This window comes from Cyprinus carpio, chromosome B7, assembly GCF_018340385.1.
Source record: "Cyprinus carpio isolate SPL01 chromosome B7, ASM1834038v1, whole genome shotgun sequence".
NCBI lineage: Eukaryota > Metazoa > Chordata > Actinopteri > Cypriniformes > Cyprinidae > Cyprinus > Cyprinus carpio.
This window is the reverse complement of record NC_056603.1, coordinates 1-111101: the sequence shown is the minus strand read 5'-3', so window position 1 is coordinate 111101 and position 111101 is coordinate 1. Positions and strand designations below refer to the sequence as shown.

Here is a 111101-nt window from a genome sequence, read left to right as displayed (position 1 = left end):
TCCAGGGAGACTGAACGATTAAAAGATAAAGTTTTTCTTGTGTATATAAATCTGATATAACATGAATAGTATATAGTATATATCGATAGTATAGATATCTATATATAGATATGTATAAGGACATTACGAGAAGCACCTCTGTGAGTATACCCAAAGGATGATTAAAGAATAGTGCCCAGACCAGTAAGAATTTAATTGAGTGACTTTCAAGTTACAATTATTGTCAATGCATCCATGAATGCATTTCTTTCATTCTGCTTTCCTAGCCGTTAAGTGCACTTATGTCTGTGGGGTGTTATCTTACTTAGGCAGTTATATACAGACCTGCACAAACTTGTAACTACTACCTGTGGGAACATACTGGGTATAGACATTCTAATACCCATATGTCGCATTTCATGCCTTTAGTTCTGATCGTCGGTGTAATAATATCCTGATCTTAATAAGCATGGCACCAGTGCAGCCGACTCTTGCCTTACCTCTGGAGGCTGTAGGGTGGAGGAGACAGTGGAGCTTTGGAAGAAGGTTCTTCCAGTGTTTCTCAAGTATTGAGTTCCACATTCTTCAATTCCTCTAACTTTCCTCTGATTGATCACAGACCTGAGAGAAGAAAAGGATATGCAATCCTGCATATTGGTCTGGGAACCAATCATCGCAAAGTACTTGCAAAAACACCTCAAATGTAAGGTTGGGTAAAGATAAAGAGCCAATAAATATGGCTTACTTTAACGTTGACCTCATTCTTGCAGAGTAGTACCGAGACCTTCTTCTGCAGTTTCTTGACAGGATCTTTCTTCGTTGATGGGGTTGCTTAGATCTCAATCTTGTTCGCCTTTAAACAAAAGTGGCATTTAAGAGAGTGAATTTTCACTAAAAAACAATCTGCTGAGAGTTGCACATTATGCATAATGAGCATGAGTCACACCAAATCAATCAAATGGTATGATGCCCGAGAGATCCCAAGAGAGAATGAATAGAAGAAGGTGTTAGTCAACATGGCCGAATACAGCCAACATAATTTGCATGCAAGAGAGCACCTCACCTGGAAACCAGACCACTCAAAGGATTGCCCATTGCGTTAATAAAAGGTGAGATCTCCTGCTTTTTGTGTGTAATCTGTAATTTACTTAGCTTGATCACTGACTGGGAATTTAAGCTGATCTCCATGCGCCGATTTGCAATCAATTCAACAAACTCCTGGTGTTTGTGGGTTTACAAGGCGACGCTCACACTTACGGGTCTGACCTCATCACATCCAACCGAGGGGGCGCCTAAAAACACTGAGGACACCTAGTCAGGCAACGCGAAAGCAATAAAACGGTGGTGCGGTACACAAAAAGCTGTAATGAACAAAATTTAAATAGCACCCTTACATTGGTGAATGTCCACAAAAGCAGGTTCTTTTCTTGGGGGGGGCCCCTTGGGGAGAGAAGAAGATGAGCGCTTTGGTCCTGAGGCCTCCCTGCTCAAACACATCAAATACAATATTGATCAGATCAACAAATCAAAACAACTAAGCTCTACATTTCGTTTTCATTTCTGATATAATCGCATTGCGTCGCTATAACCTGGTTCCTCCAGTCCTTTGGGGTGAAGGTTGGGGATTTTCCTGCTGGTGGGCTTCTTTCCTCTTGAAAAAGTCATCTTGTGTTGTGCTGATCCTTCACAGTTTATAATCCTCTTATCAAATGTGAAGTACACAAAGAATGATTGAAAAACTAAAGATCACTAATGCACTCAGTGCATTAGAGCACACTTCGATCAAACACACACACACTCGTTGTGCTCCACAAGGTTACTAAACTTTCAAACAAAGCTTGATTTATGAACTGTTTTGACCGCAGGAAGCATCAAGTCCGTCGTTAAACAACAACATGCGAGCGACTGTTTCGTTTTTTAGGTTTTGGCGACGAACTGCACAAAAACGATCTTACCTTTTCACGATCGACCTGACCAACTCAATTACAGAAACAGGGAAAATATTTTGAACGAGAATATGTGCAAACATCGACCACGAAAAGTACAATGAAAAGCGATCGAGACTGAACAGACACACCGCACTACGGTCTGTGCGTGCATGCCGAAAACTACACGCAGCGATTTGATGGGCCGACTGCACCTCGCTGTATGCCAATGAGGCGTCGAGCTAGGATGACCGTTGTTAAGGGGCGGGACAATAGAATATTCAAAAACACCCTAGCACACCCATGGGAATGCGCTCACCTTCCTTTTGACTTTTGAGTAGCGGCGGCGTTGAGAGGATGTGCTTTATTAGACCACAACTGGAGGTTCTGTTTATTTAGATAAAGTAACTGTAATAATGTTCGTACCTGCTTTCGCTTCTTGTTGAACATTATTTATATTATTGTCTTCACATGAAGCCACACCTCCCTCCCAAGCCACCCACACTTACACTCACGCAGTGCATGTCTTTCACACAGGAAATCAGCAGTCTGCAAACTGCCTGTGGCCCCATTCAGATCCATCAAGACCAACTTGTTTGACTGATATCCCTTTAACAAGGTATGGAGGAAAAATATATATATATATTTACAAGTGTATGAAGAGGGGAATTTATTTAGTTAATTATCATCACTTACATTATTATTAAAAAAATAATATTTGTTTTATTTTCGTTTTGCAGAATTTATGATTCTCTTACTTTTATTTTTTAAGTTAATTATATATAGTTTTGACTTAAATTATATTTTTCCCTTCTTTGCCTTTTGGCCTCATTGTTTGTCAGCAATAGAACGTATATTTATATAAGGTGCAAGATCAGCTGATTCAATTGTATCTATAAATATGGGGATGAGAAATCATATCTATTTTGAAGTGCATTCGATATTAGGTTGCATCTATTACTGGTAAAGATGTATTTCATTGTTTTTAGCGCATTTTTTTCTTCTTTGTTGCTACAACCAAAAAGTGCTCTTATAAAGTGTTTTCGTACATATCTTTTACTTCTCAGTGTCTTTTGCAATAAACAGGAAATACGAATGAATCCCACCCTTCTAACCCAGCTTTGATGTCATTTGATGTCAAAGAGCATTGCGTTTCCCTTGGACCAGTCTCGATCACACATTTTATAATGCATAGAAAAATTGCCATCATCTGTGGTTCTGTGGTGTACTCAGGAGTCTCCTTTGAGTGTTTCATGTTTCCCCTTTGAAAATGGTCAAAGTATTATAAAACACATAATCACATAGACACAACCAAGACGCTTTCAGGGTGATTCCTCCACACACCACCACCGCAGGAGACCTGTTTTATTTCCCAGTTCTCTTTAACATGTACTCAAAATGCTAACTTGAACCGACTGCAGCTAAACAGGTTTATGCATGTGGTTGTAGCATTCAATTGCCAATTAAAATAAATATGTGGGTGCTGCCGCTTACCCAAAGTGCTCTACAAGTGTTAGTCCGGAGCTGATGTGTATCAGAGCTTAACAGACATCCTCTCACAAGCCCTCTTTACACTCATAAGGCAACCTTTGTTTCATTGGGTATAATGTTGCCTTAAGATCTAAAACCATGATTGTTTCAAATCAGTCTTAATTATTAAGAGAAAGTCTGCAGAAAAATGTAAAACTGAAACATCTAACCTCATGCTTTCAAGACGTTCCTGTCAGTCACATGACCTAGTTCCTGTAAGCGATATTCTTTGATCCTTGCGGTTTTCAGTTCTTCTTCTGCTAATTTAAGACCCCATTTTCTTTTCGTTGCTCTTGGATTAATTTTAGTGTTGGTACATATCAGTGTTTTGATTGTAAATGTACTTTTCTTGGCTTCATATTCCTGAACTCTACTATCGCCATTGTCAAATTTTTCAGCTCTCAGGATGTACTAGTCAAACACTTTACAAGTTAATGTTATCTATGGATAAAATAAGGTGTTTATGAGGTGTGACCATACACACCATCTCAGATTGTTTATTCAAGAAACAGGGCTCTCTTTTGTCCTCACGATAATTTAATAATATCATATACCACAAGAGGATTGCTCAGTCATGCCCTTGAAGATCTACCTCCAAAGAATCACACCCTTCATTTCACGTGACAATTATCGGCGATGTGTTAGAAAAGAGTTTGAACAAAATTATGCAGGTTATGTCTCCAGGAGCATTATTAGGCAACCCTACACTAGAATATCAATGAACTCCTGTTAGTCGTACAAAAAAAACTTTAACATAAACTTACAAAATGACTATAATTATTATAATCAATCTCTTTTTCAGATGATTAATGAGGATTGGCTGTGCAGCTCATTAAAGCTATGTGATCTAGTCACCACTCGTTCAGAATCTGCTCACTCTGATGTAAGTACAGAAATTTTTAGCACAGTATATTAGTATAAAAGTATATTAAAGGTGCTGTATGTAAGTTTTTGACTCTACTAAAGCATAAAAATACCATAATATTTTTGCAGATATTTAAGAATCTTGCTAAGTTAACATACTTGTTTATCTGAAAAACAATGCTACATTTATTCTCTTTTGAAAATTTGCATTCTGGCAGGAATGTCGGTCTTTGTTTTGGTTTGTGAAACCCGCCCACTGCACCCCCCTGTTGCCAGTTGGTGGAAAACACAGCTATTTCATTTCATTCATCAATAAGTGCTCTTGTTCCTGTTTGTGTTGTCAATCTGGCAACCTGCATGTGTCAAGTCTGAGGAGGAGGGACCGGGTGAAAAAAACCCTCTCCAATATTTTGAATTTGGACTGCAATACCTAGTTCAACCACTCGGTGTCAATCCTACATACAGCACCTTTAAATCAAAATACAGTTGTAAGACTTTTTATTTCTCTCCAAATTTACTTTACAAACACTTAACACCATAGAAAAACAGCTAAAATTGAAAAGAATAATTTGTTCATTGTATAATTTGTATTAGCAACCTGTTAAGGTCTTTTTTTTTTTGTTATAACCTTCTCAGGACTCTGCGCAGGTAGTAATCAACAGTGATTCATACCCACAACCTGCTTATAACCTATCATCAATCCAACACACTTTGGAAACATACAGCCATTTGCTGGATGTAACATTAGAACAGAACTTATAGCCCATTCAACAGTTTGCCACAGATGACTGCCAAAACTATTATAGATTCAGCCATCAGGATCAGAGACCCAAGAGAATCCATCAAGCTGAGAGGGGACGACGTTGAAATGCTGGCTGAAGAGTTAACTTTACAAGTCTGTTGCAAAGCATTGGAAGAGATGGAGAGGCGTCATTACTCTGATGATCCATCATCCAAAAGTGTGGATGATAAAGAGGGGACTTATGGAAATGCATCGGCCCTGTGCTCCTCAGGGTACAACTGCGACAAAAACACATCTGAAATGGAAACAGACAACAAGATGGAAGAATGATGATGACACATCTGCCACAGTATATGCTACTTCGTTGAAAAGCATGGCTAGTCTGGGCTCTAATTGAGTACCCTGATGCTCCTCCAAGCACCCCTTTACTTCCAGAGATGATCAGGAGTCGAGCCAGTTTTTCACAAGGAAGCTAAAGGAGGACTGGCTAAAGAGTTCCTTCCTTCACCCCCGCCACCGACCCCCAAAGACCACATGCAACCATTAATAGAGAACCAATGACAGACGCGTCTGCTGACTTCATGGTGAGACTGATGCGCTTCACTTTCACTGGAGTGCTGTCAAAATGGAGGTTCTGGAAGAAGACGAGAATGGAGAAGTTGATGATAGTGGACTCCAAAATGATGTTGCCAGGCTAACTGACTATGCAGCTCAAATTTCTGCAGATATCATTCATTTTATCACCAGAAATGAGATAAAAGTAAAGGATGAGGATTGTGTGCAAAGCATGTGGGCTATTGCTGACCAACTAGCGAGTGAAATTGTCACAACGTCTCTAGCAGAGGTGATGGCGATAGGAGATAGGAAAGTTTTGGAGGAAGAAACAACATCATACTCAACGTATAACGCAAGGTCTAAGATCTCTGCAACAGACAGGGTGAAGGTTTTAGCTAGTGAGCTAATCATTAATGCTATGGTTCATGCTTTCGCTAAGCTAGGACAGGGTGTGTTTAAACAAGGCATCCAGCCACATCTTTCGGGCCAAACTGTAGAACCACAGCCATGGGAAGAAGGAAGAATTTCAAACACACTCTGCAAAGACTCGATCAACTCCCACAAAGCCAAACCCTTCAGATTTTGCAGCGATAAATCAGAACTGAGCCCTATTACTGATGACGCCATAAAAGTGAAATCATTGGTAGACACATTTGCCAACGACTTTGCAGAAGACGTTCTTCAGCATTCTGTGTGTGACGCTTCCAGCTTACGCTTTAACTATAAGCAATCTCAGCGAGTAGAATTTGGCCCAGAGAAAGACTTTAAACCATGGCTAATCAAAATGTGTGCTGGGGAAAGTCCTGTCCAGGAACTGCAGTGTGCTCTACTCTGGGCCTCAGCCTCTCACAAAGGGACTAAAAACACTTCAGTTTGAGCTTCCAGACAAAAGCCTTTCAACAAAAGGTACAGAATATTACAGTTTTCACAGACTTCCTGGTTGTAACACCTGTTTTTCTTTAAGGCCATTTACACCAAGCACAAGAACTATAATGATTATTAGTAAAGTTTTTAAACATCGTTCTAATTCTGTGAGAATAGAAAGTCCACAAACACAGCTATAACAATAACGACACAGGAAAAGAATTACTTTGGAATGATTTTTCCAACTCATGAACAATAAAAGTACTGACAGACAATCCATCCGGTTTTAAAGAGCTTGAACATTTAAAGCAGCAGATGACCTAACTACCGTGCACTTATAAAGTATGTTAGCACCCATTGGTGTGTATGTTAATATAATCATTCTTGGTAAGAACAGGTCTTTAGCTATGATGTGAAATTCTCTATTCTCAAAGAATTAGAATGCTTATTAAAATGTAAAGTTTATCGTTTATAGTTATGGTTCTTAGTGTGGATGGGCTTTAAAACGCTGTATTTTTGAGGTGAATTGTAAGAGTAGGTGGGGTAGGTTACCTAAGGCATGGAATACAGTTTTCATTTTTGCACTTGCATTTATATTGAAAATCAAAATTTATTTGTTCAGTATTATTTTGATACCAACCCTCAAACATTTTGAGAATTTTAATCATTCATTTTCTAATCATTTTAAGCATTTTAATTCAGTATAAGAAAAAGAAAACATTTTATCCTAAAAACTATTTTTGATTAAATACATAAACATAGACTGACAATTGGATGGATGGAGAAACCTTAATCGCAAATCCCAGAATTGAAATTTTAATCCTGTTACAACTCACCCAATTTTGCAACTATTAGTTGCTGAGATAATGAGATGATAGCTTTGAATTTATTAACATCATTTTGGAAACCAAATTTTATTTGTTCACTATTATGTTATACTAATATCCAGTCTATAACTTTTAACATCGTAATTAAAAAAATTCAGAAAAAGGAGACATTTTATCACCAAAAAAAAGATTAAATCGCAATAGCATAACAATGAAAAATATTTGCATTGAGGTCGCAGTAAATACAGAAACATATTCATAAATCAAATTAAAACCCAGAAGTGAATTTTGTCTTTTTTTATAAATTTTCTAAGTTGTTAAACTGACTCACCCACATTTGACAACAATCCTAGTTGCATCTTATACAATAGCTTTGAGTTTATTGCAAGAATATAAGGAAGCACTATAATTATTTGATGGCATTCATTATACTACCCATACAATCTGAATAGCTTTAAAAGAGCCAATCATTTTAATTAAAAGTCCTCACAATGAGTTCATATCATTTTCATTGAAAAATAACTGTATTACTTTTCCTTACTTTCCTGTAGCTTTGCAGACTCTCTCGGAGTGGCTGTCTGAATGGCTGGACGGTGGGGGTGCTTTGGTGGCTTCTCTCTATGAGTTTTTGTGACATGCATCAAGAGACCAGCAGAGGGCTCCATAAGAGCTCCGATTCTCTCCTGGAGCATCTGCAGCACCTGATTGACAATGTGCGTTTAAACTGATCTTGAAGCTTTACCCTTGCAGAACTGGTCAGTGATCCATGCAACAGCCCCTGAAATAAAAATGGAAACAGACAGACATTCATCTTCATCCACAACAATCTTTCACATCCCAAACATTAATAAAAGGAGACTAAGTCATAACAATGCATAAACAGTAACAATCAATTTCACTCTGACCTATTGAAAATGAGCCCTTAAAGACAAAACAGCTGTATGCAAGCTGTCTGTTTATACCAAAATAAGATCCGCTCTCCCGGTCCAAGCGCTCAAACCACAGCCATTATTAGGTAAGAGGAAATCTGACTACAAATCATCTTTTGGACGTTACTACCACCCAAAACACACTGACACATTCTTGACCAAAGATCCTGTATTCTGTATGTTCCTGTGTTGTTATTTTTCAAAATATGTCAGTACCTATAATAAAGTGTGTCCTGAAAATGATAAACAGTGAATGCTGCGTTGTTGAAGCTGTTTTTATGATGGAGCTGCGCAGGCCTTTGCGGGGTGTGTAAAAAGCAGGACTATTTTACTGCATCCCATTAATACTCCCCAAGCACTGATACCTAACATGGCAGGAATGCGCTTTAGCGAAAACCTGCATCCCACTCACTCCCACTCTTGGCGACCACAGCTTGAAAATCAGGGACACGCACACAAAATCACACACACTCATTCTTTGACCCTCTGCCTCGCTCTATCAGTCTCCCAGACACGCTCCTTCTTTCACTTTCTCTCTTTCTCTCTCTCCCGCACACTCGCACATATTCTCATACACAAGGGGGACTGACTTCACAGCTGCAGTGTCAGTGAAGACACAATGGCTTTCAGTCCAGCCCCGTTATAAGCATCTGGAGAAGTGTTTGTTCCAATGTCTGAGGAACCATCGCTGCCAAAAATGAGAGACGGCGAAAAAACGTGCATAAGGAAAAAAGATAGCAGGGGAAGAGAGAGAAGGGACGAAGTGATTGCAACAGAGCTGACACATATCGAGTCAAATGGATCATGGGGGTTCTGGAAAATCTCCCAACACCCCCCACCATTTTCCATTTATTCTCTACAATGAGAGCCAGACATATGTAAAGGAATTCCTTACACTGAACAGGCCTCATAGACTTAATGTACTCATATATTTTCTATTCGTATCGCTCAAGCCTAGCGAAGCTAGCGCTGCGACTTAAGACAACAGGGATGGTGAGCAATCCTTCGTATTTGTATGATCAAACGGGCCATAAAGGAGCCGGCGGAGAAGGGAGACCGCATAAAAGACTAATTTTTATTTTTTTTTAAATGAGTACAATACATTTAACATGTTTGCTCTGGAGAATAGGGGTGTGTGTGCAGGTTTATGGAGTTTTCACTCTTTGTAGGCCCTGTATCTATCATGACGATAAGGTCATCGCGTGTAAAACATGACATTTTCTCTGTGTATCTGCAGTTTGTAATGTGATACAATGTATGTGTGTCATGCTATATTAAAGGGATAGTTCACTTATCGTTTACTCACCCTCATGTTGTTCCAAATTGGTTCAAATTGCTCTCTTTCAGCAAAAATAAAAGAGGAGAATAAAAAGAAATGACGATTTCCTGAAAATTGGCTCAAAAGTGGTTTCTGTCCATTTTTGAGATCTCACCGACTTTTCAAACCACTTTTGGTCATTTCGTCCCATAACTAGTGGAAAGAAACATCTATTTGAATCTGTAAATTTAAATTACATCAAATCTTTTTCTCATGCAGTTGAGCACTTATGCCAAACTCTGTGCTTTTATTCCTATCTATATTAATAATGTTTTTATTATTTGAATGTTTTTAACCACTGTCTTACTTTTCAGATTTAAATGAGACCAGTCTACCTTTTATGTTACTGACTTTACAAAGTCAAGACCAGTCTTGAAAAAATGTGATGACTAAATTTTAAAACTATAAAGCAGTTACTTCAACCAGCACCAGCTCTTTTTTTCCTGTTGACAGCACTAAATGCCACTGCTAGAAATCATTTGACAGACAATCAGTAGCAGACATGAGAGATCCCGTGTCTCATATATCTATTTATTACTCACCCCCTTTCAATGCACTTCCATAGACAGAGACCAAGCGATGATCCCGGTCGAGATCTGGTTGGTTTTCTCCGGCTGACCATGGGCCTCGACCAACCAAACATCTGACATCAGACATCTGTCTTCCATCTCCACTAGATGCTAGTATAGACAAACATACGCTCAAGCTCACACACGATGCTCGTCTCCTGCAGTTTATGGCTAAAACAGACAGAAAGGCTGCAGATATATTTACAGTGTGTTGAGAGGAGTGATGTTTTGTGTCCCTTCAGTTTTACTGTGGACCGTTTATCTCAAGACGACTGGAATGTTCAAAACGGATGAAGAATGCAAGTGATAAATGTAATTTATTAGACATACAGTACACAAATTCTTTCATCTTCGGTTGTTTTAGTCAGGGGTACACAGATCATTCTAGGTCTTTCTTGTTTTTGTTTTTTTCTTGATATATTTTACCTTAACACAAACAAGGCTCTGTTAAGTAAGTAAAGGTCATCAAAGCAGATATAGGCAGTATAAGGTAGCCAAATGTAAAAAGCACGATTTATAGACCTCGAAATGTTATCTAAATTAATAAAATCTTATAGCTCCATGGGAATATGCATTTTTATAGTTTTGCAAAGCTTGTAGGCTATAATGAAGAAATTGTAAAGAAATGTTTAAAACAAAGGAAAAAAAAACTTATCCTTAATTCTCATCCATTAAATCATATACAACTTGAAAAGTGGTGGGGTCTTGACTTGAATGATGGGAACCACTGGTTTAAACGGGTTTCTTTAGCATTGAGTGTGACAAATATTAGGCTATGATGTCAAATAGCAGTTTAAAAATGATGATCATATAAAACTAGGCTACATGAAATATTAGAAATATTTATTTATTCCTATTGCAGATGTTCTCCGTGTGATATCTTGTATGAGGAAAAGCGTTAATGAAGTCATTAGTTAAGTGTACCTCCTTGAGACACTCTCGAGACTCAACCCCTCAGCGGGCGCGCGCACACACACACACACACACACACACACACACACACACACAAGCCTAGTCCTCCAGCATTAGTGACTGACTGCATGCGAGTGTGGGACAGACTCTACCCTCCCACGGCCGCTCTGCGCCAACAAGAATAAGTTTATTCAACGTCCCGTTGCTGATTTCTATTTGTTTGTCACTAACCGCGCATCTACTCACGTCTTAGGAATGCCATGGCTACTCAGAACAACCAGGATTACTTCAGGTCGGTCAGCAGCGAGTCCACCACATACATGATGGTTCCGGCGAACAGCCGCGGTCGAGACTCTCCGTCAAAGTTATGGATCGCGATGGTGGTGATCGTGGTGGTCGTGCTGCAGATCGCTTCGACCACCGGACTCTTTGTCTACTTAAACATGTCTTTATCGCAGGTAAGCTGAAGGTCTTGAAGGTCTTTAAGTTGCACTGTTTATATTCTTGTTGCAGGGGTTCGTGACTTTAAACTTGGCGATCTTCGTGCCAGTATTTTGGGCATCACAGACGTGTTCGGGGCGACGGCGCGTTCACAAAACACAGCGCACCGCCTAGACAGCATGTTTACTTGTGTTTCTCGTGCCCCCGATGCCGCAAAATGCTGTCAATTTAGGCACTTGACTAAGTTTTGAGACACGGTTTACAGCAGAGGAAAACTTTTACTAAGTTGCATATCCAGTAGCAGTTTATATAGGGAATGCTGTCATGGTATGATAGGAGGAATTGGGATGGGAAAATGGTTTAATTGTAAATCTGATCATTTTTTGTTTTGTGGAGATTGACGCGTTAAGGCTTTCACAAAATATCAACATCATGATTCAATCAAACTGTTAGGAGAATCAGATCACATTTAATGTGTTCTTGTGGATAATCTTCTAAAAAAGAAATGTTTTTTTAGTGTATTAGTATATTTAGTATATTTTTAATATATTACACATCAAATTATTATTATTATTATTATTATTATTATTATTATTAAAAGTCCAATACAACAAATGTCTAAAATACTTCTAAAATAAAGACGGTGTGAATAGTATCAGATTATTAACAGAAATAATTAATTTTGCAAAAAACTACACACAGCAAAAAACACGATAACCCAATCAAAAGACTGAGGCAAGGAAGTCCTCTGCTGTTTTGCAGCATTGTATTATTTTGGAAACACTTCAAAAGTGCATGCTTTACTGCCTAGTCTGGATGTCATGATTCAGCATAATAAATAGATAACAACAGGTGCTTATGAAATACACCAGCACCATAAAATACAACATATCCAATAGTTTTAACATTGTAAAGTATATAAGTATCATTTTGAAAATGACCAATATGCTCAGCACAGAGTCCATCTATTATGCTATGCCTTTTTGTGATGAAATAATGCATTTAATCATACTCTGACCTATATCTATGAAAGCTAACCATCCTGAAAAACCTAGGAAGGGAGGTTGGGTTCTGTAAACCCAGTTAAATGAAAGTCGCGACATTTGACATTTTAAAATATTAAATCATTTTAAAATATTATATCAAATATTATAAAACTTTGAAAAAGTAAAAAATATATTATATATATATATAAATATATATATATATATATATATATATATATATATATATATATATATATATATGAAGTTACTAACAGGGCTGTAATACTCTCAATATAAAACTGCCCTTCAACCAGCAAAGCCTGTAAAATGATACAACTTGAGAAAAAAAGGCATTGTTTTTAAATAAACGCTCTACCTCTGAAAGGAAAAAGAAAGTGAGGTTAATTCACAGTCACACTGTGAGACTATAAACACAACAGGGAGGATAACAGCAGAAGCTCCCACGCAAGTTGTCACCATTGGATTTAAACAGAGTTACGGCTGACCTATTTATAAGTAACTACGATTGACAAAATCCATTTAGATTAGGTGTCGGACAAAGCTGGAAGCTGGTACTGGGTCATGGTACTATATGGCGTCTGCTTTTAGGAAAGCAGTTTGCAGTTCAGACCAACTCCAATCTCCTTTTCCCTCAACCAACATGGTATACATGTAGTTCTAGGCAGGCCTCTCATCAGCAATACCAGAAATTCACTGTAAAGCAATACCCTGCAAGCAAATGTGTGTCTCCTCTCGGGCCCCCCATGGCAAACCTCCTGTGACATTTTCCATTGCCAAGATCCACAACGTCTCAGTCTCTCACCCTCTTGTTTTCCCCTCTCCTTCATGTTCAGCCTTTATTCTTATTCAGTTTTCTTCTGTCTTTCCCTCTCGTTTTCACTGTAATATTATGGTTTTTATGTAGAACATATAATTATAGCTAATTGTGGCTGCTTTTCTCTGATAATTCATTGCAGATTCAAGTTACGTTATGTTTGCCAGGCCCAAGAAGGCATGGATACTTTCCAGTGTTACACAGACTGGTTCAACCTTAAATACAAATATGAAAAGAGACAAAGCTCTGGATAAATTTCACCAATATAAAGTGACTTTGAGATATTTAAGACTTTTTTATAATTTGCTGTCCTGCAATTAAATTGATTAGGGAGCACAGAGTAGCTTTTTATTTCCGTTGTTCCATAATAAATTAAACTAGGCCAAGCAATGATTCACTTCTCTGTGTAAATCTTGTGTAACGCACAAGACGCAGAGATTTCTAATAAATCCGAGAAGGGTTTGAAATATCTCCTGGCACAGGACCTGTTTATGATGAAGTTTCAGTCATACCTGAACAAAAAGCCTTAGGAAAATATTTTCAAGGATTAAACAACACCGTGGTGTTTGCTGAAGGATTAAGGATTTTTTTTCAAGGGAGAGTCATCAATTCAACACATTGACATGTTGAAAAAGGAAGAAAAGAAGAAAATAATTGTGAGATATTGAGGGAGAATGTGCTGAAAATAAAGACACATATACACTGGTTTCTCTCTCTCTCTCTTTCACACACACACACACACACACACACACACACACACACACACACACACACACACACACACACACACACACACACACACACACACAGCTGTTGCCTTATGAACATTCTTCAGCACTAACATAAATATCCTGTGCTCACTGTTGGTGCACTGACCAGATGGGATGCTCCCAGTGTTGTCCTAAAAGATGAGTAAACACCTCCATTTTACCCCATTATCAGAGTTTGAAAGGACAAACAAAGCCTTGGTTTACACCAACAGGGCTGCTAATAAACAATGCAACTTCCTCATTTTGCACCATTACACTCCGCGGACTGAATGTTCCACCGCCACGTAGTTGCATTTTATTAGCCTTTATTTGACAATAATCAAATTTAACGTAAAAAGTTCTTTTCTGACATGATTAGCCCCAAAAGTAGGCTAAACCGTGCTATTCAGTTAAGTAACTCGAGTTAAAATAAGTTCATAATTACTCCAATCTGTCCATGTCATGTTTAATTTCTGTATTAATTACGTGTGGAGGAAAAAAACAAAATCAAATCACTGCTTCTCAAAAGTACTTAGATATTCTAGCAGGGCAAGACGACTGTTGGGGGCCCCATTTGGATCGGGAAATGAAAGCCGGGGTCCACTGACAGCACATAGTTAGTATTCTTGAAGGGGAACATTCAGTCAGACAAAGCAGAACGGGACGGCGATGGCCCGAGACTTCATAGAACACCCAGAGGGCTATAAAAACGCATCACAATGGACTCTTAATAAGGCCTGTCTTCATTGGCCATTTACCAGAGATTTATGAGCCAATGAGAGAAGCCAAGACAAAGGTGATTATAAGAAAAAAGGATTGTTATCCTTGACAACTTGGGCTTTTGCCACACACAATGGCACCGGTCATTGTAAAGTCGAATGTTTGTACGTACAGGTGCATACTGGAGGCCCGATGGCATGCTGAGTATGCACTGTATCAGTCATTTTAACTCGTTGTTTGTGTCACACGCATTCATCAAGGTTCACTTGTAGTCATGCGCTAATTTTAGAGAAACCCGTCATTGTGAGGAAAGCATCTACTGAATGTGTTTGCATACTTTTCATTGTCTGGGTTTAAATAAAAACCAATCTTTGCTTAGAAAGGGGGTTCCCCTCTTAAAACGTGATATGATTTAATGCTTTATTTTTAGAGATTATAGTCGACCCAAGGCCACAGCGTTGCTTTCTATTGTCAAGGCAGATTTTGACTTCTGTGTGGTCTTCTGGAGAAGCAAAGAGAAAGAGAACAATCTCCTCAGAGTTTGTTCTTTGCCAAATGCACAAATTGAATGTTTGGCTGGAATTTCCTTTGAAGAGCTGCTTAGACAAACCTGTTGCCCTCTGGGAAGTCATCCGAAGTTGCAGCGCGCTTCAGCCCTTGCAGATCATTTTAGATCACAACCAACTTTCAGGCTGCTTTCCTTTCTTTGAGACCGCAGGGGGGAACTAGAAAAAACATACACATGGATGAGGAATAGCCAAAAAAAGAGAGAGAGCGCGAGGGAAGGGTGAGACATTATAGTGAGATGCAGAACAGAGAGCCCCTGGCATGGATTTTAGTTACACGCCTGGTTTCTCTTATTTAATCCTCTCCCAAAAAAAGCAATGGATGTGGAGTGAAGCAGAAAGTTCAGTGGGTGGCTTCTTTTCCCCAGCTACAGAAATGAGGGCTAACACTGAAGCATTGTTCCCCACTTCCTGCTGCTCTCTCAGGGATCAGAAACCCTCCGGAGTGACACTAGTGACTCAGTACCACCATCTATGTTGACTTTACTTAATTTAGCGCATTTTGAGCTACATGATTTTTTGTGATTCGGCCCATCTGTGAACCATTACATATAGTAATACTGTTGGAGTTTACATATATTAGGGTGTAGCAGCATTGACCCAAAGTTGTTGAATTTATTTGTTGTAACTCATGATGACAAATGATTAATTTCTGTCTCATACTTCTCCACACCCTGGACAGTGCTTTAGATTCCATCCAGGGCACGTGTGACTGGCCCATTTAAAGAGAAATTCGCGGAAGTAGGCAGACAAGTAGTTGTTTACAATTAAGAAGGTTTTGAACATGTACATGCAAGCTCAAGATATGACGCATCAGGTAAACTGGGTTTTCGTAATCAAACTGTGGCTTGTCAGAGGGCGTTTTTATTTTCCAAGTGAAAATAGAAACTCAGATATAGCTCAGGTGGTAAATATAACCTTCATCAGAGACGTCAATACAACAAGGCTCAACATTATGCATTATGAACTAAAATGAACTGTATTTTAAGAGCATTTATTCATTTAACATTTACTATTCAGGGCTAACCAATTAGGATTGTTTCTGATGGTCTCACAAACAAATTGTTATTATAAGTTTGCTCTCAGCATTTTTTAAAGAAGGGTGTATTAAATTGATCAAAAGTTACAGTAACGACTTAACATTGTTACAAAATAAAATATTTCAAATAAATTCTTTACTTTTGAACTTTCTATTCAAAGAATCCTGTAAAAAAATGTATCACAGTTTACAAAAAAAAATTAACCACACATTATCATCACATTTTCTACTCTGATAATGATAAGAAATGTTAAATGGAGCAAATGATATCTGAAGGATCATGTGACACTGAAGACCATGCTCAGCATTGCCATCACAGAAATAAATTACATTTAAAATACATTAAAATATGTAACAGTTATTAAAATGCTAATATTTTACAATATTACTGTTTTTAATATATTCTTAATCAGATAAATGCAGCACTGGTTAGCATAAGGGACATCTTTTAAAAACATTCAAAGATCTTAAGAAAAAAAACAGTAGTGTATATTTCTCTTTAAAAATTTCTTTCATTAAACCTTTATTTCTTTACAAAAAAGAAAATATGCAACATGAATTCACGTCATTACTGCTTGGTTTGTAGCTTTAACACATTTTAACTAATGTTTTCAAAAAGAGCTATCACAAATCATTTTTTGCAATTTTGATGAACCCTCATCCATGTTGGCCAAAGAACAGTAACTTGTGACATATTGTGTTGAAAACTAACACATTTAATAATGTCAACAAATTAAACTATTACCAAACTAGCCTTTCTTATTAATGTATTTTTCTGCTTATGCTGAAGTCGTTTTAATGTGCTGATCCAGAACCAGCCCAAGCGTACCCATGAGACAAAACCGCAAACGGGGTGTCGATCAACACATATGAAGGAGCCTGGCCCCAATCCCATAAATCCTTCCAGGACTAGGACCAGCCTCATTTGTGTGGTCACACAAGAAATTACAAAACTGGTCTCAGATCAGTCTTGAGCTGTTCCTGTGTGCGCAGCCCTGCTCAACATTACCTGCCTGACTCGCTTTGAAAACCGTAACGTGGTGAGAATTAACAAAACACACCTTCTGCAGCCACGCTCCGCCGGAGACTGGAGACTCATTAAGAACTTTGGCGGACCGTGACTCAAGGCTTCAAAATTGCACGCAGAGATCCTTAACTGGCGACATATTTCTTGGAGAGGCTCTAAGTTTCTAAACAGAGAGAGAGAGAGAGAGAGAGAGAAAGGGACCAAAAATAAGAGCAAGGGTTTCAGAGCAAGGTCATTTGAAAGTACCTCATTATGTAGGACATACCTCTCAAGTTGGATCAAGCTCTTGAGCTGAACTTGTACCCCATTGGCTTTCCATAGAAAGCCCCATTGCAGATGTTCTCATCTACTTTCCTGGAAAGGGTCAAGAGGGATACATGCCCTTATTTTGATCTTCAGCCTACGCGCGGTCCGGCCTTGAGCAGATTGTTTCCTCATGGAGCATGCTTTCAACTCCCTGTTGATTTTTTTCCCAGTTTGCTTCCTAAACCAAAGTGCCGTTTTTATTGTTCCTTGGGATGACGTTGCATTCAAACCATATTTTAATGTACTGATTCCAATTGCATGTGATTTGGGCTTGTTATTTAACTTTCATCCTATTGGCAGGTTAAAAATCAGGGGGTTACAGAAGAGCTGCGGTGCTTGGGCTTGCTCAACGCCCTGGATAAAGACCGGGACATTCCCGAAGACCTGGCCCAACTGTTTGGAGAACCTTGCATCAAGCTAGCTGAGGGTATCAAAGCCTATATTTCCAAGGTAAGTTCACATCTCTGTTTTTGATTCTAATGGTTGCACAACATTCTGCATTCATTTGTTGGGATATCTGTTGAGGCAAGTTGTTGTGTTAATAACAGCTATTGAAATCATCATCTGCCTTTTCAATACGTGGGCGCAGTTGTAGACAACAGTTTCAAGTGAAGTTCTTAACAGCATGAAGCAACTTGCTATTACCATAAATGTGTCCTGACAAGTGATACAATCTCCTTAGGGAAGAAAAGTGGATGGTTGAGTCATGGGAGAGTTTTTTCAAGCATTTATGCTTGTATATGCAGCATTGTAGAGGGTGACTCACCCCTTGTCCCGATCATGAACCAGTCTAGCAGTCAGAGCTCAGATTTGAAGGAAATGGGCTTGGTTTTCCCCCCCGCTGGCGTGACTGGTTATCCCTTCAGCGTTCAGCTTTTCCCCTCACAGCCTTCCAGTGGTGGTTACATTAAAAAAAAAACTGACATGTTTGGAAGCCTAGAGCTTGGTTTTTGAAAAAGTCTCATTCGAAAGGTGTGATTAGACTTGAAGAGCATCAAGTCAAACATTTATTTACATTATACACACTTTTTTAATGATTGATAGAAGCTTTAAAATGCTCAGCAATGCTGAATTTATTTGATAAAAAGTAAAATTGTTATATATTGTAATAATTGTAGTTTTACTATATTTTTAAATATAATTTATTTCTGTGATGGCAAAGCTGTATTCTTTTTAGCAGCGATTACTCCAGTCTTGAAAACAGCTGTGCTGCTTAATATTTTTGAGGAAAATTTGACTAATAGAAAGTTCAAAGCAACAGCATTTTTACTTAAAATATAAATTGTATCAACATAAACGTCTGTACTGTCACTCGTTCACTTTGCATCCTTGCCGTATAAAAATTATGAATTTCATAAAAAAAAAAAAAAAAAAAAGACCACAAACTGACTGAATAAAAATAGCTATTTGGCTATGGTTTAACATTCTCCAATAGGCTACACGGCATCAGTGACATCAGAAACAAAGAAAAATTTTGTTGTTTTGAACAACCCGCACCAATGAATCTTTCACAATAAAACCAGGAAACTTTGTTTAGAATGTAAATAGGGTTAATTTTGACTATAGGCTTGTTTTTCATTATGGTGGAAGTTATGTCGCAACTTTTGAATGCCATTATTTTTTACTAATTTTCCTTGCCACCCCTTTGTTTACCCTCAGTCCCTCAGCTCCGGGAATATTTTATCAGATTTTATACGAAGCATGTCTAACCTGTCCCTACTCCTTTCCCTCCCCTCCGCTATGCGCAACAGCCCGTGCATACCGTCAAATCTTTCACTACTAATTGAGTGAGGCTGCAAACAATTTATTGGCACTCAGAGACAGAGGCATTTGCCTCATAATTAAAAACACATGCCGCCACTTCTGAGAGATGCAATTATGGTGCGTTAAAGAATTCCCTGATCATGCTAAGGGGACCGGGTCAGTGGAAAAGTAAACAAATAATGGAGAGTTTTGCCAATATAAAAAGAGAATGTAGGGAGTCTCAAAACACAAAAATAACGTATAGTTGCATGTGTCTGCATGCATGTTCACGCTTCAATACGAATAAGAGGGGAGATTCAGATTTAGATAAAGAAGGAGATATGTACACACAGAGAAAGAAACAGCCTGAACAAGCACACGTGCCGAGGCTTCAGGCTCTTTTCCAGCTTCATGTCAGCACAGAGGTAAAGCACACAGAAAAAAGAACGAGAGGATAAGGAGGATCGAGAGAGTGTTTTGCAGCGAATGTGTGAGAGAGGAGAGATGAAGGAAATTCATGTTTCTGAAAGCGAAGGCCTTCAGAACCCAGAGAATGGCCCAACACACCTGGTAGTTATTATGGAGGGCTAAAAAAAAAAGCAAAAAGAAAAGTCTGACGTCCTCCAGATTCTCGACTTTAGCCAGACTCAGGCGTATGGACATGCCAGTATACTAACCGCTGACCATTGTAGCTCCCTGACTTTCCGTGGCTCTTTTTGGCCTTTGGTGTAACACGTAATGCAGAATGACTGCACAGCTAACAAGAGTCGAACCTTGCAAGAGTTCAGTTGATTCACCAAACAGATGGCCACGTCTGCAGAGAATCACATGCAGAAACCCTAAGGCAAGTCAACAAATCAAAAGACGCTACAACATTTCGGCCAGAATGGATTCGATCCAGCCCAAAAATAAAATCATCATTCCAAGGAATATTATGCTCAACATCTGCACCTGAACAGGACCCCCTTAGCAGTCACTTGAGTCCTCTCAATATCCCCTAAATCCCTCCTTAGTTTCCCGCAAAGCTAAATGGTACTTTTGTCCCCATTCTCTGCTTGTCCTCGGAGATTCTCCTAATGACTCATTAGATGAGGAGCATCTCGTCTTCGGGCTCACATCCGCAGCCGCTGCATCCCCACCGGGAATGGCGTCTGAACAGATTTTATGAAATGATGAAGCAGTGATCATACTCGGGGCATCCGCCAAACGCCGACAAGATTTTTTACCATGCTGCCAGACCTCAGAACAAACACAAGAAAGGCCATCTCTGTCTGGCCCTCTAACCTTTATCTTCTGCACGATCAAAGCTCAAGGACTGTGTTTTCGATGGTGTGTTGGTTTTACTACATTGCGGTTTCTCTGGATGAAATGTATTGTTTGTTTCAGAAATCTTACGGGAAACGCTAGCTTGTGGACGTGGATTGGGTTTGATAACAAGCAAACACAAGATTTGCTGGGGTGAAAAAGGGTGAAAGGGAAGGAAAAAGAGAAAAAAGTAATAAAGTAATAAAGGCCGGTCCAGTCGGTGTTCTCAGGTTGCACTGCGTGGAAATTACACGATGGCTCGCCTCCTGCCAAATATGCGCTGAGCTCTCAAAGCTGGTATTACTTAGAGTCGAATTTCAGCGAGTGCTCCACAATGACCTTCCGCCTAAAAAAGGAGAGAGAGAAAGAAGAGAGATAAGTTTGGGTTTAAAGCCTCGGAAGTCTTCAAGCCAATTCTCCACACCAAAGAGAGACTGAAGACAGCCTGTCACATCTTCAACACATCAATAAGTGTCACTGTGGTCAGAGAGCCCTGACAAGAGAGAGAGAAAGAGGAAGACAGTCACAAACACAAATAATCCTGACTGCTGTTTTTAAAAAGCAGGGTATGGGTGCACCAGCCGCTTGTAAGTCCTAACTGCAGACATAAAGAATATTTATTTTTTGAGAATTTAATTGATTTATTCAGCAAATATGCATTAAATTAAATAAAAAGTGATAGTAAAAACAATGTTTAAAAAGATTTCAAATTTAAATAAATGCTTTTTTTAATGTTCTATTTATCCAAGAAAAGCGTCACTGTTTCCAAAAAATCTTAAGCAGCACAACCATTTTCAACACTGATAATAATAATAAATGTTTTTGATGCACCAAATCCACATATTAAAATGATTTCTGAAGTATCGCGTGATATTGAAGACTGGAGTAATGGCTGCTGAAAATTCAGCTTTGGAATCACAGGAATAAATTACTTTATTAAAACACAATATACTTTATTCTAGATTGTATAATATTTCACAATATTTCTTTTTACAGTATTTGAGATCAAATAAATTCAGCTTTGGTGAGCACTAGAGATGTCTTTCAACACAACATTTTGAAAAATCCTTACTGGCCCCAAACTATAAAATCATTATGTATGTCACACAAATTACACTCTCACTGATATAATCCAATCAGTCTGTCATATTACTGGCAGACCAACTGAATTACATACTCCTGGTCAGAGGATTTCATTAACATTTAGTTCATACAAAGGCTTACTTTTGATTTAAGTGTTATGGTCCAGTGATCACAGATTTAGTAGTTGTAATGTAGTTCTCATTTATGCTACGACTAAGCTGCGTTTTAACTTGCGCACAGCTGGAGCTGAAGATGAATTCTCATAGTGCTTAAGGTCAGACTGCTGTGCTCTGTAGTGGAACGGTGAAGGGGGCTGGGAGACATAGGAATGGGGCCGATCTCAGACGGGCAACCAAAGAAAATGGCATGAAACAACTTTGTAAGCATACCACACACACCCCATTCATTTAAAGGCCCCATAACAGGCATGCACTGATTTTATCCGGCGGAGAGTGTGTTTAATGTAAGTATAGTGTGTGTTTGTGTCTATGAGTACTGTGTGGGTTATTAGCCATTTACCCTGAGTCACACTGAGCAAGTCTAGCGCTCTGAGATTTATTTGTTCACTGTGCTTTAAACGCCCCAAGGAAAGCAACAGTTATTTATTAATAATCCTCCTGGAGGAAGGGAACACGCTGTGCTTCAGAATCTCAACGACAGAGCAAACTCTGGCACGCTTACGGACTGTTTTAACGTAATTGGATTGCCGTCTCGACTGAGCTCAGCTGGAGAGGACGCTAATGGCTTTCTTCACACACTGTGTGCATGCATTTACCAGCTTCCTGCTCCTCGAATGAAGGAAAAATCTTCCCTGGACGTTTCGTCTTTGTCTGGCGCACGGATGCAAGAGGCCAAAGGTTTAACGCTGGGTGTGTTTATTGTTATTGTTGAGGTCTTTGTATGGGGCCTGTTCTCTGCCCTCCCACCTTCTGAACTATGTTGTGTTTCCCAGAGAACAGATTGCGCACTCACTTTAACTAGGCCTCACTGATCCTTAGCCAGAAAAAAAGCCTGTGTGATGGATTTTTATATTGGAATTTCTATATCAAATGGATATCCATCTGAAAGATTCCTAATGGGATCAATTAAGAATCCCATAAGATCTTACTGGATAAACCAAAATTCCTACAGGAGTTTTGGATTCCTTGATTGATCTTGAAGTCCAATAGGATGTTTGTGTTGTCTGTCTATCCATCTATCCATCTATCCAGAAGAGTAGAATATTACATAGCCGGGTAAAAAAAACCAAAAGCAGCATAGCAGGAAAAGAGTTATACTAATTATAAAGACAATTGAAATGATTTCTATCTCACTCTTGTTCTATTTTTCCCTTCTGTCATTTTTGTATGACATGCTGCAACCTGTACTACGAAAATGCTAGTAAATCAGCCCTGTATCGATCCCTTGTAGAGTCGTGGACTTGAGTTTAAGGGATCATTAGCCCAAAAACTTATGGGAACGTATAGAGCCTTGGTCAGAAAGCCACTCTCTGCTGTTGCCTGGGTGAGATAGTAATGTTATAAAGGCTGCAGTGCGCTCGCTATCTGATGATCTGGAGAGGGAGGATGAGAGAAGGGAGAGAGGGGGGAGAGCCGCAGAAAAAACCAGTACCCATCACTCTCACTCTTGGATGATGGCCAGACAGAGGGGGGGCTGGGGAAAGGGCGGGAGGGGACCGACAGAGAGAAAGGGAATAAACCATTATTCCTTAAGAAGCGAATTGGTTGATTATCAAACACAGTCATGTTTAGAGCGCGTAAAATGGGTAAAGTGTTGTGCTTAAAAAGCCTTCATATTTTACCACCGGTAGTAATACACATACAGAAGTTTTTAACTCGGTCCGCCATCCCGAAACACGATCGTCACATTGTACGTGAAACAGCAAAGGCAAAAACACCATAAAGTGTCGATACATCTAACACTCTGTCTAACTTTTAAGCAGAACTTAATTTCTTGTAACTTTTGGTGTTTACGTGGGCATGTTAAAGGTTATCCAACCAAGCATTCAAGAGTTGAAAGGACAAGTGTCGCAAGGAACAGGAGGACGAGCCGACACGCGCGCAACGAAGCATGGAGGCGCTCGACGTAACGGACCGCTTCAAAATATGTTTGGCTATCACTTAGTAGATTTTTGACTTTACATGAAACGGGCTTGTTTTGTCTTCTTATGGACATTTATGTTTTTTCCACGCATTATGAAATCCCTGTTATTTGACCGTGGTGTTTTTGCCTGAATGGTTTTTAATGCAAGCGATTCCAGTCCCTGATACATTTTTACAAATTCTCAAGAGTTTTCCAATAATTATAATTTTAGGTAAATCCGCGTGTGTTTGGAACGTCTAAAGTCCCAGAGCTGAAGGTGGCCTGAGGCGATGGGACAACGAGCCAGTAGTCAGAGTGTTGTTAGTTCAAAGCCTGGCCGGTGGGACTAATGATCTGGATGGCTGGGGTTTGAATGGTTGACATAATTGCCGTCAACAGGAACATACCTGAAAAACGGCCCCTTGAGAAAAGACGTCACCTTTTAAAAACTATTCTTTAGCACTGGATTTTTCACCTCCAGCTCTTACACAACGTGCTCATTTTCTGTTGCGTTAGAAAACTGCCATCTTACAAAGGATAAAAAAAATGACACAGTGTGTTCATGTGTCATTCAAAAAAGTGGGACAATTAACTTATGGTTGCTGTTTCGTAACTTGAGGTAAACTTTAACCGCAGTTAGTCCTGCACTGGTCTGTGAGCAAAGAAACCAAAACCAAAAAGGGGGGAACAGACGTCGCTCAGTTTAAACTCGAATCATCAGTTTTCACACTTCCTGTTAACAATCTAGATTTGAAAGAGTCATCACATGTCACCTGCAACTAAGAGTGAACTGTTAGTTTGTTTTTGCCACAGGTTACAGAACAGTATCATCTTCACACAACAGGCTGTACAGAACGGTTGAGGTAAACGGCAATCAGTAATTTCTCTGTAATTGGCTATATCAGCACTCAATGACAGCTGCGAAAAAAAAGTACAGTGCTACACAAAAACACCAGGTTAAATGACAAAAAGAGACCGTACCCAGAACTAAGTGCAGGAGGTCCAAACAAAAGGAGTCAAAATGTCTTGCGCTAACACCAGGTATAATATTTTATGATCGTAAATTATACGGTGCTCTCTCCTCAGAAGCAAGAAGCCATTGCCCCATTACATAGAACACATTCAGGGTTCAAGATCGTGCTATGACCACAGTGACACCAGCGACCATGCAGCCGCACAACTGACCCTTAGCAGTTGCACCCTGCCAGGTGAGCTTTGATCTGTTGTGTGTGACCTCGTGACGGCTCACTTTAGAGTGTGTGGTGTGGTGCTGTTACGGAGTCGCATGCACCAGCAAAAGCAAAAACTGTGGCATACCGCACTCTATTCTCTTTTTATTTTTACTATTTCCAACATTTTAGAGGTCATTCAAACTACTGATCAATTTTGCATTAAAATAAATAAATAATGATAAAAATGTAATGTAATAGAACTGAAAAAAAACGTGATTAATAACATAAAAGTATTAATGAAAATAAATTAAATTTAGGCTATCAAATAATTTGTCAACCTAAGCCTCTAACTGTAAAGCTTAGGTTTTTACTCAGATTTAATCAGCTCTTCAAGATCTGGAAAAATGCCCTGCATATTTCTTGTGTGCAGTGTAATGTAGTCTCTTAAAGTATGTAACTTTTTATTATAGTATTGATTAATATTTTAACATTAGTTTTATCTTTTTAGATTTTTCAGTTTTAATCAATTATGTTTTAGTAATAAGTTAATGTTGAGTTTTTGTTTAAAATCATGTTGATTCGCTTTGCTTTTACAGAATATCTTCTATTCCTTGATTTCAGTTTTAGCCACTGTTGTTCTAAGTACGTGTAAGACCTTATTTTATTCAAACGGTTAGTGGCCTAAAGACAAGTGTTTCATGTAATATTGAGATCAAACAGCCCGGGTAGGATGAGAAACAACAAAGTCTTAGTCGTATCATAATAAACACCGCATTTTAGCCTGCACACTATCACTACATGAATTTTGTGTTTCCCCCCCCCCCCCAAAATACCTTACTGAATTTGCACAGTCTAGACATAAAGGCGCCGTACTGATAGTTGCTGAAAGCGTCAGAGCGCAGTCTAGCAGATTTTTGTCTCATTTAGCATACAATGCCCAGAGTATTTTCTCTGTAAACCATTTACAAAAAATTTGCAAAGGTATGATGTCTAGTGTTTAAAATATGTTCAGATTTAAAAAATCATGTATGTATTCCAGCCAAGTACTGTAGTTTAGTTCACGTACAGTGCACATGCTTTATGTGCCTTTCATGTATAAAGACCTTATCCCTCCATCCATCCCTCCATCCTGCAGGCAGAGGCAGCGCTTCCCCTATGTCAAAAAAAGCCTGGCACACAGTGCCTCGCAACAAAGAAGACAGCTGATTATATAACAGCTTAAAATTGTTTAGTTATTATCTACGAGTAAAATAATTCACAAAATTATCCCAAAATCTTGTCAGATCCGTTGCTTTGAAGTGCTAATTATAGCTGCTCAGATCAACGACCTACTTACCTGCATGCGTGCCAGAAAAAAAAAAGAGATTTCTTCAGTCACGCATCCCAGAAGGAAATGAACACCACGTCAAACCCAGCTTTGTTTTTTGGAGCACAAGTCGCAAGTCTGACCGCTTAAACCCGGCAAGGGAGTGTTTTTATCTTTGTACACGTGCCTGAGCATTATTCACTAAAACTGTCTGCACTAGACTACTTGATGAATGGAGATCACATATACACACTATGGAAACTGGCCACGTCATTAAACTTCAAAAAGCTGAAATTGTTTAATCCACATGAGAAACATCTATATTAACCACTGTGATAGCACTGGGCTTTCCTACACATCTGTACCTCATGGGATCTCTCTTGTATCAACTTTTGTTAGAAGATACGGTCCTTTTTAAAAACTTTTAAAGCAGTTTAAATCAAAGAGGAGGTTAGCGTGTTATTGATTCTTCTTGAGGAATGTTGCTCATTGTGTTTGAGGAACACGCCGCCTGCTCCTCCCATCGTGTTCTACACCTCCCTTTTGCGATTTTTCACTCGGTTCAAGAACTTACTCTCCTGTGCAAAGCCATACCTTCCTGTTCTGATTTCTCCTGTACTCTTAAGGACCAATCCACCAATCTTCATTCCTCCTTTTACCTTAGAATTATGTGCTTGTGTCTAATCGGCACCTGCATACTTGTCTTCGAACATATATTCTTTTTTCTTCCTTTGTACTACTGATTTTTAGGATGTTTGTTTTTTTGTTTGTTTTGTTTGCCCTTGGGCTTACTTAATGCTCACTTAAAGTAATCTTTAAAACACTAATAATTATATAACACTGTTTCTTAAATGTCATCTTTAGCAAAATCTCAAAATTAATATTAATGTTTCCTACTGTAGCATTATACTGTTGGTGATATCTAAATTCACTTGTAGCATTTTAAAATGATTATGTTAGATTTGATTGATTTACTGGTAACACTTTACGTAAAGCCTTTATGCATAATGCATTATTAAATTAGTTTTAATTGCATTAATATGCATGGTAATGCACCTTATAATACATATCATTAATCAGTTGTAACCACAGTTGTAACCACAGTTAATACATTATACCACTATGGCGATGCATTTTAAATTTCAGTTATAATTATTTAGAGCAAGGTATAATGTATTACAAGCACATTATGAATAATTCTAATGCCGTATACCCTTTAATAACCCTTTATAATGCATTAGTACATAAAGGCTTAAAGTAAAGTGTTACTGCTTTTGTTTTTATTTACATTTATACCACAATATTATTGAATTTTAATGTCAGTAATTTATCATTTAAAAACATGAATAGTTATTCAGCTTATTGTTATGACATAACTAACATTTTGCAAGTCATCAATTAAAAATATAGCCACTTGCAATGAATGAAAGTCATGCCCGACATTTTTCTTTTAGTATCTATCCATTGCTAACGCTTAAGTCAAACTTCCCTCTTTTTCTCAGGTGGCACTCAATACTTCACCCTCTGACAACCAGACCCTGCACCAGTCCTGCCGCCATCCTGTACGTTCCTGGGCCAACCATGAGCTTCGGCGCCCATCTGCACAAAACATGACGCTGACCAACGGACGCCTTCGCGTACCCCAGGGACGGACGCTACTGACCTGTACTCCCAGGTGTACTTCCGCTAGCCCCTCTCCTAGCGAGGGCGATCAGAACAGTGTTAGCCACCAGCTGGGTTTCAGTGCGTCTATAAGAAAACCTCCTACCTGAGGCCCATTCAGTTCAGAACTGCTGAAATATTCTGAGTGGGGACCAAATGTTGGGCTCCAGACGCAGAATACGCCCTTCACTCGGTGTACCAGGGCGGCCTGTTTGAGCTGCGGGAGCAGGCGACGAGGTCTTTGTGTCCGTCTCATCTACCAACAATGGTGTACGGCGAGGACTCTTCTAGCATACTTTGGAGCTTTCCGTCTGGACCTGTGAGAAAATATCAGAGGAGCTAAACCGAGACTACATCACCCATTGGGTGGATCGTTTTGGGGCCCCCTGTGACCCAAAGACTTCATCGTTCAACTTTCCTTTCTTAAGACTCTGAATATGTGAAGGATGTGTGAATGAGAGACATTTTCGGTTGTTTCCTGTCTAAAGACCAGAGGAATGTATGTATATATTTTTTTACAGATCACATCAAAGATGTGATTCTTTGAAACGGTAGCAAACAGGAGAGACAAAAACTCACACAAAGTGAATCTGTGCCCATGGGTGGTGGATAGGGTTTGACGTGTGCTGCGCTCGTGCCGCTGGAGGGGAATAATTTTTTTTGTGTACAGCGGATCGAAAACAGTTTTTTAAAAAACAGAGATATGAGAAGAGAATGATGACAGCGGGAATGTGGAGGAAGAAACATGATCCGAGGGGCAAGTATGCAGCTCTGCCAGCACCTCAAAGGAGCTATCCTGGCAGGTTCAAAGACTGCGGAATTCTCCCCGTCCCGTCGGACCAGCGGAGCCAACATGCCAGGACAACGGGACAACAGAAAGCACCTAAAAAAAGTTCACATAAACGGGACAGAGGGAATTCAGCTTGCTGCATAGAGATTGCATTTAAGAACACCCATTCTATTGAGTATTTATGGCTATGCCAAGCATACAAAAAACAGCGATAAGATAAAACACATAGGTTTTGGTATCAAGATACAAAATCAAGTTTTTTACAAGTCTCCCTCTGCTGTCTGGTCCAGGGTGCAGGAGGAAAAGTGCTGGTCAAGGGAGACACGTGCTTCCCGGCTCATGTGGTACTGGCTATATGAAAAGGTTAAATAAACACTCACGCTACACGGTTTGTTGAAATGTTGCGCTTATATGATGCTTTGTTTTTTGCTGCACACACATACAAAAAACACACTCCAAGTGCACTCAAAAACACATGTTAGATGTTACATCCATCTCTTTTCTCTATGTGGTTGGTTGGTTCAACCTGTGTATATAATTGGAGGTTTGGAAATGAATGTAATGTTCTCCCATGAAAATCCCACAAAACTGAGCATCCCGCTGTAACGTGAAATCGTTTTTGAACCTTGTGACGTTCTCAAAATGAAACGGCGCACGCGAAGCTCAATACAAGCCCTGTTTTTTCTGAGGCGGAAAAATGTGTTGTGAAGCAGGAGAGGGTGGGGCCGTGATTACTTTCCACGTAAGATGATCAAGTGCTGTCACCAATGGTGTTCTGTAGAGCGAGCACACAACACTCACTTGGGTTGGTAATTTGTAAACCACAAAGCATGTTTTTCCTTCTCTCTGGACTCTGCCCCGGTTTTTACTGATAAAGTCAGTGAGCTAAAGGGCCCCTGCCAAGACAGTGCCTTAAATCACATTATACAGCACAGAACAGGACCCAGCCAAGAAGACTCTTTGTGGCATTTAAGCTACGGACCATAATGTGGAGTTATACCAAATATGTCAAAACTTGATGTCCATTCCATCTGGACTCTTATGCTGGAACTTTGTCTGGAATAAGAAACTCTGTATGTTGATTCTTGTAAGTTATTCTTCAGCAGGTTAAGTGCTTGTGCCACAATGCCAAAATTCCTCACACAGGGTCGCTTTTTTTATGTCTAGGGGAATGTGATGTCATATTACTAGGGGCGTCAGGACTGGGGGTAAAACCCAATACTGATTTACCAGGGGCCCAAAGGAAGAGAGGGCCCTTGAAAAGTATGGAAATATATTTTATTAAAACAGGATATTTCATGGGGGGGGCCCATCAGGACTGCATATGCATAGGGCCCGGGCTTTGGGCAACGCCCCGTGCGCATATACCCACTAGGTTTTTTGTGTAAAACTGCCCTTTGGGTTGTTGTTTTTGCACTGATCTGAAACTACCAAACACACATCGAAAACTCATAACTTGTCTACCATGTTAAGGGAGGTTCAAAGGTATCTTTTAGATCAGTGTTGAAGTCATACATGACCTCATCCAATTACACATCATTTAACCGCCTCACTTTGCAGCTCCAGGTGAGAACTCGTTACCGTCGCCCCGCTTGTCAAAAACATAACCGTTTTGTCATTTTTCACCCTAATGTCATTTTAAACCTGTATGACTTTCTGTCTTCTGTGGAACATGAAAGAGCACGATTTGAAAAATGTTTTCAGTGTGTTTTTTTGTTGTTGTTGTTTCATACTATGAAAGTCAATGGGGTCCAAAACAACCACCAGACTCTGGAAAATGAGGGTTTATAATGAAATGAGGGTGAGTATGACAGAATTTTCATTTTGGGGGGGTAACTTTCCTCCGAAGGAGTCTGGATAATCCTACCAATTCGCACTTGACCGAGCTCATTATCCCGTCAATCTGTTTCTGGCATCTGCCCGGGTCTTGTTCGTGAGTGTGCACATGTGTATACAAGTTTAAATATATGTACCTATCTGTACAACCATGGCGGTCCTAGTGGGGTGAGGTTGTGGCCATGGAGAGAGAAATATGGCTAAATTCCAGCGGATCTAGACGGGGTTACAGCAGGACTTGCCCTCTGAACCACAAAAGAACCACAATGTGAACACAGAGAAGACAAATGTATGTTAGGTGCAATATATACATGAGTGTGTGTTTTTTAATTTAAAGCTTGACTGGTTTCTGAAACAGTGGATGTGATGGTTTGGCATACTTTAAATCTCAGAGCTTTGCGGAGATTTTACGGGACTGCTGTGAAAAACAATGAGCGGGCCAGAACACAGTGAAATCCAGTGAGCAAGTTGAAACAAAAAGACTATTGGGTTTCCTTCTCCACAATGAGAGTTTTGTTTTTTCTTTGGGATTTGTTAAATTCTCTGACCACCAATCTGTGGGACTGTTTTTCATTTAAAGAAAAGATGCTATGCACTGTTTACCATGTTGATGTCTCCATCTTGGTACAGAATGTACTGATATCTCTCCAACACTCTCTCTTTACTTGTAAATATTTTACAATGTCTGACCTGTGTCCCTTAAGCAGACGTTCAAGGTGTCATTTCCAACAATAAAGTGCCTTTCTATGAATCATGGGTCATAGTTTGATCATTTTAATTGCTAGCTTGTGCATGTTTTGGCCATGCCAATAACTTCCATCATGAATTATACAGCATTCTTTTCCTTCTTTTGCCAAACTTGCGCACAACAATACCACAGCTAACCCACCCACAGGGACACACATGGGTGCTCTTACACAAAAAACGTTTGTTTTTCTGTCATGGCGTGGACCTCCCATTGACTCCTATTGTCTTGCACTCTTTTAAGTAGTCTTTTTTATTGTTTTCTTCTTTTTTTTTTGTTGCATTTTTTAAAATAAAATCTGAATATACATATCAGAATTAAAAAAATAAATAATAATAATTACATTTTAAGACTTAAGCAAGGATGCATTTAATGATCAAAAAGTGACAGAAAAGAAATTTATAATGTTACAAAAAAAAATCAAATAAATGTTTTCAATATTGATGATGATTGCATGTTTCAGGATGATGATTTATGGTTTAAGAAGAATCCATGTGACACTGAAGGCTGGTGAGTAATGGCTGCTGAAAAATTCAGCTTTGCCATCATAGAAATAAATGACATTTTAAAAGATATTAAAGTAGAAAGAAAATCTATCTATCTATCAATAAATGTATCGATTAGTGAGTGTCTCAGAAACACAAACAATGATTAAAAATATAAAAACAAACAATAATTATATATTTTCTTATGAATAGGACACAATCTGAAAAGCATGTCTCAAGAATAGCACTTACATTAATGCTCACCAAGCAGTAATAAATAATTTGCTAAAAAATAAGGTAAGTGGATGCAACTACTATATTAGGATCGTCATTAACCCCTGTGCGTTACTAACCCCACTACTTTACCAGTTGACCATTCGCAAAATATTTCTGTCATTTTACATGGGCAGCCACAATTTTTTCTTTACACTAACTACGGCCAAGATAAAACAAAGCTCTTTAAAATACATTGCCAAGATATAAAATGACTACTGGCGCCCCTGCTCAGAAGCATATTCACCATAGGGACCGTCCCTAAAGGGATATTTTGTCAGATGAAAACCCACATACACTCAGATCCAAGCGTAAGATCACTCCACCAGCTCTCTGTTTCATAAGTCTTCCAGACAACCAGCTATGAGTCACCATCATTCTCACTTCTGGCTTGGGGTCCCAATGTCTCACCAATCACTTAAACAAAGCACACTCACAGGCCACACACCATTTGACTAACTCAGCGTTGACCACACACCAGTCTACTCACTTTTAGATGTGGCCACACACACATGGTCAGAAACACACACAGTGAGCCACCCAGGACGCCCTTTTCCTGCCTGCACAAAATATACCCTCTCATCACAAAACTTCATCACACAATTCCAGTCGCCAGCGCTCCTTAGCAATCCCTTACTCATCATGTGGCTTTTCTGCCATTCATTAAGACCACCAAGCATTTCCTATTCACAAACCAACCTTGTTCCCAGAATCCACCAGAACACTCCGGAATGTCACAGGAATCGCATCCAGACGCTGTCCGAATCACTCAGCATCTCAGCACACACACACACACAGGATTCACTTATCTCATTTGTTTGTGCAAGGCCCGGAAAGAGTAAACACAAATAAACAAACAGGACAGTTGGCACGGTTGGAGAGCAGCGGCGGGATCATCCCCCTTCTGTGAGACAATGAAGCTCTGCAATCATCCCTCAAGCCCATATCCATCTCCTCTCCTGTTTGAGACACGGAAAATAGGCCAGTTTGTCACTTAGACATAAGCAAACTAGATTTTTACATTTTCTAAAAACAATTGCATGCTTTATTTTTTCACAAAACACTTTGGTAGTGTGTAGTGTATTTGCATAGGCATTTTCCTCAACAGCGGTTTACACACAGGTGTTTGCTCATGGTGTTGTTATATGGTTGCCAAGATGTTCTAAGTGGTTGCCATGTGGTGTGCTAAATAGTTTTAGGTGGTTACTGGCCCAAGCCAAAAAGAAGCTCCTACAGAGGAATATTATTTTAATATCATTTCTATAGTATAATAATATTTATTAATATTTTAAATAGATTTTTGTTTTTATATTTTAAGTTAATTTACGTTTTAGTAATTTTGACGTTCTGTAATTTTGATTAGCTTTTTAATTTGATTTGTATTGGATTTTTTCCCCCTAATTTTGTAATTATAGTACTTGTATGAAAATGAGAAATGTTGCCTTTTTCAGCCTTTAACTGGAAGAAATAAATATGGGTTTCACAGTTGAACTTTTTTCATCTAATATTTATATTTTATTTCAATAAATGTAACAAATTTAGATTTTTTTTATTTTTTAGAGTTTTTGCTGCACTGCTCTGCTAGGACGCCTGCTCATGCCTAATAGTTAAAAAACAACTAATTTTTGGATAAGGTTAAAATAAGAGCAAATAAAAGAAAAAAGGTTTCAAATAAAAGGTAATGTGATATATAGGTGCAAATGTAAGATGTTAAGTCCGCTGCAGTGTATCTCACATTTCAAGATATAGTATCAGATTTTGAGAAACATAAGGGGGTCTGAAGTTGTTACATACGTAGATATGAAGTTTCAATTACCTTTTTATTTTTACTCGGATGCAAAAACGGCTTCCATGTGTTACCCATCTCAAAGCATTAATGGTGCAGGATAAGTAATGTGCTGAAGTTTAATACTTGAGGTTAGAAGTTTAGAACAAACTGTTCAGTACATGATAATGATGCTTGTTTTAAATGAACCTGAACTGAAGAATTATAAGGGTGTGTTTTGTTCAAAGATAAAATTTCAAAATTCTTCTCTAAAATCATATGTGAACAACTTGTCAAAAAAAAACAAAAAAAAAAAATTTAACAAAAAGACACTTCGAGACAGATTATTGTACAATGTTGCAACTTTAAGAAGCATTTTGTGCTTTTTCAAAAGACAATATTGCTAATACAGTTTACAAGTAATAGTTAATAAAACATTGGCCCTTCAAAAGGTGTGAGAAAGTCCGAGTTCAGAAGCAATATCAAATAAAGACGCGCGCCCCACATCCATGCCGGGGGTGTTTTAAGAAGACCCCCGCATTTCCTTGAAATACCACATTTAACACGACTCAGCATGGGTCTGTTTTCTACAACCACCAGAGCAATTTGGGACTAAAAATGCTCATATATTCTGGAATTTTTAATGTCCTGGAGTCCTTTGATTATGCAAGATAAACCAAAACTTAAAGCCACAATGATTCTTTAAATATATATATCTGAAGCAATAAACACATACTTTTTGACCTCAGATGAATGCAGTCTGCATGGAATGCCATCATTCAGATTTTGTTCAAATAGACAAAAGTTCATTTGACATCATGATATAATCACAGTCATGTACAAATACTGCAATAGAAAACAATTTTTGTGCAAATAATACATATTAGTTAACAATAAAACAGACAATAGGTACTTCATCCTCTGGAAAGTGCTTTGGAATAAATGATGCGCAATTTCCTTCAACCTTCCAAGCAATTTGGTAATAACACGCGACGCTGCCTTTTTTTAGCGAGAAAAATCACAGGTTTCCTTTGGATATACCAAATCGTAAACATGCTCACTGACGCCTGTAAAAGCAGTTTACTCAGGTTTTAAACATTTGTCTTCGGCCCCCTAAACAGGCTGTTTGCATAGAAAAAGGCAACTACACAGCTGTTTACTTGCTGCTTCCTGAGTTGAAAAGTTAGAAGAAGCCTATGTTTCTGTAGATAAGAACATAGGGAGGTCTGTGGCGTCTCCTGTTTTACATTACAACATTTTTCATTTGGTCCCGGTCCTGGCCCGGCTCCTTCTGCACCAATCGAGTGTTGGGTTCACTGCAAAGAGGCTCAGCACCCACCCGGATTGCAGGAATGAGTGGAAGTCCTTTCGTGCCAAGTCTCTCCGATAACCCCCCCGTGTGACACAGAAGGGACCTTTGTGAAAACGATCCCTCCACTGACCAATGAACACTGTTTAATTTAACTTTTTTCTCCTCTCCTCTCTCCCATATTCCCATGTTTTCCTAGGAAGCCTAATCTCTCCTTCCCAACACCTTTACGGCGCCCTGCAACAAATACTCACACACATACACACACCTTTTCTTTCAGTAATCAGAGAATTTATTTTTTCCCCCCGCTCTATTATAACAGTTCAGAATCGCCCGTTGTTTAAAGACTGGCCCGGAAATGGTCTTTCTAAGAGTGGAAGGCGGTCGGGGCTGCGTGATGGTGCTTGAGGGAAGCGGTCGAGGGACATCCTGGCGGACCGGGGAGCCAGGCGGCAGGAGCGAATGGGAACAATAGGTCCTCCACGACCTCCCTGCCCCGATCCAACTCACGGGAATTACGGCGAGCAGGGAAAGAGAGTGTTTTAGAACAGGCATGAAAAGAATCAAATGCCTTTAATAGGTCATAAACAACCCAATGCCAATGCAGGGGGGAAAAATAAAACAGGAGGGTGGAGTTTTAAAAACACACAGAGAAAAAAAAAAAAAAAAAAAAAAAAAAAAAAAAGTCAATCAAGTATGCCTAGGAAAGGGACTACAGTACGAGTTTAGCGCTTTCATTACAGGGAGGATCTCATTATGTCATGATCGGATCCTCTCGGACAAATGATGGGAGTTGCCTGGAGATGCTTCACTGAGGTTGTCTGAGGACCAACAGCGCGGTTACATGAGAAAGACAGCAAGGGTGATGGACGGAGGCAATGGATTCGCATCTCCAAAGAGAGCATGGAGGGGCCCAGTTGCTCAATATGAGCATAAAGATGTTGGGAGAATGTAAAGAGTCCCAAAGTAATGACATGAGAGCATGCCACAACACACCCAGCAAGCGAACCGGGCCAAGAATCAATCAGATTGTGCACAATGTCCAGAATGAACAGTCTGTGAGAGATAGTGTCTCCTGGTGGGGCCAAGCGGAACTGCAGTTTGGGAAGTGGAGTGGAAATTGGTTGTTTGGCAGCCACTACAACTTTTTGGAAACACATATGCCATTGGTAAGACCAAATAGCTTGTTGTAATAGCAGAACGACAAAGGGAGAACATAACTATTGAAGGCTTAGTTCAAACACAAATGGAAAATTATTATTCACCATCGTGAACACAAAAGAACAGACTTTGAAGAATTTTGGTAACCAAGTTGCTATTGGTTTTCATCGTATAAACAAAAAACCCACTAAGACTCTCAAAATCTTATTTTATGTTTCACAGAAGAAAAGAGAGTCATACAGGTTTGGAATGTTAAAATGGTGAGTAAATTACAGTATTTTTGGACGAGCCATTCTTTTAAGGCTCCATAAAAATCAACACTGGTTTCTGTCTGTTTGAAGTCAAATGCACATATAAACTTTTCAAAAGTGGCGTGTTGGCTTCAAAGCCTCCTTCTCAAAGAGTGAGAAACAGAGGAACGGCACTACTGAGGGAGTTTTGCTAGTATGTACAAATGAGAAAGAGTAAGTGCATCTATGTGACTTCAACATGATACACCAAATCTCATTGCACTTCTACAAAAGAAGGCACATCTTCCCACAGGGATCGCTCGACACACGCAGGTTCTGACAAGACACCCTTAACGCACATTTTCCCAGATCATCTCAGGAATGTTCTCACCCTTCTGAAGTTCCTTTCGAGGTCAAACGTCACTCCAGGGATGGAAACCCTGCTAAAACTACTATTAGATTGTTGGCTGGCTTAAAACTGTCTCAGTCAGTTAGTCTCCCATTCAGATAAATGCCCAAAACCAGCAACCCAGATCAGCCTGGGAGACTAGCAACCATCTGAAGCTACTTTTTAAAGTAGAGTAAAGCACCGTAAATTTAAAAAAAACAAAACAAAAAAAAAAAAAAGTACACAAAGAAGTCGTTGATCCCCATATTTGTAGGCAGAAAAAAGCATTTGGTCACATACAGCAAGTCCTAATGGCAACAATTCAGATCACGAGATGATATGAGGTTCACAGGTGTGAGAGGACAGCATTTTTCAATCTCTGTAGCCTCCGGACAGGCTAAACAGCTCCTTTTTGAACAGGTCCAGTGGTGGAAGATCGAAAAGCTGCCTTAGGCCACTCTCACACCACTGTATAATAGCAGTACTTCAGCGACACACACAGTCCCACCACCACCACCACCATCATCATCATCATCATCATTGCAGGATGATTCAGCCCTCTGTGTGTGTCCAAGAGTGTCCATTCAGTCTTGAAGTCTTCAGTTGAAGAGGATTGAATCCGGGTCTCTGTTGGCCATCTGCGCCATGTGTTTAAGAATGTCCTTTTTAGTGATGATTCCCAGCAAACGCCTGAAAAGAGAGGGAGATAAAAAGGATTCTTGTTTTTAATTAATACAAATCACTGAGCTGTCAAGTCACACAAATCAAACAGACAATTATTGAACAGATGGTCCTTGTTAGCATATGCATGAGAGAGACTATGTTTGCATAAAAGTTCAAGGCCACATGTTCAAAGTGTGTGCGTGTGTGTTTCCAGTCTTCTTGCTTTTTATATTATGTCATTTCCTTTTATTGCTAGATAGACTTGAAGGGTGGATCACAGGAATACCAGAAAAACAAAAACACACACTTATATCCTATACACATCGACACCATAAAAAAACACACACTTTAAAAGGCAAAACAACTCTAGCAAGAATCAGCTTCAGCTGTTACAAACAAATAAGGTAGCGATCTCACAAAAAAGAAAATACATTTGAAAAAAAAAAAAAAAAAAAAAAAATCAAAAAGGACTTTTATAAGCATAAAATGCCCTCATCTCAGAAGTGCTGAGATTGTTTGATTTAATCAGTGCTACACTGGATATCTGCAGTGTACTTCTCAGGTCAATTTGTTTGTATAAACGCTATTCACAATGCAGAACGTTTCAAAGCAGCTGGTGAGCGCGCCAATGGCAAGAGTGCGCGGGAGGAAAAACTCTCCAAGATGTTTACGTAGTTGTGGATGCAGAAGAAATCTCGGGAGGAACAAAGACTCAGATGAGAAAGCCCTCCTGCTTGGGCTGGTGCATATTTAAAACTAAGTTTAACAAACAGTCTACCTGCAAATTGGAGACAACAGCTCTGTTCTTAAACCTAGTGAGCTAACTTTTGACACTGCAGCATGAATAGCCCTTTATGCAGTATTCGAACTGGGGTAGAACATCATACAACAACACACAAATATGGGAGAATTCATACACAATTGATTCCAGTAGAGAGTGACATTAGCATGTTGCTAAGCAAACCTATATTGTTGTACCAAAAAAAAAGCAGTCCCTCAATGTCATAAAATATTCTAAGGCCCAAGTTATTTCTGATACTTCTGCTGTACTGACAAAGCAGCTTAAAAAAACTTTATTTACAGAAACTAGTACTATATAATAATAGAGATGTATAATAATAATAATAATACTAAAATATTAATAATAATTCCCTACAAGTTCCAATAATGTTCTTCAATGTTTACTTTTTTTTTTATTATCAATTCAATCAAATGACTTTTCTAGTTTATTTTTATTCACATATAGCCATTTTCAGCAATTCCTAACCAATAAAATAGTTTAGTGCTTGACATAACTATACAAAAATGTACATGACTGTAAGATTTCAGAAATTTCCCCCCAAAAAATTTAAAAATAAATCACACTTTTAAAATTGTATAAATTTCCACAATTTCCAGGTCTTAAAATAATATATAAATCACACTTTTAAAGTTCCTACATACAGCATATCCAGGTTTTTCATGAACGTAGGAAACCTGGTTCTTAAATAAAATAAGCCAAAATGGCTAAAAATAAAGATGTAAGCTGAATTTTTTTTTTTTTAAATAATTCTATATCTTTTGAGGCCCCATTGTAGTGTACTGAGACCCTCTAATGGGGTCCCTCAAACAATGATGTATAGCACACAAATATACTGTAAAATTGTCAGTTTATTTTCTGTACTGAGAAGTATAATTTAAGTACATTTATTCTCTCAACTCTTGTCCAGCATTTTAAAAAGAAAGCTTAGCTCTTTGACAAGCTATTCTAGGGTTGCCTTATAAGACTGTGATGCTGTTTTGTCCAGATTAGTTTTATCTTAGAAGTTAGCGCAGTGTCGCTGCCACATTGTTTTGCCTTTAATGCTTGGCGTAGCTCACCAGTTTTTGAACCAGAGCTAACATGTAACTTTAGGGGTGAGATTAAAATGTTTTTCAATCTGACCTGCGTTCATAAGCTATAACTGAGACATGATCACTAAAATGCGGTTTATTTCTCTGTGGCCCAGTCAAATCTAAAAATGACAGCCTCATTCTGCTTCTCATGGGAGAAAACAAATATCTGCTCCACTTGTATCTCAGCTACTGCTTCAAACAGACCACACAGCTGCGCACATCATCCATGTCCACAGACTCACCCGTTCTGAATGACGAGGCACTGCCGCAGGCCGAGCTTGCGGAAGATGTCCACTACGATTTCCATGGCTGTGTGCACAGTGACTGTAAACGGGCTGAGGTCTAAGATGCTGCGCAGTTTTACTGCAGGAGGAGCACTGGGTGACATGGGCGGATCACATTCAGTGAACAGGATGGGAGACATGCTGACCACACCCTCCTGATGCCGCCGGGCATTTTCTAAGATGAAGAAAAAGAACAAAAAACAGGGAAGTAAGCTGGATAAACTCAACACTAATACATCAGTTACAACAAGGGTTAATTAGCAAAATTCTGTGGCAGCCCTTGGACCGTTCAGAAAGCATCATATTGCAAACTGGCAAGAACTGGCTGAAATTACTGCTTCCAATCTGATTGGCTGGCCGCTCTAAAACGTCTTGGATTCAGTGTACACCAGTTTTTAATCAGTCATCCAGGAAACAGAGTTGCACTTACAAGGCGCCAGGCTGACAAAATCTCTGTGGTATCAAACTCTTTGACTGATAATTAGGGGAATTCGTGGCCTAATGGTTAGAGAGTCGGACTCCCAATCGAAGGGTTGTGAGTTCGAGTCTCGGGCCGGCAGGAATTGTGGGTGGGGGGAGTAAATGTACAGCGCTCTCTCCACCTTCAATACCACGACTAAGGTGCCCTTAAGCAAGGCACTGAACCCCAACTGCTCCCCAGGTGCCGCAGCATAAATGGCACACTGCTCCGGGGTGTGTGTTCACAGTGTGTTGTGTTCACTGCTCTGTGTGTGTGCACTTATGGATGGGTTAAATGCAGAGCACAAATTCTGAGTATGGGTCACCATACTTGGCTGAATGTCACGTCACTTTCACTGGCACTTTCACTTTCACTAATCAAAGGTTTTATTTGAGACATTTAGTAGCAAGAAAATAAGATATCCTCAGGCACAACTTGATCTCCCTAAATATCAAAAAAAAAAAAAAAAAAAAAAAAAACTACTTTGAGACTGTGGTCGGCTGCATCAGTAAGTTGGCTGGTTCGTAAGACTCTGACAGTCAAACTGATGTCATGATGACCTGCAAGTAATTTATACAGAAACAAAGAGCAATCTATGGCCTAGAAATAAAGTAAGAGTAGGCTTAAATTTTATTTGTTGTTGCTGTTTTTTTTTTTAAATCATACTTAACCCAAGCATTTGAAGATACTGTATCACGGTTTCCACAAAAAATATTAAGCAGCACAAGTTTTCAACATTGATAATAGAAATAAATGTTTATTGGGCAGTCAATCAGCATATTCAAATGCATTTCTGAAGTATCACGTGAAACTAAAGACTGGACTAAATTCATTTATCAGTATTACAGTTTTAAAATAAATGCAGCCTTGGTGGCCATAAGAGTCTTATTTTAAAAAAAAAAAAAAAAAAAAAAAAAAATAATAATAATAATAATAATAATAATAACATGCATAAGTCTCTTCTGTCCACCAAGGCTACTGCATATATAAAATAAAATAATAAAAACTGTACATTTTATTTTGTTTTACAATATAATTTATTCCTGTAATCGCAAAGCTGACTTTTCAGCAGCCACTACTCCAGTGTCACATGATTCTTCAGAAATCATTTCTAATATGCTGATTTGGTGCTCAAAAAATATTTATTATTATTAATGATGAAATTAGTTGTGCATTTTTAGAAGTCTTCTAGTTGAAGTGAAGCAGTCCGGTTTACATTATTTAGTAAACTGATTTCCAGCGGTCTTGATTTTCTGGACTGCTTCACTTCCACTTTAACTGTGACTTTTGTTCATACACCCCTTGTTTTGTCTCACTGAGAAAACCCTGTAAATTGCATAAATATGTGGAGCGACCAATAAAAAGACTCTCACCTAAGGATATGACCAGATCCCTCCTCAACACAAAGCCCACCAGTCTCGGAGACTGCTGTGAGATCACCACAGGAAAGCCGCTGTAGGTAGTGTCTGCGATGAGTCTCTCCACCTCCTCTACAGTCATTCCGCTCTCCGTCAGCACAGACACCGGTGGGTCGCCCCGCCGTGGACGCATCACATCTGTGGCAAGAGTCTTGTGACGGAATTCTTCTTTGGCCTCCAGGAAAGGATAACCGTTGAGGCGGATGTGGGCCTCGTAGATGCTCTCACGACCCAGAGCGTCCGCGACCCATTTGCTGGTCATGGCGGCAGCCATGAGGGGCACGATGTACTCTAAACCTCCCGTCAGCTCGAACATAATGACCACCAGAGAGACAGTCATACGGGTCACACCACCTAGAGTAGAAATGAGAAAAGAATACTCTTGCTTGCTAATTTGACAATGTAGCATATAGCCTAATGTAGTGATTTAATAGTCTCTAATGCAAATGATAAAACTAAGAACACTTCATTAAAAATGCAACAGAATCAATGACTCTGCCAGGTCAAGCTACATTCCTGAAAGCCACCATTAAATGCTTCTGCATGGAAGACTGCGCAAGGCAGTTTGGTTTGCGAAGTGAAAAATAAATCATCTGGAAAATGAAAATTTTCACAGAGTTGCAGAAGATTCACCCCCTCACCCAGACAGGCTGCTGCGCCCACCATGGCATACAGGCCCGGCGTGATGCAGTCTGCCCGGAGAGCACCAGCCTCTGAAAATGTCCCGTTCGTGGTGGCGTATGGCCAGCTGCTCCATGCACACACCAAGAAGGAATCGGCCTGCTATGGCCCCCCCCGCCATACTGGGTATGAATAAACCAGATGGCACCTGGACAGAGAACAAGGAGCAAGACAGAATTAAAAGATAGAGATGACAGAGCTCACTTGATATGCTTTGCCAACTTCTCAAAACGTCTTTTAAGTTTTATTGTGACTGGGCTGAATCAACACCACATTGTTGCCTTTCTTATGATGCCAACCTCTGGTACTGAGAGTATTAATAATAAATAGATAAACCAAGGCAACAAACGAATAAAAACAATCTCAGAGGATGAACCAAAAAAAATAAAATAATAATATTAATAAAATTAAATAATAATAAAATAATAGAATATTTTAGTATTATATAATAGAATTGTTAATTAAATTGAAAACCATGAACATTGATTGTTTTCGCTTATTGAAATAAAGCTGAAATAAAGTAAAAAATATTAAATATATATTCATAAAAAAATACATATATAAACTAATTATTAATTTATTTATGATACTATTATAATAAATAATTAAGAAATCTTGCCTCGCCAACTAAAATAAAATTTTGAAGTTGAAGAACTAAAATAACTAAAAATAAATCTATAAAGAAATATTTACAAATTTTAAAAAGAATAAAAATGGCAAGTCACATAACAATATTACTAAAACTAAAATTAAAATGAAAAAATATAAAAATAAAAACCAATTCTAAATATTTTAAATACTATAATAGTATATAACAGTAAAACCACTCAGAAACTCGTCACGTGATAAAACCAAGAAACAGGAAACTTTCCAAAATTATGTTGTACCATGGTAAATCTGTGGTATTAAAGAGCTACTATCTAAACTATTATATTAACTCATTTAGTGGTTTTATCCTGAAATTTTGAATTTGTTTTGCCTTCAAAAAAATACATCTGGGTCTTTTACCTTCATGCCAAATGTAACCACAGTGAAGACCATCTTTAAGACCAGTGCAAGAGCTAGCTGCCACATAGCTGTATAGAGACCTGGCCCCGCCAGCCGAGCCCCCAGACCATTAGCGGCAGTGGCATTAACGCTTCCTGATGTGCTTCCACTGTTGCTGGTGTAGCCGCAGAGTTTCGATGAGTCAAGCAGGCCACAGTCATTAAACAGCTCTGAGATCAGTTCGCTGCTGCTCATCTTGGTGTACTCGATCGGGAACGCTAGCAACGCTGTTAACAGGGTGACCACCACAACCTCAAGCACAGGGTAGTGCCCAAGGCTGGTGCTCTTTCGGAGACGGCACCAGGCAATGTTAGCACGAATAAAGAAAGCACCCCAAAGGCCACCGAAGATGCCCAGAAGCACAAAAGGTATGAGTTCCAGAAGATGCCAGGGAGTGTGGAACTCCACGTAGAAAAGGACCAATCGGCTGTTCCCGAAGGGATTAATGGAGCGAAGGGTGAATGCTGCGACCAGAGCAGCGAAGAACGAACGCCACAGAGTCTTCAGAGGGAAGTAGTAGCTGACCTGGAAAAGAAATGCATGAGAAACATGTTTACTGTCAGATGTTAAAACAACATTCAGCAGATGTTTTCACAATTTAAGATTCAGATATTTAGACTACTGTAAGAAAAGTTTGGGGTCAGTGAAAAAAAAAAAAAATGAATTCATTTAGCAAGGACACATTACATAAAATTACACATTATTTCAGTTTATTACACATGAAATCAAAAGTGACACTGAAGAAATAATACTGTCCTCCTGAATTTTCTATTCATCAAAGAATCATGAAAAGACGCATCACGGTTTCCACAAAAATATAAAGCAGCATAACTGCTTTCAACATCGATAAGAAATGTTTCAGTAACACTTTACTTAAAGTCTTTCTGTATAATGCATTATAACATTAGTTATCATACATTAATTATGCCTTGTAATGCACCTTATCATGCATGGTACAATCTCATGAATAATTCTAACCACAGTTAAAGCAACACTTTTTCTGTGTTCAAAATTTGGAAAATGTATATAATGTACCAAACCGCCTTTTTCTCTTATCCCAAATCTCTGAAGGATTTACTTCAGAATTGCTTGTAAAATTGTAATATTTTACAATATTACTGACCAAAATAAATGCAAGGTAAGCATACAAAGAATTTTCACAAACATAAAAAAAAAGTCTTACCAACCCCAAATCTTTGAACAGTAATGTATATGTGAATTTTTGAGTCAAAGGTGTGACCGATTTTTTTTTTTTTTTTTGTCTTTCAAAATGACATAAACAATGAAATACATACAGAAAGTCAAAGGACAATAATAATGATAAGAATCGATGATAAACATTTCAAATAAATAAAGTTATTTCAGGGAATTATAACAATTTTGAGTTCATAGTTAAACGACTTTTATTTGTTTATTAATTTATAAAGTGAAGTAAAGCAGCTTTGTTTTTATAATATTAATTTTTGTTTTGTTGGTCAAATAAAATAATACCATCATGACATTGAATCACACAGTCTTCTCAATTGGTCATGATTATAAATAAACCACTCAAAAAGCAGCCTATCTGGGTTTATATTGGTTTCTTGAGCTGATTGTAAAATAACCCCCTCCAATAGAACAACAAATCAGAAACATAAGTCACAAATATACATCTTTTTTGTTTATGGAAGGACTGCTGAAATATAAAAATGCTTACCTCTTCCAGACTGAAAAGCACTCCTCCAATAGGAGCACCAAACGCTACAGACACTCCAACTGCAGATGCTGCAGACAACACCTGATACACACACACACACATATATACATATACATATACATATATATATATATTTTATTTTTACATTCCAATTCATTCTTATTTCCTAACTAAAATGCACAATAAAGAGCATATTCACCCTATTAAATTCATGAACAATGAATTATACAATCAGCCTAGACAGTCTAGAAAAAGCCTCCTCTGTTCGCTATTTCCATTACCAAATTGGCACTGGCAACTTCCAGCACATCAGTTAACAGAGACCAAGCCAAGAGGTTTATATCAATGTATTACATTACAAGTTTTGATCCAAGACACAAAATACTTTGTTACTTTTCCGTCAGTCTATCCCACACTCCCCTCTTCCTTATCTCTCCATCACTCCATTCCTCCTCTCCTTATCTCCCGCCCCAGTTCCTCTCACCTCTCGTTTCTTGGCCTCATTTCGACGGTATTTGGTGAAGAAATGGCAGAGGATGTTTGCGCAGCAGCAGGCTACGTGAACCAGCGGACCCTCCTTCCCCAGACTGAGACCAGACGAGACGGCCAGCACCAGTGTGATGGTCTTGATGATCAAAGTCCACTTCCCTAGGTAACCCCGAATTATGAAGCCACTCAGGATGGTCTTAATCTGCAAGAATTCAGAATTCAAAATGATTCAAAAACTGGCCATTTTCCAGACCGTAAGCTGAAGATGTTTTTATTCACTTAAAGCAGTTATTCTTGGCATACGAACATGTCTTAATGGATTGTTTTGTTTCAAAAACAGCCATTTAAATGTCCTTAATCTCTGATGACGACTCCACATGAATTTAAATCAGTAGTACAACTGCAATAATCTAACATGGGGTTTTGTCAGACAGACAGTGTGACTTATGTCAGAAAGCCCCTCATTGTTCTTTCTGCCAAGGTTAGAGAGCAGAAGCAATTGTGGTTGAACATCTGAAAACATTTTGAACATCTGAAAACAGTACAGAAAATTGTAGAACTGTCGAAAACTATAATAAACAGATATAATCTGTATCCACTTTACTCAGACAGTTTGGAATAGAAAACTAAAAAAGAAAAAAGATTTTAAGGTATAAAACGGCTATTAAAGCCTGACTCACTACTGTGCACTTAACAGAGGGGGTGTTTTTTTTAAATCACATTTAAAGTGAAGCTGAAGAGACAATGTGATTGTACAGCTTGAGAAAAGCTCTACAATGAGTGGTTTGTTTTAAAAAAAAGAGCTTGAATGAGTGGAAAGATATATAGTTTGTTATGAGCATCTCACCTCTGGTATTCCTGAACCACAGGCATAAGGGGCAAAGGCTCGCACCAGAATCACTGCGAGGAAGGCGAAGAGCAGAGCCCAGCACACATACATGAAATAATTCACCACATACAATCCAGGACCCTGCAGGACACAGACAGGATACACGTGAAACAAAAGGACCGTCACCCCCTACAGGACGTATTCATAGTTAGACCACAATTATTTTTACATGCTACATACTATTTACTCACATTCTAAAGTCTGTGAACTTTGATTTATAACTGTGAGTCAAAAAAATAATAAAGAAATGAATACTGGAAGATTTGAGGAGGATTATTAAGGCCTCATCGTTGAGGTGTTGGTTTAAGAGTCTTTAAAATAATGGCTCAAAACTCAAGAGACAGCATCCTTAAAATGATCTAAATTCAGATGTGAATAAATGTTTAAATTCAAAAGAACATATGCTATTTTTTTTTTTACAAAGGTAAAATTATAATAAAATCTAAGATTAAAATGCATGTTTTTTTCTGTCATTTCTTCAAAACAATATTTGTAGCTTTGTCTTCATACCACAAGGGGGGTGATATACACTAGCATTCAGAAGTTTGGGGTTAGAAATTAGGGAATAGAAATGTTATAAATTATTTTTATTTTAAATGGAGAGGGAAAAAAAATATAACAAAAAAACAAAAAGAGTATCACTGTTTCCACAAGATTAAAGCTGCATGATTGTCTTCAACATTGAAAAGATTAAATGATTCTTGAGCACCAATCAGCAGATTACAATGATTTCTGAATTTTAAAACATATTAAAATCAATCAGTCATTTCAATATTCAATTGTTAATATATTTTTCTTCAAATAAATTCATCATTGTTGATCATAAAAGACTTGTATTTTTAAAACTGTTACTGACCCCAAACTTCTGAACTCTAACCACAGTAAAGAAAGGCACCTGGAACTCATTTCATCAGCCTTCAAAAAACACTTTGTCATACATTTATTTGGAAATCTTTGCACTAAACATGCCTGTAAAGCTTGGATTCTGCTACATTGGAAACACTTATTACAACAACATACATCTGTCAACATGTCAGTAACAATGTGATATTTTATGAAAACAACGAATGTTATTTTATGAAAACCACGAATGTTTGCGCTCTGATTTCGACTCTCGTGTCACTGGAAAAATGAATGCAAAATTTTGATTCAAGCAGTAGACAGCAACATAATGATGATTACAGATGTAATATTCTCCTCCTTGTATTATGGATCTCTGTCCACACAATGCGCCTGTCTGGGACAAATACAGAACCCACCTCACTGACTCCAACCATGAGTTCTGCCCAGCTTTTCCACTGAGGACACTTGTCTCTTTCCTGGAAAGTGGTCTCATTGGAAGCCCAGCAGCAGTGCTCGTGATTAAACCAAAATCCGTTCAGACACACGCCCTCTTTAAGGTCCGTCATCCAATGGGCAGCAATGTCTATACCTCCAGCCAAGGCCCCTGGGAGACATGGGACACAAAAGACCTTCATATTTTTCATACAATAATGAATACCACTACTGTTTACATTTTCTAAAGAGAAACGTGAGTGGTGTTTGCTAATGCAGACTTTGCCACCAAAATGCTACGATATTTTGGGAGTTTGCCAGATCATTGCTATGTGGTTTCTACAGTGCAGTTTTAGCACATTGCTAGGTGTTTGCTTATTGGCCCAAATCAAACAAGTTCATCCTCAAGTTTCTACAATATTCTAGATATGATCCTAGTACCCTCTTCAATGCAGGCTTATGTTTTTTCATGTTGTGTCCATCAGGCTAAAATCTTAGATCTGACAGTGAAGAAAAGTGATATCACATCTCTCGTCAACATTTGAGCTATCATTGCTCTCCCTATGTCACAAATAGTAGTGATGAGTTGTGTAATTGTGAGTAAGAGTAATACTGCTGCTAGCTAATTTTTCTTTATATGGAAGCCCATTTCTGACACACACAAACATGCTTTGGTAAATCATAGTCAAAGTCATAATTATGACACACACAAGTCAAAATTCAAAAATTACAAAATGTATTATACTGACAGTCAAAATGTTGGTCATAACTGAATTACCTTACTAAACATTTTTGTTATAAATTATGATTTACCAAAGCATGCTTTATCCTTAGATGACAGAAATATGCTTCTATATACTATCAAAGCTTATTTCCGACATGAGAATAAAAACATGCTTTTCAGAAATCCATTATGAAAGTCATAATTAAGAGATAAAAAGTCAAAATGATGACAATGTGTGTCATAATTATAAGATTAAATGAAATCTAAAAATATTTGCAATGCAAAGTCAACAAAATTGTGTTATAATTACTTTCCCTCTCATAATTTCAACTTTTTTGGTCATAATTATGATTTACCAAAGCATTTTTCCTTATATGGCAGAAATGGGTTTTTACACCTTAATGATGAACACAGCAAGTGCTGTACAATTAAAAAAAGTATCCAGCAGGGGCCATTAAGCAGGTGATATTTATTAACTTTTGTCTGTCAGAAATCAAGATGTGCGAAAGTAAGCAGGAAGTGGGCTGACCTGACATGAGTCCAATGAGAAGCATCAGAAGCCAGCCGGAAAAGGCATCACTGATGCTGAAGAGCAAGGCTACTGTGGACTGCTTACTCTTATTGGCGATCTGAAAGAACGATGAAGTGTTAGAGCAGGAACTGAAGGGTGAGGTTTTCAGAAAAGTTTCATTCCGCCTCACCTCTCTATTGCCGATCTCTGTCTTTAGACTCTCCCTGACCCAGTCGATGGTGTTGAAGTCCTCGTAGGTGCCAATGCCAGGAACAGTGTCATCCAGTAGATCCATCAGCTTGGGACTGTTGTTTGGCCTCCATTCTGCTTTACAGCGGCCTACAGGGACAAAACACAACAAATCTCATGGGAAACCAGCAGACACTCTGCATATTTGTGTGCAGCAGTGCATGCCTATGCCATTTTTTCTATTGTGCAAATAGAATGCAAAGAAAATGGGAATTAATCATGGACAATTCCCATTGTGGTTTGAGAGGAATTACAGATAACAATCAGTTCACTAATGCATTGTCAGTCACATATCACTGTGTGTGAGATCACTGGCAGGTCAAAAGTAATGCACTTTGACAGAGCCAGACAGAAAAGGGCTGAAGGTGATCTCAAACGCTGACCACAAATAACACTGGATGAAGTCAAAGTCAAAATACAAGCCAGTTAGAACAGGATACACAGTGAATGTTACGTGTTGTTTACACAATACATAAAGCACTTTTATTTTACTTCTAGCATGTTTACTCAGAAACAATGACTAACCTTGAAAACACAAAATACTTTATTCCAAGAAGAACTATAATTTAAGTAACTGAATGCTACATTTAAGAGTCATAACTAGACAAGTTGCTTTGGCCACGATCGTAACAGAATGAGTTTTATTGCCAAGTATGTGTACAGAAGGCTGGGTGACATGGCCAAAAAAAAAAAAAAAAAAAAAAATCTCAGTGTTTTTTGGCTGAAATGCGATATACAGTATATCACTGTATTTTGTACACTTTCTATTTGGATTAAAAAACAAAAACTGTATGTATCAAAAAAATAAAATAAAATCCTTTCCAATGTTGTCCAACAAATACATATTAAAGGCTGTGAAAACAAATACAGTGAATGTAACCATGTAGGTTATGCTATATATATTATGAACAAAATCAATCTAATAACAAACATTATGCTTTTTAAATCAGAAGTTAAATTCCCTAAAACTAAAACTTAAAAACAAATAAAACAAAAAGCACAGACTAATTGTATTAATGTACATGCTATTTTGATTCCCCCCTTACAGTCACTTTAAAGTTAGTGCTATCATAAAAATACACTTACTTTAGGTTTAAACTTCTACACATAGCACATTTATTGTCCAACATCAAATATTTTTGCAAAATGAACATCTTTCCACGACTTTCTAACATGTACCGATGTAATATATACCTGTAAAATATAAGATATGCACAGAAGAAAAACACCACATCTCAAACGCATTTAACAGCTCATCTGTCAGGACATGGGGCAAACCGCTTTAAACTAAACATTAACTATATCTTACAAGCTATTTTAGATAAATAGGTTTATTTTTCGGATGCGCTTGTATAAAAATAATGTATATCGATATAAACCGTATTGCCTCATCATACCTTATCGATATATCGTACAAACTCTATATACTGCCCAGCCCTAATGCACACAATGAATTTGTACTGATGATTCAGTGAAGTGAAACACACGTCAAATGTTTCAGATCAAACAAGTTTAGCTGGTCTAACACAAAAAGGCACCAGGCATTCAGAATGGTTCTTAAAAAAATGTGATACAAATTCAAAGATTCAGGTTCAACTTGAAACAAGGCATCTGACAGCACAGCACAGCACAGTACAAAGCAAAAATTACCAAAAAAGGCCAGCAAACATTTCACTCACAACAGAATCTTCTTCAGTGCTTAATTACAAGTGCAAGAGTCATCTTAAATTGTAATTAGGTGCTGAAAAAGTCATGTTGTAATCAAAACATTTGCCATTCCTCAGCAAGCTTTGTTTTGTTTTGGTTTTTTAATCTTTGCACTTGCATTTTGGTTGTCTTTTTTAATGTTTGAATGTCTAAATCATACTCAAATAGGCTGAAGTGGGTTAACGGGAAATTTTAGCGCTCAAAATAGATCTATGGGAAAAATAAGTTCAGGGAAACAGTGGGACTTTGACCCATAAACCTTTTATTTGAGGCTGAATGTACTCTGACTAGTGGAAAAACATTAAGGAGGAAAAGATGTTTAACGCGTGGGGGGTTTGAGAGGAACCAGCAGCTCTGTAAAACAAGTCTGTGTGCTTTTATTATTATTCTGCTCTATATAGTCTATTCAGTTCACTTTGGTCTCATATGTTGGGTCTTTTACTTATGATCCAGTTAAGGGGAAAAAAAACAAATTAATAGAAGGAATAAAGAACTGAGTAAGAGAAAGAAAAGAGAATAGACATGTACCATGAAAACAGCAGCTCAACCTAATATGAACTTTTCATTGTACTTCCTCTTCAGTTCTTAAAAATCTTCAAATCATTCTTAAGAAATTTAATTATGCAAATGTTGCAAGTATTTTGAAGTATAACTGTGGGTGCATGTGGATCATGTGATTGTGTTCTGACAAGTATCATGCTCAACAAGTGGTAAAAATGCACAGGAAGGCTGTAACTACATTTTCCTGCCTGGGAGAGTGACTCATGACGGTCTCATACATTTATCAGTATAATCATGTTATGCTTACAGTAACCTCAGACAGAATTGAGCGCAACACAGTCTATGTCCATGAGCTCGAAAACACTTGTCATTGATTCTCCCATCCTCCCGACTCACGTTTATTTTCTCTGAGGCTCATCACTGAAAAAAACCAAAGCTGAAACACACACAGAGTGCATGCATAATGTTGCACCTAGGCCACACACACCAATTCATTAATATTTTGCCATTGTAGGCTCAAACATTGGAAGAATAAAGGGTTTGTCACGCTGAAACTTCATTCGAATTATTCAGAACACACCACAAAACACATGCACATTACACTAACATAATAGTACCATAAACAAACATGGTAATACTATGGTGCTTATTTAAGTTCCTTGGAACCAGCACACATCAAGGCCGGGGCTCCAGACTACCATGAAAACCTGTAGTAAACTTTGTTCACCAGAAAAGTTCTCTGCAAAATTTAGACAGTTTTTTAGCATGTAAAATCCTTAAATATAAATCCAAATATGTTCCACTTCAGGCTGTGGCACATGTGTCTTTTTGTTGTGAAATCTACACTGGCTTTTGTATATAAATTTTGATCAAAATTAACAATTTCAAAACGAACACTTCGTTGTTTCCACCATGGGATTAAAAAAATGATAATAAAGGGAATCTGCAAGTCACAAACTCAGAATTTTGAGAAAAAAAAAAAAAACACTGAGAAATGGAGATTCTGACTTTTTTATCTCACAATTCATACTTTTTTTTCTTGCAATTCAGAGTTACTTTTGGATTCTGAATTCCTTCTTAGAATTGCAAGAAAATGTATGAATTCTGAGATAAAAAGTCAAATTATCCTTTTTTACCCTTTTTTACGTTATATTTATTAATTACCTGATTATCCATACATATTTTTGTGTTTATGTTTTTTTTGTTTTTTTTAAATAGTGGTTAAAATGTATCAAAATATTAGAGGTTATGGAGGAGTGCTTATTTGTATAATCGCTCGATCATCATTGTATTGCACTGTGTTATGTTTTGGCTCCACAATAAAACTAGCTTTGAGAATTTAAATACCATCTTACTACGCCATATTATTGGGAAGTTTATATGCATTTTAAGCTAGTCTGCTACACTGCTGTAAAGATCTCACTGAGTTACATTACAAGCTATCATAATTTCATCTTTTTGGCCATATACTGTAAATATCATCAACTGCACCAAAATGCATATTTTTTTGGCGCTTTCTTTTTTTTTAACTCCTTGAGCACTATATTCTTACTATCATACTATATGAACCATAAAAACCTGTTGTATCAAATATGATACTCAGTAAAAAACAACAAACATGCAAACTTTAAAAAAAAAAAAAAAAGATTTTGTCTAAAACGGTTCCATTTGAAAGAAAAGAAGAAACGAGACTTTCTGACTATTATTTCATAAATCAGCTTCACGAGGTTAAGGGTAAAACAGAAAAGAAGGAAAAGTGAAATGCGGAAGGTGGTGTAGATTGTGAAACAGACATGAAAAAGGAACTTCCTGGTATGATGATAAGTGAGGTCAGTGACATGACACACAGCATCATCAGTTATCTGCGCAGAGGACAGAGTGATCTGATCCCACTGACACCTAGATGTTTTACAAAACAAATGTGTGATACTCCATTCAAACTGTACTCTATGCTTTATCTACCAAATACTGTAACCTAAACACCAAAACAAACCAGTCAATTTTGCCAAAGCAAAAGTTATTTGACAAAAGCTAAAAAAAATAAAAATAAAAAAAAAAGTACAGTGTCTAATATAAGAAGTTAGTATCTTCTGCAGTGTGCGGTGTCTTACCCGCGCTGTAATCTCGATCCAGAGGCGGGACATCCTCACTGAAGTCCACTGTAACTTCTGAAATATCCACCAGTTCATCATCACTGCTTCCACTCTGATAATTATCGTCGCAAAAAACCCTCCGTTGTCCATCACCTTTGTCAGAGCGGAGAGAATATAAAGTTAAGGTCATAGTGGACTGAGGGTGAGTTAAACAAAAACATGTTATTCTTCGTCCACTTATCGTCTTCAGCAGTCTGTTGATAAATTACGACATCGTTCCAGCAGAGCAGATGAGCAATCATTAATAAAAACATGATACAATTCCAATAAATGCTGTGTTTATCAAGATTTTAAAATGACTATACTGGTCACGCTGAGAGTTATACAAACAAACTAAGAAGAGTGATTCGTACGAGTCTAAGCGTTCAGGAATCGGGGTAACGTTACGCTAGTCGCGCTGTCTCTTTTTTGATTCCCTAAAAACCGGTAGATGAATCATTTGTTCGTGAATCGCTCTACACACTGCAGAGGGGCCGAAGGCGTGTAAGTATTGAGTAGCCTTTAAAGTCGAGTAACGTTAAGGTATTGCAGGGAATTTTATTCCAACCGACCGCGAAGTGGGGGGAACTGCCCTTCGGTCACCCACATTTCGACTTTGTTTAGGCTTCTGAAAATTATGATAAGTAATAAAAACTCACCTCAGGTTTCAAACTCCACCACTTCCTTTATCCTGCTCCGCTAACATTCAACAAACCAACTAATATAACATGAACACAAACTATTTCCAAAAAACACAACATCGTCGTACCTGTATGAAAGTCCTCCGAGCAAGTTAGGTCAGTTAATACTGATTTATTGACCACTTTTGAAGTCGTCAGATAGTTTGGTCAATTATTGCAGAGCTACAGCAATAAGAGTGACCTAGTTTTTTTTGTGTTGTCCTCTAATATTTGAGTTTAGTTGAAGTAGCTGATAGCACTTTAAACCTTCTGGATGTTTGCTAGTTACCAGTTCACCACATCTAAACAACACAAAACTGTCATTTATATCGAGCTATCTGTACACGCCGACTCTCTTCTGTCAATCGATGCTAATCAATTCGTTTCATTTTGAATGATTCGAATCAGTAGATCCAGTTGGACTTCCATTGTTGGGTTTGGCTGGTTCTTCCTTTTCTTCGCAAAAAAAAATTTTTGATACAACCACTGGTGGGTCTTCAGGGTAGTGGTCGCTATTAAGCACACTGGACTTTACGGAGGCGCAGAGTCTTGTGATCTGGATTTTAAAGTCCTTCGATGAAGCAACACTGCCGAGACGTAAATCTTCCAACAGCTGTCCTGTCAGCGTCAACACTGTTGCGCATCACAAGGTGTCAATTCCGTCAGAAGAGATGCAGCGGCAAAAGCATCGCAACAGCTCTCCAGCAAGGAGTGCCCTTCACGCAGGTTCCAGTCCCACCGCACAGCCCCTTTAGCATGTGATGAAGTTGAAAGAGGAAGGTGTGCGTGTACCGATAAGCAATCGTTGGGCAAGGGCTAAGGGTAATTGAATAAACTGTTCCCCTTCCCTCAAAAAAAGTGAACAGCTGAACTATGACGGGGGGTTTTTGAGGTCAATAGCGGCACATCACAGGGTTTGAAGGTCAAATAGCGCATCCCATGGTCTTGGGGAGTTACTGAAATATATTTTTCTTTTTTCCTCAGAACACAGCACTCCATGTTGAGTAGCTGTGTGACAAACAGAGTCCCTTGCAGACAAACAATTTAACAAGCATTTTTCTTTCTAATTAATTGTACAACTAATTAAACGTTTAGTGGGTTTGTGTTCCCCATCATGTTAATTTGAAAGACTTATAACGTGGAAAATCTTAGTATTTAAAATCAATTTCAGAAACTAATGTAGATAAAAGATAAAATGTGTGCAATAAAGTGCATTGCTAACTGGTGGTTACAGTACACTGTTAAACCTTTCAGTTGTTGACTACGGGATAAATCTTGGTAAAAAAACTGTATAAATTTGGAAAAATGTGATTAATATTGACATACACTGAATACAGTACACAATATCCATTACATTTAGCACATTTTCATATATAATATATATATATATATATATATATATATATATATATGATATATATATAGTAGATTAATATCATCTGTATATATATATATAGTATATTTATATATATATCAGTATATATAAATTTTTTATAATGAATTATACTTTTATTCGACAAGGGATGCAATAAATTAAAAAAAAAAAAAGGAGTAGGAGTAGAGAATACCTGTTATGCAACATTCTAATCAACAAAAGCTTCCTAAAGCATAAAATCGTGTTTCTCTATTGATATTAATAAATGTTTCTTCCGTGAGCACATACAAATAAGTCGTCATAATTAGAATGTTATTTTCTAAAAGGAGCGGAATGAAACAAAATCATCTCTATTATCTTTGTTGAACAAAAAACTTTTTTTAACAAATCCTATACTTTGAAAGATCAGCTAGTGTCACCTACAAGCGAACGAACATAATACTTGTGCAAAGGCCGAAACACAGCATCACTCTTAAATAACTTTATTAATTTCTTTCACGCTTTTCAAGGGCATCAGTGGGACAGGTGTTGGTCTGTGTGCTGTGTTACCCATAATAGGGCAAAACATTCGAGAGAACAAAAATAACTCACAAGTCACTGAGGGGACGGTGGCTGCTGGAGCTTCTAACTAAATAAGTTGCAGGTTTAGGTTGCAAGTCCTATGTAGAGGGTCACATAAATACACAACACACTCCAGCCAAGTTATGCGCCTAGTTTCACAACCTTGCATATTTTGCACTTTCACAACGCACTCTGCAAACGTTACACTGTCACGGCTCTCTACTTCCTAACATATATATAAGTCTCTCACACCACACCACAATAGAGCAAGTAACAGTGACATGACAGGGTTCTTGCAACACGCAGTGCCTGGTCGTTACAGTGAATCATCACACTTCACACGCTATATTTGTTTTGGTACCTCACTGGATTCAAGCAAAGTTTTCTGGGGGCAGGGCCACCATCATGCCTGGCGGGTCTTAATTTTATGTGGTGTGAACAACCACGTCCAAAGCGTTACAGCATATATATTTTATTATAATTTAATTATGGAAAGAATTACCAGTACAACACTTCCATTGAGGACAAAGTGCCAGATTCATGCCTAAAGTGCTTTTTCAAGTGAGGATGCTCCTGTCGGTGAAACAACAAGTCATGAGCATCAAGAGGCCAATGAAAGAGATTGAGACCCTAAACATTACACAAACAAAACCTGACCTCGAATGGTGAGCCCAAACTGTCACGTAATAACGGCTGGTCAAAACTAAAATCGAGATAAGTGTTCAAAATCAAACATTTGTCACAACACACACACACCACAAAAAAAGAACAAATTGGTGGTTTTGAAATTGGCTCCTTTAACAGTCCATTATCATGCTGTGATTTTGTGGCAAAAATAAAACGTTTTCGCTATACTTTGTACGCCCTCACAGTGTAATTGCCGTTGTCTCCCAGAGAGCCTGTGCTGTTCTGCTGGCCTGGATCGACAAATTACTTCATACTTTCATAATATTCACAGAAAAAAGCTAAAACATTCTTACACAACACATACAGTTATTAACATACCACAAAGCTACGATGCGCTGACAGCTCGTCGCTGGAGCCGGGATGGCAGAGAAGGATGTGAGGTATTCTGGCTGTCATGACGGCAAGATGGAGAAACATATCTCCTATGACTGTCAACGTTAAAAATCCACTTTATCACATCGTCACAATGGTAAATAAACTGAATGTGAGAACAGCTACAACAAATGGGAGATTTTGTTGTTGTTTGGAAGGGACTTAGCGGGGTCTCGTCTGGGGCTGCACGATCTTCTTCCCAGACTGGGGCTTCCATGCCCACAGATCTCACGGAGCGGACTGGGCGATGGTGCGGTCGCTGCGAGAATTTGCCGCAATCCAGCAATGTTGTGGCCATGACCCTATCTTGGTCCATTCTTAGTGTTCTGTTTGAGAATGAGGAAAGGGAAACGTTCGAGTCTGTTTCAGTTTGCTGTGTTAATGCTCTTTAAAGCATTACATTAAATTAGGAGGGAATGATATGACACTGTTTCCAAACTAAAACACTTGATGGAACCGCATCTTGAATTTAAAGCCCCAAAGCCCCCAAAAAATTTTTTATTTTTTTTTATTTTTTGCTAACGACCTTAATTTTTTGGACAACTTTAGAGAGCAGTTTTCTAAATATTTTTTCAAATAGGCCAAATCCTCTAAATCAAACTCTACTCAACGGAAAGCTTATTAATTCGCTTACAACTGAATGTCACATATAAACAGTAAAATGTACAGTCTCCTGTCAGGCAAATGGACCAAATAAAAACTATCTTGTTAGCAGACACTGTTTTTTTTTTTTTTAACCAATCAATTTTTTTCATATTTCTGAAGAATGTAATGTGATGCTCACCTAGGCTGCATTTATATTAATCAAAAAATACACTAAACCAACACCAGTAATATGCCTAACGTTTATTACTGTTCCCTTAAAGTGCTGTAGTGTAGGAGTGACACTGATTGGTTGAACTAGGTATTGCAAAATTTCAAACTATTGTAGAGGCTTTTTTTCACCCCGGCCCCCTCCTCCCCAGACGTTTGACTCACACGCAGGTTGCCAGATTGACAACACAACAGGAACGAGCGCACTTGATGATGCATGTAATGTAATACGCTGTGTTTTCCGCCAACTGGCAACCCAGGCCGCCGAAATACAATTGGGTAAACTGGCAGTGGGCGGGTTTCACAAACCAAAACAAAGACCGACATTCTGGCTGGAACGCACATTTTTCAAAGAAGAAAAACTGACTGTAGCATTGTTTTTTTCAGATAAACAAGTATTTAACTCAGCAATGATTCTTAAATATCTTGCAAACATATTATGGTATTTTTATGCTTTAGTAAGTCAAAATCTTACATACAGCTCCTTTAATAACTGTTTTCCGTTCTAATATGCAGTATTTACAACGTCATTTGTTCGTGTGATGGCAAAGCTGAATTTTCAACAGGCTCCAGTCTTCAGCATCACAGGATCCTTCTAATATGCTGATTTGGGGACAATGTATTATTATAAACTATTAAAACAGTGCTCAATGTGAGATACGTTTTGAAACCATTTCATGTTTTTTTGTAATACAAACCTTATACAGGGCGCTGACTTTCTCCTGACATTTAATGTAGTCTTCATAGTCAGCAACACCTTGAACCTGCAATCACACCAGACAGCCAAAGAAATGAACTATTTATATGATCACTGTTAAACTGTGGCTGTGTGAGAAAATGGAATAAAAAAGAACAGAGATATCCCAAAAAAAAATAAAAACTAGTTACCTGTCATGGTGCATCAGCATCTTAACAATGTCTTTAAACAGATCAGGTTCTCCAGGGCTGAAGAATCCTCCAGAGATCTGATCCATGACTTGCTTTTAGTTCTGGAATGCGGTTATAATACTCCATGGCATCATATCTCTGAAATAAACCAACTTCTGCTTAGTCAGGCAGAGCTGTAACCTGATCCCCTCTTTTGCAACCTTTCCTTCAGTGCAATAAAACTGAGAACATTTGAAATGTATTACTCTGTTTAAATAGATGAATGGTTTAATAAAATAAAACTGCTTTCACAAACATGAATGAATCACTAAAACAACAACTAAAATGCTATTCAGTAAATGGTTCATGAAGCTTGCTGTCACCCTTTCTGATCCAAAGCTTCCACATCCTTCACTCTCATGCCGAAGATAAAGAGGTTCTCTTCTCCCCCGCCTCTTCTGCCATCTCCACGTTAGCCCCATCCATGGTGCCGATGGTCAGAGCTCAATTCAGCATGAAACTTCATGTTGCCTGTTCCAGAAGCTTCTGTTCCTGCTGTGGAGATCTGCTCGGACAGGTCAGATGCAGGGATGACTGAAAAAGAGAGAAAGAAGCAGGGCAGAGCGAGTCATGTGAATAAATTAATATGACTGGAAGCTGATCCAATGGATAAGTTTGCATCCTACCTTGCTCAGCCAGTGTAACCCTGTAGTTCCTCAAGGTAGATGACTTTCAGACGATCTCCCACCACACTATCATTATTTACCACTTCTCCAATTGCTGTGATCAGCTTGATGATCATCTTAGCTGTGTGATACCCAGGAGCGGCCTTGAGGAATGCATGATTTAGCCAATTAGCATTCAACTTAAGTAGATAGAACTGATTGGTCAGAGAAACTGATCAGTCTAACCTTTCCTCCAATCATAATGGTCCTAGGAGTCCAGGCCTTGTTGGGCTCCTTCTTGATGCCTGAACACACAAATAGTAAAATTAAGCACTCTATCTTTGAAAAAGGAATAATAGTTTGCCTGTTTAGTGCATACTGCACAGTGCATACTCCCTACTGAAATAAAGTATTATATGAAAGTTAGAAAAAAGAAATGTTCCAGTAGCATAATTAGATATGCATGACTTGGTTTCACACATTGAATGGGAAGCTTGTAAAGCTTGAAAAATATTTAAAAACCTGAATTATTATTGACTTACGGTTGTAGAGGGTGATGATGTGCAGACAGTTCACAGCTGTCTTTGTATTCATGGATCCTCTTCACTTGAACATCAAACATGGAGTTTGGGTTAATCTTCACCTTGTATTGTTCTTCTAGATGCACCGCAAATTTCAGCTTATTTTCCTGAAACAGACAAAGCAATATATCAGGTGGTGGAAATCATGTTTATGTAGAATATGCCTCAATTTTACTTTGACTGTGGGATATTTTTCTGTCTCACCTGTTTGACCTTGGCAATGTCTCGAATTAAAAAGCATCATCATCCACACACTTTAAGAGGTTCTTCAGCTGGCTCAGGTCACGGATGTAGTCCCTCTCCAATTCTCTAATGTTCAACATAAGACATTATGACTTCAATTGCACAGTGTTTTCTCACACAAAGCTTTTGACTGGCTTGGACTAGAATCAACTACGGTTATGGTCATTTTTTGTATGTTTTCTCAGTAGTGCCCCCTACCTGTTCATACATGTACTGCTGACTTTTTTATTTATTTATCAGCAATGTACTTTACCTCAGCGATAACCTCAGCCAGTCCAGGGTTACACATGACAAGCCAGCGACGAGGAGTGATACCATTGGTCTTGTTCTGAAACTTCTGTGGGTCCACCTCATAGAAGTCCTTAAAACTGAACACAGAATCAACCCAACCAAATTAGATAGAGCTGTTTTTAACCAGGGCTAAACACTACATGAAATTATTGTAATGCCAGACATATTATGTTGATATAAACAGTGACATTTAAAAGTATTTGGCCATTTAAGATATGCCATTGCTGTGGACAAGTATGCTTATGTTGTCTTTCCTCAAAATAATGCTCATATTCAAATTTTGGTCTTTTTTTAAAAGAAATGTTACTTTTGTTAGGCAAGGATTTATTAAAACTGATCAAAACGTGACAGAAAATACATTTTTAACTTTACAAAGTATTTCTATTTTCAGGCTGTCCACAAAAATATGAAGCAGCACAACTGTTTTCAACAATGATAATAATATGAAGAAATGTTTCTCGAGCACCAAATCAGCATATTAGAATGATTTCTGACACTGAAGACCGGAGTAATGGCTGGCGAAAAATTTACTTTGCCATCATTGGAATAAATTACATTTTAAAATAAATTAAAATAGAAAACATTAAAATTGTAATAACATTTTACAGTATTTCTGTTTTTTTACTGAATTTTTCATCAGATAAATGCAGCCCAGGTGAGAGACCTGAGAAACTCCTTTTCCTGTACCTGAACTCAAACTTTTAGAGAGTAGAATATATTTTTAAATGTGATTTAGGTGTCCAAATAGTTTTTGGGGTCACTGAGCTGTAATATAAACTGAACATTACAAGACATACACAGTGTCCTTAATAATGTCCGAGTGGATTTGTGCCACGCCATTAACTGCGTGAGAGCCAACGATGCAGAGATGAGCCATGTTGATCTTCTTCTGTCCGCACTCCTCGATAAGAGACATGCGTCTCAAACGATCATAATCACCAGGGTAGAGTGCAGTGATCCGCTGAGAAACAAGACAGAAGATGGAAGGTCAAAACGTAAATGCGTAAATGGGCAAGAAAGTACATGGGAAGTTACTTTTCTTCATCTGCAGTTTACTGGATGCTGAGTCATGTAGAGCAGATAAGGTTGTATATATAACCTCACTGTGCAGTTTACTCCTTATTTGGAGTGGACACAGTCCTACAGTCCTAATGCAGTTACTGATCTCCCAACCCCTTTAAAAAACATCAAATTCATCTTTTATCTCCAAGTAAATTTCAAATGCAATGTGCCATGAAGAGAACATCTGTTCCCAGACCTCCAGGTGACGTCGGTTAATCTCGTAGATGATCTCTAGGTGACGGGGCAGGAGGTTTTGGAACAGGTCGATAGGCCAGCGTTCCAGAGCTTCTGGTAAGACAGTGTGGTTAGTATATGCGCAAGTACGCACAGTGATGTCCCAAGCCTGAGAAGAAAGAGAATGACAGGAAGACGGGTATAAAACAGAAATTAGAAGAGGAGTACAACATTATGTTGTTGGTCCACATGGGCAAAATTAATGGCCACTTTTCACATTTCTGGGGTTCACAGAAGAGAAAGTCATAGTTGAGTAAACTTCAATAGTGGTGAAAGGAAACTACAAGAAGTATATTTTTGCGTTCCCACAAGTACATTAAATGTAAAAATTGAAAATATAAAAAATGCAGAAAAAAATTTATTAACAATGTTCATAACTGTTAAAATGTCATCACATTCAGTAAAAAGGCTCCATTCTAGAAATCAGCTAATTTAAATTTTATGCCCTTATATTAGCCCTAATAATCAATTTATTAGTCCTATAGTTTGACAGCATATCTTTTTCTGAGCATGATAAATGACAAGATGATAAGGATTTTTCAGCTCACCGTGTCCCAGGACAGTTTCTCATCATCCACCAGTATTTTCTCATCAGTTCAGGGATGGCCATTGCAGGATGAGTGTCATTCAGTTGTATAGCAACCTGAAAAAAACAGACAACGGAAGGACCTCTTTAACAGTTTTTAATGCATTCGGTTTTATTATTCAGTATTATTCATATGAATAAATCACCTCAGATATGACACAAACTGGGTGTGTAATATGAAACAAAGGGCTCCCGGGCTATCTTACCTTATCTGGCAGTGTGGTCAGATCCATGCGCACCACCTCAGTTGAGCCAAACTTGGAGGCTTTGAACCTGCGGATAATGTCCTGGAGAGTCGCAGCCACCACAAAATACTCCTGCTTCAGACGCAACTCTTTCCCCTCAAAGAACTGACATATACAAACAGGAGGATCTGTTTACATTTAGGCTCTTTTGCTTCTTTATATGAATCACTTAAGTGGACTTGAGTTGCACTCACATTGTCATTAGGGTAAAGCACACGGGAGATGTTCTCAGCGAGATTCTTGTCCAGAACGGCCTGGATGTAACCACCAACATTAACTGTTTTGGGAGAGAGAAAGATCTAAGGATCAAAGATACAGTTCACACTTCCATTCAACAGTTTGGGGTCAATAAGGTTTCATTTTTATATATAAATCACATTTGCATTTGTGAACCTGGACCAAAAAACAGTCATAAGGGTCAATTTTTTAAACTGAATTGGTTTGTTAGGTTAGGACAATATTTGGCAGATATACAAAAATGTGAAAAACTGGAATCTAAGGGTGCAAAACAATCAAAATATGTAGGAATTTGCCTTTAAAGTTGTCCAAACTAAGTCCTTAGCAATGCATATTACTAATCAAAAATTACGTTTTGATATATTTATGGTAGGAAATTTACAAAATATCTTCATTGAACATAATCTTTTGCTTAATATCCTAATGATTTTTGGCATAAAAGAAAAATTGATAATTTTGACCCATACAATGTATTGTATGGTACTGGTTTTGTGGTCCAGGGTCACATTTATATGTAATACTAGATATTTACAGAATGATAAATGAATAATAAGGCTTATAATGAATAGCTTATAATGCATAATAAGGCTTATAGGGCTGGTTAAAACTTTTTATAAACATTCATTGATTTATTGAAGAGAACTCACAGTCTTTGAGGTGGAATTCACATGGAGCCTTTGGCAGACCAGAGCCTCATTGTGTTAACAATGTTGTTTCTGTATCCTGGGACAGGTGTGTCATAGGGAAGGGCAAGGACCACCTGGTGAGACAACAGGTACAGATTTAATGGGAAGATGTAGACACATATTTAAAAATGTCAACAATCTAGATCTTGCTTTGCAAATTGGTTGTTCTGCTTTAGGCTCTACTGACCTTCCTGATATGCACTACCACTCAAAACATTAGGGAGGGGTCAGTAAGATTTTATCTCACCTGTGTGTCCACCCCATTTCACTCCATCAGGGTGGTGTTCCACTCGACCATAGAAATGCACAGGACGCATGTATTCAGGCCGGGCTTTTTCCCAAGGATTGCCATAACGCAGCCAATCATCCGCTTCCTCCGCCTGTCAGATGATGTCAATCATTTACTAAGACCCAAATGCACCAAGAGAGGTATTCTTGCAAGTATGCTTTACCTGCCAGCCATTCACGATTTTCTGATTAAAGATTCCAAACTCATAGCGGATTCCATATCCATACGCTGCCAGGCCCAAGGTTGCCATGGAGTCCAGGAAGCAAGCTGCAGAAAAAGAGAAATGAAGCTCTCTATTACAACAAGCCCTCTATTAATCTTACGATCAGGACATTTAAAGAGACTAGGTTGACCTGCCAGTCGACCAAGGCCTCCGTTGCCCAGGCCAGCATCCTCCTCCATGTCCTGCAGCTCCTCCATATCCAGACCCAGCTGAGAAGAAACAGAATGTGAGAGCAGGAGGGACCAAAGAAGGTATGTAACCTCTGAGAACACAAAACATGCTTTGTTGCCTGGTTTCATCTTTCATCAAACACATATTTGCAGGCATTCTCGGCACAGCAGTGCATGTCTAGAATGACTTGTCTTTCATTTCTTAATTAGAATTAAAGAACCAGGGGCAACTGATCTAAGATTAGCAGTATTACAATGCATACAGCTCTAGATCTCATCCATAAGCTCTTTATTTATAGCTCCTTATTTATTATTATGCTATCACTGGTTATGATGATGACAGAGAATGACCTCTTTTTATACAAAATTTTATTTTTAAAGGTTAAAGCATCGGGATGAATGAAATACTAAATGATAATGTCCCCCATGTATTATAGATCTCCTCTATTCGGACAAATGAATAGTCCCACACCGAACACACACACCACTGGCTGAGCCAGTGTTGTTATGTAGAACACAGTAGGACAGGGGCGTCCAAACCTGTTCCTGGAGGGCCAGCATCCTGCAGAGTTAGCTCCAGCCATAATTAAACACACCTGAACCAGTTAATCCAGATCTTCAGACTCACTAGAAACTTCCAGGCAAGTGTGTTGGAGCTGGTTAGCGCTAAACTCTAGGACGCTGGGACAGGTTTAGACACCCCTGCAGTACAGTAGGACATTTCACCAGATTGCAGTTGTTTTTTGCGCCACTAGGGGTGCAGAAATTTCACACTTCAGAGTACTGCAAGGCTGACATATTCCTTTAGGCCATAACTCAAAAACAAGTTAGAAATTTTAACACTTCCGTTTCCACCATCCTAAATTAGATGGGTTTTTTGAATGGGTTTGTGGTTTGCTTGAAAAATTTGTAAATATGTCTTCACCTGATAGATGGCCTCATCACAGGCATTCTCCAAAGCTAAGTTTACCATGGTGTTTTGAAGGGTCCGTCCCATGTAGAATTCCAGAGAGAGATAGTACACACGCTAGAGGTGAGACAACAAGGAGAAATGTGAAAAAAAAAATGAACTACAACAGCTGAGAGCCATTTCGAGCAACAGTGAAGTAGGAGCCATAAAAGCCCCTGCTGAGCAGACTAGCCTATCTAGTGACAAGCATTATTGTGACAGGTGCACAACACAAGCCTAATCTGTAATGGACGTCTGAGACCTCACTGACCGCCACTGCAATACATTCAATCACTGAAGGTTGCACAATGACAACTATCATGGAGGATTTGCTAGTGCACAAAACTACATAGTAATATTTAGTCTCTTGTCTATAAATGATAACAAAGGTTAGGACAGAAGAATGTTTTGTGCTGTGTTTCTTACACATTGCTCATGTAAAAATAGCAGCATTAGCTGTCAGCATTTAAGGTTGAACACTCTTCCAGGATGCCAGACAAATTCTAAATACACAGAAACAAAATCCTACCCTTCAATTATTTTTGACTTTAAGACTGCAGTGTGTTTTAGCTCTTTATTTTAGAATGAGAAAAAAAAACTGAAAAAAGATTTTTACATTTCCTGTATGAATTGCAAGTACTTACAACGTTTTAAGATTATTTATGCCTTTCCTTTTTAAAATAGGTTTTTTAAATAGTATTTTTGGATTTATGAGGAAAAATTATATCTGCAGTTAACATTATTTAAAAATTAAGTTGATAATGGGGGCTATAATTATGATGTAAAATGTCAAGGATGTAAACTAGCTTCCTTGTGACAACTGCAGGCCTTCTCTTTTCCGGTTTTTAGGACTGAACCAATCACAATTCTGTATGCAAATACACACAAGAAAAAAAACCAATCAACACAACGCATGCAGAAATTATGATTACATTATGATGACAACACCATATTCTATCAAATAAATATAAACGTGTAACTTCTATAAAAAAATAAAAACCGTGTCAAATGCTGCAATTATGTAGAAAACATGTTTTTGCTGCTGCGTTTTTTTTTTTTTTTGTTTTTTTTTTTTTTTGTAAATTCTACGGTTCAGTGCAGTAAATTTTATTGATGTTTCCAGCTGGGCATAAGAGAAAGCTATCAGGTCTACTTGTTTTAACATCTACCAAGATGTGCATATATTAATATTTTTTATCGAACTCGCAACCCGTCGACAATTAAAAAATAACAATTTGACCTGTGGATACAGTTGTCAAGGGCACACAGTAGCCTACAGCTTTTTCCATACATTCGTGTCATTTATCTGCAGCACACTGAATGCAGTTGCTACTGACATCAGTTATGAAAAGATTATGCAATTGTTGAAAAAAGGCATTGCCATCTGCCGAACCATTAGCATTAAGCGGCATTTCCTGGTGCAATATAAATACCACCGTATTACCCTTGCAAGAAAGATCAAAATGTTTCTTTCTGTATTTTGCAGCTCTAGCCTCTACTGCGCAACATTGTGTCGCCGGTTGTGTGATCTGACCCTCCTCCCGTCTGTCGGTGGTGTACGTGCGGCACAGGGCTGAAGGATGAAACTGCGGCATTTGAGTTTCTTACTTTCGGGTCTCTTCTCGTAGTAGTGCTGCTGCGTTCGGATCCATCTTCCCACCAAATGGTCGCGGACGGTGTGCGCCAGGGCGAAGTAGTAGTCGCGCTTCGTTGCAACATTACGGTCCTTAACCAAAGTGAAATGCAGATGGCGATTAAAATTGGTCTTGAGGTCTGCGACGTTTTCAACCCCGGCGAGACCTCGCACGGAAATTTGCTTCCTCTTCTCTTGGTCCGTCAGTGGCTTGGACATCTTGTAGATTGTTATATAATAGGAGGTTTGGTGCACCAGGGATAAAGTGTACGTGATGCCTGCTGCGTGTGTTGCGACGCGCGTCACTGTGATCTCCAGCGGATGCTTCAGGGTCAAGCGCGCTCATTGGCGCACACATTTGCTCACACTCCCCGCTATGTATACATGGCTACTATATATTTACAGGTTGGGCGGGTCATAATTTATTAAACACTGGTTAGTATTGGTTAAGTTGATCAAAGTTAATGCAGTTGGGGTCACATAAGCCAGTTGCGCGACTGCTTACACAAAAGAATGCAAAAAATTCTCACAGAATGTTGATCACTCTGAAGGTCACTGAATAATTCGCACACTGCTAACTGAGATTACAGTAGCAAGAACATTTTTCTTGACAGTAGTCAAGACAAATTTGACAAGTTTGAGGGTACCAGTATCAAGTGGCGCACTCACAAAACGGTAAAAACTCATTTAAAGGCTCTAGCACAGTTGCATATACAGGTGCATCTCAAAAAAATTAGAATATCTTTAAATATTTCTTTTGTTTCGGTTTTTTTATTTCAAAAATTTAAACTTTTATATATTCTAGATTCATTACATGTAAAGTAAAACATTTAAATACTTTTTATTATTATTATTATTTTGTAGAGCTTACAGCTCATGAAAATCAAAAATCCAGTATCTCAAAATATTAGATTATTTCCTAAGATCAATCAAAAAAAAAAAAAAAAAAAAAAAAGGATTTGTAAAAGAGAAAATGTCAAGTTTGTTTTTAGTGTTCTTTTATGCGCTCAATACTTGGTCGGGTCTCCGAGGTGTGTGGGGCATGGAAGCAATCAGCCTGTAGCACTTCAGAGGCACTATTGGATGATGATTCTCATGGTCAGTGGTTTTGACACTGTGGGTAGGTATAAAGACGTTGTTTCCATTTCAGAAGTGGCTTGGTAGTCCTTTTCCTGAAGACATCTGAGCGTAGATGCACTGGACTCCACTTCAGTCCTCTCCTTGTGAAGCTCTCCCAAGTGTTTGAAATCGGCTTTGCTTGACAGTATTTTTCAAGCTTGCGGTCATCCCTGTTGCTTGTGCACCATTTCCTATCAAATTTCTTCTTTCCAGTCAACTTTGCATTTAATATGCTCTGATACAGCACTCTGTAAACAGCCACCCCCTTTCAGTAATGACCTTCTGTGACTTACCCTCTTTGTGGAGGGTGTCAATGATCATCTTCTGGACCATTGCCAAGTCAGCAGTCTTCCCCATTATTGTGATTTCAAAGAACAAGAGATACCCGGAATTTATACTGTAGGGATGGTCATTTAATGAAACTCAAATATAAACATTCTAATATTTTGAGACACTGGATTTTTGATTTTCATGAGCTGTAAGCTTTAATCATCCAAATTAAACAAAAAAAAAAGATAATGTTTTAGTTTACAAGTAATGAATCTAGAATATATGTACAAAAAAAAAAAAAACTTTTCACGATATTCTATTTTTTTTTAGATGCACCTGTATATGCATTACAACGCAGAATTTGAGCATTTTGAATAAATTTGTACAGCAATAAACTCCTGCAATGAACCACTTTGATGTCAGTGTCCATCAAAAACCAAATTACTAGCTTACAATGTTCCCTTCTATGAGCTACCATGTAACTTGAGGTTCTTGTTGTGGCCTCATATTTGCTTGTTCAGCTGCAATCCACATTCTCAGACTGTACTTTTATCTTATATACTCTGTGCACAACAGGAATTTAATTTTGTCAAAGTAAATCAAAGCAACAACCACTTCAAATTAAGTTAAAAGCACCCATTCTTTTGTTTTGGCAGCATGAGAAACTTGTGTTTTTAAGCACTAGGTGTTAAGCACAAAGAACACCACATACAACAAGCTATACAACTAGTAAAAACCAAGGCAACTACCCGGGTAAAAGAAAGATGGGGAAGACAGCAAACATTCTTGCTGTGGTGAGCAGGAAAACAGGCCCTAAATCCAAAGAGAATAGTGAAAACTATACGTAACAGACTTTGAATCAAAAACAAAATTGCTTCTATTTGAAAGGTTTAACAGCATCTTTTGGAATGGAAAAAACCCTCACCATCCAACACTGAAGCAGAGTTAAGATGATGTTAGTATAGCAAATGTGAGAGATGACAATTCAACACCATGCCAACTTTATTTAGTTGAATGCTTCATTACAAAAATATTGAATACATTTGGTGGAGGCAATTAATGAAAAGTTCTTTTAAATAAAAATTTTTAGGAGGGATTGGAGGCAAGGTGAGCACAAATTATACTGACCACCTAATAGAGTAAGCCAATCATCTACAACATCTTGACATAAATGTCTTTTTGTATTATGCAGCAACAAATGCACAGCTGGTTTAAGAGTGTAAATGGTTGTTTATATACCTGTTGGAATGTTGCTAACTGAATCTTAAGCAGATGTCACTTTTTACTCACTGGAGAGGGTTCAAAAAAAAAAAAAAACCATGAAAGCAGCTGGTAGAAACAAAAACAAAACACACATTCCCTGCACATCAACATTTTGAAAAAATACTCAAACAGATCAAACAATACAGTTAAAAATCATTACAATTGAAAGTAAATTTACAAATTAACCACCAATCTCTGTCTCTCTCACTAGCTCGATTTCTGTGCCCAATTATGGGAAACAAATCTGAACCGAGGCCCATCAAAAGGAAAAATAAACCTTTAGCAACTAATCACATCAAGCTGTTAAATGAACAGAACTAGATACAGTCCTGTGATGTATAGTTTAGGCATTACTGCATGGTCACAGGGCCATAGAGACTAAACATAGCGTTTAAAACTCTGGGGTGGAGGCGGTGAGGTGTGCAGGGGGCATCCCGTACGGTGGCATGCCGGGAATCCCCATCATGGTCACAAAGTTAGGGTCCATGGGTGGGGGTGGGGGAGGAGGTGCGTACATCATGCCTGCTGAGCCAGGTGGAGGGGGCGGTGGAGGAGGTGGCGCACCAGGAGGAAGTGGGGGTTGGACCCCAGGTGGAGGCGGCACCATAGAGGGGGTGCCCATGGGCGGAGAGGGGCTGAGTGGCTGAGGTGGCCGTCTGCTGAGGCTGTTGCCAGGGTGGCAGGTTTCCAGTGGCAGGGGTGGATGTGGTGGCTGTATCTGGAAAAACAAAAAATAAGTCAGTCTGAGGCAAAAGGAAACCCTTTAAGTGGCATCAACTGTGTACTAATGGAATACACTTACTCTGTTGCCAAGGCAATGGAGTGCTGGTTGCCATGCTGCTGGTGGTGGTGGGGGAGGGGCCTGCTGTTGCCAAGGTGGCAGAGGTCCTGAGGGTGGAGGTGGTGGTTGGCTGTTGGGGGGAGGTGGAGGCGGGGGCTCATCATACCCATGGGTGGAGGCAATAAACCTGATCACCAGACAAGAGAATGAAACCGTCTTAGCTTTCTGGGAACACAAGTATCCAAGTATACAGCACTGCATATTTAAAAATTCAAAATAAAAATGCAAGTCTAGATTTTTATGGTAAATGTTCCCAATATAAATGGAAGAAAATATCCAGTTATGTACCTCTATCCTTCCAGGGAAAAGTTATATGCTCCATTAAGAAGGAATTATAGAACTGAAATCCTGACCATCACAGGTTATACGCACCCATGGGGTGTCCCGGGTGGTGCTGGGCCTTGGCTCATTGGAGGAGGCGGCGGCTGCATCCAGGGTGGAGGCATTCATTGGGTTTGGTGGCATAGGAGGGCCACCCATGTTTGGCATTGGTGTAGGGAAGCTGTGAGGGCCACCAGGACCCTGGTGCATGCCATGGAAACTCCTGTTATCAGTAGGGCCTGAATTCACCCAAGGAGGACGATTCTGAAAGGTGTTTGAGAGAGGTTGAGATCTTGGGTTTCAAACACTAGTAAACTTTTATTCAGTAAGGAGCCATTAATCAATTAAGAGTAAATCGTGAACACTTCAAACAAAAAACATTCCATGCAAAGAATCCTGAAAAACACATCACGGTTTTCATCATCATCGCATTTCAACGCATGATGCAATAAAAATAAATAAATAAATAAATAAATAAATAATAAGTCAGCATATTAGCATGATTTACTGAATAATCATGTGACACTAAAGACTAGCTGCCGAAATTCAGCTTTGCTATCATGTGAATAAATTATTTTTAAAAAAAAGTTAAGTAAAGAAAGTAAAAAGGGTTTTTTTAGATAAATTGTAATTACACTGCACAATATTGCTTGTTTTAACTACATTTATAATCAAATGAACCATATCCTTGGTGAGCAACATAAGTGACTTTTTTCAAAAAACACACACACACAAAAAAAAATTATGTCCCAACCCCAAATATGTGACCGGTAGTGTGCACATTATGAAGAAACTGGCCTCCAATAAGGAAAAATGGATGTCTTTGGGCTTACTGGTGGTGGCTGGTTATTGTTGGGTCCTGCAGGACGAGGTCCACTAGGGGGAGGATTGCTGTGGCCACCACCGGGAGGAAGGGACTGGAGCCTCTCCTAGCTCTGCCATGAGAGACAAGTACTCTTTATCCATACGGGGCCTTATCCTGAGCAGACTGGGGTGGTTCACCGGGTCGTTGTGCAAAGGAACTGAGGATGCAGAGAAATACAATTAACCTTACTGTGCTGTCTGCACTTTATTTGAAACTAACAAGGTGGTGGTAAATTACTTGGTAGGAGAAAGAAATATGCTGATGATCACTGGTGGCTGGGGTTACCTGGTAACTTGCAGTCTGATGAGGATGTGACCTGCTCCACCACACTTTGTACAGACAGTTGTGTTTGTGATGCTGCGAGGCTCGAGTGCTCTGCCACGGGCGTAAGATTCTGAGGGAAAACATTTACAACATTGATGAGTATCAAACATCTACACATTTACTCGCCTGCTGCCTCAAGAAATCTGCATTTAGTCTCTCTCACCTGTTATCATCTTCTCTCAGAGTGCCATTGAGTCTCGTGCCAGCTCCCTTAGCTGCATCTTTCTCAGCTCGTTCTGGTCTTAAGGGGTCTCAATGCCCTGCTTGAGGATATTACGAATCTGTGGACAAAAAGAAAACACTTAATAATGCAATTATAAGTTTTTTAATGTTTCTTGAGTCTGACAGATATTCATTTTCATTAAATGGGTTCTAATGCAAGTATTAAGTTCTGAAAACGCGTTTTGACTTCCAAGTACAAGAATGTCTGAAATGGACTCACCTGCTCTAAAGCTTTCTTGACATTTCTCCATGGTGTTAGCAGTGACCAGTGCATGAAGAGGTTCATCTTCTCCTGGAAGCACAGCTGTCCATCCTTAACGGCCCACCTTTCCCTCCTTTACTGAGCCCTTTACCACGAATCATGATCTTAAGCACAGCACTCCTTCTCAATGTTTTCAGAGTGTTTCCCACTGGGGAAAAAACCGGTCAATAGACCAAAGAGAAAAGTCGTGCTTTGACGTAGAGACATCAAATAGAAACCAAAAAAAGAATAAAATAAATTGAGAGCTCAATCTTGCAACTCACCGTGGCCCAATCAAAAACCCAACAACGTTGATCTCTGGATACTCATCCTGAGGAATCATTACCTTGTCACTGGACACGAGTAGCTGGTGGTCTGAGAAAGAAGAAAACAAAGAATACACTTTTCAAGTAAATATCTGACGCCACAACCACAGAGAAGATAATAAGCAAAAAAAAAAAAAAACACACATTTTTATAGAACACATACTTGTAGTCAGCAGGGGGTTGAATTCGGGTTCATTCCCACCATCTCTGTAATGAGAGAATGCCTCTCTTCCTCCAGTTTTCTTACGTGTCCGATATTCACGTGTATTAAGCCTCTTCCCCTCACTGTTGTAGAGTGGGCTCAGGAGATGGAGATCTGTGAAAAAGAATACTGAAGAACCAGAAGATGCAGCACAAAGTCCAAAACTTTACAGCAGTACTGTACACCCTCAACAGTTTTAACATTCAATTGCTTGCCTACTCTTGACTGGCACTGTGTTGACCTTGTTCTGTGGTCCATTAAAAAGGTGCATGGGATTGCCCCAGAGAGTGCTCATGTTGCTAATGGGAAAGAAGCTCACTACGAATACGTATTAATACTGAATCATTGAAAAAAAGCAGAAAACACTCTACAGATCTAAAAGCTTGAAGCTCAGAATAAGAAACATCAGCAGCTTCTAAAAATTACTTCAAAACTTGGCGCCAAAAAGTCATAAAATGGGTCTTTTATAGAGTCCTCACTATTATCGGGAGTTGGAAAAATAGGACAAATATCGGAGAACTCCGGACAAAACGGGGCAACCAACCACTTGAAAAGCGTCTGTTCTTAAAATTCTGATCTAAACCTTCACACGTTCTCAGAGAGCACTCCAACTGTTACCTTCCCCTTGGATGTGCTGAAAACCTGTTAAACCTGCACAATGAGCGCTCTTTGTGCTTGAAAAAAAGTTACGAGAGGGGGAATTTTGGGTTAGAGAAAAAAAATTTTGGATTAAATATTAACCTTCAAACAGCTCCTCAAACACAAGACAGCCACACAAGCGTGACAAGTTCTGAGAGGACAACCCGAAGAGGAGAAAAGTGGGGGAAAAAAGAGGGAAAGATTTTTCTGCTGGTTTTCTTTTGGACTGATACTCCAGCGCTGACAACCTGAAGTACCCCCCCAGCTTTGTTTTGCGAGATGGGAAGTTGATGAGCGATCGTTCCTAAATCCTGGAGTGGATAGACCTTTGAGAGAACCTTTTAGAGTTGGCGGTGTAAAAAACTTCCGATTAAAGATTTTCTGCCCGTAGAACCTAAGGCGTCCAGCGAGCAAGGTGGGTGGCCTACTAGAACGAACACTCTCCCGTCAGAAACATTAACATTTCCTGCTATGTTGGAGTGTGCTTATGAAGTCTATGCCGGCCCACAGTGATCAGTGTTAAGGTTATGGTTATTCCAGAAAGAGAAAGGTTCAGAGGAGTCTCCTCCGAGCGTCCCTTCCAGTGCGGAAAGCTGGAATACTGTGGAAGTTCCTGAACAAAATGGTGGTAGCCCCCATCATGGAAAACCATTTAATGACCATACCAATTTAACCAACCATTCAGCCTTGTGGGATTAAGGATTCAATTGTTTTAGTCAACACTGCAAGTTTTGGAGGTTAAGAAAGAAGGGGCATGAAAATGCATTGTATAATGCACTTAAATGGCTTAAATAGCGCGAAACCGAACGGCTACTGCTACCCCTTAGACTACAAGAACTACACTGGAATCTTAAAAAAAAATAAAAATGCTATACCACCTTTATAATACAGATTTTTTTTTCATAGAATGGCATGCAAAAAAACCCTACACAAGAACAGCACAGAAGAAAATTTTAATTTACTTACAGAACAATCACGATTTCCACCTGCTTTATATGATTGCACATGAAAGCTTTGGCAGTTTAGTTGCGACATTATTGTCAAAAGTTTAATAACTTCCCTGTCCATATGATACGGGCTGCAAAACAATTAATTTCAAGAGTACGTAGCATTTGACTAGTTACCTGGCAGCACTAGCTGAATTACATGACAGTCCAATCTTTGTCATGACAATATCCGACCATAATAGTCTTCAGTCCCTATCTTTGCCTCTCTGTACAGAACCGATCCAAACGCTTGCTCCAATTCACTACCATTTCAAAACTCGTTAGGCATGTAACAAAGCCAATTTCATACTCAAGACATTTAGTTATATCCTCTAACTAAAGAAAGGCAAGATACGATGGTCATTTCAGAGCAAGGCATTTAGGACTTTCTTCATTTAACAATCACTTACCCCTACCTACAACCATCAGTACACTTACGAACTGGCCTCACAATAAAATGGGCGCATTACAAGGTAAAAAAAATGTTACTGTTGGTGGGTTTTAAATCGTTATTCCGACCTGTCCTCAGAGGTTAACAGGATTCCCAGGTCTCCTGTACGCAGTTTTTAACGTGTCAGGTCTTCGATCCTGCAGTTGGACTGGAAGAAATCAGGTTATGAGAAAAAAACAGGAATGCGAGAGAATTGTGGTTAACAACAAAAAAAAAAAACCCCAAAGCATAAAGAAAAAAAACAGTACACTGGAAAACTCAACGTGACTAAAGTTAACAAAGACTAGAACACACATTACCATGGCAACTGGTCAGTTCACTAAGAATCAAAGTTCCTTGAAGATTTTGCTCTGAATTTTCTGAACACATCGAAATCCCACCCAGATTTCTGAAAACCACATTAATGTTTAATAAGCCCATACAGATTTCCCCAAAACTCTACAAAAATTGAAGGTTTGGGCCAATTTAAGATCCAGAAAGCTGGATGCATTTCCGTAAATAATATTTCAGAAAAAGGTTTGATTTCCATGCCACCACTTCGAGAAGCGAAACTAACTAAAATGCACACCTTTCAGGAATACATTTAAAAATATTACTTCACTACAATAGTCTATCTCAAGCGTAAAAGGTGGGCAAACATTAAGGCCGTGCCAGGGAGAAAAAAAAAAAGTTGGTTTAAGAAATAAAAATCATATTGGCTAAGTGGCTTGAGCAACTGCATCCTCAATGAGATTGAAATGAAGTGATTTCACAGATAACACCAGTTAATATTGAAATGCCAGAACTTTAACTTTTAGCCACACTAACAGAACCTCATCAGTATTATTCCACACTCGTCAAGTCACGACAGGCCCCTTACCATATGTTACAATACTAAGCAGTTAGAACAACTGAGATGCAATATGTAGAAATCATCAGAGACATCATCACCTTTAGTGGATTGGTGTTTTTCTGTTTTCCATGCAAAAGACTAGATTTAACACCAAAAACTGACCTGTAATCAAATAAAGTTTTTGCATCACTCAACGGAAGCCAGGTGTGGGTTTTCAAATGCATTTCCTCTATGACCTGCTTCAGATAATCAGACCCCACATTTACACGCTGAATGGTTTTGATTGGCAGGTACGAGACATGAGGTGTCCAATAAAGGACTAGTGTAATCAGATGTAGGTCTAGGTGCACAGTAGATTTTGAACAAACACTACAACCACATGCCATTGCAAAACAAGTGCTCTGACAGCAATGAGAAAGCATTTACTACACATACTGCTTTCAGACACTGGGGAGTAGGTATCATGACCTTTCCTCAATCAATGTGGGGACCTGCAGTGCTTATTGCAGGCAAATTAGGCTTAAGACATTTTGCATAGTAAACATGAGCAGTGGATGAAGTCCTGCAGAGCTGGAGACGTTTCAACAGCAAAGCGGCACATCAGAAAAACACTGTGGGTTCTTGCTAATTGACATCACTATGCTACGCAAACAGTGCTACTAATACCTTCAGTGGCTTCCTAAGACAAAAGAAAACGATCCTTCATACTTTTGCACATCGAACGGAGTTAGTACAAATCCTAGTGAACGATGGGGGCAAAGTGCTGAATTTCCGGTTGATTGTGAGCTTCTTCTGCGGATTTGTCCGCCACCTGCGCCTTTAAGGTAACTGTCATGTGGAGCGTGCACTTTGACAGAATCATGGCCATGTCATCGTTTAGCTTCTGAGAGACTCACTTCAAATCTCGCGAGTGAGACCCCTGGTAGGCAAAGAACCAAACCGTTTATCCCATTAACTGACCTCAAATTATATCACCAAAGTCAAGTCAGACTAATGATCCATTCGCAAGTCTGCAATGCTCCTCGCATGTGATGGTGACAACTGTGAGGAAATAAATAAACCGACAGGTTCTGGGACAAAAAAAAGTGAGCTGTCAGGGTGCAGAAAGAAATAACCCTCATTCACAAACACAATGTTCTGCAACTTAATAAACTATAGGACTGGTAAGAGACACGTTATAATAACATTGAATTCAGATATTCACCTATATAGCTCGCTCCTGGTCCTGAGTCAGACCGGGAGGGATCACGGTGGGCATGCCCGGGATAATGGTCTTCTTGTCCTGTTTCTCGCTGCTCCAGCTTACTTCCTTTTTTTCCGTTTCTCCTGGCCCAAAATCTAACAGGGAATGGTATAAGTGGGATGGTGATTACATGCAAAGTTCTAATGGCTCTTTGTATTAACCCTATACTAAGGTTTTTCGTCAACGCCGATCATACGCATTAAAAAGAAAAAACTCCTGGAGGGGGAGGTGTACTTTTATAAAAAAAAATATATTTTCCTCCTTGATTGTGACAAAAAATAAAAACACTTCTTATATTTGAAGTATTTTAGTATTATAATGCTTAGTCTACAGTTTCAATAACCTCTTGTCGTTTACCAAAAGGTAACGTTATATTATGAAGACTAATTTGCCCTGTGAACTGTTTTTGCGAACGCATTTCAATATTATATTAACTACAACACAAGTGCACTACACAATCTAAGGATTTATAGACTAAATCTTGCAAAACAATAGGTCGAAGTGAGCGCAGCCCCAACTAACTTAGGCGTTTAAAGGGCCAGTCCGTGTGTCTCGAGTCTCAGGCCCGTCCCCGCTGTGTTACCTCCACTCCCCGCCAGAGACGGAACGTCAGTCCCACCTGGCTCCGACTGGGTTTGAGAGCCCAGAACTCCGGCTCCGGGGACCTGGAGAAGCCTGGGTTGATCACCTGCGGTGCTGTAGTTCTGCAGCGGGAAGACAAAACCGCAGGCCCGGGCGGTGGGCATTAACCCCCCGCGCCGTGCCAGACTCAAAGCCACTCGCTTATCGCTGGCGCTCGGGTGCAGCTTCCCCAGCGTGGCTGCGTTGGCTCCTGCTGCAATTTCGGTGGCGTCAGGGGGCGAATCTAGGTCTGAAGAAGGGAGCTTCCGAGGTGGTTTAGTATGTGCACAAAAAGGGTGTTTTCCTTTCTAAATAATATGAACGTACGTCTCCTAACATGCAACCTCCTTCTGTCACCCGCCGACCAAGATGGCGTCCGCTGAGATCGACAAAGGAGATTTGACGTCAATTTAGAACTATCCGATTGGTCGATGATTATGTCAATCTATGTGTGGCTTACAGTCATTGGATCGTTAAGGGTCCGTCGGAACATTTTAATGGTCTCTCATTGGTCGTTCTAGTGCTCAGTCAGCAAGAGGCCCGACCTCCCAGCAGGTAGGTTGGTTCTTGTAAGAGCGACCATGGTGAGGTGCATTTGTTGGTCAAGACGAAAATGGCTGGAAGCAGGAGAAAAAATACCAAATTTTTTTTTTCAGTTTAGAAGGGGAAATTAGTAACAAGCGGTGCTACTAATGAGAACCCTAAGGATGCATCTAACTTTGATACATCTCAATTCTATAGGGAATGTGAAGGTACGTCACGCAGTGTTGCATTATGGGACGTGGGCGCCATAGGCAAATCCAACAGCGGAGAGACGATCCTGCAAATATGGCGGGAGGACCCATAATTACCAACACGGCGTGACATCCACCTTCACATTCCCTATAGAGAGCTTGTATAGCTCTCTTCATCCAACCCCACTGATACATTTGTGTTTCTTAGCAGCTTATCTGACGTACTAATAGAATCCACAGATTCAGAAATTAATGTGATAAAAGAATTAAATGTTCAAGAGGTTATAAGATTGCACAAACAGTTTTTAGACGAACATAGTCTCATGAAGCGCACGGAGGTGACAGTGAGAATTTCATTAAAACCCTATTATTGTTTTATGTTCTTAGACCTATTTTACTTGCATTTTTTTGATTTTGGAGAACTTGCCATCACTAAAGACAAAGTAATTACACTTATACAAAACCTAACAAAAAGAAATAAAATATATTTAGAAAATTGGAGACCATTTAAAATTAAATTAAAATTAAATTTATGCATTTAGCAGGCAGCTTTTATCCCAAAGCGACTTACAGTGCAATTAGTTTTGTAAACAATGGCCACCAAAATTTATTCCACATATATTTGCCAAAATGTTTTTAAATATTATAATTGATGCATATAGAAGAACACATAGAGTTTTCTGAAAGGATGCTATATTGGAAATAATATTAGATTAATTCATGATCCTAATTGATTACAAGATATTTTATTTCAGATGATAGTTTAATAGTATTAATGCGTCTATTTATAAAAGCGTTTGATACTGCTATAGACATTTTTCACAGATTTTTTTGGCCTTTGTACGTTTTTTCAAAAGCAATTCCAAACTCTTTATAATGGTTATAATAAGCTCAGTCCAATTATTTCATGAGTACTTGTTTGAGATTTAATATGGGGCATGGGATAAAGGCAAGGCCGCCCTATATGCATACCTCTTCTGTTTTTTTGCTTTTATTAAGTGCACAAATTGTTGGCCGCTCATGTTAAAAGAAAGCTAGTTTTCATGGCCTCTCAGTGTTTGAAAAGGAGAGTAAGCTCCAGTCAGTTAGCCCAGATGACACCACAGTTTTTGTTAAAAACAGTGAAGAAGTGGAAGTGTTATAAATTGTATAGATTAATTTTCTGAGGGTCTGTATCAATGTCAATGGAAGTTCCAGAAGAATGTTGTTAAGGATTTGGACAAGATTCTCTATGATTTCATTTGGGGAAAAAAGCTCAATACTTATGAAAAAGATATTTTAAGAATAGTAAAAGAATTTGGGGGCCTTGAAGTGTTAGAATTTTACAGACCTCAATGAGGTATTTAAGATAAAATGGATAGTGAGTACATTAAAAATAAAAACACTGTGTGGCCCATATTCTAATTTTATATTGAATTGTTTAGGTGGTATTAATTTTTCTTTCAAAATGTAATTTTTTAAGAGTTTTCATAAGCAGACACATGCTGCCTTGGCAATTAGTCTATAAGCACAGTTTCACACTGCATCAGTATTTTCTGTGGAATAATAGAGATATCTTGTATATAAAAAAATAAAATAATCTATTTTTTGATCAGTCATGGTATGACAATGGAATATTTACCATGAGTCAGTTGCCTAATGAACATGGTCTGCTTTTTTTTTTTTTTTTTTATTCCTGTGAAACCAAAAGGACTATGCCCTGTGTATTATGGTACGACTTTGCACAATTTTAGAAACAGAAAAGCTAAAAAGATATTATGAAGCAGGTTTTTGTCACTTTAATTTGGTTTAAACTGATTCAAATTGTATAAAACTAGAAGAGGAAATGAAAAGGAATGGTTAGCATTAACTCAGATGTGCTGATAGTGCTGAACCACAGGAAGCAGGGTCAACAGATGGTAAGAAAAGGTTAGGAAAAACAAGTGAAATATTGTGCATGTATGCTGCCAAGAGTTCTCCTTGCCATAGTTAGTGAAGTAAGAGGAAAAAAAATGTTATTGCGCAAAAGTTTTCATTGAGAAAAACAAATGAAGATTCAATTTTCCACCATTTTCCATAATGTACATCCAGAGCAACTGCAATACAAATACAATTGCTATGATTTACACAGAAAAAGAAGAGATTTTGTTTTAACTTTTATTAACGAGAAGAATATATTTACACATCAAATAAAAAAAAACAGCTACATCAAGTTTGTTAAGACGACAAAAGGAGTTTAGTGCCAGGAAATGGGGCATCTGTACTGTCCTTGGCCCAGGCAAAACAGGATGTATCACAACCTCTAAAATGATCCATGAGGCAACCAAGAAACCCTGCAAAAAAGAAAAGAATATCATAAAAATCATATCAGTCATTCAGTTGTCTTTTGTGGGACCATCCATGGCGGCCAAAAACAGGACAACATGAATTGTGATGACATTTTTTTTAGGTAATAGGAAATTACCAAGTGCTTCAATTTGAACAAATCTTGCCTAAAAATGAACAATGTCAATCTATACTTGGATGTGTAACTAAACTATCGAGGAGAGTATATTGAGCATATGTTAGGCAGACACCTTGCCAAAATTGTGCAGGTCATCAATGAATTTTAGTAAAGCAAAACATTGTTCACAAATACTTCACTCGCCCATATGAAAGACAGCAATTTTAAAGGCATCGTTCACCCAAAATGATGAATTCGGTCATCATTTACTCACCCTTCTTGTTGTTCCAAACCTGTATGGACACTTTTTGCGATTAAAATACCACAAAAGAAGTTGAGGTTGAGCAAATGATGCCAGAATTTTCAGTTATTGAAGAGGAAACCATATCCCTTTAAAAACAATAAATCCCCCTAAAACTTGCTTTCCGTTTGATCAACTTAGCTCTAAACTCTTTGTCCTATCCTAAAAAGATCTCACCTGAGTAGCGCACAGGTATTAGGCTAGTAAGCATAGCGCATAGCGGCATATGGATCCCCCGCGTTACGTCATACGCAGAGCTCCTGGAAAACGCGAAGAGACAAGGAGAGAGGCGCGAACCGCTCATACGCTTATCCCTCCGCCTCTAGGGGAGCTCGCCGGATTCGGGCTCCGCTCACGGACATAGTATGAAGAGGTGGGAGCCGGAGGATGGGGAAGGGGATGGTGCTCATATGGGTCATGGTTAGAGGAGGACAGGCGCTCTCTCACGACCGCCGAGGAGGATGGGGGAGGAGGGACAGGAGGTGGAACCGCGCGTCTATCTTCAAAATAAACTTGCCTCCGTACGGACGTGCCCGATTATTTCTCGTAGAAGTCCACCACCCCGTACGGATCTCTTTCCTCATAGGGCGGTCGCCGTATTGGGTACGCAGGCATCGCACCGCCATAGGCCACGCCACTGCTCCCATACGCAGCCTCACTGCCGTACGTGGGGACCATGCTATTATCCGCGCCAATGCTGTAGCCCGCTGGCATACCGTAACTCACTGCGCTCTCAAAACCCGCGCCCCTTCCATACCCTGGGACGCCGTACGCTGCTCCCCTGGAGAAGCCATGTGAAAAGTTGCCACCGAAGGCCGGCTCGCCACTGTAGCCGCGATGAAACCCCCGGCCACCACATTCGCCACCCTCACCGAACCTGAGGGACCCATATCCTGCCGAGCCAGGGCCCTCTCTGTAGGAGCCGTTCTGGTCAATTGGGCATTCTTTGGACCAGTGGCCTTCCTGCCCGCACCGATAACAACCCGCTCTCTCTCCCATTCCCGGCGCGGTACGCAGGCGGCTAGTCGAAAGCTTCACGCTCATCAGTTTGCCTTAAGGAAAAGAAAGAATTTGCCATGATATTTCTATTTTATTTTTTAGCATGCACACGGATCAAACGTTCAGAAGGTCAAAGCAGCTATAAACTTAAGAGTTCACGCTACGTTTCAACACAGTTATCGACAAAAACACGGCCAGAAATTTCCCACTAATAGAGTTAATTTATAATTATAAAATGTCAGAGTTCAACACTGTTCGCAACCCACCTTACTTCTGTAATCTGACGCATTTCAGAGCGAAACAGGATTAAAAAAAAATGTTATGGCTGATAATTGATAAAAGGCAGTTGTTATACATTCTACTAAATTTCTTAGAAACACTTAACAAAACACAACTAAAATAATTTTTTGTACGCTATGATTGCATGCATTTAGGATCAGAACTTTATAACAGTTTGAAAGACAAATCGATAAATTGAAATAAGTATATGGCTTGAATAAGAAAAATGAAGTCTTCCTTATAATACAGAAGATCTCAGAGTTGCCAATAGACTTTGAATAATTACTATGCTACTATAAAACAGTGTTTGTATTTTGTACAGCATATTTATTTGTTGCATTTAAGTAACAAATAAAGGTTGTTGTACTTTTTTTTTTTTCCCAAGATGAATGTAACATTTTTAACGCACACAGCACAGCACTGATCAAAAAAGATCAGTAACTAATATGGTGTTAATATTTTGTGCATAAAATATGTTGTTCAAGCAAATATGGTCATTTTGATTTCATGTTGACTTGAAGTGTATCTTTAACATTAACATTCTCCCTTTGAGAAAATAACTTGCACGATTTCCCTCGCTTTTTAGGATGAAAATAATTTCAATGAAGAACTGATCATCTTAGTGGACATCCTCTATTGACCTCCATATAATAAACCAACAGTAAAAATCGAATTGCACAATCTTGTCACTTACCAATTTTTCTACTTACCAACCTGTAATGAGACTCACTTTTGGAACAAACACAAGATAAAATTGAGCTAAAAGGACCGTACTGGTTCACCTTGAAAGGCTGTGTTGTCCAAGCCACTGATGGCCTCCATAGCATCTTCCACTCGCTCCATGTGAACAAATGCATAGTCTTTCACTATGTCACACTCCACCACAGGACCATACTCCTCAAACCTGGCCCTGAGTTCTTGGTTGGTGCAGCTACTGCTGATGTTCCCGACGTGAAGTTTGGTAGAGGTCTTGGGCTTCCCTTTGCTCATCTCCACATTCATGGCCAAACCATTCAGCATGTAATGGTGAAGATTTCGAATGGCTTCATCTGCCTCTGCTTTGTCATCCATGTGCACAAAGCCAAAGTTTTTCACAATGTCACACTCAGATATTTTGCCATACTGAGAGAAGAGGGAGCGGATCTCCTCAGCCGTAGTGTTCGGCGAAAGGTTCCCAACAAAGATTTTTACCATTTTAGTAATGTGAAGTCAACGTTCAGGCCCTGTTGCGAGAAAAAAATACATAACATTACGACACTGCAGCATATGTCTAAAAAGACAGGTAAGCTACATTTAATTCCATGATGCCAGATCAAAGGCAGTCTTTAATGATACAATACATATACAAAAAATATCCTCCTGCTTATATCAGACAATAAAACATATGAAATACATATGAAGGGAAACTTTATAAACGTGTGTATTCTTATCGCAAAACAGCACGACCAGTAATGTCTCTTTTTTTTAAACGTCTTCTCTTGAATCGAACCTTTAAATGACTCAACTTTTGATTTTTTGGGGGGCAAAAAGTAACAAGATAAGCCAAAAATAAAGCTAACTGAATGCCTGCGTCCCTATGTGCATACTATCCATCCTAAGTTTCTATGCGAGTATCATTCAATACTATTTAGGGCAGACAGGATGCACATTGGCACGAAAAGAAAAAAACTAAAAAACTTAATTTAAACATCTCAGAGCACGTACAATCCTGCAACATCGGAATGTTAGAGAAACTGAATCGTTCGAAAGAATCGACTCTCGAAACAGGCGGGCTTCCCATCATCAGTAGAGGACAATGGACAAAAAAAAGCTACACTTGCTATGCATTGATTTATGAGCCGCGAGCCAGCGACACCTCAACATCTGGAAAATCGATACAACTAGATAAGCGTCGTATCAATAACTAAAGAAGCCAAATGATTCATACTCCATATCTTATAATGATCAAGTTAGCTTACAGTAGCCCTGCAACAGCTAGCTAACCGAGAATACGGGCAGAAACACTGTGGTGAACGAATGAAACATCACGACAAAATATAGGAAATGCAAGATTAGAGATTATACGTTCAGTCGAGAGAAGACTGGGCTGTTGTGATCCAGCACAAAGGATGTTTCCATACCTTCTCTCGATGCTTGCAGGAGCCGGTGCGAGATGAAATGGCGTCACTCTTGCGTCGCAGAAAGCGAGAATAGCGTTGCATGGTGTTAACACATGCCCATCCCCCTTTCATTTTCTCCAATCTCAATGCTGCTGTTATAGCTTGCAACTGGAGTTTTCGGTGATTTCAAAGCACCACGTGGCCAGATAGATCATGTAATGACCTGTTACGTAATAAAGCATTAAAGTACCAAAAGCAATTCACAAGATCCATTTATATGATTGATAATCATGCATAAACAGAGGATTCTATTATTAAAGACAGATAGATATTTTTGTCACCAAAATACTGGTTTATTACAAAAGATAATTCATAAAACACACTCCTGACTTCTGTAGGAAATATACAAACTACAGAAAATCAAATTTATAAACATTCTCACAGAGCTTCCCAAGGCACCCATAAAGAAGAATCGCCGGTAAACGCTAGCGGTCTCAAAAGGTGAATAAAGCCCTGAGTGAGAGTTGATCAGCACATCTAATGCAAATGTCCAATTCACTCACTTGTACGGTCCACCTTTCCATCAAGGTGAATCTTCTTACAATGTAAAAATCTCCAGCCATAAACAGTCATTGGGGTGTACAGAACAGAAAACAGTTTGCATCCCACCGAAAGCTGCCCAACTATTTAGGTTGTATATCAAATCATCATATTTTAAGGACTAACACATCAGTTAGAGGGGGTAAAAACAATCAAAACAAGCTCAAAATTCACATCCAAGCTTCCAGATCACAAAAACTCACAAACATTGGTAATAGAAACAAGTTGACCATCCTGTTTGAACATACCAGTTAGATACAACACAATTCAACAAGTACAATTCAAATCTGACGAGTTTGTATATACCAATCTCCTGTAGCAAATAATAAAAAGAATGTTGGAATGTTGAATTTTAGAGTTTGTTTTCCCATAGAACTTTTTGCTGCCACAGTATTAATTACAGATTGCCACTCTCCCCTTAAAACAAAACGCTGGCATTATTATGGCCAGAAGAAACACAACCAGATTGTCCTCACAGAACTTAAATCAAAGAAATTAAGTGGCAAGCCAACCCAACAGCTCCATAAAAGTCTTGGAACATTTAAAAGAGTAAATAATAGTGGATCACAACTTGACTGGGGGAAATTAGAGACAAAAATACAATTCAAAATCTCACAAAGTGTCTGTTTAATTGCAGTTAATAGTTAAAATTGCACTGACATTAGCCACCCCACCTTACCTCTGGATGTAAGCGAAAAGCAAAGCAAAAACCAAAATCACAACCACTTCTTGCAATCATACACAGATGTCTCCATTGGAAAGGGAAATTGAACAGCAGTTTGTGCATTATGGGTAAAAAACATTAACACGCAGATCTAATAAGCATTGTGATCAATGTGCCTATCCAATCCTGCATCTTTGAAAATCTGATGAAGCATCTGATTGAGGCAAAGTCAATATAGGTGGAGGGGAAGTCTCTTCACTTGACAACACCTAAAAGAAAAAAAAAAAAAAAAATTCTGAGATGAAACATTTGACAGGCATTACCTTCTGACTTTTGTACTTTTTAACCCGAGCAAAGCGGCTCCGCTTACTACTGTACTCGAAACGGCTTACGCTTTAGAACAGATCACGCTGACATCTCATCTTTGAGTCATCAAAGTTAACGACCCGCTATCGCTCACCTTAGCATGTGTGTGGGCTTAGTATGCGTATCGAACCCGCTCGGTGTAGCTCTCTCTGGCCCGCGGCACGGTGTAAGTCGATGAGCTCCTTGAGACCGGGGAAGCAGCGCGAGCGCTCGTACGAGTATCCTTCCGAACCGGCGCCCACACGTCTGATTGGGCTACGGTCCCGCGAGAAGTACGCCGATGCCGTGGGAGGCGGAGGCGCCAGAGGGCGTCGCTCATAGGGATCGAGGCTGGGAGGAGCCAACCGCATCCTTGAGAGAGAGGAAGAAGAGGGAGGGGGGGGAGGAGGAGGAGGGGGAATAGAGAGAGGCCTGCTATTCTCGAAGAAGCTAGAGCCAGCCGGACGAGCCCGATACTTCTCGTAATAGTCAATGCTTCCGTAGCGTTCTCGCTCATATGCGGACGACCTCTCGGGATAGGCGCTCGGTGGCCTGCTTGGGTACCGTTCTCGAGCATCCGCGCCGTACTCGCCGTAGCTGGGACGCCGGCTCATGGGCGGAGGAGGGGGGAGCGGCCCTGCTGGGTAACCTCTACTATGAAGACCTCCAGGGCCGCCCATGCCGTAACTCGGAGCGCTCCTTGGGGGGCCTCTCCCGCCGGGGAATCCCCCCATGCCTCCGCCATAACTACCATTTTGCCCACGTCCGCAATCTTTGGACCAATGGCCCGGTTCTCCGCAGATGTAACAGCCAGTTTGGTCTCCCATGCCGGGCGCTGTACGGAGGCGACTTGTGGACAGTTGTACTTTGATCAGCTTGCCTTGGGAGGAAGAGAACACACGCAAGACAATGTAAAACTTTCTTCCGCTCACGTAAACGTCATTTTAAAATATAATTATTGCATCATGACAGCCACAGAGCACTTAAAGGGTCAGGTTGCCCAAAAATTTCAATTCTGCCATTGTTCACTTGCAGTCATGTCGTTCGAAACCCATAAAACTTCTGTTCATCGTCGAAACACAAATTAGGATATTTTTAAAGAAACCTCAGAGATATCCGTTCCTCCGCTACAAGCCAGTTAACCATTTTAAATGTGATCTATGTATGTGCGCTTACAATGTTTATCATCAACTTTTTTGAATCAGCAAAGTTTTGGTTACTTGAACTTTCAATGGAGGGGCAGATATCTCTAAAGTATTATTAAAATTTAATAAGATTCAAAAAAATTATTTAATAAAATAATATTAAAAAGGGCCTCTAACACCAACCTTCTTGATTCTTTTTCTATTCTATCTTACTTGTGTGTGTGTGTATATATATATATATATATATATATATATATATATATATATATATATATATGTATATATATATATATATATATATATATATATATATGTGTGTGTGTGTGTGTGTATATATATATATATGTATATATGTATATATATATATATATATATATATACATACACACACACACACTTGGCACGTGTACTGCGTAGGCTAACAGAGACTTGTCATACCTCTTGCATACCATTGCTCTTTTGTTTGATTGCTTCTATTATCATCACTTGTAAGTCGCTTTGGATATGACTAATGATATGTAAAACTGAATTTGTGTTTCCAAGATAAACGAAAATCTTGTGAGTTTTGGAGCAACACATTTTTGGATGAACTATCCTTTAAATATTAATATATCTGTCTACTGCCAATTATCTAGAATTTACAAAGCAATTACAAAGAACTGAAAAAGGAGTAGAACATTCTTCCCATTCTATATATATATATATAAAAAAAATCTAAGGAGTAAAATGCAACCCTGGGTAACCCTGGATTTCGTCGTTTCGAGGTTAATGTTCACCTTGGAAGTTCGTGTTCTCCAGCCCACTGATGGCCTCCATGGCATCCTCCATTCGCTCCATGTGAACAAAGGCATAGTCCTTCACTATGTCACACTCAACCACAGGGCCATACTCCTCAAACTTGGCCCGGAGCTCCTGATTGGTGCAGCCACTGCTGATGTTGCTCACATGCAGTTTGGTGGAGCCCCTGGGCTTCCCCTTGCTCATCTCCACATTGATGGCTTGACCGTTCAGCTCGTGATGGTGGAGCTTGCGGATAGCCTCCTCGGCCTCCTGCTTACCTTCCATGTGCACAAAGCCATAATTTTTCAGGACGTCACACTCTTTTACTTTGCCGTATTCCGAAAAAAGAGAGCGCAGATCTTCCGCGGTCGTGCTTGAGGATATGTTGCCAACAAAGATCTTAACCATCTTTATTGTCGTTTTTTTCCTGGACAGAGGGAGCATAGTTGCGAAATGCACGTTATATCAACAGATGATTCCCTACATTACTGCTGTGTTTGGCTTACAACACCATAGACATCGTAATCCTATCAGAGGTTTTAGTTTCGATTTTGAATGATTTACGCACAACTCAGCATTAAATATGCTGTGTGTGACACTCACTGATCGGATTGAAGTGCGCTGAGTAGTCGACCAGGTTCAGTTCTTGGACTTTATGGCGCAGATGAACTAACTTATCTCGCGCGGATAGGCCACGGGTCCGCGTGACCACCACACCCAATGTATTCATTCCCTTAAGTTTTATTTGTCATCATTCAAGTGTGTATTTTTAATGCCCGAAACACCATTAAGTACGACCGATGAGCGTCGGTGGAGTTTTTAAAGCTGTAGGCCAATGGTTTCGACTGTGTAATGCTAAGCTAAGTTAGCACGACTGCATAAAGTTACCCGAGGTAAACGTCGCCTTATTAAGAAACACGCTTTTATATTACAGTACTACGACAGGCTGCGTTACCTTCGTGTAAAATCTAAACAGTATCACTCATGTGAAGTAATAAAGAGAGTTATGCGGGAACATCATTGCCTTACCGTAGCGAGCACGTAATATCACGGACTGCGAAGATGAATGAAGCCTAAAATGGAGTCGCCCGCCGTCACCGACAGCACTTCCGGTCCACGAATAAACAAAAAACCCAACACGCATTCACTGGTCACTCAGACAGTGTTTAAATCATTAGCATATTTTAAATAAGATAAAAATTAACGTCCAATCATTATTATTGAGGTACAACTTAATACTGTAATTATTTATTTACTACAAAATACGTACTGATGAACAGTACACCGTACATAACGAAACATTCAATTAGCTTTTATCTTTTTGCCTTATTAAACCAGAACACAATCTATGGATATTGCTGTTAGGGAAACTCTACATTCATCAAACCAAATGGAGTAACTCAAAACATAATTTTGCTCCTTTTTAAACACCCTTTAATGTTTACTTTTTTTTCCCTTCCAAATCAAAAAGCCCTAAGAACGAAATTTCTGTTAAATTAATTTAACTTATGTCTGTGATACCCTTTAATTTTAACCTCTTCCTTTGTTTTTACAATTTAAGTTATTGCTGATTCTGTTCGTCCTCACAAAATGGAAAAATTGAGAAATCGCTCGATAACAATGTTACAATTTTTTGTTTTTTTAATTTAAATAAGTGATAAAGTAGGTGTTAAAATTGCTTAGTTGCTTTAAATGTAAAAGTAGACTACCTTACATTTACTGCAATTTGGCAGTTTAACCCTCTATTATAAAGATTAAGCAATGTAAATGCGTTTTTTTTAATGTTATACACACACACACATATATATACACACACATTATAAAAACATAAACTTTGTAAATATATATACACACATTTGTATTAAACATTTTACTTGTATACATGCATACACATTTATACACAGCTGGCATATTCTTAAAAAAAAAAAAACCAAGACATAGTTTGGGCAGGGGGGGAATGTTTTATTGGTTTATTGAAAGTGCATTCACCTTAAATGGAAAATAAAACTTTATGCTGAGATCATTGCCAGAAGAGGCACATGCATTTGGTGTCCAACAAGTTAATGAACAGCCATAACTACACAATTTATTGTTAACAAAAAAAAAAAAAAACAGAACTGGGGGGGGGGGGTGCATAAGTTAACCTAAAACTTACCCTCAGGCATGAGTTCATCCTAAAGTATATCACCACTTGCATGAGGAAAACATTTGGACCCAAATACATTTCATTGAGACACATATGCAGTGTGTACTAACACTATACCTTGAAACAATCAAGTAGTGAAAGGCATGCTGAGTGGTAAAAGAAACTAAATACATCAAGTGACTTACCTGGCATAATCAAACTTAAAAAGGACCACTGATTGTTTAAGAAAACATTGGGAAGTCTATCCACTTAATGAATCAGGATGATAGGATTATTTGTAGAATATTGAGACGCCAATGGCTTAGGGCAAAAGAATAGCCTTGAAGACGAAGTGATGTTATAATCGCTTTCATTTCGCCGCAGAAGCAGTTCCATTCTCCATTATACTCAAACTAGGAAGCATGATGTTTTGGGTTTTAATTTGAATACATGTCTAGGATATATAGTTACTTTTATGCCTATTTAGGCATGTTGAGTTAGCAGGAAAAGCAAAACGACGGACCAAGTTCCAGTCTTTTTATTAAAACTTCCAAGTGTTCCTATGAAAGAAAATGATACAAAGTCCTTTAACTTCGATACTCTGCAATTAAAATCCAAACTACAGCACAATTTCATTAAAGCCAGTAAACGGAAAGGTTTTATTGCTGCGGAGATTGTTTTCTTACTTGCATGCCGCACTATAACAAATAGCTTAGAGGGGGGAAAAATAAGAGAGAGAGAAAAATAGCTTTACACAAATGAATTTTGGGTTCAAAATCAAAGTTATGGAATAGCGTAGTTTAATAACAAACGATAAGCTCATTCCAGATTTTAAAGGTAAAAATGTACAGTGAGATACATTGAAGAGATATTTGAAATAAGAATTTTTATATGCGCTCCTTTCATAGTCTTTACCAAACCACCAAGTTAACCTAACTGACATGCTCTGGCTTAGTGCCTCTCTCACCTATCAAATGTTAAACAATAAAAAACAAAGCCAAAAATAAAATAAAGCAGAGTTGACAATTTAGCATGAGGACGATTTTAAGCGTGTAAAAAGCGGTAGGTAGTTTTATAGAATGTGCAGTCCGCAACAGAACTCTTCCACTATGGTGCGCAGGCGAACGAAAACGCGCTCTGGCAGACAAAGACGTATCGCGGCACGTGCACCTGGAGACAACGACGACGATCTTGTTGAATAATTTACACCTGGAAAGAGAGCAAACCACATGAGTCAAACGGCTGCAGTGCCATCTGGGATTACTGAATCGACAAGCTAAATTAAAATAAAGATTTGTATGAATTCTGTTTGATTGATGCGAAGTGAAAGTTTAATTTACCAGCAGAATTTACCATCTAAACACTTCGATACGAAGTTCAGCGTTCCTCGAGCAGTGCTTTTTAAAAGACCATAAGGCCATTAAAAATTTACGACCCAGGCACTTTGATACAAAGTTAACGTTGCTGCTACTTGCGCATCAATTACACACGCAGAACAGCGCAAGTACGTACATTCTGGGTTCTATATTATTTGGCTTGCGGGACCTATTCTCACCTTGGATTACAAAAGCGCAGTGGTGCACTTTAATACGAGTAGCGCGGAGGTGGTGGAGGCGGTGCCCCCCTGTCAGCATAGGGGTCTCTGGGCCGAGGCATGCTGTACATCGGGGTCCGAGACATGGAGAGAGGGGACAGACGAGATCGCTCGAATGAGTAACCATTCCCGGCGGGTGCCTGAGGGGGAGGAGGAGCACGTCTGATGGGACTGCGGTCTCGTGCGTAGTACGAGGATGGCGGGGGTGGAAGGGGGCGTCGCTCATAGGGGTCGAGGCCGTTGCCAGCCAATCGCTCTCTCATAATGCCGGATGACGGGGGCGGAGGGGGGGGGGATGGCACCCGGACGCCGGTCCTCATATGAGGCGGCGCCGTAAGGGCGAGCGCGGTACTTCTCGTAATAGTCGACCACTCCGCGTTCGCGCTCGTATGCCGGCGCTGCACGCTCTGGGTATGGGGGGGTCTGGGGGGCATGGGTGGTGGTGGAGGAGGGGGACCAGGGGGATAGCCGAAGCGACCCCTAGGATAGCCAGGGGGCTCAGGGCGGTCACCAGGGAAACGGGGTGGCCAGTATCCACTGTCTGGGGGGCCATAGTCTTCCTCCTCATTTCTTGGTCGACTCTTTGAAATCTGCACATGAATTCTTTTGCCTGCAAGTGGGAAAACAGTTCATATTAGCAAATGTGATAAACATGCAAAAGGATACGTAAGGGAGTAACAAGACTGGATTTTTTTTTACCTTGGAATTCAGCATTGTCCAGCCCCTTGATGGCATCCATGGCCTCATCGGAATTGCTCATGTGTACGAAGGCAAAGTTCTTAACGATTGCGCATTCGGCAACTGTGCCGTACTCTTCAAACAGCGCTCTGAGCTCATCATCTGATCCTTTCTCCACATTGGCAACATGAAGCTTCACGGGGCCCTGGTTTTTGCCCCGACTCGCTTCGACGTTGATGGCCGTTCCATGCAGCTTGTATAAATGAAGGTTTCGGATTGCCTTTGTCGCACTTTTGCGATCATCCATGTGGACGAAGGCAAAGTTCTTGATAATGGCACACTCGGTGACCGTTCCGTATTGAGTAAACAGAGACTTTATTTCTTCTGCCTCTGCCTGTGGAGGCAGGTTCCCGATGAAGATCTTCACCATCTTTGCGAATGTGTTATGCAGAGCCTGAAACACACTGTGACGAGATACACTACAATGAGTTGCCATCAATGCAAAACAATTTATCATGGTCATTGTAATGGCTTTAAGAATGACAACAGAAACCACGCCTGGCGCTAAACTGAAAACGAAAGCTTACACTGTGAACTTCCGGAGAAGCCAATCAAGTCAAACTAGTCCATGCAAATACTTTACATTTTATTTTCCCCTACATAAACGCAAATACGACAAAATAAAACGTAATTACGTGAAGCAGAACACAAAGTTTCGTAACAAGAAAGCAAGACTTCTCCTCACACGTTCTTATATACGCCACGGCACCGTGTGGTTACTCAATTGTAGCGCACCATAAAACCTCCACAAAGATTCAGTTTATTCACCGCGTATTCTTTAGTGTTTATGTTCGTTAAATCACGAGACCAAAAATACAGCAAGTAATCGTCGATTCACGAACTCATCGCCTTGAGAGAAAACAGTTTCTGTTGCTAGGTTTGAATAAGCTAGCAACGTTAGCTTAGTAGCCGTTGCGCGCCGAGATAAACACGACGTATGTACTACTTTTACATGTAGCCGAGCAACAGAGTTCTTACGTACCATACGAAAGCTGCTTATATCAAAAATGTTTTAATGTAGCGTGCTAAACCTTTGTTTTAGTACGGGCGTTGTAAAGGTCAAAGTACTAAAAAACAATACTCACCGCCTGTTTCTCAACACAACGAGGAAGAGGGTCAGGGTGGGTCATTCAATAATATACTTCCTCAGTCCCGCCCACAAGGTTGAATAACCAATCAAATACAAGAATATGGATCACGTGGAACTTGACATGTTAGGATTGTGAAAGTTAAAAAGAAACTGTTCTGAATATTTTTTGTATTTATATTTTTATACATTGGCGTTAAATAATAATAATAATAATAATAATAATAAAGAAACTGTTCTGAATGGATGAAGAGTGAATTTACTGTGATTTTTTTGGAATGTGGAAGCAGATAGTAGCTACTGCAAGGGATAAAAATCGACATTTAAATATTGCATAGCAGCAGAAACTAAATCAATAATGAAAAAGAAATGCATCGAAATGTATAGCGTTATTGGAATGTAGAATCAGCTTCTTGGGTAAACATTTATCAACACATCTAACAGTGAAGAATCAAGATTATGTTTTGGTAGGAAGAAAGGAGAGTTCGGGAATTCTAATGAAAACAGAAATAACAATAAAATCTCAAAATTCTTTTAGCTGCCAACAACAAGAAACTTTATTCTGCTGGAGATACAAGTCTACCAAACAACACCTTATCTGGTGGAGCCAGGGGTGGCCAGGGAGGGGCCAGTAACCAGTCTGGGGTGGCACAGAAATCTTCATTATTTCAGTATAAAAATGTGTTTGACTATAATGTACTGGACTGTTTTAGTGCCTAAAACACAACTGAGTACAATTATTTTCTACTTACCTGTATAATTGACATGTTTGTGAATTAGATCAATCAACACTTATTAAAAATCACCAATTTTGTATTATTCCTCCCCTCCAGGTATTTTAATAAAGGGGCTCACTATAGCTTTATTGCTCAGTCAGCTTCTCAAAACTCCCAAATGCTTGCTCTCCAACATTGCATACTCATGGATGAGACATGCAGATAGTGATAAAAATGTGGGAAAAGGCCGGAAGTCAACAGTAGACATAAATGCCAGATTTTAAAATGAGTTATTTTATGCATTTAAATGGTTTCATTTTTCGCATATTTTCTAGTATAAGTGCACTGTGCTCACAGTTATTTGTGCATTAAATAACAAATTAAAAAAAATACATATCAGCTTGTGCCTTATGATGTGATCTTGAATTACAGAATATATTTTAGTACATGCATTTAATATATGTTATTGTATGCTGTGGTTACATGCACAGTTTGCAGCTTTAATTGCCTTTTTGGTAACTTCATGACCTAGCTGATGACTAGGTATGTATGATCATAGTTTCCTGGGGGGGGTTATTTATGAGGAAGTTATATAGAGTGTGCGCCACATATTTGCGTACTGTTGAAGAGTGTGTGCCGTGAGCACAGTAAACCAGCTGATGGGACAGGAAAGTGTGTTTTATGCTTACACATAACACACTAACACATTTCTAATATTCAAATCCATTAAGGATTTTAAGGCTGCATTAATAAGGACAACCGGAACTGGGAACACTTCCAATAACACACAATGTACTTGCTACATCGTTTTTAAAAGAATGGCATCTATTCTAATATTAGCATAATTAGCTAATAATTAGCAATAATTCATCCAAAATATCTTAAATTGTGTTCTGAAGACGAACAAAAGCATTTACAGGTTTGGAAAGACATGGGGGTAAGTGATTAATGACAAAATTTTCATTTTGGAGTGGAGTATCCCTTTAATATCCAGTGATATCGTCAACTTTATTGCACAGATACTATTTAAACTGAACTGAGCTGGATGATGACATCACTGGAATTCAATGATTAACAACCTAAAACTGAAAATAAAGTGTTTACTATTGACATTTTGCATTATTGACACACTATTTTCCTATTTAATACTGTAAAGTGCTTTGACACAATCTGTACTGTTAAAAGCACTATATAAATAAAGGTGACTTGACTTGACTTCACTTTTACTGACATATAGTCTAACAACATCTCATCAAGTTCACAATTGAGTAATTAGGGGTACATGTCATGTCCATGGACTCTATTATCAATTTTACAAATTTTTCAATAACTTTTCACTACAAATTAATTAAAAATACATGTTTCTGTTTATATTTCTTATAAATATTTGTCCAAAATAATCATTAAATTATGAGAAAGATGTTTAAAAAATTTTTTTGCTCATGCATCTACATTAAATCATCCATTTTGTGTATGTCCGAGAAATCAGTGTCAACTGTGTTACTCCCTATAAAACACCCTATAAATCAGCAATGGTCACATGTCCAACATCAAGTGATGAATTTTCCTTTTTTGGAGGGACATTTGAAGACAGTGTGGAAAGTCATAACTTCTCCTCTTCAATATTTTATCTTTATTATTGTCTGCACATAGAGTGGATTAACTGACTGTCAACTGTGTTATCAACATATTCTGGTGAACTTGCATCATATGTTATATTTATAAATATGTAGAGAAAGAATATAAAAACAAAAGTTAATCAAGGACATGTACTAATTATTTCAAGGTCAGCAGTTTGCACAAGGCACCCATCAACTGTAACACAGTTGACAAGGATTAACATGGTGGTTGACAATGTTGGAAATTCAGTGTCAATTTATCTCCCGCTCCACTGAGTGTTGTTGATAAAAATAAATATTAACAAACTATTGTAATTACACAGAAATTACATAGGAATTGCCTAAAACCATGGAAAACAGTTGATTGACTTAACTGATCTAATCATGGCTACACTTGTATGAACTCCATATCCATAATATTATATACATATTTTATTAACATTTGCAAAGGGTTAAAAAGTATTCAGAATTCCTCATGATTGACATAAACCTATATAATATTATAGATTTGGCATATATCTATTTCTGCTTAGTCGTGACTGATAAAGTGTTATTAATTAAAAATATAAGTCCTTACAACTTGAACTGTCATGCTGCAGTATAAAACTTAATTTACCTTTGTAATAATAATAATAATAATAATTATATTATTGTATTATAATGTGTGTGTGTGTGCGCGTGTGTGTGTTTAAAATGCTTTATGGATACTAAGATTATTCTTACCTGTCAACTGTGTTATTTTGTCAACTGTGTTATGTGTGGTTTTTATGTTATAAATATTTTAAATGTGAACTAATCTGTCAGAAAAAAAGATGGGGATATCTCTAGAGATGGATGACTTGTAAGGATGGTGAATAACACTAAATTCAGCATACTGTGGATTTTATGTTGAAGAAAAGTATCATCCTTCATGACAGTACATCCATTATGAAGCCCCAAATTCATATTTTCAAATCAGTTAAGACAGATAACCTCAAAAACTCTGGTGAATAAAAATGTGTAATCAAACATGTGGGACTTCATTCATGTTTCATTTGACACAACATTTTTCCTTAACACAGTTGACAAAATAATGTATCAAATGTTAATTTTCATTAACATATTTAAAAAGTCATTAGAGCTTAAGCTTGCCAAACAATTGATTTAGCACATTAAGGGGATATATTACTCAACCCAAGAATACTGATTTTCTGACTTTTTGGCTGCCAGGAAATGTACCCCTAAATATAGAATGACTCAGTTGTTCTACTGAAGCTCATCTGGCTGCTGAAGCTTTTCCGCGCTCGTGTCGTTTGACTCCCGCCTGACACCGAGGTGAAGCTGAAGCGCGCGTGTGTAAATTCTCCCTTTTGATGTGGTCATAAACAGATACACACGGCGGTTCCGCATCTCAATAAATGCATTTCTTGTTAAGAAAAAAAAAGTGATAAAAAACTGTAGTTTTGAGTGGGATGGCCAAGCTTTCGTCACTGGCTCCGCCCCTGCACATGCCTCTCAGACAAGTCTTTCTGCTTGTTTTCCACAAAACAAAGTCTGCATGTCACTTGCGCTTTTAAATCACTATTACTACAGCTACAATGCTGAAATGTAATTGCACAGAAATAAAGATGTGCGAATAGGCTATATATAAGAACACAATATAAAGATGTTTTTAGCATGAGGTAGCTGGTTCATTCTACCAGTAGGTTGCGGTAACGCACCACACAAGATTACTGAGATCTGCCTTTAAGCAAAAATATATATAGGCTAATGTTTAATTGTTTAGCCTGTATAGATTTGATATCCGTTTACACTTAAGTGTTTGAACTTTGATTCATAAGAATGTATGTATTATTTTATAGTTTACATTTTTAGACAAAGCACGCTGTTCCAGATCACATTGAAAGTTGAACAAAGATAGGCCTAAATGTGAAATATATATGCGCATTCTAATTTTTTACACGTTTCAGTCTGCTTCCCGGAAAGATAGCCTATATTACGTTAAAATATTTTGCTATATGATGACGAAACTGACATGCAATTGATTTCTCATTCACTTCGCGAACCGGACATCACTATTTCCCTGTGGTTACAGTTTTTGTCGGGATGTTTTTGGGGAGTGACTGATAAGACATTGGAAATGTTGATCATAAACGTGTTCTTAGTCATGTTTATGCACCTTTTCTATCTGGTTATTAAAACGATGTCATGTCACAAGACAAAGACTGGCGCGTGCTTTAAGTTTTAACTACGCAAGGGTTTTTCTTTTTTCATCAAAACGAGAATAAAGCGTGTCTGGCATCTCCAGGACAAATATAGGACAAATAATATTTTTGAAATATAAAAATATAAACAAATAGCGAAAGCACAGAAGTCAGTTGCGCAACTCTGGGGTTTTTGAGAGTCACATGTCCCGAGTTGGAAGAGGTGGATTCCAGTGCTTCCGATGTAATTCCCTCTTTCTTTGTTGAGCTCATCACAGTAAAGCGATCTCTGCTTCAGAACATCAGTCCGTTGCTGATCGTCACAAACAGCTTCTGAAGGTAAGCTACTGTTTAGTTTTTATAAACCGGTACAACACTTATATAGTAGGCTAAGTGTATACTTGTACTTGTACATGTAGCCTATCTGTGCATTCTCATTTTAATAATACGTTTTGCTGCAACATAGCTACATCTGTTCAGTGTACTAACACTTAACCAGTTGTTTCTTATTGTTTTTCCTTAGGTTAAGTGTAAACAAGTCAACTCAACCCCGCAGAAGTTGCGTCCCTATATTTTCACAGAATGAATACTAATAGCAAACTCGAGACTGAAGAACTGCTTGCTTGTCTTCATATCCATCTCTTCCACCCTAACCAAGCCAGCCTTCCACTCTTCCGCAACCTGCCCCTAAATCAGCAGTACAGAATGGACGCTGAAGATCCACTCAGGCTTGGCCGTGATGGACAGACCTGCATCTTCGCCCTAAATGACACCTCTGTCTCTAGAAAACAGCTCTCCATTCAGGCGTATAAGAAAGCTGGCAGCCCGTTCTTGAGCTTCATGATCCAGAACTTGAGCCAGAAGGTCAAGCTCATGGTCGGTGGGTCTGAACTGAGATACCTAGAAAGAGCTGAGCTTGATGATAAGGTGCTCTGCCGCTTTGGGAGATATGAACTGCTGATTTGGCAGGAAACAGGAGATTCCGAGAATAAATTTGAGGTCCTGTTTGAAACATGCAATGCACCCCCTTCACAGGAAGTGGGCATAGATGTGCTATGCAGACCACCTATTATAGATACCGGCATGCCATGGAGAAACTTTGAGAATGGATCACCTGTGAGCCAAGAGCCGCTGGAGTCAGATGAGACAGTTGTTTTAGTATAGATATTTTTCGGACATTACTCTGCAAGAAAGCAGACATGGATTCAGAATAAGCATTTAGTTATTATTACAGACACTCTGTTATTAAAGCAGTCAGCACATCTTGTAAGTAACAGAATGAGTTCTAAATCTATGCTGCAAACACTGTTATGATTTCTTCTGCAATGCCACCGAACCAGTTTTGTTGCCTATACTGTGTCTTTGTGTTCCTCCGTTTGTAGAGATATTTTATTACTTATTTTGCTGAATTTTATTGGAATTATTGTCTAACACTTGCTTAAAAGGTGCTTTGTGTCTTCTCTTCATTATTGTATGTGTTCATTGCATAAGTGCTTTTAGCTTTTAGTGTTTTTATAATATTTTTTATTGCATTGTATTGTTTTGTATTGACTGTTACTTGATAAAATGTGAAATTGCTAGGATAGAAGGGTTATTCATATACTTTTATTATATAAAATATAATGAAGTAAACATTATTTGAAAAGGTTTGTTTTCAAGTTTATGTTGTACAAAAAAACAAAGTACATGGTCTGTTTAATACAACATAATATTTCCCAGATAATATTTTAATAATGAATAATATGCTTCAGAACAATGACTATATAAAAGCTAAGGAACAATGTGTTTTCTTTCTGTGATGGACTGGCCATCTGTCTAGGGGTTTTCCCTGTCTGCAACCCGAGACACTGGGTCAGCCTGGGTGGATGAATGTGTTACTTAATACTTTTCTCACACATTGTAAATGAGTTTCTATATGGCTGCCTTTGTATTTTAGAAAAGGGGTCCATCAAAAAGGCATCAAAAAAGGTGCACATCCTTGACATCAAAAGGTTTGAAACCCCCTGTTTTAACCTTTTTTATGAATCATGAATGAGTAAACATGAGCTGTTTAAATAAGGACTATACTGTATATTTTGTAAGGATGAGAGAACCTCAGATACTTTGATCTCCTGTGAAACAGACAATGCAAACTTAACCCGGCCATTTTCGAGACACCCCACGGAGTGGAGGTGCAAGAAACTTCCTTCCCTTCTGTCCATTTGACAAAACACTAGCATGGTTTGGGCATACTTTATAGTACTACCATAAAAGTAAAGTGAATTGACATACAGCCAAGTATGGTGACCCATACTCAGAATTCGTGTTCTGCATTTAACCCATCCAAAGGCAACACACACAGCAGTGAACACACACACGGAGCAGTGGGCATCCATTTATGCTGCGGCGCCCGGGGAGCAGTTGGGGGTTTGGTGCCTTGGTCAAGGGCACCACAGTCATGGTATTGCCGGCCCGAAACTCAAACCCACAACCTTAGGATTAGGAGTCAAACTCTCTAACCATTAGGCCACAACTGCCCCACCTCTGGGAAATAACCTCAATAACCCTTTGGTTATTGTCTCATCGTTAATTAAGTTGTAGCCTACATAGTTTTATATTAACTATCAGGGCTAGACAAATAGTACTAGCATAACAGCTGATTATTGTTTGAGTTTTATTCAAGTTGTACATAGTTATTTTAACTATCGGGGGCTAGATAAAAATACTATTGAAATATTAAATCATATTTCATACTAGCATAACCGCTGATTATTGTCTCAGCTTTAATGAAGTTATACGTAGTTATATAACTATAGGGGGCTAGGTATGGTACTAGCATAACCTCTGATTATTGTTTGAGCTTTAACTAAGTTTGTTACATGGGTGACTGTAGGGGGCTAAACAGAACCACTATTTAAATAATGGTAAGCATGGGTGACCTATTAAATAGTTAGTCATAACCTCTGACTAATGATCAGACTGGCGAGTTTGCATAGGGTACACGTACATCGGCTGGCATGATACACCCTGAGCGACATAGATTCCTAATGAAATATAAAGTAAAGAAGCAACTAGAATAATCAAAGTCAGAGTCAGATTAGATAGCCTAATAAAAATGGAGTCAGATTAGAGTTTAACCTAAATTAAATAACTTTGCGCACTGAAAATACAGCACACGCAAGAAACCTTCCATCACTGCATACCTTCCTTGGGCCAAGTGCGTGTACCTCACAATTTCTTAGCGTTTGTGTCGTTTACACAAGTGAAAAGTGGATATTTGTTTGTAAATTTCAACAGTTTCATTCAACGTATTTTTTTCTGCTTGAAGCTCATTACTGATCTCCAGCAAGCAGCTGTCAATGTCCTCATTTGGCAAACGGAATTAATGTCAAGCGGGACTATTATCACCATGGATATTTTATTTCTTTGGTAAGTTCAAGGATCTTAAGAAAGGTGATCCAGGAACTGAAAATCACCAGAAGATCACCATCCTTTTGTACTTTAACTATAAACTCTGTAAACTCACCTCCGGTCCTTGTTATAAACAACAGCAGCACTGATAAGCATAAGTTACTTGGCAGATAGCAGATAGTTTACAGTAAATGATGTCAGTGGTGAAGAGACAAGATTGAAACTCTGATGTATCTCTCACCAGGACCGGCAGGATTAATAGTTTGATACATATCTTCATGTAGCCTATTATTAATAAAAAATATATATTAACTTCAGCCAAAGCTTGTTAAGCAAAAGTTCCTCCCGCATTAGATTGTATGTAATTTTATGGCTCTGTATTTCAATACTTTTAATGGATCTACAATGTAGAAATCATAAAGTATTAATATTGTACCGTCCATATGTTATTGTGATGTTTTAAATGCTGCACTAAGAATAACTGAACAACATTGATTGACACAGATGTCTCAGCATCATCACACTCAGATTGTTGTTTGCATAGTTGCTTGTACAGACTGGATGCATTTGCTGACTTCTGATGAACTCTAGTTACTGGGAGGTTTGGTGAGTGCATGCTTGTGGAGATTTTCCAACAGACACATATAGAACAACAGGTCACCATGAGTCATTGTGATTCAAATCTTTCAAAGAACAAACACTAAAGGAATATAAAATGTGATGAGATGCGGGACTATGTGGAATTGCACAATGTGGAATTGACAGGAAGTCAGAAAGAACACATTTTTCAGTCATCAATAAACAGTGATGTGAGAAGATTTTTTGGACAGTCACAGTTTTAAAACTGCTGAGAAATGTTTGAAATGTATAGACCAGTGAACTCAAATGAAATGCACTCGATCTTATTTTTAAGTATGTTACATGTTAAAATACATCAATAAACTATTGTACTTTGAAAATAGTGAACTATATTACCATGGAGGATGCAAAATGGACTAGAAGCTAAATGTAGGGCACAAAGCAAAGGGGATGAAGAGAAGTGGTGCTCTTCAAAACCAAAAGTCAAACTAGAAGGCATGTATTTTCTATGTCTGCTTTGGATTTCAGGAGAGTTTAACTATACACAGAATCACATTCATGAAAATGGAAAAGAAGAGAAAGCAGAACAAAGATCATTTGTTGTAAATGAGGGATGCATTTTGTTCAAATGTGTGCTTTCTGAGTATTTTCTTTCATCTCCGCCTCAGCATAGAAGAGCAAAGGTGAAGAAATAAATTCAATTGAGAAACTGCTTTTGGTGTTTTTATTGAATATTAAAAACAGGAATTTGAAGTGTGAAGTTGCAGACAACGTCTATATTTCAAAAGTCAATAAAGCTAAGCCAACTGAACAAACTGATATAGATATTTGCAGAAGCTTCTTTTGGATAAGCCCAGAAGAAGAAAAAAGTAGGGTGCATAAAAAAAACATTATTGAACAATACTGACTTTAATCTACATGATTCCTGACAAATAGTCAAGACATGATCAAATACAATCCAAACACGACAAACTAGGCCTATGGATTTACACTTGAATAGCTTGAATAGTTGGTTGGTTTGTAAAGCTGATTTTAAAGACTTACAGCTAAAATTCTTTCTGCTGGGAAGCTTTTTTTTCTGAGGTTGGCAGGTTTTGGTTTCTTGCAATAGTTTTTCTACATTTACCCATCATAGCCTGAGTTCAAATGCAATTTGCCATCAGGCACACAGCAGGCCACCAATCAGCAGTCATTTTCTGCTCAGAGAGTTGAAGGTCAATCTATAAATAAAATATCTTTAAAGCCTCCACTGGCATTCTGTACCAGCTTATATTCAGTAAATTATTGGAACAAAAAGCACTCCTAAATTTCTTTCTAGTGTACTAGAGTACTATTTGTCATATTTAGGCCACGTCACAATATAAGGTCCACAGCTCATGCACATTTGTAAAATACTGTTTCCATGAACGCCAAATCATAGAACTTTCCTTTCAAATATAAATACTTGTTTGTCAGTTAAGGGTTAGTAATATCCACTCAGCTGTATTTATGGTTACAAGCTAAATTGTGTTTGTGTAAATCTGAAAGGAGGGAAATGGGACATGACAAAATTACCATAACATCACCACAACTCTAAGTTTTACAATGGCATTATCACATTAGGCTCACAATAGGTATGCAAAATACTAATCGCTCTCTATCTCATACACACAAACACAACATTTTCTAATCATCATGTTTATTCTCATCTCTGCAGCTAGCAGCAAATCCACAAATACAAATACCTTAAGCAGGCCTATTCACTTTCTTACTTTTCTAGTAACATGCTCTTAGTTTTTGTTACATCTGCGCTCTGTCATTGCTATCATGCATACATGAAAAAATACATCAAATAATTTTCACAAGCAACAAAGTTATATTCAAATCCATCTTTGTAAGGATCTAAACAATCGAAAAAAGTCATCCTTTTATTTAAATGCCACAATTTCTACCCAGCTCACTCAGATCGTTCAAATGCGTTTTATCTTCTCTTGGCCTGTATGTTGTTTTCTACGGAGCCCCTTAAGGTTCATTGTGGTGGAAAAAAACTCAGGAGTGAGTGAAAAATTTGGGGTGGGAGGAAAAAATATATTTTTTATTTTTTTGCGTTCTCTCGCAAAACTTTTGCGTTCCCTCACAAAACTTTTGTGTCCTCTCGCAAAACTTTTGCGTCCTCCTCTCGCAAAGATATTTGCGTTCCCTCGCAAAACTTTTGCGTTCTCTCCCAAAATTATTTGCGTTCCCTCGCGAAACATTTGCGTTCTCTCGCAAAAATTACTTTGCGTTCTCTCGCAAAACTTTTGCGTTCCCTCGCAAAACGTTTGCGTTTCTCTCGCAAAAACCAGCTGAGTTCGGACAAACACTTCCATGTTTACTTTACAGCTTGTAGTGGTTTATACAGCTCCATAAGTTCACAATGGAGCGGTTTCATAGAGTTGTGTTTTGAACTTGGAGAAATAGTCAGTGCATGCTTTAGTACGGCCCGGGTTTTGGTACATACTAAAACGCTTAATGGTAAAACACTGTGTGAGAGCCGTGGGAAAAACGGAGCGAGGCCTGTGGAGCACCTGCGCCATATCACCGGTCACGAGTCCCGCGAAGGAGAACTGAAGGAGGGACTGATGACAGTGTTGGACGATAGAGGACCAAGTTCGGACTTTATTTGTGTTTTGGTTCTGTTTGTGTGCGACAGTCGTACACGAGTAGGGGCTGTCGCGCGGTCTTTTAGGTATATTTTATTATTAAAGTTTTGTTTGAATGTTCGCCGGTTCCCGCCTCATTCCCTTCCGTGACTATAACGTTTGTTAGCACACTGGATGACTAAATTCAGTAACACGGATTACAACACCATATTATTAAAGTAGACAGACAAGCAGAATAGCCCAGAATATGAACGTACCTGGTAAACTGCACTTTAAGAGTAGGCTATCCCTCATAGAAAGAAGAGTTTTATTTAAACTTGGACTCAAGTTCAAATAGGCTACAGTCAGCTTTGCCTATAGTTTAAGACATGGTTTTTGCGACATTCTAAAACACTTTCATGTGGAGGTAGCTAACGATATCAGTGGCATTGGAGCCGCAATTCGGTTAAGGCCTAATAAATACTATTAATGCTAAGAAAAATTGTAATATTACTAACCTAATAAGCTATCAGTAAAGCAAATAGCCATAATCCCAACGTTTCTCCCTAATTTAAAACCGTCAGGATATAGAAAGGATCCGGAAGGGAAGCGCGACAAAGACAGTAGGCTAATAGGCTCAACACCAAAAATATGGTAAACAGTTTATAATAAACATATAGCCGATTATGCCCAGGAAAGCAGACAAGCCCAGAATAGCTTAAAAACAGCCAAAACCTAATGTAAAGCGCAACTGGGCTCACGTTAGAGCTCTCTTTCATCACAAATCCCAAATGTTTCCCATATTCGCCAATGTATTTGAAGAAAAAAACATATGAACATTCATGTGCCGCACTGGAGTGGGCCGGGCTAAACAATATGCAAATGTGACGCACTGGACTGGGCAGGGCATAATTTGGAGATTATGTCTATTGTTGTAAAATTTACACTCTAGACATAATCTGTATTAGTCTGTGCCAAATCGTGAGCCCCGGACCACTCCAGGGCTGCACATTTTGTTCATTAAGGATTTTTTCTCAAAATACAGTTGCGAAAGAGGAATAACATTTGGATTTGTGATGAAAGAGAGGCTGTTACGTGCGCCCAGCTTTTTCGCTGTACATTATGTTTTGGCTTGTTTCTAAGCTATTCTGGGCTTGTCCTGCTGCGCTGTGAATAAGTCGGCAATATTTTATTAAGGAAACTGTTTACCATATTTTGGTTTGAGGCTATAATAAGCCTACTGTCTTTGTCCAGCTTCCCTTAAGGATCTGGTCTATAAATCCTGACGGTTTTAAATGTGGAGAGAACCGTTTGTATTATGGCTATTTGCTTTACTGATAGCTATTCAGGTGATATTAATATTACAAGTTTTATTTTTTTAGGGGGGCAAAAATTAATCAGTATTTATTAGGCCTTACCGACTTGGGCATCAATGCCACTGTTATACGTAGATACATATCCACATAAGTGTTTTAGAATGTCCCCAAAACCCTTGTCTTAAAACTATAGGCACAGCTGACTGTTAGCCCTATTTGAACTTGAGTCCAAGTATATAAATAAAACTCTTCTTTCTATGAGGGATAGCCTACGCTTAAAGTGCAGTGTACCAGGTTACGTTCAGTATTCTGGGCTATTCTGCTTGTCTGTCTACTTTAATAATATGGTGTGTAATCCGTGTAGCCTACTGAATTTAGTCATCCAGTGTGTAACAAACGTTATAGTCACGGGAAGCATGAGGCGGGAGACCGCGCGAACATTCAAACAAAACCTTAATAATAAATATACCTAAAAGACCGCGGACAGGCCCCTACTCGTGGACGACTGTCGCACACAAACAGAACCAAAACACAAAATAAAGTCCGAACTTGGTCCTCTACTCGTCCAACCACTGTTCAATCAGTCCCTCCTTCAGTTCTCCTTCGCGGGACTCGTTAACCGTCGTGAATGGCGCAGGTGGCTCGCACCGGCCTCGCTCCGTTCCCACGGCTCTCACACAGTGTTTTACATTAAGCGTTTTTAGTATGTCCCAAACCCGTGCCGTAATAAGCATGCACTGACTATTTCTTCAAGTTCAAAACAAAACTCGGATGAACCGCTCCATTGTGAACTTATGGAGCTGTATAAACCACTACAAAGCTGTAAAGTAAACAGGAAGTGTTTGTCCGAACCTCAGCTGGTTTTGCGAGAGAACGCAAACGTTTTTGCGAGGGGAACGCAAAAGTTTTGCTAGAGAAAACGCAAATACCTTTTTGCGAGAGAACGCAAATGTTTTTGTCGAGGGAACGCAAATAATTTTGCGACGAGGAATCGCAAAAGTTTTGCCGAGGGAACGCAAATATCTTTGCGATGAGACGCAAAAGTTTTGCGAGGGGAACGCAAAGTTTCTCCGAGGGAACGCAAAAGTGTTGGCGAGAGTAACGCAACAAAAAATTTAAATATATTGTTTTCCTCCACCACCAAATTTTTTCACTCACTCTGAGTTTTTTCACACACAATGAACTTAAGGGGCTCCGTAGTTTTCAGAGTATTCAGACTCATCTTTCCCCCGGGTTTCTATCTAAAACGTATCGCCCAACGTGGGGCTCGAACCCACGACCCCTGAATGGGTGGGAATGTCTCATGCCTAATACCGACTGAGCTTCCCGGGCTACATCTAGACATCTCTAGGCTAACGGAATTTTACAATAAATATCATCACACACTAGTTACTATGATTTACAGATTTTTTTTTACAATCGTTTTTGCACTCATCACAAACCTTCATGGCCATTTTCAAAACTCTAACACAAAACTGAACACAAACGACATTTTGTAACACAGGCGGTCCAGTGTTCAAAATTGCGTTCTCTATCTTCACGAGCCTTTGCATTTTCAGAAGCATTGGTTCACAAAACCGCATTTATAATGAAATATCATAGGAACCTTACTTTAGAATCACCCGCACAGACGCAACGTACCCATAGTTTGTCACTGTTTAGTTGTCGATACAATCATTAAATATAGTTCTTTCACAACACATGATCAATCTTCCATTATGGGTTCTACCCATTTCATACATCTTTGTTATAAGTCTCTAGAGAAAGGTAACCAGTTGAATCATTAAACCAAATTTGAAATGTTTATAGATTGAAATAATCTACTCAGCAGGTTTTCCAAAAATACTTTAAAATAAGAATAAAATTAGACAAGAAAAAAAAGATTTGAAAAAGCTAACAGTAGGCCTAGCAGTACAATGGCACCTGGAGTGTTCCTCCGCTGCACTTCGCTGTTTTTATCAACCCTGTGTTGTGGAGTTGCCCAAAGGTTTTTGGGCCACATCCTAACGTATTTTTTTTGATTAGCTGAATCCTTGGAGAATCGGCACTTCCTGCCCATGGCCAATAAGGGCCTGCCTTTTGTCTCCTGTTATGTCACTGCAAGCACACGCATAAATCATGGCCTGGGAAGAGTGACTTGTTTGGGGAGGATGAGGTGTGTAAACCTTTCCACCTCTATGGAAGGAAAGGTGAGGATGTTGTTTAAATACAAGGTGAATGAAACTTGCTTGATTGGGCCTGAAATCATGATTTGCACTTGTGGCTGGTTGTTAGGTATGCTGGGACAAGATGTATTTTACTTCAAGACCCATCACAAAGTTACTCCAGAACGTGTATTTTTCGAATGAAAGAACAACTTTGCGAAAGAAACAGCGGCGAGACCGCAAAGGAAAATAGTAAAATTTCAGTCCGGTTAGCGTCGTTTCGCAAATTAACTGAAGTTTTGCTGTTTTCGAGCCTACACATAGTTACGCCAATCTTGAGGCTGCATATTCACTGCCCCCATAGGCGGTGGGAACACAACTAAGAAACGCAATATCTGTTGTGTTATACCACTGCCATCTAGTGGCCTACTAAAGGAACTACCATAAAAACACCCATGTCATCCCGTCTCTGTGGCGGCAAATCGGTTAGCGCGTTTCGGCGCCTGTTAACCGAAATTTTGGTGGTTCGAGCCCACCCAGGGACGAAAATAGTTTTTTGCCATTTTGCATTTTCATAAAAATCCAGATTCAGTTTAGAAGCCCAAGTCGTAAATGTGTAAACAAACGAAATCTGTTTATTGTTCAGGGAGGGTATCATAATTTAAATAAACATGCCAATCATATAACCCTTTGGACTCTAAATTTGTTAAATATATATAAACATAATGCATGAGATAAATATTTGTCCTACATCAAAGTTACATCATGTCACCGACTGTTATTTTTCCTTGGGATATCTATCTGCATTTCAAGAGTATCTGCATCTAGTAAAACAACCCTGCTTGGTGAGCTCACAAAGATGGATGCAGTCAGAATTAATAACAATAAAATCTATAATATAATAAACCAGCTAACCATATTAATGGAAATAATTCAGGAATCTTCTTGACCAAGATAACATTCACATTCGCCTATTCTCACTCTCTGTGATATGTTTTTGTTTCTGTCAACAATTTGCTTTCTCGCGTCACTAGTTTTAAATATGAAACTTTGCTGGCTAACCAATGCATAAATGCGACCGGCTGTATATGAAATAATGTGAATAGATGGTAACAATCGTGACATTAAACATTTGTGTCGGACATGCGTTATGGTTTTGTCACATTGGTCTAATGCTTGAGATGCTTCTGATGCGCGCATCCTCTCAGCTCTCTAGTCAACAACTTTACAATTATGTGTAAACATATAATGTAGTGTACTGTATACATGCCGTTTCGTTGTCTATATTTCAAAGGCGCATCTGAAGTTTCCAGCTACATGTCCTCACGTGTCAAAACAAAAAACACGAGGTGTGAGTAACTTCGCCTCTAGACCGCGCTCTCACACTGTATACAGGCCCTTCTCTCCAGCGATGGGCATAAAACCCTGAAACCTGTCTATCGATTTATAAAAATAAGGTATAAATAAGGTATAAAAAGCTTGCTGCATTGATTCTTGATGTATACTAAAATAATTATACATGTATTTTCAACCTGGAATCCACATATATGGCTTTTTTTTTTTTCAATTAGAAACTGTAATCAAAAAGGAGGTGCTTACATTATAGATTTTTATAAAGGTACACCTTTAAAAGCTTGAAAAGCCTTTAGATGTGAAAAGTCAAGTGAAAAAAAGTAATTTAATTGTGCATTGGAGCCCAGCTAAAATGCTTTTCCAAAAAAAAAACAATTTATTATCTTGTAACGAAACACACAAAAAAAAATAAACAACAAGATCGCTGACTCAGCATCTCCCCTTGCGAGATTGACGAAGCCATCGCTGCGCTCGCTCTCCCAGTGCGATATTGGACGAGAGCCAATTTGTGAGCTCGCTCGATCCATTCGAGATTGGACGAGAGCCAATCGCTGAGTAGCTCGTTTCCTCCACTGCGATTGGACCAGAGCCACCGCTGAGCTTCCGCTCTCCACCGCGAGATTGGACGAGAGCCACTGCCGAGCTCGCTCTCCACTGCGAGATTGAACGAGTTATGAATGAATGAAACGCCTTTGGTTTGTGCGTTCACACCGCCCTGAATCCATGAACATAGTTGCCAAGTCCGCGTGTATTACACGCGACTTTGGGCTTATTTTTTTTTGTAAAGTTAAGTGAAAAAAATCTCGGTCAGCTGGGTTGCGTTTTTTTTAGTTTATTTTTTATTTTATTTTTTAAATATGGTTGCTTGTTAGAAAAACTTGACAAGCAACTGATTTTCTTTTCATTTATATTCACTGTATTCTCCAATGCATTTGATTTTACACTTCCTGTTCGCTCGGGCCAGTTAGCCTAATAGCCAGCCAATCAGTGCAAAAATAGAAATAATAGTCATGCTGCAGTTTCTGCTAACTTTTCTAAAAATAACTTATGTTTTTGCTTCTTCCGGATAAAAAGGGTAGTTTCCAGTTTAATACATTGTATAGCTCATTTATTGGTAATAAATGATTGTAATAAATAATACTGATGATAATAAATCACACACACATATATATTGGCCTTGTTTTGGCTTGTTTTTGAAGCTGTGGTTGGCTTGTCCTCGTCGAGAGTTGGCAACATTGTCCATGAATCCGCCTCACGGAAAGCGCTTGAGAAACGGTTTATTCTAAAAAACAGATATTTTGGTCATATCGCCCACACTTAATTGGTCATATATTTTATGTCTCTTATCTCTTTTTAACAATAACTAATGCTAACCTAACATTGCGTACATTATCAAGTCAAGTCAAGTCAAGTCACTTTATTGTCACATCACCACAGCACATGTGCCTTGGTGAA

The 111101-nt window shown here is 38.8% G+C and overlaps 1 protein-coding gene, 1 long non-coding RNA gene and 7 pseudogenes across 2 annotated transcripts; 2 read left to right on the top strand and 7 right to left on the bottom strand.

The window, feature by feature from the left end:
* The window catches only part of LOC122137846, a 2867-nt pseudogene extending 1223 nt beyond the window's left edge, over nt 1-1644 (bottom strand).
* A 753-nt stretch (nt 1645-2397) lies between these two features.
* Nucleotides 2398-5315, top strand: LOC109092918. The gene is made up of 3 exons (XR_006155090.1): nt 2398-2523; nt 4237-4317; nt 4935-5315. It is a non-coding gene; the product is annotated as an uncharacterized LOC109092918 (long non-coding RNA).
* A 31088-nt stretch (nt 5316-36403) lies between these two features.
* Nucleotides 36404-53745, bottom strand: LOC122134505 (annotated as a pseudogene).
* Nucleotides 53746-56792: 3047 nt separating this feature from the next.
* Nucleotides 56793-67419, bottom strand: LOC122138011 (annotated as a pseudogene).
* A 2679-nt stretch (nt 67420-70098) lies between these two features.
* LOC122138009 lies at nt 70099-78562 on the bottom strand (annotated as a pseudogene).
* Nucleotides 78563-81491: 2929 nt separating this feature from the next.
* Nucleotides 81492-84793, bottom strand: LOC122134041 (annotated as a pseudogene).
* Nucleotides 84794-86085: 1292 nt separating this feature from the next.
* LOC109055123 lies at nt 86086-88799 on the bottom strand (annotated as a pseudogene).
* A 2599-nt stretch (nt 88800-91398) lies between these two features.
* LOC122137886 lies at nt 91399-93812 on the bottom strand (annotated as a pseudogene).
* Nucleotides 93813-98794: 4982 nt separating this feature from the next.
* LOC122137885 (TRAF-interacting protein with FHA domain-containing protein A-like) lies at nt 98795-100045 on the top strand. The gene has a single exon (XM_042726887.1). The coding sequence runs from the start codon at nt 98847-98849 to the stop codon at nt 99426-99428; it is 582 nt and encodes a 193-aa protein (XP_042582821.1). The 5' UTR covers nt 98795-98846; the 3' UTR covers nt 99429-100045.
* The last annotated feature ends 11056 nt before the right edge of the window (nt 100046-111101 follow it).

What these genes read in the sequence shown, in the direction of transcription:
- LOC122137885 (XM_042726887.1), top strand. Translation starts at nt 98,847, where the DNA reads ATGAATACTAATAGCAAACTCGAGACTGAAGAACTGCTTGCTTGTCTT.